At 44.7% G+C, this 121,896-nt stretch overlaps 2 protein-coding genes across 2 annotated transcripts; one reads left to right on the top strand and one right to left on the bottom strand.

The window, feature by feature from the left end:
• Positions 1–660: 660 nt before the first annotated feature.
• Positions 661–86,004, bottom strand: SLC4A1AP (solute carrier family 4 member 1 adaptor protein). Its single transcript, XM_030194580.1, has 14 exons — positions 84,196–86,004; positions 83,025–83,205; positions 80,368–80,490; positions 63,611–63,671; positions 54,258–54,397; positions 47,907–48,067; positions 42,266–42,335; positions 32,878–33,067; positions 26,385–26,487; positions 26,032–26,218; positions 15,226–15,312; positions 10,458–10,534; positions 3,691–3,760; positions 661–961 (listed from the first exon to the last, which is right to left on the bottom strand). Exons 1-14 carry the CDS (start codon positions 86,002–86,004, stop codon positions 912–914), a joined length of 3,309 nt encoding a protein of 1,102 aa, XP_030050440.1. The 3' UTR covers positions 661–911.
• Positions 86,005–86,218: 214 nt separating this feature from the next.
• SUPT7L (SPT7 like, STAGA complex gamma subunit) lies at positions 86,219–113,690 on the top strand. Its single transcript, XM_030195779.1, has 5 exons — positions 86,219–86,378; positions 95,541–96,166; positions 104,236–104,560; positions 109,109–109,346; positions 113,235–113,690. The coding sequence occupies exons 2-5, from the start codon at positions 95,754–95,756 to the stop codon at positions 113,489–113,491; spliced, it is 1,233 nt and encodes a 410-aa protein (XP_030051639.1). The 5' UTR covers positions 86,219–86,378; positions 95,541–95,753; the 3' UTR covers positions 113,492–113,690.
• The last annotated feature ends 8,206 nt before the right edge of the window (positions 113,691–121,896 follow it).

The raw sequence follows: 121,896 nt of genomic DNA, 5'->3' as shown, positions 1-121,896 counted from the left end.
TCACCCTCAACGTTCTATTGTCTGCTGACGTCACTGAAGCCAAGGTTCGTATGTTCGAAGCTCTGAAGCCACCAAAATCACAGTCTCTGGGCCCCGCCCTCGCGTCAAACGTTATGACGTTGAGGGCGGAGCAGATTCCCACCTCCAACGATCTACTCAGGCCACAAACTCCGGATTTCCACACTGTACCTCTGCCACCTACAACGGAAACAACAGCGGTGCATGCCACGAACCAGGTAAAACCGCGACGAACCATGTAACCCTTGCTAGCGCCCGTTTCATTGCGCTCAGAAACGGGCCTTTCTTTCCCAGTATTAGATAAATACCCATAAAATCCTGCTATCTATATTGATGTTTGGGACATGATTGTATGCATTGATTATCAGTTCCCACATCTTTCTTGTTTGGTGGCTTTTAAAAAAAGAGCGAAATACCAATAGCACCATCTCATGGTCACACTCATTCTAGCACTTTGTTTTGGCAACCCCCCCCCCCCCCCCCCCCACTAAGGGCCAATAAAACCTGATTCAAGAAGCTTTTCCCTCTGAGTGGAATGTTCAACGATCGAAGCCCCTTTTTCCTTGGCCTTCAATGATTTCATAGGATTGCTTCTTGTAACACCCAAGGGAGCAAAAAAAAAAAACAATGTACAGCCCTTACCTCAGTTAATTTGTTTTTTTTAATTTACAAAACCATATTCCATTTGTACATTTATAGACCTTTCATTTTACAAACAAGAAAAGAAACAACAAACAAATAAAATCCATGTTTTTATACAACACTTGAAACAGCCAGCTCCGGAATTTTGAGGGGGGGAGGAAACGTGTCAGCAGTCTGGGTGGTATATGCTGTTACTTATTTTGTGAGCAGTTAAGTCGGGATCAAACAAGGCCCAAAGCTCCAGGCAGAGCTTAATAACCATACTTGTCATTCAGATGTGTCCTGCCATCCCCACTTTGTCCTAGGACAAGGAAAGAGAAATAGATTTTCAGCCTCTTAAATCATATTTGCACCATTATAAGGGCAACCTCGCCCCAAACTGACACTTTTGCCCCACAGAATAGATTACAACTTTGCAAAATAAAACAAAATAAAACAGAATTTTAATATTAAGTGACATTTCAGAAGAACTGCCAAACAGAGTCAGATCAGGAATCTACTACTACTACTACTACTATTTAGCATTTCTATAGCGCTACAAAGCATACGCAGCGCTGCACAAACATAGAAGAAAGACAGTCCCTGCTCAAAGAGCTTACAATCTAATAGACAAAAAATAAATAAAGTAAGCAAATCAAATCAATTAATGTGAATGGGAAGGAAGAGAGGAGGGTAGGTGGAGGCGAGTGGTTACAAGTGGTTACAAGTCAAAAGCAATGTTAAAGAGGTGGGCTTTCAGTCTAGATTTAAAGGTGGCCAAGGATGGGGCAAGACGTAGGGGCTCAGGAAGTTTATTCCAGGTATAGGGTGCAGCGAGACAAAAGGCGCGAAGTCTGGAGTTGGCAGTAGTGGAGAAGGGAACAGATAAGAAGGATTTATCCATGGAGCGGAGTGCACGGGAAGGGGTGTAGGGATGGATCTAGAGAGGCCTATGGTCCCATCTCTAGCAGTGGCAGGCAGTGGATGCCTAGGTACATGTTTATAACATAAGTGTGTGGGCATGGTATGTATATCTGTGTTACATCCTCCCATATCTAAGCAGTTACATGTTAGGGATGGATGCAGGTAAATTCTTTTCTAGGTGTACTATGGCCCTTTACAGATGAGGTAACCAGGACTGCACACAACATTCAAGATATGGATAGTAAAAATCCCAGGCACACCCCACAACAGACCTATTGCTAACATCTTATTAACACCTTTTAACTGCCACTGCACAATAAGCTGATCCTTTTTGAAGAATTATGCACAGTTAGGGTTACCATACGTCCGGATTTACCCGGACATGTCCTCTTTTTGAGGACATGTCCGGGTGTCTGGACAGGTTTTGCCAGTCCGCCCGTTTGTCCGGATTTCTGGACGGGCGGGTGGCGGACCTATCATAGCCTCCCCTCCCCTTCTACTATCTACTGCCCTGGTGGTCTAGTGACCTCTTCGGGGCAGGAAAGAGCCCCCTCCTTCCTCCCCGGAGTGCTGCCTTGCCCTGCATTCTGTTGCTGTGACAGTCTCGGGATTCAAAATGACCGCCGAAAGTTGAAGCGGCCTCGCGAGACTTCAACTCTCGGCTGCCATTTTGAATCCCGAGACTGTCACAGCAACAGGATGCAGGGCAAGGACAGAGCTCCAAGCACTAGACCACCAGGGTAGTAGATAGTAAGTAAGGGGAGGGGACGTAAGGGGAGGGGAGGGGGGCAGGGGAGGGGAATATGGGACAGGGGGCGGGGCATGTGTCCTCTTTTTCAGAGGACAAAATACGGTAACCCTATAATAAATCCAAGATGTCTCATTTGCTACAGGAGACAGATCACCAATGTATGCAAACCAACTCAGAATCTTTCTATCTGTATTACTTTAGAGTAAGCATTCTCAATCCAGTCTTTGAAACACACCCTGCCACTCAGGTTTTCAGGATAAATACAATGAATATGAATGAGATAAATCTTCATGAACTACCTCCATCTCCCTCATGCATATTTATTGTGGGTATCCTGAAAACCTGATTGGCTAGGTGTGTTCTGAGGACTGAGCCAAGAACACCCTGCTTTAGACTGATGTTGGCTTTGCGAAAGCAAAAAAAAAAAAAAAGTGGCATTCTGTAGGTACACTACCTTTGAGGGAGGGAATGGCATTCTTTAATTGTTATAATTTCCTGTTTCTCATCTTAACTCAGGCAGCAAGACAGTATTAACATCAGACAATACAACTTACAATTTGAGATCAAAGAGAATAAAGAAAGCAAAATCAACCAATTTGTGTGTGTGCATATCAGCCCTTAAAGTTCCATCCTCCAGCCTCAGCACTGAATGAAAGGTACATTCAGAGGGTTTAAGAAGGCCAATGGGTAAATTTTAACTCATGCAGTTCTACTCATGAGTATCTAGACATACCCCAAGATGATGGAAGGAACAGACAGACATCCAGAGTATCTGAATGTGTTACATTTCTACCAACTTTGAACCAATGAGCAAATGCAATAAAATAATGCTTGGTATCAAAAGAGAAAAGAAAAAATCACATAAGCAGATTAAAAAAAAAAATATTTAGACACGTTCACCATTTTAATCCCTCAGCTGAAAGGGGCTCTGGCACCTTTCAAGCAATTCACGTGCCAGACGAGGGCGGTGGTAATCCTCCTCCTTCAGTGTTCATATCCAGACTCCTGAACACAACAGCGCACAGCACTACCCAAGCCAACCTTCAGAACAAATTATTACCAGAACTTCTGCTGCGTAACCATGTGACTTGTTTCCAGACACGATGCTGGAAACACAAAAGCACCGTGCACACTGATGCAATGTTAAAACAAATGAGAGCCTTTTCTCCTCTCCTCCGACACGCTATCTGATACATTATCAACGCCTCTCACTAACATATTGTCAAGGCAATGCTCATTTTTAGAGTAGCAGCATTGCTCAGTTTTGTTCTGCAAACCTCCTCCCACCCACAGAATCCACAAAGCCTACGTAGAACAATATGACAGGAGTTAAGCACAATAACACTAAGGCTAGAACCCCCTCCCTCCCATGGTACCTGCAGGTGGCACCCACACACAGTAATCCGGGTCATCTTCTGGGTACTTATTGGACATATGCTGTGGAGGCTGGAGAGAGAGAGGGAGAAGACAGTGTTTATTAACCTGTTAAAAATTTAATGCAGTTTCATGTTACTCCTATTGCTAGGTTGCAATCTGCCATTTCCAAGTTTACCTCATCGATTGTATTTATGGTTATACTCGGTCAACTTACTATTGTTATGGTGTTAATAAAATTGTAAGTTTCAGGTCAAGCAGTAAGCCGCCTTGGGTGAATCCCTTCATAAAGGTGGTTAATAAATACCAAATAAACAAATCAAGCATTCTGTGGTAAGCTTTCCTTGGCATTTGACCCCCCCCCCCCTTTTCTAGTGCACGGCCATGTGGACCAGTGAGTAGCCTGCAGGAGAGTGGGCAGTGCTTCCTGGTCCCTTACTGTGCAATTATATCATAGATCCAGATATCTCCGCAGCAACACAAGACCTCTTCAGCACGTGTTCACAAGTAGTAGATTGAGGTGATTGCAGTCACTGCGCCTTCCAGTAAGTCACATAACAGATGACTAATGCCGTCTTTCACACAGATGATGCAGTCGACCCTTGCACTTGAAAGTTTATGCTTCAATATATTGGTTAGTCTACAGGGTAAGGGCTATGCATTTGATATACCACCTTCAGTGGTATAACCTAAAGCAGTTTACATATTGTATACAGGCACTTTCTCGGCCCCTAGTGGGTCACAATCTATGTTTCTTTTTATGTACCTGGGGCAAAGGAGGGTTAAGTGATTTGTAGAGGGTCACAAGAAGCTGCAGTGAGAACTGAACCCAATTCCCCTGGTTCTCAGTCCACTGCACTAATCATTAGGCTATTCCTCCATCATTCAGCACGTTCAAAATTTGCAACGTATTTTACAAGAGACTCACTTGAAGTAAAAGCCTTTTGTAAAATATGTAGGAAATAAACAGAAATAAATCAAAACATAGAAAAGAAAGTAAGATACTTTTTTTTTTAAAAGGACTAACTTAATACATTTTTTTTATTAGCTTTCGAAGGTAACCCTTCTTCAGATACCAGAATACATGTGAACTACAAAACCATTACAATGACAGTCTCACAGGAAGAGGGAGGGGTGGGCTAGGTGAGAAACAGGGAGAGATGGATGGCTGATAGAGTGACAAAGCAGTATAATTTTATGGCTTATAGTGGCAAGAAGGCTCAGATCCTTGTTAAGTCCTGTCTGGTGGGTGTAAAAATATTTAATCATTTTGATTTCAAAGCTCTTATGTTCATGGATTGTCTTAAAATGTAACAGTTGCTGAAAAAAGTGTGTGTATTTGGCAACATGTAAAGTAGCAACAGCTATTTCAGAAAAACAACAACAAAAAAATGTTGTCAGAAAAAGAATGACATTTCGTTGGGCTCTATATATTTACGATGCAAACAGTATGTAAGTGGAGGATTTTGCTATGCACACATGTAAACTCTACCGCCTGCACATTTGAGTAGCGGAGAGGGGAGCTGATTGAGGAGCGAAGCTCCAAAACTCATAAGAACAGCCAAACTGAGCAAAAACGATGGTCCATCCAGCCCAGTATCCTGCTTCCAGCAGTGGTCAATCCAGGTCACAAGTACCTGGCAGAATCCCATGTAGTAGCAACATTCCATTCTACCAATCCCAGGGCAAGAAGTGGCTTCCTCATGTCTCTCTCAATAGCAGACTATGGACTTTTCCTCCAGGAACTTGCTCAAACCTTTTTTAAACCCAGATACATTAACCGCTAGTACGATATCCTCAGGTAACAAGTTCCAGAGTTTAACTATTCGTTGAGTGAAAAAATATATTTCTTCCTATCCGTTTTAAAAGTATTTCCATATAACTTCATTTAGTGTCCCCTAGTCTTTGTACTTTTTGAAACAGTAAAAAAAAAAAAAAAAAGAGAGATTCACTTTTATCTGTTCTACCCCACTTAGGATTCTGTATACATCTATCATCTCGCACATTCCTTAATCTTCACGTCCCCAATTGTAAGGGTCTAAAATACAAACTAACGTAAGCATCAACCTTTTCCTATGTGAGTACACAACTCTGGAACGCACCTGCCGCGTAACCTAAAAACGATCAATGAACTGGCCAACTTCCGCAAATTACTGAAGACCGATCTGTTTGACAGGACATACCACAAGGATCAACACATGTGAACTCCCCCACATGCATCTTGAAATGTCTCACAATGTTTTCTTGTTATATTAATATCATGTAACCCAAAATCCTTCTGTAATACCAAATGCCTATTCTCGTATGTCCACTATTCATGATGTATTGTAAGCCACATTGAGCCTGCAAAGAGGTGGGAAAATGTGGGATACAAATGCAATAAATAAAATAAATCCCCCCCCCCCTCAGCTATCTCTTTTCCAAATTTAAGAGCCCTAACCTCTTCAAGTCTTTCCTCATATCAGAGGAGTTCATCCCCTTTATTGTTTTGGTTGCCCTTCTTTGAACCATTTCTAATTTCTATCACTCCCTTAGAGATCCTATGTACTTATATACTCACCAAAGGTAAATCGTGCCAAACAAATCTGATCGAATTCTTTGGGTAACCAGAGAATTGGATCGAGGACGTGCGCCAGATGTAATCTACTTAGATTTCAGCAAAGCCTTTGACGTGGTTCCTCAAAGGAGGCTCCTGAATAAACCTGACAGACTGAAGTTAGGATCCAAAGTGGTGAACTGGATTAGGAACTGGTTGAGACAGACAGACGCCAGAGGGTGGTGGTGAATGGAATTCACTCGGAGGAAGGAAAGCTGTGTAGTAGAGTGCCTCAAGGATCTGTACTAGGGCCGATTTATAAGCAACATTGCCAAAGGGTAGAAGATAAGGTTTGCCTTTTTTGCGGATGATACCAAGATTTGTAGCAGAGTGGACACCCTGGAGGGAGTGGAAAACATGAAAAAGGATCTGCAAAAGTTAGAAGAATGTTCTAACGTTTGGCAATTAAAATTCAATGCAAAGGAGTGATGAACTTATGGAGTAGAAGTCCAAGGGATATGTATGTGTCAGGCGGTGAGAGGCTGATATGAACAGATAGGGAGAGGGATCTTGGGGTGATAGCATCTGAGGATCTGAAGGTGACGAAAAAGTGTGACAAGGCAGTGGCTGAGCACACCACCAGAATGCTTATCCACACTCTTTATCACCTCTTGCTTAGACTACTGCAACTTGCTTCTCACCGGTCTCCCAATATGCCATCTCTCCACCCTTCAATCTGTTCAAAATTCTGCTGCCCGACTTATATTCCGCAAGTGTCACTATGCTCATATTAGCCCTCTCCTCAATTCACTCCATTGGCTCCCTATCTGTTTTCGCATACAGTTCAAACTCCTCTTATTGACTTACAAGTGCATTCACTCTGCAGCTCCTCAGTACCTCTCAACTCTTATTCCTTCCTAAACGCCTTCTCGGGAACTCTGTTCACTGGGTAAATCTCTTTTATCTTCACCTTTCTCCTCCACTGCTAACTCCAGATTCTTTTCCTTTTATTTTGGTGCACCATACTTCCTGAGCCGGTACGTCAAGCTCCATCTCTGGCCGTGTTCAAATCTAGGCTAAAAGTCAATTTTTTGAAGCTACTTTTAACTCCTAACTCCTATTCACCTGTTCAGTACCCACGTCTGTTTTATCATTCCCACCTTAGTAATTCCCTTATCTCTTATTTGTCCTGTTTGTCTATCCTAATTAGATTGTAAGCTCTGTCAAGCAGGGACTGTCTCTTCATGTCCAGTGTATAGCGCTGCGTACGGCTAGTAGCGCTATAGAAATGATAAGTAGTAGTAGTATAGAGAGAGGGTTTAACCAGCAGAAGAAAGGAGGTGTTGATGCCCCTGTACAAGTTGTTGGTGAGGCCCCATCTGGAGTATTGTGTTCAGTTTTGGAGGCCATATTTTGCGAAAGATGTAAGCACTTGAAGTGGTCCAGAGAAGGCAACAAAAATGATACGGGGATTGTGCCAAAAGACATACGAGACTGGAAGACCTGAATATGTATACCCTAGAGGAGAGGAGGGACGGGGAGATATGATACAGACATTTAAATACTTGAAAGGTATTAATATAGAAATAGATATTTTCTAGAGAAGGGAAAACGGTAAAACTAGAGGACATGAATTGAGGTTGCAGGGTGGTAGACTTAGGAGTAATGTCAGAAAATTGTTTTTCACGGAGAGGGTGGTTGATGCCTGGAATGCCCTCCTAAGGGAGGTGGTACAGAAAACAAACTGTGGCAGAATTCAAAATGGCGTGAGATGAACACTGAGGATCTTTAATTAGAAAATGAATGGTATAAAAATAACCTCTAGATTAAATCAACAATGAACGTGATATTATATACTTGATAACGGTCTTCTTTGTTGTTTCTGAGACATAGACAGTAGAAGCCCGCCCGGCTCTGTCCTTATGTTCCAACTACTGAAGTTGCCGTCCAATCCTATCTGAATCCATCTTGTCATCTGCAGGATACAGACCATAAAAATCTGCCCAGAACTATCATCATGGTCCAAGTTACTGGAGTTTCCGTCGAAGCTCTCTCTAGCCTATCCTAAACCGGATTGTTATATGTGGCACTCAGACAGTACAAGCCAGCCCAGCACCGGCCTTAGCTGATATAGCCAGAGTTGTCACCCTAAGCACCGCTTGATATGCAAACACGTATGCAACCCTTTAAGTTTTGTTGATAATGAATGCGACTGTTGGGCAGACTGGCTGGACCATTTGGGTCTTTATCTGCTGTCACTATGTCCCAAGCTCACTTGAATTCAGATATCTGTTTTTGTCTCCACTACTTCTGCCAGGAGGCTGTTCCACAAATTGACCACCCTTTATATGAAGAAGCATTTACTCGGGTTACTTCTTGAGTCTATCCCCTTTCGTCTTCATCCTATGCCCCCTCGTTCCGGAGCTTCCTTTCAATTGAAAGAGACTTGCTTTCTTTGCATTTATGCCATGTAGGTATTAAAACGTCTATCATATCTCCCCTCTCCTGCCTTTCTTCCAAAGAATACATATTATAGATCTGGGTAAATTATACTTTCAATATGATTACAATTTACGTATCCATCTAATATTAATAACCATCCCTTATGCGTATAACCAACTTACTTTATTATAAGGATCAAATATTAAAATTATATATACACTAGGAAAGAAGGCCCGTTTCTCAGAGCAATGAAACGGGCGCTAGCTTTTTTTTTTTTTGGGGGGGGGGGGGGGGGTGACTCACAAACGGAGAACAGTGGTGATTTTCTTGGGCTGCCCCGTGGCTTGTCGTGGTTGTAGCTGGTTCGTGCGCTGCCGCTAGCGTTGTATCTCTGTGTGGGTGGCGATTTTCGTGGGCCGCCCTCGACATCATCGTGTTTTGACGCGAGGGCGGAGCACAGGTACAGTAATAAAACTCACCCTCAACGTTTGCTCCGCCCTCGATGTCATGACGTTTGACGCGAGGGCGGGGCCCGGTGGCTTCACCACCACGAACCTTCGAACCTGAAGGAACTGAAGTCAGTGGCTTGGCTTCACTGACGTCAGTGTCCTCAGAACGTTGAGGGTGAGTTTTATTATAGTAGCTATCTAGGACCGCCATTCATTCCCAATAATTTCACAACGATGTGAACATTCGGTTTCCGCATACTCCAATAAGTTATGTTTCAACAATTTTTATCGATGAATCGACAGAATAAACAACCAATAAGCTCAATAAGCAATAAATTGTTAAACAACATAATCTATAATAATCTGACTCAGCTCAGAATAATAGCCTTATCATCAAAGTTTTAGTTTTAAACAATTTTATTGATGACCTATCACAAACAATACAATATTCATACGCCATGTTCAAGATACATCAGGAAACAAATGAACAACTTGTAATCATAACATAGGTAGTAGCCATCACTTTTCTCTTTTGTTTCCCCCCTCCTTGCTCCCAGCTAGTTCTCCCTTATCCGTAATCATCAAAGTTTTAAACACTTTTCTCCCCGCCCTACCCAAACCGTAGCCCTCCCACCCCGCAAGGTTTAGTGTGTCATGACCACTATATACTGACTCCTTGACTCTAACAAAACCTAAGACCGTGTCTTCGCCTTTTGGGTTACTCTTCTTCCCTCTCCCCCTTTCCAATAAGTTATAAAAACTGGGGACTTCTTTTGATGGCGGGGGGTCAGGTGGGCTGCTAGGCCACTTGGGAAATTTGTCCCGGGGATGCTGGGGGGGGGGGGGGGGGGGGGGGGAAGAACCCCTGTTTGACACGTCTAGGCTTTTTTTTTTTTTGACAGCCCAGACCTGTCAAAGAACTGCAGGAGGCAGGTACAATACTTCCACACTTCCCCCCCACCCCCCATGATCAAAACTAATAGTGCACATAAAAATGCATGCTTTTAGTTTTGATCATGGAGGATTTAATTCCCCAGGCTGTTCCGGTGCTAATTTTTCACCGATGTTTGGAACAGCGAGGGGAATTTGATCATCGGCCCATAAGTATTTTTATATTAGGTCTGAAGTACTTAAGTCTGTTTCATTGCAAATGTTTTGCATTCCAGCGTAGTTGTGAAATTTAACTTTATCTAGATTACGACAATGTGTCACTTTAAAAATCATCACACAAACCCAATTATGCCTTTTTTTAAGTTCTTGGTTACTGGAAGAGAATGAAAAAGTTTGGAATGTTCTTGCACTAACCTAAAAGAGAACAGAAGCAAAGTCCCAAATTATTTACCTTGGCTGGCCCATGAAACACCTTTTTGTTTGTTGCTGCTACCGTCCCTTTGCATTTCTTGGCTTCACTTTTGGGGTCTAGAGAAAAAAAGTCTGATTTTAAAAATCACACAGCTCCTTCATCATACTCATAACTGCAGTTCTATCAGACTGGGGGGTGAAGGAACACTCTATAGGGTCAGGTCACTGTTGCTGTAAAATCAGAGATCTTGGAGGGGCAGTGTTCTGTCCCCCGATAGCCTTGCACTAGTTCATAATGTGATCCTGAAATGTGTGTAATGCCTTTACTGTTATTCCCATTCCTAAGGACTTTCGCTGCTGCAGTCTCTCATTGCAAAGATATATGAGCAAGGCACTGTGGGTAATGTAGTTCACAGGCAGTGCAACCACACTTGCTTGGTTGTGCAAGAATTGTTACCACTGGTTGTGAGGCCGCCCAGACCTCCTTTTTCTCTCTCTGCCGAGCTTGGCTCTTTTGTCTTCCTGCTATCATTTCCTGTTCAGCCTTACTATCTCTGTCCTGAGAGGTCAGTCAAGTATGACCTTCCCTTCCTATCTCTAGGACCACCCCTTGCTACCCGATGACAGGCTCTGTTCCCATTGGCCTCTATCTGCTCCTCCCTGAGCCTGTGTAAAGCCCCAACACCTCTTTGTCCTTTCAGCCACGAGGCATTCCAATACCATCTAGCCAGAGACATGGAGCATGCATCAGTGTTGCCAGGTGGGCGGTTTTACCGCCCAATTGGGCGGTTTCCTGCGACCCGCCGCGGGGAAACTTTTGCCCGTGGCGGGTTGCGGTTTTTTGGGCTTCTTTTTTTTTCTTTTGGCCGGTTTTCAGGCGGTTTTTTTCGGCTGCGGGGGGCGGGGTTAGTGACGTTTTGGGCGGGGTTAGTGACGTTCTGGGCGGGGACGATTACGGGGGAGGCGGGGCCGATGACGGCAGGGGCGGGGGTTGATGACGCGGGGGTGGGGGTGTCAGGGGCGGGGTTTGAGTTTGGGCGGGTTTTGGGCTGGATTTAGGCTGGTTTGGGTGGGAAAAAAATTTTCCACCTGGCAACCCTGGCATGCATCATCCTATGCCAGATAGCTCTGTCCTGCTGAAAACTCCCTGTAAAGAACCTGGATTTTTACTCTGAAGATATCTCCTCCCAAATGAGATATTGTACATTCCAGTCACCCAGCTTTGGACTATTTTCTACCTGTTCAACTATCTTTTCCCCTCCCTGCAATACAACTACCTCTCCTCAGATCTCCACCTCCCACAGCCTTCAGATTAAGAAGTCTCTGTATCCTGAAGCAACATTTCTGAACATCTATCTGTGAGTAAATTATCTGTGATTTATTCAATAAAAGAGACTTCATAAAAATAATAGAGACTTCAGGTGATTTGATGTGCCAGGGTTACACTCCATGATATTGGAGCTTCTAGTTACCAAGTTCCAAGAGTCATGACAGGCAGGGCTGGAAATCTAATGCCAGCCATCCGACACTCTTTCACTAGTCTAAAACACAAATGCAGAATATCAAAGAGAAAATTTAAAAACAACTCCCCCACCTCCCCAAACAGCCTCATAGCCTTTGAATTTGTGCAGTGGCACTTCTGAGGTTTAGGAAGCTGCTGAGGTTGGGGGGGGGGGGGGGGAGAGGGTGAGCAGAGGTTCAGGTCACCAAATGCTAAAGATCTGCAGCCAGATCTGTTCTTATGGTTGCCTTTGGCCACTGGATTTCTTACCACTTGATTTATGGTCCTCATGTTACAACTGGTTTAATTTATTTAGCATGTGTGGGATAAACATAAAGGAATCCTGTTCAGAAGGAATGGATCCTCAGAAGCTTAGTGGAGATTGGGTGGCAGAGCCGGTGGTGGTGGGCGGGGCTGGTGGTTGGGAGGCGGGACTAGTGCTGGGCAGACTTCTACGGTCTGTGCCGTGAAAATGGCAGATACTAATCAAGGTCAGGTATACACAAAAAGTAGCACATATGAGTTATCTTGTTGGGCAGACTGGATGGACCGTGCAGGTCTTTCTCGGCCATCATCTACTATGTTATTCTCCTAAACACGGAATTGTTGTGTCTGTCTTGCTGTGTACACCTTACAGCACTTAAGAAATAATTAGTATTAAGTTTGGCTTGGAGTGCACACCCGGAAGAAGCCAGTGGTTTTCATCACACATATAAACTCAACTCTTAAATACACATAATGCCTGCTACCTTATACGGGTTCCCTCGACACCCCATACATCTGGTTGGACACATACACAGACCTGCGCTGCCTGTCCTGGCAGATGAGTGCACTTTCAGGCATGGTCTGTCTCAATTGTACAACTCTATTCTAGTTTGGCGAGTATTTGAAGGGAGTGGCTCATTTTGGTCAAAGAAGGTCATGGCTTGCCTTTTAGAGTCACTACTGTTTACTGTAATGGGGCTTAATGACCCCCCCCCCCCACTCCCTCTTAATGGCAGGATGTTCTATAACGCTCCTAAAAGTAACAAATTGAAACTCTGGGTCTCTTACACACAGGCTAATGGTCACTTTCTCAGGTCCAAACAAAAGCAACAAGACAGTACATTACTAGAAACTACAAGTGAATCGTCAGTCTAGCTATGCCGTATGGACCTAAGGGAGTGTTAGGTTGTGATGGGCTTTCTGAAGAGCCGATGCACACCTCCGTGTCCTCTGCGGTATTCCTGCTTGCGATGGGCTTTCTGAAAGAGGTTCTGCAAACCACTGCGTTCTCTGCAGTATTCCTGCTAGCAATGGGTTTACTGGAGAGCCCCTCAAGTATTCCTGTCAGCAATGAGCTACCTTAAAGTGCTTGGCTCAGGCAAGGCACAGCAGACAGGGCATGGTACAGGCAGTGAGGACCCCCCCCCCCCAAATAAACCTGAGCCCAGACAGGACAGGGAGGCTCTAGGGCAGTGATGGGCAACCTTTTGAGCTTGGTGTGTCAAAATTCGCCAAAAAACCGAGCATAACTCGGGTGGTGTGTCACTTCGAGAAAAAAACCATAATTTTGCGATATTTATAGTTTAAATAACAAAAATGTATAATTGTAATATATAACTGTATTTAATAAACCAAAAACTAATTATTTAACTTACCTACTTAGTGACTTCTTTGTTCATCTGTCAGTCGGTTTCTTTTGTTGGTCTTGATAATATTTAACTTGTGTGGGGTGCCGTGAACTAAGATAAGTGAGGGGGAGGGGGAATTCTTTAACTAATCTGCCTATTAGTGACTTTTTTGTTGCTGAATTTCATTGGCTAAATCTTCAATTGAAGGTTGGTATTTTGTACACTTCAAGCCCAAGCAAGCGCTACTAACTTCATCTGTCAATCTGTTTCTTTTGTTGGTTTTGATATTATTTAACGCTGAGAATAAGGTTTCACAAAAGTACGTAGAGGGAAAAATTGTGAGTAAAGCCATTGCTATATTTTTCAGGGTGCTAAAAGTATCTGGTAATCGGATCCAGGCACTCCAAATTTCCTGGTAACTCAGATATTCTCTTAATAATTGCATCTTTATTCTGCATATCGTGAAATAGAACTGGTGCACATCTTAGGAGAGTTTCTTTAATAAATTCTCCCTCACTGAGTGCTTTTCCATGCTGAGCTATGGAGTGAGCAATGCTCAAACTTGCAGATGTTAAATTTGTAGAACCTTTTACAAATTTAAGGATGGACTTAGATTGGCTCTTATAAAAGTGTAGCTGCCTGGAAATGTATTCCTTCCTTTCATCCTCACTTTTTTCAAGAGCTGGGAATGATTAGTTTCAAAATGTCTATTTATATTCCACGTTCTGCTTACTACCGTTTCAGTACATAGAATGCAAAATGATCTGCCATTTTTTTCTATAATGCCATACATCTCGGTCCATGTCTCTTGAAAGGGTCGGCTACTGCTACTACCACTTCCTTTACTTAACCTTGGTTTTTTATTTTTTGGGTTCTCCATCAGGGGGGCAGAGACAGAAGATAGAATTATAGATAGCCTGTTAGCCCTGCAGGCAATTAGGGGTTAACTAGCCTAACTGACCACCTTATGTAAATTAAGATGGCTGCCGCTATTTCTAATGGCGGGAAACGGCACCCATAGCACATGCCCTCGCCTCTCCCAGCCTCCCCCTCACCTATCTCAGTAATGATGGTCAATTACAAATCCACGACACCCCAGAACAGTAGATTGGATGATGGTTGCTGGTAATGGTGATCACAGGGCCCTCAGAGATGCGTCCCCCACGGCATTCCGCTGCTCTCTGCTCCGCCGGCCGGAAGTGAGGTCAAAGATCCCCTAACGGCCGTGCAGGAGCCGGGGCAGAGGGAGCAGCAGGGAGGGAACAAGCGGAGGACTCGGAGGGAGCCAATAGGAGCGCACACGGCACCCCCCCAGCGGGTAAACATGCACGGGGGGGGGGGGGCGGGGGGGAGGTCGCGCTGCACCTGGGGGGGGCGCATCGGCGATCCGCCCCGGGTGTCAGCAAGGAACTCCGCTGCTTCTCTGTATGCGGCCACATGCGGCCGCGTGTCAGTACTGACACGCGTGTCATAGGTTCGCCATCAGGGCTCTAGGGAGAGAACAGCAGCCCTAAAGCTTAAGCCTACAGAAACCAAGGGTAAAAGACTGCCAAGGTACAAAGTTCTTTCCTTGACTCATTCTGAAGCTCCTGATTTGGTGTGTCTAGACTACAGCCAGGCCTGGTTTTTGCCGGCAATGGGCTTTCTGGAGAGGCTCTGCACACCCCTGTTTTCTCTGCAGTATTTCTGCTCACCTGCTAGGGATAGCCTTTCTGAAGAATTTCTGCATGTTACTGCTTTCACCTCTTCTGTACCACTGGACTGCATGTCAGAATCACCCTCTGTAAAAAGCAAAAGCACAAGACGTTCACAGTTTCATGAAACAACTCTTTCAATGGAGTGGCCTAATTATTAGTGCAGCAGGCTTTGATCCTGGTGAACTGGGTTCAATTCCCACTGCAGCTCCTTGTGACCTTGGGCAAGCCACTTGACTCTACACATTGCCCCAGGTACAAAACTTAGACTGTGAGTCCTCCAGGGACAGAGAAAGTACCTCCATATAATATGTACAACATTGCATACGTCTAGTAGGGCTATAGAAATGATTAGTAGTAGTAATAGTAGTCTTTCCTTTTTAAATCTGTGTGCAACACTGACAAACTGAAGGACAGGAAGGAGGAGGAAAAGGAGGGGGTGGGGAGTGGAGGAGAAGGGAGGGATCCAGAGATGACTGAGTATGCCCCTGCTAACTATGGTCATAAGTACATAAGTATTGCCTTACTGGGAAAGACCAAAGGTCCATCGAGCCCAACATCCTGTTTCCAACAGTGGCCAATCCAGGTCACAGATACCCGGCAAGATCCCCAAAATGTTCAAAACATTTTATACTGCTTATCCCAGAAATAGTGGATTTTCCCCAAGTTCATTTAATAACGGTCTATGGACTTTTCCTTTAGGAAGCCGTCCAAACCTTTTTAAAACTCCGCTAAGCTAACCGCCTTTACCACATTCTCTGGCAACGAATTCCAGAGTTTAATTACACGTTGAGTGAAGAAATATTTTCTCCGATTCGTTTTAAATTTACTACATTGTAGCTTCATCGCATGCCCCCTAGTCCTAGTATTATTGGAAAGCGTGAACAGACGCTTCACATCTACCCGTTCAACTCCACTCATTATTTTATAGACTTCTATCATCTCTCCCCTCAGCCACCTTTTCTCCAAGCTGAAAAGCCCTAGTCGCTTTAGCCTTTCCTCATAGAGAAGTCGTCCCATCCCCTTTATCATTTTTGTCGCCCTTCTCTGCACCTTTTCTAATTCCACTATATCTATTTTGAGAGCTATCCCCTTGCGGTACTGGTAAATCAGTTAATTTACTGCACCAGGAGCAACCAAAGTCAACCAGCCAGAAGCTGCACAGAAACATCTTCCACCTGCTAGAGATACAAAAATACTGAACTTCACAGTGCCCTTACAGGGTAGAGCTTACAATTCTGTATTCTTTATCTGCACCTGCTGGCCGATGGACATAACACCCACAGGTTCTGAATTGGGCTCGTGAACATGCTAAACTAACATAAAAGTTGACCAAGAAAAGTAAATAAGCAAAAAACTCTGGATATAAGACAAGAACCAATATAAGAATGAATGTCCTTTCTTAAAAAAATTGATAGAAATCAAACAAAATAAAACATGGAAAAGAAAATAAGATGATACCTTTTTTATTGGACAATTAATTAATCAAATTCATTTTAACTCACAACTACTTCCGCTTTAACAATGATATCTATCTGCAAATAATGGGCACTGCGATGGGCACCAGGACAGCACCCCAATATGCCAACCTTTTTATGGCTGAGCTGGAAGAGACATTTCTGAATACACACCAGACCAAACCTCTAAAATACTACCGGTACATCGATGACAGTTTTATGATTTGGACGGAGGGTGAAGAAACTCTGAAACAATTTTATTCTGCCTTCAATACATACCATCCTACAATCAGATTCAAAATTGACTACTCCCCAGAAAAAGTCAATTTTTTGGACACCACGGTCTCAATCAGAAATGGCTGTATACAAACATCTATATACAAGAAACCCACAGACAGATGCAGCTACCTCCACAACTCCAGCTTCCATCCTTCACATACAAAAAGATCCATCATTTATAGCCAAGCCACAAGATACCACCGTATCTGCTCTGACCCAGGGGACAGAGACAGACACCTTAAAAGACTGACTGCATCCTTCAAACAGAAAGGCTACAACCCCAAAATAATCTCCAAGAATATTGCCTCCTCCCTCAAAACACCCAGGGAGAATCTGCTACAGTACAAGGAGAAACAATCCAAAGACAGAATCCCCCTTGTAGTGACATACAATCCAGAGCTGGAAAAACTGAGGAAAATCATAAGAGATCTACAACCTATACTCCAGGAGGATGAATTACTGAAAGAGATATTCCCATCCCCACCAGTACTGGCCTTCCGACAGCCACCCAACTTAAAACACAAGCTAATCAGAAGTAAACTTCCATCACGGACTGAAAAGGAACAGAAGGGCACACGTCCCTGTAATTTATCCAGTTGCAAACTATGCCAAAATATTTCACAGGACCCCACAGTTATCCACAAAGGAAAGATATTCAACATAAAGGGATCTTTCACTTGCTCATCTTCCAATGTGGTATATATCATTCAGTGTAAAAAATTTAATGAAGGATGCTATATTGGAGAAACAGGCCAGATGCTTAAGACAAGATTCAATTTACATAGACATCACATGAACAATACAGCCAGTAGGACAGCACTTCACAGAACCAGGACACTGTACCAGTGATTTCACAGTGAGAATACTGAAAGGTAACTTTAAAACCATACAAGAACGTAAGACCTTTGAAGTCAGAATGATTGAATATTTTAACACCCAACAGAAAGGACTTAACAAGGATCTGGGGTTCCTAGCCCATTATAAACCATAAAACTGTATGTCTCTGTTGATCACCCTCCCCTCACCTACCCACACCCATCCTGTTAGAATATCAATGACATGCTTTGATGTCCCCATGCATACCTCCAACCCACCCCCATCCTCCCACCCTGTCAGACTGTCATAGTAATGCTTGAATGTTTTCACTTATATACACTGTCAGCTAGCACATTTGCTTATTTCCGATCTGAGGAAGAAGGGCAACCTTCGAAAGCTAATCAAGAAATGTATTAAGTTATGTCCAATAAAAAAGGTATCGTCTTATTTTCTTTTCCATGTTTTATTTTGTTTGATTTCTATTGATTCTACATGGAATGTTGCTATTCCACTAGCAACATTCCATGTAGAAGTCGGCCCTTGTAGATCACCGATGTGGCCGCGCAGGCTTCTGCTTCTGTGAGTCTGACGTCCTGCACGTACGTGCAGGACGTCAGACTCACAGAAACAGAAGCCTGCGCAGCCTTCTACATGGAATGTTGCTAGTGGAATAGCAACATTCCATGTAGAATCTCCAAGAGTAGCAACAGAAACTCAAATAGTAGCAACATTCCATGTAGAATCTCCAATGGTATCTATTTTACTGTCATAGTAGATCACCGATGTGGCCGCGCAGGCTTCTGCTTCTGTGAGTCTGACGTCCTTGAAATAAGAACATTTTCAATTTTTTTAAGTAGAGGATGTGTGGTAGCCGTGTTAGTCCACTCTTAAGGTTATCAATAGAAATCAAACAAAATAAAACATGGAAAAGAAAATAAGACGATACCTTTTTTATTGGACATAACTTAATACATTTCTTGATTAGCTTTCGAAGGTCGCCCTTCTTCGTCAGATCGGAAATAAGCAAATGTGCTAGCTGACAGTGTATATAAGTGAAAACATTCAAGCATTACTATGACAGTAAAATAGATACCATTGGAGATTCTACATGGAATGTTGCTACTCTTGGAGATTCTACATGGAATGTTGCTATTCCACTAGCAACATTCCATGTAGAAGGCTGCGCAGGCTTCTGTTTCTGTGAGTCTGACGTCCTGCACGTACGTGCAGGACGTCAGACTCACAGAAACAGAAGCCTGCGCAGCCTTCTACATGGAATGTTGCTAGTGGAATAGCAACATTCCATGTAGAATCTCCAAGAGTAGCAACAGAAACTCAAATAGTAGCAACATTCCATGTAGAATCTCCAATGGTATCTATTTTACTGTCATAGTAATGCTTGAATGTTTTCACTTATATACACTGTCAGCTAGCACATTTGCTTATTTCCGATCTGACGAAGAAGGGCAACCTTCGAAAGCTAATCAAGAAATGTATTAAGTTATGTCCAATAAAAAAGGTATCGTCTTAGTTTCTTTTCCATGTTTTATTTTGTTTGATTTCTATTGATTCTACATGGAATGTTGCTATTCCACTAGCAACATTCCATGTAGAAGTCGGCCCTTGTAGATCACCGATGTGGCCGCGCAGGCTTCTGCTTCTGTGAGTCTGACGTCCTGCACGTACGTGCAGGACGTCAGACTCACAGAAACAGAAGCCTGCGCAGCCTTCTACATGGAATGTTGCTAGTGGAATAGCAACATTCCATGTAGAATCTCCAAGAGTAGCAACATTCCATGTAGAATCTCCAATGGTATCTATTTTACTGTCATAGTAATGCTTGAATGTTTTCACTTATATACACTGTCAGCTAGCACATTTGCTTATTTCCGATCTGACGAAGAAGGGCGACCTTCGAAAGCTAATCAAGAAATGTATTAAGTTATGTCCAATAAAAAAGGTATCGTCTTATTTTCTTTTCCATGTTTTATTTTGTTTGATTTCTATTGATAACCTTAAGAGTGGACTAACACGGCTACCACACATCCTCTACTTAAAAAAATTGAAAATGTTCTTATTTCAAAAACCTTTTAGCCGGAGACTATTAGTGGAATTCTACCATAACTGATGAATATTTTAGTTTCTTGTAATGTTTAGAATAATTGGTTTTAATTCTTAGAAATGACTAATTGTTCTCATTTTACTGTGCATTGAACTGCGAGGTATTCGTATAATATAAGAAATGTTACTGTATCGGAGTAGTCTAGTGGTTAGTGCAGTGGCCTGAGAACCAAGGGGAACTGGGTTTGATTTCCACTGCAGCTCCATGTGACTCTGGACAAACCACTTAACCCTCCATTGCCCCAGGTACAAATTAACTGTCTTTAATATGTAAACCGCTTTGATTATAACCACAGAAAAGTGGTATATCAAATCTCATCCTCTTTCCCTATTGTTGTATTGTATCAGAAGCATGCATTTATGTACAGTTTTTTCTTTTTTTGTTCTTTTAATGTAAATAGGAGGAAATATTATTTCATTTAAAGAATAGATAAGCTCTGGAACTCATTGTCAGAGATGTGGCATCAGCAGTTAGCGTATTTGGGTTTAAAAAAAGGTTTCGACAAGTTCCTGGAGGAAAAGTCCATTGTCTGTTATTGAGGTGGACATGGGGAAAGTCACTGCTTGCCCTGGGATTGATAGCTTGGAACAGTGGTACTAAGTGGGTTCCTGCCAGGTGTTTCCTGGATTGGCCATTGTTGGAAGCAGGATACTGGGCTAGATGGCAGTGGCGTTCCTAGCCTGGATGACACCTGGGGCGGATCGCCGATGCGCTCCCCCCCCTGCGAAATGACACCCCCCCCGGGTGCACGCCGCTGGGGGGGGGGGGGGGGGAGGTGTGCCGCGGCGCGTGCCTGTCAGCTCCGAGTTCGTCGACTTCGCTTGTTCGCTGCAGCTCCCTCTGCCCTGGAACAGGAAGTAACCTGTTCCGGGGCAGAGGGAGCTGCAGCGAACGAGCGAAGTTAGCGAACTCGGAGCTGACAGGCGTGCTCCGCGGCACCCCCCAGCGGCGTGCACCCGGGGCGGACCGCCCCCACCCCCTTGGTATGCCACTGCTAGATGGACCACTGGTCTGACCCAGTATGGCTACTCTAATGTCGTAAAGCATATAAACAGCAAAGGTGACAAAAAAAACTTCTAAATCAAAGGATGTGGTGCCGACTTGTTCTTGCTTGAATACAGCCGTTATGCAGCACTAATATAAGGCAGGATACCTTGGATGTGCATTATTAGGGCAGTTGTTTATTTGCATTACTCGACTGTAACCATTGGGTATTCGCTAGTACTGACTCCTGAGGCAGGCCTTGCAGCCGAAACATGGCTCGTGTCGAGTCTTCGTTACCAATTAAATTCTGCACCACATCCTTGGATTTGGAACTTTTTTGGTCACCTCCATGTAGAAGTCGTCCCTTGCAGATCACCAATGTGGCCGCGCAGGCTTCTGCGAGTCTGACGTCCTGCACGTACGTGCGGGACATCGGACTCACAGAGACAGAAGCCTGCGCAGCCTTCTACATGGAGTGTTGCTAGTGGAATAGCAACATTCCATGTAGAATCTCCAATAGTATCTATTTTATGTTTGTTACATTTGTACCCCACGCTTTCCCACTCATGGCAGGCTCAATGCGGCTTACATGGGGCAATGGAGGGTTAAGTGACTTACCCAGAGTCACAAGGAGCTGCCTGTGCCTGAAGTGGGAATCGAACTCAGTTCCTTAGTTCCCCAGGACCAAAGTCCACCACCCTAACCACTAGGCCACTCCTCCACTCTACTGGTCCTCTAAATCTGTATTTTGGGACACTGCAGACATCAACCAGATTGCTTAACCATAGATAGTAAAATGAAGGCAGATAAAGACCATATGACCTATCCAGTCTACCCCATCCGTGCCATCTACTATCTCTTCCTGTCTCTTAGAGGTCCTATATACCTGTCCCAAGCTTTCTTAAATTCAGTTATAGATTTTTGTCTCACCACCTCCACCGAGAGGCTGTTCCACAAATTCACCCTATTCCCCCTCGTTCCAGAGCTTCATTTCAATTGAAAGAGACTTGCCTCCTGTCCCTTTATGCCATGGAGGTATTTAGACATCTCAGATCTCCCCTTTTCCGCCTTTCTTCCAAAATATACATATTGAGATCTTTAAGTCTGTCCCCATATGCTTTATGACAAAGACCACTGTCCGTTTAGTAGTCGCCCTCTAGACCAACTCCAACCTGTTTATATCTTTTTGAAGGTGAGCTCTCCAGAATTGTACACAATATTCTAATTGAGATCTTGACATCACCACCTCCTTTTTACTACTGGTCATTCTTCTCCTTTTGCACCCAAGCATCCTTCTAGCTTTCGCCACCATCTTTTTTACCTGCTTGGCCACCTTAAGATCATTGAATGGAGCGGTAAGTTTAGTCTTCTCTCCCTTTCTAATACGCAGTTTTGCCTGATATCTATAGTACAATTTCCTTTTCTCCTCAATAGAATTGAATCTCCCATAAGTTTAAAACTAAAGCTGAATAGGATTATATATTTCTTTTTGTTGTTTTGTTTTTCTGGTGTAATTTCATTTCTCTTTCAGGTCTTTTTCTGCCGTCATTTACTATGTTACTATGTTTGCTGTTTGTATGCTGCTATAGAAGTGATAAGTAGTACAAACTAATGCACGCGTCAAACTTTACCTACATGAGCACACAATTATGGAACATAGTAACATAGTAAATGACGGCAGAAAAAGACCTGCATGGTCCATCCAGAAACCACATTTATGAAAGAGAAAAGTTTTCAAATTCCTTATGAACAAAAATTAGAACCACGAGATCTTAAAGAAAAAGGACACTCAGTATCAGCTCAGCCACCTGATACTGACTGGAAGAAGAGAGTTGCGGCTACAGGGAGACAGAGAAGTCTGGAATAAAAAAAACTTTTAAGCAAATCGATAGGGACCCACTTGAGTAAATCCCAGTTTTTATTATTATAATTATTTAATTCCAGCTTAAAGCTATGCTTTTCCCAAAAGGCTAATCAGGAAATAATGGCTGAGAAGGATTACATGACATATTTTTGAGCAGTCACCTGTATGGTGAGGCTTGGTGTTGTTTGCCTAAGTGTATGGGTTATGAATATGTCAGGAAGTTTATGTTCCTGGATGATTTATTCTTAATTTTTTTAAAATTTATGCAATTATTCAAATAATAAATCAAGAAAAACTTGTACACAAAAGCTGAAAGAGAAATGAAATTACACCAGAAAAACAAAACAACAAAAAGAAATATACAATCCTATCCAGCTCTAGTTTTCAACTTATGGGAGATTCAATTCTATTGAGGAGAAAAGGAAATTGTACTATAGATATCAGGCAAAACTGCGTATTAGAAAGGGAGAGAAGACTAAACTTACCGCTCCATTCAATGATCTTAAGGTGGCCAAGCAGGTAAAAAAGATGGTGGCGAAAGCTAGAAGGATGCTTGGGTGCAAAAGGAGAAGAATGACCAGTAGTAAAAAGGAGGTGGTGATGTCAAGATCTCAATTAGAATATTGTGTACAATTCTGGAGAGCTCACCTTCAAAAAGATATAAACAGGTTGGAGTTGGTCTAGAGGGCGACTACTAAACGGACAGTGGTCTTTGTCATAAAGCATATGGGGACAGACTTAAAGATCTCAATATGTATACTTTGTAAGAAAGGCAGAAAAGGGGAGATCTGAGATGTCTAAATACCTCCATGGCATAAAGGGACAGGAGGCAAGTCTCTTTCAATTGAAAGGAAGCTCTGGAACGAGGGGGAATAGGGTGAATTTGTGGAACAGCCTCTCGGTGGAGGGTGGTGAGACAAAAATCTATAACTGAATTTAAGAAAGCTTGGGACAGGTATATAGGACCTCTAAGAGACAGGAAGAGATAGTAGATGGCACGGATGGGGTAGACTGGATAGGTCATATGGTCTTTATCTGCCTTCATTTTACTATCTATGGTTAAGCAATCTGCTTGATGTCTGCAGTGTCCCAAAATACAGATTTAGAGGACCAGTAGAGTGGAGGAGTGGCCTAGTGGTTAGGGTGGTGGACTTTGGTCCTGGGGAACTGAGGAACTGAGTTTGATTCCCACTTCAGGCACAGGCAGCTCCTTGTGACTCTGGGCAAGTCACTTAACCCTCCATTGCCCCATGTAAGCCGCATTGAGCCTGCCATGAGTGGGAAAGCGTGGGGTACAAATGTAACAAACATAAAATAGATACTATTGGAGATTCTACATGGAATGTTGCTATTCCACTAACAACATTCCATGTAGAAGCCTGCGCGGCCACATTGGTGATCTGCAAGGGCCGACTTCTACATGGAATGTTGCTAGTGGAATAGCAACATTCCATGTAGAATCTCAAATAGTAGCAACAGTGGAGGAGTGGCCTAGTGGTTAGGGTGGTGGACTTTGGTCCTGGGGAACTGAGTTCGATTCCCACTTCAGGCACAGGCAGCTCCTTGTGACTCTGGGCAAGTCACTTAACCCTCCATTGCCCCATGTAAGCCGCATTGAGCCTGCCTTGAGTGGGAAAGCGCGGGGCACAAATGTAACAAAAAATAAAAATAAAATAAAAAATGGTACACTTACAAGGAAATCTGAGATGGAATATGGCCTCTAACTGAAGGCCTCCAGACTGCAACAAGAGAAACTGTCACTTCTGGGACTCTCTGGACAAATCAGGAAATGCATAAATTTTAGACCAATTGTCTCTTGGTCAAATTGGAGTTATTGTATCCTTAGACCAACTGTACCAAACTCATGCTGAAGAGGTCATAAACACTTCAGGCTGCAAAGCATTTGACCTTGGTGTATACAAAGGTTTGGAGAAGTTTTGAGGCATGGTGCACTGAAAGGGCCGTTTCTCCTTTTCATTCTTCCCTGGTTAATATTCTGGCTTTTCTTCAGCATGGCTTTAAGAAAGGTCTATCCTTGAATTCCCTAAAAGTTCAAGTGGCAGATCTTGCTTGTTTCAGGGGGGTATCTACAGAACTCTTCCTTAGCAGTGCATATGGATTTAGTCTGTTTTTTTTTTTTTTTTTAAAGAGTTAATCAGTTGAAATCTCCTTTTTCTTTTTGACTGGTTTGCCCTGAATAGAATCTTAACTGGGTCCTTAAGGTACTACATATAACGCCTTTTGAGTCCCTTCAGACTACCGAACTGAAGATCCTAACCCTTAAGATAGTCTTCTAGTAGCCAAAGCTTCAGCCAGGAGAGTTTGTGAACTCTGACCTGTTTTCCTGCACAGATTTTTATTTTATTTTTTTTACTTACTTTGGAGTATTTGGTATACTGTCATTTACTAGTCTTTATGGCAGTTTATAAAGACCATAAAAAGAACCAATTAAGAGCATCAAGAGATACAACATATAAAGTGGTGGCGCTGTCTACCCATCAGGGTTGTCTACCCTATTGTAGATTTTGGTATCTGCAATAGGGTAGGTGTGCTTCCTTGTGCCCTCTGGGGAAGACCTCAATTCTGCTCTATCTCGAACAGTTTCTGGAATGGTCTGTTGAGTACGCCAAGGAAATCCTATTGCATATCTACGTGCCACATGGATGACGAACACTCCGTTGGTTAAGAGGCTGTATATGTGCACTTGGTACAAAAAAAACTCCCGGCTTTCAGAAAATGAGTCTGATCTCTGAAAGATAAAGTGGCAGACTTGGAGGAACCATGGCAGACAGAAATACACAGAAGGGACTGTCAGAGGCACAGTACAGTCGTCCCACCTCCAGTCTAGCAGCCTTTGGGCTGCCTTGGAGAAGAAGGGTCATCTGGAAATTTTTGACCTTTGGTCTGTCCCAGTATGGCAATACTTATGGAATAAGAGTCTGTAGTTAGGATCTGCCCTACAGGTGATGTGGTATCCTCTTGTACCAAGAATATATCTCCAGGGGCACAAACCCAGGAAAGGGTTAGGGCAGTTGTCATATTTGTCAAATTGATAATTAGGAACGTAGGTAGCTGGGTGGTTGGTGGGCATGAGGATCACTTGGTAATTTCCTGCCTGGCGGCGGACTTCATGCTTCACCTAGGCAAGATTTTAGACAGTGGTGAGGAGGAGCTGGCTGTCCATGTGATATGGATTCTAAGAGTGTATATATTCATAATCATTTTAAACTAGCACTGAACTTAAGAATATCTGGTGGCAAAGTGGGAGAACGGTTTGTATTTACCAAGCACAGGAATTCCTGGAGAGCGGGGAGGAGGTATCCTCTCTTCTGCTTTTACTTTTATCTCAGGATTCTGCACCTTGTTTGCTTTGTGCTTCTCTTCCTCCTCCTCCTCTTCCTCCTCCTCGGGATCTTCATCCTTCATGGTAAAAAGGCTTCCAGGAAGACTGGCATGTTTGGGAGGTATCCTCTGAAAGAAAAAAGTCAAGAAGTGTAAACTCACTTTCCATCTGCCTCTCAAACAGAGCAGCACATTCATCACTCAAAAGTACTACCATGAAAAGCATACAGAACCGAAGATTCTCTCTCCAGATGCCTTCCCTCCTTCTGTACAAGAACCGAAAAAACAAACTTACCCCTATTGTTCCTGTCTTCAGTTTGAATTTGCTTCCACCTTTCATGGCTCCAAACATAGGAAGTGCCAAAGTTCGGGGCTTGCTGCCAAGACCTGCCGATTGCCTTCCAAGTTAAACAAAAGAAGAAACACATCATGAAAACCTAATACCTCAAAGGTTCCAGAACAAGCTACAAGCAAACTAAGGGAGACTGGTGCTATGGAACTTAAGACGACCTTGTGCACCTAAGGCTAGGGGGGGCTCAACATAGCCAAAAAACTGGTGGTAGCCTGGGTGCCTTTTTCTTGCCGTGTTAATGCATCTCTCAGTCTCTCTCTTTCTGTAGCATGTGGACTCATTTAAAATGTCTTGTCTCTAATTTGGTACTGCCTTCATTACCAAAAAAAAAACAAGGAAAAAAGAAAGGAATATTAGAACACTAGTAAAAAAACCCCGTTTCTGATGCAAATGAAACGGGGGCTAGCAAGGTTTTCTTCAGAGTGTGCATGTGGGAGTGTGTGTGTCCCTGCCCTCTGCCATCTCTCCCTCCCCCTCCCCCCTCCGAGTCCAGTCCTTCAGTGTTGTTTCCTGCTGTTCTGTGTTTTTGTTACAGAGAGAGTGAGGGCATCTCTCTCCCCTCCACCCTCTGAGTCCTTCACAGTTTCGTGGGATTTCCTGCTGTGCTGTTTTCCTTCACTCATGGGGAAACCGGATATCTCTGGCGCTTCACACTTCCGGCTGGAGGCTTCAGTGGTGCCTTTTATATATATAGATGGTCCAAAATTAAAGAGCTCTCGCGAGCTCTTGTACCATTTGCTCCTCCTGCCAGCCTGGTTTTGCTTAGAGCTTTCCGAGAAGAGCGACCAGAAGGAAGGTCTACTGTACCTGAATGCAATGCATTTTGAGAAATCAGCAAATGAATCAACTGTATGTATTTTATTACACTGTATACCAACTCATAGAGTTTTGGGGAAAAGAGGTTTATAAGATTATTTTTCATTACTCAAGCACAATGAAAAGATGTGAGCTAAATACAGGGAGACAGCCAGCAACTAAGGTACTAGAGGTGGATGGTGTCCGATTGTCAACTATGGGTTCTAGACTCTGCTCTGCCACTGGCCCTGCAAATCACTTACACAAGTCACTCACTTCTTATACCTTTGTCAAACCAGACAAATAAGTCCATTTCTTGAAATTACATTACATCAGTCTCTTATGTTCCGCCACCGTCAATTAGTTCAAAGCGGATTACATTAGAAGAGGACAGAAAACCAGGAATTACATTAATTCAAAACAATACCATAAAAATATTGTAAATTTACATCCAATATCTAAACTCTTAACTAGACAGATCATCTATCCACAACATATTTCTGAAATAAAATGGTTTTTACAGCTTTCTTTAAACATATAATTAGATTTGTCTTCTTTATATATAAACTGGTATTGCATTCCAAGCCCTTGCCACTTGATAAGAGAAAAACAAAGTAATACTAGGCAGACCACAATAAAACATCCATAAAAACCTTTTACACAACAGTAAAATTTGACATAAAACAAATATACAGAAGACTCGTGAATAAGCTGAAAGGGTTGAACTTAGGACCGAAAGTGGTGAACTGGATAAGAAAGTGGTTGACCGACAGGTGGCAGAGGGTGGTGGTAAATGGAATCCGCTCGGAGGAAAGGAAAGTGAGCAGTGGATTTCCTCAGAGGTTGGTGCTGGGGCCTATTCTGTTTAATATATTTGTGGGAAATATTGCTGAAGGGTTGGAAGGAAAGGTGTGCCTTTTTGCAGATGACACGAAAATAGCCAATAGAGTGGATACCCTGGAGGAAGCAGAAACGATGAGAAGGAATCTTCGAACCTTAGAAGAATGGTCGAGGGTCTGGCAGTTAAAATTTAATAAATACATAAAAATAGAAACCTATTATATCTCTGCCTATGGTGACTAAAAAACCCAGTTCTGAGCACTGTTCAAATATGTTTATACAGCTATATTGTTTTACACTAATCACATAAGGTTTTTTAGTCACCATAGGCAGAGATATAATAGGTTTCTATTTTTATGTATTTATTAAATATTTGGAGAAACCTTATAGTTTATAGGTCCCCAGATTTACTTTTCTTAAGTTAAAATTTAATGCCAAGAAGTGTAGAGTGATGCACTTCGGGTGCGGAAACACAAAAGAGAGATACAGGATAGGAGGGGAGAGATTAGTAAGCTCGACTCACGAGAGACACCTTGGGGTGTCGGTGTTGGAGGATCTGAAGGTGAAGAAACAATGTGTCAAGGCGACGGCCATGGCCAGAAGGATGCTAGGCAGCGTAGAGAGGGGCATAACCAGCAGAAGAAAGGAGGTGTTGATGCCCCTCTACAAGTCGTTGGTGAGGCCCCACTTGGAGTATTGTGTTCAGTTTTGGAGGCCGTATCTTGCTAAAGATGTAAAAAGACTGGAAGCGGTGCAAAGAAAAGCTACGAAAATGGTATGGAATTTGCGTTGCAAACCATACGAGGAGAGACTAGCTGACCTGAACATGTATACCCTGGAGGAAAGGAGAAACAGGGGTGATATGATACAGACATTCAAATATTTGAAAGGTATTAATCAGCAAACGAACCTTTTCCAGAGACGGGAAGGCGGTAGAACTAGAGACATGAATTGAGGTTGAAGGGGGGCACTCAGGACTATGGCAGGAAGTATTTTTTCACGGAGAGGGTGGTGGATATGTGGAATGCCCTCCTGCGGGAGGTGGTGGAGATGAAAACGGTAATGGAATTCAAACATGCATGGGATAAACACAAAGGAATCCTGTTTAGAAGGAACGGTTCCATGGAATCTTAGCGGAGATTGGTTGGCGACGCCGGTAATTGGAAACAAAACAGGAGATGGGCAGACTTCTATGGTCTACGCTCTGATAACATAGTAACATAGTAGATGACAGCAGAAAAAGACCCGCACGGTCCATCCAGTCTGCCCAACAAGTTAAACTCATGTGTATACCTTACCTTGATTTGTACCTGTCTTTTTCAGGGCACAGACCTTATAAGTCTGGCCAGCACTATCCCCTCCTCCCAACCACCAGCCCCGCCTCCCACCACCGGCTCTGGCACAGACCGTATAAGTCTGCCCAGCACTATTCTCTGCCTCCCAACCACCAGTCCCGCCTCCCACCACCGGATCTGGCACAGACCGTATAAGTCTGCCCACCACTATCTTCGCCTCCCCACCACCAACCCCTCTTCCCCCCACCGGCTGATCGTGACTGAATAGATAGGGATGGGCTGGAGTGTAAATTTTAAGGGGCTTCGATGTTAGCTTCAGAACTTAGTACAAGAAAAGTACTTGGAACTTCTACGGTCTGGTCCCTGAGAAAGGCAAGGACAAATCAAACTCGGGTATACATATAAAGTATCACATACCATGTAAAATGAGTTTATCTTGTTGGGCAGACTGGATGGACTGCCGCAGAGAAATCCTGGAAGCACAAGACTTGCTGATTCTCATAATGTAAGGCTCCCTTCTGTCGCAATGCCCTCAAAATGTCTTGTTTATGGGCATAATTAAGGACTTTCATGATTACAATTCGCGGGCGGGCCATCTCTGTACGCACCGCTCCCAACCGGTGCGCTCTCTCAATCCTTAGGGGCCCCTCAGTTAGCGGAAGTTACAGTGCTTTAGTTAACCAAGTCTCCAGAAAGCTACGCAGGTCAGACTCTTTTATAGTTTCTGGGAGGCCCACTAACCTGAGATTATTTTGCCGCGATCTGTTCTCCAGATAGTCTAGCTTAGCCTCTAGGTGTTCAATCTTGCTCTGCATTTTCTGCTGCTGACTGTCTTGTTGATTACATTTGTCCTCCACATCCAATAATCGCTGTTGAAAGGTAGTAAGATCGGACCTTAGCCCACCCTGCTTGCCGTCCATCGCCTCTAATTTATCAGATATACGCTGCAGTTAACGGTCCACCATCAGTTCCAGCAGCGCTGAGACCTCCGCCACTATCTCTACCGCCCATGCAGAGCCCACTGTCGACTCGCCCGCAGAGCCAGTCTCCGCCATCTTGGAATCTGCCGTGTGGCCTCGAGCTCCGTCTTTCCTTTGCGATTTCGCCACCATCAGCGCTTCCAAAAATCTCTGGTCTAGCTTCCCGGGATCTGTGCTCCTTCGCCCACCTTAAATGACCCAGGGCTGGGTTTTTTTTGGAGAGGTTCTATCCCTCGAATCGCTCAATGATAAACGGTGGGGGGGGGGGGGGGGGGGGGGGGGGGGCTCCTCTCTACAGCTGCCTCTCGCTAGCCTAGCATCACGTGATCTCCCCCCTCTTGTTTTGTCTTTATTACATTTCAATTTATGTTTAGCCATTCATATTTCAATTAGCAAGACACACTTTTGAAAACAGAATTTATGAGTAATAAAATAGTGAGGTCATTGATACACACAAAGCATTGGAAACCAGCTTGTTCTAATTTTTCGCAAAGAGCAAATTAAAATATTGAAATATTGAATAAAGTTGGCAATAATGGTGAATCCTGTGGTACTCCACAAGTTGATTTCAAAGTTTCTAACCTTCCATTCATTTTGACCTTATAATTTTCTTTTACGTGCACCAACTACTGTTTTATGCACGGAATAACTTGCTGTAAATTACCTGTGTGGCTTGCCATTGTTTTTACATTTATCTATGGAGAGCAGAGTTGTTCCTGGGAGCGGAGTCTGGACTTTCTGCACACTTTGCATTTTCAAGTGTATGCATAAATTTGCAAGAAACATTTTTGTGTGCTAAATAACATGTGTGTGATTATTTTTATTGGGATAACAATCAAAAAGAAAAAGTTCCTGGCATAACCTGTGTTTACTCACTGCACAAGTTAGGCAGAATGTTACAAAATCATCCTGAAAAGGTGTTACATTTTGCACAGGCCAACCCCCTCTCTAGCCTACAGCTCATAAGTTGTCATGGAGCATGTAAAAGCACCACGTTCTTGCTCCCAGGCCAGACATTTTATTGTACTACTGTGCGTAGCAAGGAAAACCTATACATGGCCAAGGCACCTGCCTTTTGGCTTTCATTTTTTTTTGGGGGGGGGGGGGGGGGGGGGGGGAAGGTCATATGAACATATGCGTTGCCGTACTGGGACAGACCAAAGGTCCATCATGCCCAGTATGCTGTTTCCAACAGTGGCCGATCCAGGTCACAAGTACCTGGCAGAATCCCAGATCAGTAAAACAGATTTTATGCTTTTGGTATGCTTTTTTATGATAGAAATAAGCAGTGGATTTTCCCAAGTCCACCTTAATAATGGCTTAATTTCTTTTAGTCCAAAGAAAAAAGCAACACTGGGCCTTCAGAACTAGGACAACAGGAGTATTTTATTGATCAATGACCCGACACGGGGCCGTGTTTCGGCGCTAACAAAGGCGCCTGCCTCAGGGGTCTAAATAAACATATAAATACATATATAAAAGAATACATATATAAAAATTGATAATTGATATAATAAAACATGATGGACGCATCACATTTAAATTTAAAACATAGACAGTGTGTCAAAGTGAAAATGATAACAATAAACTCTCTATATTTTTCCTCTGGTTGTTGTTTTACTCTCTATATTTTTCCTCTGGTTGTTGTTTTACTCTCTATATGATATATCTTTGATAATTTATTGTTATCATTTTCACTTTGACACACTGTCTATGTTTTAAATTTAAATGTGATGCGTCCATCATGTTTTATTATATCAATTATCAATTTTTATATATGTATTAATTCTTTTATATATGTATTTATATGTTTATTTAGACCCCTGAGGCAGGCGCCTTTGTTAGCGCCGAAACACGGCCCCGTGTCGGGTCATTGATCAATAAAATACTCCTGTTGTCCTAGTTCTGAAGGCCCAGTGTTGCTTTTTTCTTTGGACTTGTTTGCTTGTATACTGTAGTGCCCTCTCTGTCTGTATTAATTTCTTTTAGGAAATTATCCAAACCTTTTTTTTTTTAAACCCTATTAAGCTAACTGCTTTTATCACATTCTCTGGCAATGAATTCCAGAGAGTTTAATTACACGTTCAGTGAAGAAATATTTACTCTGGTTTGCTTTAAATTTATTAGTAGCTTCATTGCATGTCCCCTAGTTCTAGTATTTTTGGAAAGAGTATACAAACAATTCACATCTACCCGTTCCACTCCACTCAGTATTTTATACACCTCCTATCATATCTCCCGTCAGCCATCTCTTCTCCAAGCTGAAGAATCCAAGCCACTTTAGCCTTTCTTCATAGGGAAGTTGTCCCATCCCCTTTATCATTTTGTCACCCTTCTCTGTACCTTTTTTTTTGAAGGGGGGGGTTGTTTATTTTTTCTTTAAATGTTTTATTTCTCTCCATCTCCTCCCCAACTCCATTATGCGGACGCTAAGGGCAGCCCCAGGCCTACTACAATGGCGCCTAATGTATTAGCAGCAAGTTTGTTTTTAGGTATCCGGCAATTTCTACCCCTAGCCAATCTTACTGAGACTTCAGGAAAGGTAATTCTGTGGGTTTCACAATCTTTATCAGCCCCTTCAGTCTCTGCTGCTCCTTCTTCAGTTCGAAAGACTTCAAGTGCAACTTCTTGCGGGACACACCATCCAAGGAGGTGCCCGATTTGATTTCGGTCATGAATGCATCCAGAGAATCCTGAGCGGCAGACTGGGACTGATCTGTAGAAGCACAAAAGTTCCATAACCATATTGATACATACTACTCAACAAAGACAAAGCTATCGAGATCCTTCACTGGTAAAATGCAGCTTAGTCCTTCAGAAGCCAAAAAACCTTATTCTGACACCAGATATGAAAGCAAACATTAAATTAAGCACACACAACACATGTAATCAACAATGCTCTCTGCCTGAAAAAGAAAGAACTGTGAGAGCCGAGTTGAAATGCTGACCATGGGATTTGCTTCTGTGTTAGGCAACTTTTAAAGGTAATAAACAGAAATAAAACAAAACAAAGTAAATAAGATGATACCTTTTTTTATTGGACTAAATACATTTTTGATTAGCTTTCAAAGGCAATAGTGGAATCTTTCCTGGAAGCCAGCAAGACCTGGGAGACACCCTCAGACAGACCTAAGGAAGCAAATTCTAAGCTCTCAACATCCAAGCCGTGAGAGCTACAGATTGAAGACTGGGATGCAGAAGAGATCCTTCGTTCTAAGTTATGAGGGTCGGAAAACAATCCAGTCTCTATGGTTCTTCGGAGGATAACACCAGAAGCAGAGGGAACCAAACCTGTCGAGGCCAGTAAGGCGTGATCAGAAACATGGCTCCTCGGTCTTGCTTCAGTTTCAGCAAAGTCTTCCCCACGAGAGGCATGGGAGAATACGTGTACAGGAGACCTGTCCCCCAATGCAGAAGGAAGGCTTGAAACCTAGAACAAAACTGAGGGTCTTTGATTGAGATGAGTGGCAAAGAGATCCACCGACGGGATGTGCCACACTCAGAAGATCTCTCAGGTAACAAGAGACCACTCGTGCGGTTGTATAACCCTGCTCAGTCTGTTGCCCCCCAGATAAGTGGCTCGCAGGTACATACCCTGCAGCCGAGCCCAATCCCTCATCCGGATGGCCTCCTGACACAGAGGGCGTGATCTGGTGTCCCCCTGCTTGTTGGTGTAATACATGGCAACCTGATTGTCCATTTGAATGAGAATAATTTGATGAGACAGACAATCTCTGAAAGCCTTTACAGCATTCCAGATCAACCGAAGCTCCAGAGGTTGGACTGAAAATTGGTTTCCTGGACAAACCAAATCCTTTGAGTGTGGAACCCATCTACATGCGCTCCCCAACCCAGAAGTAATTCATCCGTCATCAGCACATTCTGTGGCTGAGGGATTTGAAATGGGAATCCCAGAGTGAAACTGGAACAGATGGTCCACCAGTGAAGATGCTACTACTGCCACGCATTTTGTGAAGACCCTGGGTGCTGACATAAGGCCAAAAAGCAACAAGCAGTGGTGTGTTCCCAGCAGAAATACTTCCAGTGAGCTAGAAGTATCGGAATGTGCGTATATGCACTTCAGGATATCACTGAAGACTCACCAATTCAAAAAAAGCCTATCCCAACGATCCAACATAAAATCCCAGCACCCAGCAACATATCTTAACTAATGATCGTACTGGACAATGTATAATCTTTACCTCTTTCGACCCCTTGTTACCTGACCACCACATAACTTTGTATCTGTTATCAACCGAATTGGCAACAGCCTCTACGGTACCATGTAAACCACATTGAGCCTGCAAATAGGTGGGAAAATGTGGGGTACAAATGTAACAAATAAATAAATAAAAATAAATAAATAAATAAATAAATATGCATCCTTCAAGTCCAGAGAGCATAGCCAATCGTTTTCCTGAATCATGGAAAGAAGGGTGTCCAGAGAAACCATCCTGAACTTTTCTTTGACCAGGAATTTGTTCAGGACTCTTAGGTCTAGGGATGCATCCCCTCCGTCTTCTTCTGCACTAGAAAGTACCTGGAATAGAATCCCTGCCCTTCCTCCCCTGGTGGAAAGGGCTCGACTGCACGGGTCTTCAGCAGAGCGGAGAGTTCCTCTGCAAGTACCCTTTTGTGCTGAGAGCTCAAGTAATGAGCTCTTGGTGGGCAATTTGGATGTTTGTGAAGCCAATTGAGGGCGCATCCGAGAAAGATTATTTGGAGAACCCACCAGTTGGAGGTTATAAGGGGCCACACCTTTCGTGGAAAAATGTCCAGCAAGTTGTCCGGAATGGACACTTTGAGAGCGGCTACGCTCTACTGGAGCCAGTCAAAAGCTTATCCCTTGCTTTGACCGAGGAGCAGCAGGGGCTTTGGGCGCACACTGTTGATAAGAATGAGTGCACTGGGGTTGAGCTTGAACAGGCTGCTGAGAGGAGGCGGTATACCTACGCCTCTGAGAGGAGTAGGCACCCCTTCTCGACTTTCCAAAAAACCTCCTGGAAGAGGAGGCAGATGCAGAAGACGCTTGGCGGGAGAGAGAAGAGATGGTATCAGTGTTTCTTGATTTGGTCAGTGACCTCTTCAACCTTCTCTCCAAAAGGAATGGGGCATCTGCCAACCTCTGCTGAACAGACTGTTCCAAGTCAGAAACATGCAGCCATAAGAGTCTGCGCATTGCTACACTTTGAGTAAAGATCCTGGATGTCACATCAAAAGTGTTGTAGGCCAAGAACTTATGACACACTTTCTGCTGCTTGGCCAACTGGTGCACTGACTCGGCCTGCTCTGGTGGGAGACACTCCGCACAGTCCAGCAACTTGTGCACCAAGTCCTGCAAGTACACACTCATGAAGAGCTGGTAAGATTGAATACAGGACAGGAACATGGAGACGTGAAACATCTTCCTCCCAAAAGAGTCCAAGACTCTGGCTTCTCTGCCTAGGAGCGCCAAGGCATAGTCCTGAGAACTCTTGGCTCTTTTGAGAGCGGATTCCACCACCATAGAATTGTGAGGCAACTGAGGCATATCAAAACCAGGTGTGCTGTAGATCCGGTACATGGTGTCAACCTTCTTGGGCACAACGTTACCCAACTGTGAGAATATTAGCCTGCTTGTCCTCGGAGAATTCTAATCTCTCCATTTTCTTACGGTGGAATTCAGTTCTTTTTATGTTAATATGAAGATACCTCTTTAAAGTACATTGGTCCAAATTGTAAACGCAAACATAAATGGCTCAGAATAGATACGTCAACACCAGTTAATAATCTACTAGCCGTTGACCCCGTGAAAACGGGATACTTCTGGAATGGGGGGGGAGGGGGGGTTCCGAGCCCCCCCCCCCCCCCCCCCCCCCCGGAGTCACTGCCCCTCCACCCAGCCCGAGCAGCACTGTAAACTTACATCAGCACACAGCAGCAGGCACATCAGCAAAGCAGCCGTCGGGGCGGGCTTCCTTCTCTGCCTGTGTCCCGCCCTTGTGTGACGTAACGTCGGCGAGGGCGGGACAAAGGCAGAGAAGGAAGCCCGACGGCAGCTTTGCTGATGTGCCTGCTGCTGCGTGCTGATGTAAGTTCACAGTGCTCGGGTCAGATGGAGGGGCGGTGGCGACTCCGGGGGAGGGGGGGTGGTTCCAACGTCTGCAGCATGCCAGTAGAGACTTCCCTCTCTGTCCCGCCCCCATCATCATGTATTGAAGCGGGGGCGGGGCAGAGAGGGAAGTCTCTACTGCGCATTTGCGAGTGAGTACGGTCACTCGCCGTTTATATGTTTGATTCCAATGCCTTGATACAACTGCTCATGGTTATGCTTCATGCTGGAAGCTTATCTTCTTACTGTTATCCTTTTTCTCATACAATTAATGCTCAATTTTGGCACTTTGTATTCCATTCTACTTTGTTAACTTTATATAAGTGCAATAAAAATTACATTTGAAAAAAAAAGAGCAAATGATGACATATCAGATTATGTAAGTAAAACATAAAAGCATTCCAATGACAGTCTCATGGAGAAAGGCATGGGTGGAGAAAAGAAACAGGGAGATGGATGGGTCTTCAGAGGGTGACAAAGCAGTATAATTTTACGGTTTATAATGCAATAAGAAACCCAGATCTTTGTCCTGTCTGGTGGGTGTCAAAATATTTCATCACTAGCCTTTGAGCCCGTAAAAACGGGCTATTATAGGAAGGGGGGGGGGGGGTGAAAGGCCCGCCACCGAGTTCGCCGCTGCCCCTCCCCCTCCGAATTCGCGCCCCCCCCCCCCCGAGCCGTCACCACCCACCTTCCACCCGGCCGGGCCCTCGCTCCGCTATTGAAACAGCGAGGGTCCGGGAACGCAGCACTGAGCTCTGCTGAGCTGCCGACCTCAGCCTTCGTTCTTTGCCTGTCCCGCCCTCGTGTGACGTAACGTCGTCGAGGGCGGGACAGAGGCAGAGAAGAAGAAGGAAGGGCGATGTCGGCAGCTCAGCAGAGCTCAGTGCTGCGTTCCCGGACCCTCGCTGTTTCAATAGTGGAGCGAGGGCCCGACCGGGTAGAAGGTGGGTGGCAGCGGCGACTCGGGTGGGGGGAGCGTTAGACGGCGGTGTCCCTCCCTCAGAAATGCGCAGTACAGACCCTCTCTGTTCCGCCCCCTGTCATCACGTATTGATGCGGGGGCGGGGCAGAGGTCTCTACTGCGCATTTGCGAGTGAGTACGACACTCGCCTTTTATATATATTGATGATTTTAACTTCAAAGGTTTTAAGTTCCTGAATGGTTTTGAAATTTCCTTTTACTATTCTCACCATGAAGTCATTAATGCAGTACTCTGGTCTGGCAAAACAGTGTCCTACAGAGGTGTCACTCTGGTTATCACTGTGGTGTTTAATGTGGTGCCGATGTAAATTGAGCCTAATCTTAAGCGTTTGGCCGTCTCCCTATCATAGCATCCTTCCTCACATTTTTTTTCTTTTATGTACTGAATAATATACACTACATTTGAAGATGAGCACGTGTAGGATTCCCTTATTCTGAATGTTTTTCTCATGTGAGTGACTGGGGAAGGGGGGCCTGTGATATGTTTTGACACGGTTTGCAGTTTGGTATATTGCAGGGATGTGTGCCATTCTCTTTTACAGCTTCTATTGGAAGCTTGCTTTTTACTAAATTTTATTTATTTCAGATTAGGTGGTTGTTGGAAGGCCAGCATAGGTGGAGCTGGGAATATCTCTTTCAATAATTCATCCTCCTGGAGTACAGACTGTAGATCTTTTTTGATTCTTCTTCTTCTATCTCTGGACTGTATGCCATTACAAGGGGCATTCTCTCTGTGGTTTTCTTTCCTTTGCACTGCAATAGGTTTTCCCTGGGTGTTTTGAAGGAGGAAGCAATCTTCTTGGAGATTATTTCGAGGTTGTATCTAAGGCTGCAAGTTAATTGCAGTTAACAATGTGAGCAATGCACTAATAGCGATTAAAAAAGAAAAACTGCACTTAGTCGATTTAATCACACTGCACCATCTCCTGTCTCCTCCAAACGTCTCTTCTGCCTGTCCCACTCCCTGTCCTCAGCATGATCCAGCATCTTTCCCTCCAACCAGGATTCAACATCACTCCCCCCCCTCCCCTCCACATACAAGTCAGTCTACCTTCAAAATGATCTTCTGCTGGTCCTCAGCAGAGGCAGTGATGCACATATGCTGCCTCCAGTCTGCTTCAGAGCTTTCCCTCTGGCCCGTTCTGCCTCCACTGATATCACCTCCTGCTTTTGCATGGGCGGGATGGGTCACAGGGAAAGCTTCAGACTTGGGGAGTGCAGTGAGCTGCAGACCTGCAAGCAGAACTGGAGGGGTCACCAGTGGAAGCTATTGCCAAAGCTCCAGCAGCCATAAAAAAGAATTTTGTGCTGCTCACCACCAAATTTGTGTTGCTACTCATGAGGGTGGAGGGGAGGGAGGATGAGGTACTGAATAGGAGGGAGGGGAAAGGGAACTGGGACTTGATATAGCGCCTTTCTGTGGTATTTTGCAACTACATTCAAAGCGGTTTACATATATACAGGTACTTATTTGTACCAGGGGCAATGGAGGGTTAAGTGACTTGCCCAGAGTCACAAGGAGCTGCAGTGGGAATCAAACCCAGTTCCCAAAGATCAAAGTCTGTTGCACTAACCACTAGGCTACTCAGATAATGGGCCTGGGGGAAGAGGAAAGGGAGGGAAGGAAGGAAGGAAGAGAAAGGGAGATATGTTGGATCTGGGGGAGTGGGAGGGAGGAAGATCAGTCCTTTAGGGAATGGAAGGGGGATGGATTTGATATACCACCTTTCTGAAATACAATCAAAGTGGCCAGTATTCTCAGTGGAGGAGGGTAGTTAGTGGGGTCCCGCAGGGGTCTGTGCTGGGTCCGTTGCTTTTTAATGTATTTATAAATGACCTAGAGATGGGAATAACTAGTGAGGTAATTAAATTCGCCGATGACACAAAATTATTCAGGGTCGTCAAGTCGCAGGAGGAATGTGAACGATTACAGGAGGACCTTGCGAGACTGGGAGAATGGGCGTGCAAGTGGCAGATGAAGTTCAATGTTGACAAGTGCAAAGTGATGCATGTGGGTAAGAGGAACCCGAATTATAGCTACGTCTTGCAAGGTTCCGCGTTAGGAGTTACGGATCAAGAAAGGGATCTGGGTGTCGTCGTCGATGATACGCTGAAACCTTCTGCTCAGTGTGCTGCTGCGGCTAGGAAAGCGAATAGAATGTTGGGTGTTATTAGGAAGGGTATGGAGTCCAGGTGTGCGGATGTTATAATGCCGTTGTATCGCTCCATGGTGCGACCGCACCTGGAGTATTGTGTTCAGTACTGGTCTCCGTATCTCAAAAAAGATATAGTAGAATTGGAAAAGGTACAGCGAAGGGCGACGAAAATGATAGTGGGGATGGGACGACTTTCCTATGAAGAGAGGCTGAGAAGGCTAGGGCTTTTCAGCTTGGAGAAGAGACGGCTGAGGGGAGATATGATAGAAGTGTATAAAATAATGAGTGGAATGGATCGGGTGGATGTGAAGCGACTGTTCACGCTATCCAAAAATACTAGGACTAGAGGGCATGAGTTGAAGCTACAGTGTGGTAAATTTAAAACGAATCGGAGAAAATTTTTCTTCACCCAACGTGTAATTAGACTCTGGAATTCGTTGCCGGAGAACGTGGTACGGGCGGTTAGCTTGACGGAGTTTAAAAAGGGGTTAGATAGATTCCTAAAGGACAAGTCCATAGACCGCTATTAAATGGACTTGGAAAAATTCCGCATTTTTAGGTATAACTTGTCTGGAATGTTTTTACGTTTGGGGAGCGTGCCAGGTGCCCTTGACCTGGATTGGCCACTGTCGGTGACAGGATGCTGGGCTAGATGGACCTTTGGTCTTTCCCAGTATGGCACTACTTATGTACTTATGTACTTATTTGGTTCCCGGGGCAATGGAGATTTAAGTGATTTGCCTACAGTCACAAGGAGCTGCAGCGGGAAATAAATAAATGTATAAACGAACTTTAATCGCATGCAATTAATCACGATTAAAAAACTTAATCAAAACGCAGCCCTAGTTGTAACCTTTTTGTTTGAAGGATTGAATCAGGATTTTGAGGTATTTATCTCTGTCCTTTGGGTCAGAGCAGACATGGTGACATTGCGTGGCTTGAAGGTATACATTTGGGAAGCTCGCTAGGTGCCCTTGGCCTGGATTGGCCGCTGTCATGGACAGGATGCTGGGCTTGATGGACATGTGGACTTTTCCCAGTGTGGCATTACTTATGTACTTATGAATTTTTTTGTACGTCAAGGGTAGAAGCTTAAATTGTGGGGGTAGATGCATCTGTCAGTTGGCTTCCTGTATATAGATGTTTTTATATAGCCATTTTTGATAGAGACTGTGGTGTCTAGAAAGTTGACTTTTTCCGCGGAGTAATCAATTTTGAATTTGACTGAAGGATGGTATGCATTGAAAGAGCTAAAATTGTTCAAGAGTCTCTTCTCACTCAGTCTAAATCATAAAAATGACATCAATATATCAGTAGTATTTTAGGGATTTAGTCTGATATGTATTTAAAAATGTCTCTTCAAAATGTGGTGTATATTATCTATATATATAAAAGGCAACCCCAACGTTCTGAAGCCTCCACGGAAGTTGAGGCGCCCGAGATATCCGGTGTGCCCTGGAGTGTCTGCACCGCCCTCGCGTCAAAACGTCATGACGCGTCAAAACGTCATGACGTCGAGGGCGGAGCTATTGACACTCCACGGCCGAAACGGCCCACAGCGAACAAGGCAAGTAGCTTCGACGGACGGAGGGAGGGCGAACAAGGCAAGTAGTTTTGAGGGACGGAGGGAGGGGACCCCTTGCTAGCGCCCGTTTCATTCCGCTCAGAAACGGGCATTTTTTCCTAGTACAACATTAAAAAATGTGAAGAAGGATGCTATGCTGGAGAGACAGGTCAAATGCTTAAAACTAGGCTCAATTTATATCGGCACCACAGTGCTAACCAGAGCGACACCTCTGTAGGACATAATTTTGTCAAACCAGAGCACTGCATTACTTTATAGTGAGAATAATAAAATAAAGTTTCAAAATCATCCAGGAACGTAAAACCTTTGAAGTAAAATGATGAAATATTAGCAGACAGAACAAAGATCTGGGTTTCCTATCACATTATACTGCTTTGTCAGCCTCTGACCACCCATCCATTGCTCCCTCCCCCCACATACTCCTACCTTTCTCCTTGAGACTGGTATTGGAATGCTTTTGTTTTACATATATATTCTGATATATATAATGAACCATCATTGGTTCATTTCTGATCTAAGATATTGCCTTTGTAAGCTAATAAAAAAGATGTTGTTAGTTCAATAAAAAAAGGTATCTTAACTTTCTTTTCTTTCTATTTATTACCTTTTAAGTAAGTAATTAGAAAAAATACTACAGGCTGGTGTAAGGAGGGGGTTATACTCCATTTCTATGTATATGGGTGTGAAAGAAAACACAACAGTAGCTTATGAAGCTCGTATGAAACCAGGAATACCTTTAATGGACAAATGAACTGTAAATTTCCTGGCTGATAAAGATCCTAAAAACACTTTGGTGGTAGTTTAATAAGGTTAAATGCATATTAGATGGTGTTTTAGGTGCAGAAATAAATGGTCCTTGGTACACACAGCTCCTATCATCATTTCAGTGTCTTTTACCTGGAATGAGATTCCCAAGAGTGGGGAAGATGTGTGTAACATTGGCTGAACATTTTCTGCTTTACTTACCTGTGCCTGTTGTCTCTCAGTACTAGCAGCAGTCCTTTCACACTACAAGGACGACCCCCCCCCCCCCCCCCCGACATGTCCTTGATCACTTCTGCAGGCAAAAAAATAATAATAATCAAATAATTCTCATACCTTTGCCTGATGTCTTCAGCTTTTCAGCTACGTCCGACAGCTCCTTTTCCACTGCATTTAATTTAGACACCTATAGAAGCCGAGGCATTTAGTTAGAAAACAAATCAGAAAAGCTCTCTCTAATCCAAGGATTCTTAACTCAGTCCGGGACACACCGAGCCAGTCAGGTTTTCAGGATACCCACAATGAATATGCATGAGATCAGGGGCGTAACCACGGGCGGGCCTGGACGGGCCCAGCCACAGCCACTTTCCCTCCAGGCCCGCCCATCCAACATCTTGCTGCTGTCGCTGCCTTTTCTCCCGCGGCTCCGTCGGGTCCGGGAAGCAGCATTCAGCAGCGTTGCCTGCCTGCCTTTTAAAATTGTCTCCCCAGGCTCCGCTGCATTTACTTCTTCGCCCGTCGCAAAGCGCTGCCGTTCGCACAGGCAGCTCCGCTCCCCTTTGCCGCGTCCATCTGGTCCTACGTATCCACTACAGGAAGTGGATCAGAGAGGGCCGGATGGACGCGGCAAAGGGGAGCAGAGCTGCCTGTGCGAACGGCAGCGCTTTGCGATGGGCGAAGAAATAAATGCAGCGGAGCCTGGGGAGACGAATTATTTTAAAAGGCAGGCAGGCAACGCTGTTGAACGCTGCTTCCCACCAAGCTGGTGACTGGCGCAGGGATGAGACTTCTCAAGCCTTGGGGGCTTCCAGAAGATTCTTCAGCTGGCAGGGCCCGGAGATTCCCGCCAGCCCAGGTATTTATCTTTACGGGAGGGGGATGGACAGAGGAAATATGTGGGTCACGCCCACCCAAAAATTGAGGTCTGGCTACGCTACTGCATGAGATAGATTTGCACACAATGGAGGCAGTGCATGCAAATTTATCTCATGCATATTCATTGTGGATATCTTGGAAACCAGGCTTGCTTGGTGTATCGCGAGGACTGGGCTGAGAACCTCTGCTTCAACCAAGTCTTACTAAATTGCTTTTGTCTGTTCATAACCAGCAGTGGTACACAGAACGTATTCCAGGATATCATTAATGTATCTGGGTTCACACTCAAAAGATTTGGTGTTTTTTTTCCTCTGAAATACTGAACCTGTTTAACTACATTCAGTGCACTTGTCAATCCCCTTTCCCTCTTCTTTGTGCTTTTAATCAATCAAAGGGAACTGATAATGCATTAATACAGACAGGGGCAGGTGAGGGGACCACAGAGCACATGGGAAAGCAGATCTTCCCTCCAGGCCAGGAGGATTTGGGTGCATCTTAGAGAGCTGCTGAGACTCCAATGGCCATACTGGACCATTGCACAGCTTTAACCTCAGGTGAGAATTTCCTCTTAACCTTAATCCAGTGAAAGCACGTGAGTTACCTGGCTATACTGTCTAAGAAGAAGGGAAAAGTGGAGGGAATAAGGCAGTGCTTCCCAATCTTTTTATGGTTGTGTCCCTTAGCTGCAACCAAATAAGCTTGTGACTCCTCCCACAGAGGTACAGAATAATGATGCATCTATGGAGAGCCCACCTAGGTTGAGATCCAAAATGGAAAAATTAGGTCTTACCTGATAATTTTCTTTGCATTAGTCCCAATGGATCAAACCAGAGACTTGTGGGTTATGTCTCCCCACCAGCAGGTGGAGATAGAGAGAACGCCAGAGCTCTGCCATATAGTACTCTGTGTAGGAGACTCACTTCCAGTATAAACTGATACCCAGAGAACCAGGAAACAAGAACTGATAAACCTCTTGTCTCCAAAAAATTGAACACCAACCACCTCAAAGAGGCTAACCCAAGAGCCCTCAGGCCATGTGCACAGGCATGGGAACCCCAACTGCATGAAGAATTAGCCACTGCCGAAAGCATGGACTGTTGGAAGTGCAACAGATTCACAGAAGACTCACTGTGGCCTCGAGACCATCATGTTAATCCAAATCTGCTAGGAATACCTCTGATGTAAATCCTCACAGGACAACTGGGAGGAGAAAGCACAAAGAATGAACAGTAGGGCGGGCCTCTGGATTGATCTGTTGGGACTAATGGAAAGAAAATGATCAGGTAAGAACTAATTTTTCCTTCCATAGTGTCCCACAGATCAATCCAGAAGCTTGTGGGATGTACAAGAGCAGTCCTCTAGTAGGGCAGGCCGGGCAACATTCTTCACTCAACGTGTAATTAAACTCTGGAATTCGTTGCCAGAGAATGTGGTAAAAGCGGTTAGCTTAGCGGGGTTTAAAAAAGGTTTGGACAGCCAACATCTCCTCCTGTGCTGCATCTGACAGTCCTGCATGATTCGGGAAAATCCCAGCAGTCACTTTGTAATTGCGGGTCCCTGTTTTTTTGGCGTTTTACTCCATTCCAGACACTGGTTTTCTATTTTTCTCAGCAGACTACTACATATACTTTTTGATTTGAATATTCATGCACTTTGTGCAGCTTGAATTGCGTTTGTTACGCCAAAGCACAGCCCGTGTCGGGTTACCATTAAAGTACACTTGTTTCATTCTTGAGAGCCCTTTGTCACTTTGTGCTTGCCCACATTAAATTTCATCTCCCACTTGGATGCCCTAAGTCCTCCTGCAATTTCTCACCATCTGCTTATGATTTAACAACTTTGAATAGCTTTGTGTCATCTGCAAATTTAATCACCTCACTCGTGATGAGGAAAGGAGGGAGTCTCGCCGACAAGCACCTCCCCCATGCCACTTTCCGGTTACACCAGGCACATTGCTTGACAGACTCATCCAGCATGAATACTGAAGACTAAGTTTTTTTTTTTTTTTTTTTTGTTCTTTGGGTGTACTCACTCTGTCATCGATTGCAGGAATCCAGGCAGAGCCACAGGTGCTACACTCGGGGCACACACAGCCCTAGAACTCTCCAGGCCTCCCAAAAAAGCTCTGCACAAGCAAGCCTCAAGGAGGGAAGGCAGCCATCAGTCCTTTGGCTCTTTTTTTTGTTTAACAGAGGCAGGAAATTTCCAGCAAAATACAGAGGCAGGGAGCCAGCAGGAGAGAGGGGGAGACAGGAAGGGACCTGGCACCACCAGGTGTATCCTTAGCCTGCCACAGAACTCAACCCCCAGAGCTCAACTGACCACGGCAGGCTGGGAACCAGCACCAATCCAGAGACACATAGGTTATGTCTGTCCATCTGCTAGATAGCAAGAATACTGGAGGCGAGTCTCCTGCACAGGGTACTATATGGCAGAGCTCTGGCGTTCTCTCTATCTCCACTGGCTTGCGGGGGACATAACCCACAATTCTCTGGATTGATCTGTGAGATGCTATGGAAGTGGGTTTGGTGACCCCATTTGGGGTCCTGACTCATAGTTGTGATGCTCTGGGCTAAGGCCAAAGTAGTTTTTTATGAAGTCTAACAGTGATGGAAGAGAAAGAAGTAGTATGATAACCAAATCAGAGGGATAGAAAGTTACAAACATAAAACCAAATTTCAGAAGCTTCCAATACTTATTGTACAACTAGTAAAAAAGCCCCGTTTCTGATGCAAATGAAACGGGGGCTAGCAAGGTTTTCTTCTGTGTGCATGTGGGAGTGTGTGTGTCCCTGCCCTCTGCCCTCTCTCCCTTCCCCTGTGCTGTCTGTCCTCTCTGTCCCCTCCCCCCTCGGAGTCGAGTCCTTCAGTGTTCTTTCCTGCTGTGCTGTGTTTGCGTTACAGAGATAGTGAGGGCTTCTGGCCTCTCTCCCCTCTGAGTCCTTCACTGTTACAGAGAGAGCGATTTGATTTCGTGCTTTGCTGTGTTTTCCATCACTGTTTGTGTTACAGAGAGAGCGAGGGCGGGGCAGACACTCATGGGGAAACCGGATATCTCTCCCCCTTCACACTTCCGGCTGGAGGCTTCATTTAGAACGTTGGTGGTGCCTTTTATATATAGAGATAAAGCAATAGTATTGTGCAGTGGTTCCCAAACCTGATCCTGGAGGCACCCCAGCCAGTCAGGTTTTTCAGGATATCCACAATGAATATTCATGAAGAGAGCTGCATGCACTACCTCCACAGCATGCAAATCTATCTCATGAATATTCATGGTGGATATCCTGAAAACCTGACCGGCTAGGGTGCCTCCAGGATCAGATTTGGGAACCACTGGTGTAGTGTCTTCTGCCTCTAGCCACATGCGCAGTAAAGACAAAACCCAAAATGCTGTTTATCCAGGCATTAATTGCATGTGTTCTGGAATAGCTTAACATTACTCAGTGGCGTTCCTATGGGGGCTAACACCCGGGGCAGATCTACTACTACTACTACTATTTAGCATTTCTATAGCGCTACAAGGCGTACGCAGCGCTGCACAAACATAGAAGAAAGACAGTCCCTGCTCAAAGAGCTTACAATCTAATAGACAAAAAATAAAGTAAGCAAATCAAATCAACTAATGTGTACAGGAAGGAGGAGAGGAGGGTAGGTGGAGGCGAGTGGTTACAAGTGGTTACGAGTCAAAAGCAATGTTAAAGAGGTGGGCTTTCAGTCTAGATTTAAAGGTGGCCAAGGATGGGGCAAGACGTAGGGGCTCAGGAAGTTTATTCCAGGCGTAGGGTGCAGCGAGACAGAAGGCGCAAAGTCTGGAGTTGGCAGTAGTGGAGAAGGGAACAGATAAGAAGGATTTATCCATGGAGCGGAGTGCACGGGAAGGGGTGTAGGGATGGATCTAGAGAGGCCTATGGTCCCATCTCTAGCAGTGGCAGGCAGTGGATGCCTAGGTACATGTTTATAACATAAGTGTGTGGGCATGGTATGTATATCTGTGTTACATCCTCCCATATCTAAGCAGTTACATGTTAGGGATGGATGCAGGTAAATTCTTTTCTAGGTGTACTATGGCCCTTTACAGATGAGGTAACCAGGACTGCACACAACATTCAAGATATGGATAGTAAAAATCCCAGGCACACCCCACAACAGACCTATTGCTAACATCTTATTAACACCTTTTAACTGCCACTGCACAATAAGCTGATCCTTTTTGAAGAATTATGCACAGTTAGGGTTACCATACGTCCGGATTTACCCGGACATGTCCTCTTTTTGATCGCCGATGTGCCCCGCCCCCCGGGTGCAGCGCGACCCCCCTCCGGCGAAAGGACACCCACCCCGCGAAAGAACCTCCCCCTCCCCCCCGGGTGCACACCGCTGGGGGGGGGGGGGGGCCACGCGCACCTGTCCTTCCTTCATTCCATGCTCCCTCTGCCCCGGAACAGGAAGTAACTTGTTCTGGGGCAGAGGGAGCATGGAACGAAGGAAGGACAGGCGTGCGCGGCACGCCCCCCAGCGGCGTGCACCCGGGGCGGACCGCACCCACCGCTCCCCCCCCTAGGAACGCCACTGACATTACTGAATATTTACAAAAATGTTTTCTACTCTCCTCTATCATTAAATTATGTGTCTGAAAGAACCAGCCTTCAAAGAAGCACCAGCTTTGTCCTTTACTAATTTTTTTTTTCTATATGAAGTCCTGCTTGGCTGACAGACATCATGGTTCCTTGCTGCTGGTAAGGTACAGCTGAATCTTGGGACCAGCGACAAAGGACTGGGGATGCTTTATCTTCTAGTACAGATAAACCCTTTCTGCCTGCAGGGAATTAATGAGGATTTTGGGCAACGTGCAGGAGCAGCCCAACACCAGTTCCTGCTCTCACCAAGGAGTCATAGTTATCTGGTTTATCTTCAATCTTCCCGGCTTTCTTCATTCGGTTGATCCGTTTCTGCTCCACAGAGCCCGTGCGATCCAAGAACGTGTCGTCATCACTGTCGTAAAAATCCTCATCCTCCCAGTTTTTTGCTTTTCTCTTCCTAGACACTGGAAGGAGGAAGATGACAAATCTCAGTTACTACAGAACAGGTTGTGCTCGCCATCTTTCGAGTTTGTTCTATATGACGGCAATTCCTACCTGTGGGGAAAACATGGGCCCTGCAAGCAGCAGAATCTCAGGGCCAGATGCACTAAACCTAACGAGCCCACAACTTGCGTTTTAAACTGGTTCCAGCCAGTTTAAAACGCAAGTAGTTTACCGGGGGGCATGCACTAAGGGCATTTTCCCTGCCACAGTAGCAGGCAACGAAAACGGAATGCAAATTATCCAAAGGCTATTATAATGAGCTGCACTACCGTTGCAGCCCATTATAATGAGATGCACTACCGTTTTTCCGATTCCCTTACCGTAGGAACCCTAACGGGAGGTCTGCACCTCTCGTTAGGGCTCCTGTGAGGGAATCGGAAAGGAAAAGGCCCCCCCCAAAAAAGTAAAAAAAAGCAGGGTGCGCATGTGAGGGACGTCCTTTATGGAAGTACTCTCCCTGCGCTTGTGAGAGACGTCTTTTTTTTTTTTTCGCCGTTTTTCGCTCTGCCGTTTTTTCCCCCCTTCTATTTTGTCTTCGCCGCGCCAATTACCCCTCCACAGCAAAATTTTTCTATTTTCCTGGTTGCCGGAGAATCAGGACGTCCCTTTCGATTATGCACCTCTTCCTGGTCTCTTCAGCCAATCAGAGCGCGTTTCGCTGACAACAGCCAGCTAAATCCGCTTTGATTGGCTGAAGAGACCAGGAAGAGGTGCATAATCGAAAGGGATGTCCTGATTCTCCGACTGGCAACCGAGGAAAATAGTGAATGCAACTGAGCTACAACGAGTAGCTCATTTGCATTCCCTATCGTTGATGCATTCCCGTTCCCTACCGATTCGCTATGGAATCGGTAGGGAACGGGAATTACCCACGACTTTAGTGCATCTGGCTCTCAGTGCAGTTAGTTTTGCTAGTGAATGCCTTATTAGAGAACATTTGCAACTCATGTATCTCAGCACAGCAAATTGAACACAACCCTAGAACTAACAAAACAAAACTAAGCCCCTCATTTAATAAACGGTATTAACATGTGTTAATCTGATTTAATGCGTGTTAAATAACATAACCCCATTATTCTCAATGTGACCTATTTATCCACTATGTGCTTAACTGACATTAAATGCAGCTCAGTAAATGAGGGGGTAATTTTTTTTGGATGGCTCTGGCTCCTTCAGAGGGTTCTTCCCTGAAAATCAGCTTTACAGGTATGGAAAATCCCATAAAAATCCTAAAACTCCTACATAAGAACAAGTATTGCCATATTGGGTCAGACACAAAAGGTCCATCTAGCCCAGTATTCTATTTCCAAAAGTGGCCAATCCAGGTCTTAAGTACTTGGCAGGTTACGCCTGATACGCCTTCCTCCCAAAAGAGTCCAAAGTTCTAGATTCTCTGCCTGGGGGCGCCGAGGCATAGTCCCTGGTACTCTTGGCTCTTTTGAGAGCAGAGTCCACCACCATGGAATTGTGAGGTAGCTGAGACCTCATCAATCCAGGCTCCCCGTGGATCCGATATTGGGATTCAGTCTTTTTCGGGATCACGGGATTAGACAGAGGGAACAACCAGTTTCGTTTAAGGACTTCCTTCAGTACATTATGCAAAGGAGCCGTTGCAGCCTCTCTAGGCGGAGAAGGATAATCCAGGACCTCAAGCATCTCAGCCCTGGGCTCATCCTCAACCTTCATAGGGAAGGAAATAGCCGCAGCCATTTCCCGGACAAAGGGGGTAAAGGATAGACTCTCCGGTGGAGAAAGTCTCCTTTTTAGTGGAGGAGAAGGTTCAGAAGGAATCCCATAGGACTCATCAGAAGAAAAGTACCTGGGATCCTCCTCTTCCTTCCATAAACGCTCATCTTCAGTATCGGAAAAGACAGTGAAACTGAGCCTGCCTCGACGCAGAGGAACGACATCCTCGATGGCGGTGCAGAGAAGTCGATGCCCGCCTGGACTCCCGTGAAGCTTCCTCCACCGACTTTGAAGGGGAGTCGACCTGGGTGGCAGCTGACACCGATGCCGCAGGCAGCACCAAGGTTGGGGACCTCACCACAGGCGAAGGGCCAGACGCGTTGCAGCAGACGGTACGGAAGGCGCAAGCACCCCCGACACTGAAGCAGACTGGCGCAGCAATCCTTTCAGAAGCTCTGGAAGCAGAGCCCTGATGTGCTCGTTGAGAGCCGCCGTCAGACAAGGCTGCGGGGTCGGTACAGGAACCGGTGGCAGAATCTGTCGAGGCCCGGGAACAGGTACCGGGCTGCCAGTAGACGGACGCATCGGCACCTCCTGAATAGAGGGAGAGCGATTCTCTCGGCGCCGACGCTTCTCGGGTGCCGATTCCATCGACGCCCCGGAGCTCCCGGCACCGTGTGTCGAAGGAGAACGATGACTGTGCTTCTTTGCCTTCACTCAATGCCCGTCATCGAGACTCCTCGGTACTGGTGAGGATGTGGAATCCTCACGCCTCCTCAGGGCCGGGTCCGACGAAGGTCGGTCCTGGGGGGCCTCCATAACAGGAGGCCTTGAGGCAGGTGCAGACCCACTCGATGCCTCACTGCTCCCAGCGCGAATAGGTCTTTCAGCAGCCATTACCTCTGCTCCCGACGTCGATGCTTCCCTCGAAGTCGATGTCGACGGACCGGATCAAGCCCCAAAAAAGCTTTTCTCGCTCAGCTTCTCGAGACGCTTGGGTCCGTTTCTTCATACGAAGACACAGACTACAAGCGGCTGGGCTATGGTCGGGCCCAAGGCACTAGATACACCAGGCGTGGGTATCGGTACCTGAGATGGACCGGTTGCATCGAGTACAACGTTTGAAGCTGCTGGATGTCTTCGATGACATGGAAGGAAAAACAGCTTCGGCGAAATCAAAAGACACGAGTGTGCCTATTAAAAGAAAAAAGGGCACAAAAGAAGGGAACAATCTGGCCGCGTTGAAAAACAAAGAAAACTTTAAAAGGGGACAAAAAAATAAAGGAAACTACGGGTACCTTTTTTTTTTTTTTAAAACAGTAAATTATTAAAAGGTAAGAAAAATAAGGCAAAAAACCCCACGAAACAGCCAAAGACTCTTCCCGGGCCTGAGAGGAGCATAGTAAAAAAACTCTACCGCACCTCAACGCGGAGAAAAGAAAACTGAGAGGCATGCTTGCACGATGGGCAGGAAATCAGTCCGCACATGCATGATACACATGCGCCAGAAGACTCTGGCAAAACCTTTTAAAAATATTTTGCTTGCAAAATGCCGTCCGATTCCCGGGCCAACGCGGGTGTCAACCCACATGTGAGAACAAGCAGCCTGCTTGTCCTCGGAGAAGAAACAGTACATACTAGGCTTTAGGACAGCTTCAGATGTTATGGTCAGTCCTATTAGAGCAGCAAGCAGGTCCCTGGAGTAGCCTAGTGGTCGGTGCAATGCACTGTAGAGAAGGGAACCCAGGTCCACATCCCACTCTAATTGGTACACTTGTGGTGGAATGTGTGGGTCCTCCAAAACCCACTATAAACCTTTCGTACCCAAATGTACACCACTACAGTAGCCCTTATGCCTGCAAGTGTCACCTACAGTAGGTTTTTGGTGGGTTTTGGAGAGCTCACCCTACCATATAAGAGGGGGTAACAGGAGCACTGGGGGACTTCACATAAATGGGGCACTAGGGAGCCACTGCAGTGCCCCCCCAGTGCCCCACTGCTCTGCTAGGATGTCTGTGTGGCTAGTCTACTAAGAATGATGGCCCCCCAATACATCACAATGGCTTGTTTTTGTGTGTTTTTCCCTTGAATGTTTTTTTTCCCCAAAAAAAGTTGGATGTTTTTCTGCCTTGAAAACAGCCATGTTTGCTACTGATTTTTTGGATGGTTTTCCTCCAAAATGTCTAAAATCAGATTTAGATGTCATATGTCTCTCTATATCAACTACTTCACCTTTAATCAAATGTTCATTCATGCCTGTAAAGAAACATAACAGATTTGTCAGGCAAGATTTCCCTTGGCTAAATCCATGTTGACTCTTAGGCATATTTTCAAAGCACTTAGCCTTCCAAAGTTCCATAGGTTTCTATGGAACTTTGGAAGGCTAAGTGCTTTGAAAATATGCCTCTCTTGTCTCAGAGGTGGTGGAGATGAAAACAGTAACGGAATTCAAACATGCGTGGGATAAACATAAAGGAATCCTGTGCAGAAGGAAGGGATCCTCAGGAGCTTAGCCTAGAATCGGTGGCAGAGCTGGTGGTTGGGAGGCGGGGCTAGTGCTGGGCAGACTTATACGGTCTGTGCTGGGGCTGGTGGTTGGGAGGCGGGACTAGTGCTGGGCAGACTTATACAGTCTGTACCGGGGCTGGTGGTTGGGCGGCGGGGATAGTGCTGGGCAGACTTATACGGTCTGTGCCAGAGCCGGTGGTGGGAGGCAGGGATAGTGCTGGGCAGACTTATACGGTCTGTGCCAGAGCTGGTGGTGGGAGGCGGGACTGGTAATTGGGAGGCGGGGATAGTGCTGGCCAGACTTATAGGGTCTGTGCCAGAGCTGGTGGTTGGGAGGCGGGGATAGGGCTGGCCAGACTTATAGGGTCTGTGCACTGAAGAGGACAGTACAAATAAAAAAGTAGCACATATGAATTTATCTTCTTGGGCAGACTGGATGGACCGTGCAGGTCTTTTTCTGCCGTCATCTACTATGTTTACTATGATTTATTAACATGTTGCACAATTTTGTTCTTTATAATAAGTTTGTACCATTTTGCCCAGCAATGACAACAAGCTCACCAACATATAGTTTCTTGGATCACTCTGGAACACTTTTCAAAAATTGGTATACATGACAGCTTATTAGAAAGACACACAAATAGAACAGAGGCCCACAAATATTGTCACAAGTCACTTAATTGTTTTGCACAAAGGTATAATGTTTAATTTTATTTTCTGGCTCAGCCTATTCCTTTCTCCTGCTCCTCTAGACTTCTGGCTCAACTGGAATGATCTCCGTTGGGCTTTAGTGCCATCAACTTTCATTCACAGTTTTCTGGGTTTTCTTTTGTATATTTGATACCCTTTTTCCAGGTTACTTACAGTGGTGTAGCCATGGGTGGGCCAGGGCCCACCTTACTTGGGCTCAGGCCCACCCAAAATTGTTGCACACTTTCTCTGACTGGCAGAGATCCTCAAACCCCACCAGCTGAAGATTTCCTCCTCAGGCAGCCGGTGCTCTTCCAAACGGCGGCTGGCAGCACTTACCTCGAGCTGACACCGACATCAGCCCATCTGCACATGCTTAGTTTTCATGTATTCACAGTCTGCTGGCTGCGGCATTAGCTTGAGGAAAGTGCTGCTGGCTACTGTTTGGAAGAGCGCTGACTGCCAGAGCAGGAGGAAATCTTCAGCTGGCGGGGTTTGTAGATCCCCTCCTACTCAGGTATTTAATATTTTCGCCTTGCAAGAGGAGGGAGGGACAAAGAGCAGAGAGCAAAACAGAGAAGAGGGGGGCTAGGGATGGGGGGGGCATGAATTCCATGCCCACCCACCTTGGACTCAGGCTCACCCAAAACTGGCTATCTGGCTACGACCCTGGTTACTTAGTCCAGTCACTACTGCAAGAGTTCTCCACTGGAAGTCATACACCAGAGTTCATTCTGGATCCCTATGTCCAGCTAGTAGGCAGTTACTGCTGTCTCTGCAGCATCCCAGTCATCGCTGACCTGACCTGATAAACACATGTCCTCTGCATGGCAGTGAAATAAAAACAACAGAGTTGACTGACAAGCAAACTTTGTGGCTTTAAGTCTAATGGTGTATGGAACAACGGTTTAGTTATGAATGCAACACGATCACAGCCTAATTGGTTTTGCACGGAGGTATCAAGAACAGAACGTCGTAGACAAGACTGCACCTTTGCTAAAATTTCTGAAGCTGAGAAAAATTACTACATAATGTTATCAGGCCCAAGTCTATTACATGCATTAGCACTACCGATAAAATTATAATCGAGATTTGAGACTGGAAATGAAGACCAACATGGAAAGTAGATAACAGTTAAAACTTATTTTTTTTAATACTAGCCCTAATCATTCCATAGACTTTTTTTGTCCCCACCCCCCAACTTTTTAAAGATGTACATTTTGCACTCTTGAGTAGTGATTCCCTGTCTGCTGGTTAGTTACTAACCTGCCTCCTGCCGCAGCAAGCCCCTGGCGTCCAGTATGCGGCAGGCTTCCATAGAACACTGAACCTGTGCTTCTTTCTTCTTCCCCGAGTGCACTGCTTCTGCCACCAGCTGCTTTCCTGTTGCATCATCCACGGGTAACCTGCAACATGTGGATTGCTAGTATCAGGCATCAAAATTGGATGTGAAAACAAAACAAAGAAAACCCCTTTAAATAGCTTTCTATTTCCCACCTCTCAGGAGTGTGATCTGCTTTAAAAAAAAAATCAGTCCTGTAGAAAATTCTGTAACAGGATGATGCCTACTAAAGATGCTGCTCATAGCATCTATTTAAGTAGGTGCCTACTTTTCTTTATAGAACGCTAGAAGGATGCTATATTGGAGAAACAGGCCAGATGCTTAAGACAAGAATCAATCTGCATAGACATCACATGAAAATAGCCGGTGCCAGTCAAGCCCCCACCCCTGTGGGCCAACACTTTACAAGACCAGAACACTGCACCAGTGATTTCACAGTAAGAATACTGAAAAGTAATTTTAAAACCATACAGGAACGTAAGACCTTTGAAATAAGAATGATTGAATATTTTGACACCCAACAAACAGGACTTAATAAGGATCTGGGTTTTCTAACCCATTATAAACCATAAAGCTGTATTTCTCTGTTTATTACCCTCCTCTCACCTACCAACACCCAACCTGTTAGAATATCAATGAAATGCTTTGATGTCCCCATGCATACCCCCACCCTCCCACTCTGTCAGACTGTCAAAGTAATGCTTTGATGTTTCTCTTATATATACTATCTGCTACCACATTTGCTTATTTCCGATCTGACGAAGAAGGGCAACCTTCGAAAGCTAATCAAGAAATGTATTAAGTTATGTCCAATAAAAAAGGTATCATCTTATTTTCTTTTCCATGTTTTATTTTGTTTGATTTCTATTGATAACCTTTAAGAGTGGACTAACACGGCTACCACACCTCTCTGCTTTAGAACGCTAGAGATAGTGGCAGAAAACATGCTCACATTTAAGATGTGCTCTCTTGCACTAGTTCTATACCTTGTGTAAATACCCACACTTAGATGTTAGCCAGAATGCCATTTACCTATGCTATGCCCACTTGCAAAGTATGCACCATCAAATCATGGTGAAACTTTGTCACTAATCAGTATTCTACATGAGGATGTTTACTCAAGTACAAATCCTCTTATGATTCCAAAGGTAGTCAACTCTGGAATGCCCTACCCAGACCCATTCGCTCTATCAAAGACCACCTACCCTTCAGAAAAATCGATGAAAACCCATCTATTCAAGGAAGCTTATCCACACGCCACGACCTAACTTTATGTACCCACCTATTCTTCACCTGACCCTGTGACCCAAACCCACCTCCCCGCTCCCCCCCGTTTTCTATTTCTGTTGATGGCTCTCTCATTCTCCCTGTCTCCTCAGCTCGAAACCTTGGGGTCATCTTTGACTCTTCTCTCTCCTTCTCTGCTCATATCCAGCAGACCGCCAAGACCTGTCGTTTCTTTCTTTACAACATCCGTAAAATCCGCCCCTTTCTTTCCGAGCACTCTACCAAAACCCTCATCCACACCTTTGTCACCTCTCGTTTAGACTACTGCAATCTGCTTCTTGCTGGCCTCCCACTTAGTCACCTCTCCCCTCTCCAGTCGGTTCAAAACTCTGCTGCCCGTCTCATCTTCCGCCAGGGTCGCTTTACTCATACTACCCCTCTCCTCAAGACCCTTCACTGGCTCCCTATCCGTTTTCGCATCCTGTTCAAACTTCTTCTACTAACCTATAAATGTACTCACTCTGCTGCTCCCCAGTATCTCTCCACACTCGTCCTTCCCTACACCCCTTCCCGTGCACTCCGCTCCATGGATAAATCCTTCTTATCTGTTCCCTTCTCCACTACTGCCAACTCCAGACTTCGCGCCTTCTGTCTCGCTGCACCCTACGCCTGGATTAAACTTCCTGAGCCCCTACGTCTTGCCCCATCCTTGGCCACCTTTAAATTTAGACTGAAAGCCCACCTCTTTAACATTGCTTTTGACTCGTAACCACTTGTAACCACTCGCCTCCACCTACCCTCCTCTCTATCTTCCCGATCACATTAATTGATTTGATTTGCTTACTTTATTTATTTTTTGTCTATTAGATTGTAAGCTCTTTGAGCAGGGACTGTCTTTCTTCTATGTTTGTGCAGTGCTGTGTATGCCTTGTAGCGCTATAGAAATGCTAAATAGTAGTAGTAGTAATGTCTCAGACCACACCTCCTCCAATTTTTTCCTATGTTTACCCAACCCTATCACCTGATTATCTCAATCTAGCCTAAAACTAGCTCCTCCTCCTACTTCTTATACCCTTCTCCCTTATAATTGTTACCTATCTACACATCTCCTTTACTCTGTTAAGCTTAGACTGTATTCTCTCCGTTATAGTTTTTTAATCTTACTACAATGTAAGCCGCATTGAACCTGCTGAGTGGGAAAGTGCGGGGTACAAATGTAACAAATAAATAATAAATAAATAAATATATGATTAGAACACCATCATTTCCACATGTTCCCTATACCTATAATTAGAAAGCTCTTTAAGCAATTACCCCCATAATGATTTGAGAATCTACCCTGCCTCAATACTTGCTCAGCAGTTCCTGCTCACCTGGTGGTTCAGTGATTATGGCAATGAATTAAAAATCAGATAAAATCCAGGGCTTGGAGTTACCTAGTTGAGTCCATTCAGTCCAAGGTTCTTATTGCCCAACAGGTTCTCGCTATGTGGCAATCCATGGAAAGCTGAAAAATCACTGTTTATCTGTGACTATTTCCACAATACTTCCAAGTTCAAATACCATGATCAAAAGTACCCCTAGAGATATCCCCTCCATCAATCTACTTACATCTCCCAACTAATCCAAATGTTGGTTCTACAATTTCACTGCACTGAGTAAGGAATATCTTCCTCTGAAAGTGCTAAAATATACCTTAATCTCTCTGGATACTGCTTGTTTAATTTTTTTCTTACTGTGATCATTGGTATGGGAAAATTTGTCTTACCTGCTATTTTTTTTCCTTGAGTCCTACCAAGACCAATCCATACTGAATGGGTTATGCACATCAACCAGCAGAAAGAGACAGATCAATCACTTGTGAGCTCTGCCTTATAAAGAGCATAGATAAACCTCTTTAAATAGTCAGAAACACTTTGAGCAGGAGCTACACATATGTTGATAACACAGATGCTCAGCGTTCTATCAACTGCTACAGTACATTAAATGACCTCAGTGGTGACCCTTTCATATGAGAAGCAGATGGCAAACATGGCAGAGGTCCGCACCTTGATGAAGCTGGTGGGTTAACGCCTGGCAAAACGTGGCCTATGTTGGAGGTAAATCTTGAAAAAGCTAAGTTAAATTTAAAATTAAATTTGAAGTCATTTAAACAATAAACAAAAGTTAAAATATATAATATATAAAAACATAATATAGCAGGACCAATGAGGAAGCAGGTGAGTCACGGGCAGAGAGCTCATGTGAAAAGAATCACCGCTAAGGTCATTTACCAGCAAATTCTATACATGGCGACTTAAGTTATGTGCACCATTCTGGTCATGCAGTCAAACTGCGCACGTAACTTATTTCATTAATGAGCCAATCAGCCGATAATTGGACCCTAACTAGCAATTCACTGCACTGATAGGCAATAATTAGATTTCCATGCACTACTCATTAAGTGTATTCTATAAAGTGGTTGTCATGAAGCGCCTAGCCACCTGCCTGGGGTTACTACACTGCCACTTAGAGGGTCTATCCACAGACCAGTTCAGGATTGCCTGCACCTGCCGCTTGTGATCTACACTAGCACCTCCACCCAACAACTAGGTCCCAACTGCCTCTGGGCGAGTCTCCCACTCTCGAGGTGATTTCTAGGTTACTGGGGGCCATACTCGCAATGTTCCTACAGTTCCCAGAAATACTCACAGACCCAACACACAAACCCCCAGGATTCTTAGTCGGTCCAGACAAATAAAGGCAATGAATTAAAAGTGTTTATTGTCATGAAAACTTATTGAACTTGAACCATAAAAACAGATGGAACAAAACAGCACATAATAACAGTTAACTGAATATGGATCAATTATAACACTATCTAAACATTTGTTTACTACCTAAATAGTACCTGGGAAGATCAGGACATATAGCTGCTTACAAGTTATCAAATATAACTGTTCAACAAGGCCTCAGCAAAGAGATCTTTCTCTCTTTACTTCCAAGCTGAGACTGGAGAAAAAGCCAGTACATTCTAAATGAATTGAGCTCCTGGACCAATCAGAGCCCAGAAAAAGTAGTTTTAAAAATAGCTGGAAACATCACTGCAGGTTACCTGTGTTAACTAAAGAGGGAACAGTCAGTCAGTTCTCTGTAAAAGCTTTAAATATAAACATATCCCACCTGCTGGCCAAACTAGAGAAATACACTTCAAGATAATTAATATAGTTTTACAGGCTTAAAACCTCACTATTTTGTCAAGTGGTACGCATAAAATTCTACCATCTGGATCTCAAAAGGGGGTCATGGGACACACATGGGCGGGTCGTGGATGTTTTTAAAATGTATGCATTATTATAGAATACACCACCCACTCCGCGCATAGCACCAAGGTTTAAACAGGGATGGGTGCTAGGCATAGTCTATAAATCGTGCCTAACTTTAGGCATAGGTTTAGGCATAATATTTTGGCGCCAATTCTTTTTTTTTAGGCGTCATAAGTAGAATCTAGCCCTTAATGTATTTTAGCAGTTGATAGAGCGCTGAGCATCTGTGTTATAAAGGGCATAGTAAGGCTCCAGTTCAACAGTATTTCTGTAACCAAGCATCTTGAAACAAAACATCCCTTAATTTCTCCCCATGTAAAACACCACAATCATGGACATCAGAACCATATCTCAAAAATGTACCATCCTCATCAAAAACCAGAACCCCCCCCCCCAAATGATATAATAAATAAATAATGTATTTATTTCAGTAGACTTGATATACCATCGTAATGAATGAAGTGCCTCTAGGCAGTTTACAAAGAATATAGAGTTCAGAGTCAGAAAAGGAAAAGGAAAAAGAGACAGTCATAAAGACAAGGTGACAAAGATTAGCAAGCTGTGATTTAAGGGGGTAGGGATAGGGCAAGTGCGGAAAAGTTAGAAAAGTGGCTGCCAGGCAGCGGAATTACAGGATATTAACCAAGTTAGAAGGAAAAAACAACACTTAACGGAATTTTTAAATTTTTTGTATGATAGCTCTTTTCAAATTTTGAGTGGAAGGGAATTACACATGTTGGGGAGGGAGGGTGGGTTCTAGATAGTAAAAAGAAAATTCACAGGTTGTGTCTAACCATAATTGTGAGGCAGCTGGGAGAGCTAGCAAGGAGGCATGAGAGGAATGAAAAGTGAGAAAAATAGCCAAATAGTCAGGGGCAGTCAGCACATGCCCTTTAAAGACAAGTCATATTATAAATTTAATTCTTGCAGAAGCAGAAAGCTAAATGTTCAGTGATGAGTAACAGAGTCACATAATCAAAATGATGAGCACCATACAATAATTTTAACAGCAGTGGACTGAATCAACTATATTTTTTTTCAAGACTTAAGTGGTACACCATTGTAAAGTGGGATACAAGAGGGCTAAGGTTGAGATCCGAATCAGATTTAAGGGGAGAAATGGTGCACAGCAAGTTTAATCTACGGTAGGAAAGAAAGCTTGGCATCAAAATAACGTGGACAGAATCGTGGTAAGGCAGTGTCACATTGTTAATAAGAGGTGAAGGGCAGAAAATGTGTGGATTGTGAAAATGAATGGCTTCGCATTTTGTAACATTTACAAACAATCAGTGGATTTGTAGCCATGGCGGCAAGACAGTGATTGAAAGGAGAGGTGTCCGCATTTGGGCAAAGAAATCATGACCCCAAAATCTAACAACCTCTACAGAGTGCTTTGAACTGCTGCCACCTTGGCTGGCACACATGGTAATACTATAAATGAAGTCTACAACATGGTGGGAAAATTACAACTTGTAGTCCTGTCTCACCATGTCCAACACCCATAGATGTTACTTAAGCCCACTTTCTGTGAAAAATGGTTAGCTGACATCCTATCTTCTCAGAGAAGGAGTGGATCCACAGCCCATCCTTGAGATATTCTGGAAGCTCTCTGGGCCTTCACTGGCTGATCCCTCCCCCCCCCCCCCCCCTTGTGGGTCAGAAAATATGATGTACGAGACTGGAACCAAGTGCATAGAAAGGAAATCCTCCCTGGACAGTAATGCTTCAAGTCTCGGAATGTACGCAGAGACAGTCCCTGCTCAACAATCTAATCAGGACAGACAAACAGGACATAAAAGGGATAAGGGAATTACCTAAGGTGGGAATGATACAACAAACATGGGTACTGAACAAGTGAATAGGGTTTAGGAGTTAAAAGCAGCTTCAAAAAGGTGGGCTTTTAGCATAGATTTGAAGAAGGACAAAGATAGAGCTTGATGTACTGACTCAGGAAGTCTATTCCAGGTATATGGTGCAGAAAGATAAAAGGAACGGAGTCTGTAGTTGGCAGTGGAGGAGATTTACCCAATGAACGGAGTTCCCGGGGAGGAGAGTAGGGAGAGATAAGAGTGGAGAGGTATTGAGGAGCTGCAGTGAATGCACTTGTAAGTTAGTAAGAGGAGAATGAACTGTATGCAGAAACGGCAGCATTGGGCTTGTCGTCTGGCAACCTCCGAGGCCTAGCCTTCACCAGATCCTTCTCCAAATCCTCACAAAACAACGAATTTTCCCCAAGAGGGAAGTCTGCTTAGCTGGGTTTTTGAGGCAGTAACCAATGGTCTAATTCTGAAGCTACAGAAGGCGTCTAGCCAAAACTGAGACTGTCATGCTCCTGGACGAAGTCTGATTGGGATAATACAAGGTGTGTGCCATGTAGGCTAAATCATCTCAAGACATGAGAAATCATGGAGACTAATGCCTGTCCTCTGACTACTGTACCCAATACAAACAAGCTCTGGGAACATAGGCACTAGACACTGCTGCAAGGAGCCCTAAGGTTGCAATCTCAAAGGTTTGTTTCAATAGGGTCTCCAAGTTCCGATATTGGAACATCCTTCAGTGGTCTTTTTCATAACTGCCATTACCAAGGCATCCAGTCTAGGATATTTTAACGTATCCTTCTCGTCTGGCATTAGAAGACAGAACTTATCCACGGTCCTTTCAAACTGAAGCCCACCTTGGGAGCTTCCCAGTCTGCTGAGATCAAAATATACATAGCTTGATGGACAAGGAAGGCTTTAGGTGGCTTCCTAATGCCTTCCAAATTTCCCTATGGAAGGTTCATCTTGCACTGGGGCTTTAGAAATGCAACACAGTAAGGACTGAGCAATAATAGAAGACAGCTCCTCCCTGCTGAAGTGTCTTACCACTGTGTGGTCACCCTCCCCCACAGAACGCTTTCCTTCCTCCAAGAGATTAAGAGACGAGGCTCTTCTTCCAGTAGCACTTGAGACACTGCCACCACTGACATGACCAGCTGGGAGTCCCAGTCTCCTACAGCATCCAGTCTCTTGGGTTGAACAGACTCTTCTGTATCCCTAGATCCAGGTTGCAGCTCCTGAACATGTAGTTCTCTCCAAGCTCACTTCAGAAGATAGGCTCTGTACAGAAACAGCACAAATTCTGGGGAAAATGAGTTACCTGACTCAGGGGGACCTGAAGCTTCCAGAACCCTCCTCAAGACTCTTTCTAAAGGCAACAAGCAAGTCAGACTTCATCTTGCCACACTGGTACTGTAGAAACTAAACTGTACAGAGCATGCAATGCAGGAGACAAAATGACAGCTGTTCCTCTGCTTCTGGAATATGAAACGTGGCTCCGAGAAGAAGTATCAGCAGATTCCAGAACATAGTAGATGACAGCAGAAAAAGACCTGCATGGTCCATCCAGTCTGTCCAACAAGATAAACTCATATGTGCTACTTTCTGTGTATACCTGACCTTGATATGTATCTGCCATTTTCAGGGCACAGACCGTAGAAGTCTGCCCAGCACTAGCCCCGCCTCCCACCACCGGCTCTGCCACCTAATCTCAGCTAAGCTTCTGAGAATCCATTCCTTCTGAACAGGATTCCTTAATGTTTATCCCACGCATGTTTGAATTCCGTTACCGTTTTCATCTCCACCACCTCCCGCGGGAGGGCATTCCAAGTATCCACCACTCTCTCCATGAAAATATGCATTTCCTTTTCTACTGAACACAATACAAAGACATTTGCTATGCATATTCCATTTAAAACACGCTTTTTACTATCTTTGTGATCTAGACATTTTATTTTTCCATCATGTTGGTTCCAGTTTCTCTTTTCTGCATTCCTGTCTGCAGTCTGCTAATTCTCCTTCAAACAGCTACTGTCCATTTGTATTTTCTTCTCTCTCCTGTCTATTCCCTCACTACACCTGCCTCTGAAATACTGAGAACTAAAGGCCTCTCTTCTGCTGCTACCTTCTTCCCACTCCCACCAAATCAGCATGCTCTGCTGTATTGCCAGTACAGCAGCTGCACTGCCCTGAAAGCTGCTGGAGTAGGAACAGCACTTCAGTGGGGCCTCTATCTTCCAGTGCTCTGCCCACTCAAGCTGGTCTACACTGTAATAAGGTGCACGGAAGAACTGCCATGAATTGGCTCAAGTGCCACCCCAGTGCAAAGAGGAACGCCATCTTCCACCGGCATAACATCTGCCCAAGTTCTCCTGGGACAAGGCCCATTGTCAGTTGAAAATCCACCCCCTCACCAGCAGTTTAACAGTAAGCTACCGTCAGGTAACACTTCAGGGCAAAGTTTGCACACCCCCCCCCTCCACTCATCGACTTCTTCTTACCCATTCTATTGGTGGAGAGAGGGGGAGGAAAGAAAAGGAAAGAAGGCAAAACTGAACCCACCAGGCAGACCAGATTGGGGGGGGGGGGGGGGGGGGGAGGAGGAAGAGAACTCAGATTCTGGGTATTCCCACTTACCTGACCCTGGAATCCTCCCCTATCATTCAAGCTCTGCTGGTAGCTAGCTCTCCAACTCACCAAGGAGTAATGCCACACTAGTCCAGAAACCACTGCATGGTATACCTGTCACTACCTGCTGAAAACAGAGAAATACTGTTCAGCTGCGCCTATATGGTGCACTTTATACGGCAGACCTCATAAGTGATTGGTCCATCTTCATACTTATGGGCAATGTGGCCCTTAGCGGTCACTAACCTGTAGCAAAAGGACCTCTAAGAAATTAGGACTAGGTTACACTACGCTTACCTCACTCTACAGAGCCAGCTGTTGTGTCCACGGTCCTCATATTCATACTCTAATTCTTCACCTAGGAAAAATTTTTAAAAAGAAAGAAAAAAAAAAAAGGCATTTCTCTTTGTGAACAATTATTTTCTGATGGAACATCTCAGCCCTTAATAAAAGGTAGCTAGTTTACTTATTGCCCTTAAAGCAGCACTGGGGTTCATTTTCAAAAGAGAAAAACGTCCAAAAAAGTGGAATAAATCTTTATTTGGACGATTTTCTCACAAAAACATCAAAATTGGTGTTTTCAAAACCAATTTTTAGATGTTTTTCTATGAAGCCTATACTCATAAAGGTACTCTCATTTAATATGGCAGTTGTAATAGCGATGAAACTACCAACGGATTGTGATGAGGAAAAGGCCTCGAGAAACCCTGTGACACTATAAAACATAAAGGTTACTCAGGGTTGGACTCTCTCATCATACGAGAAGTGGAAGGACAGTGGTCCAGGCTAAAAGAAGTAATAAACAGGGCCACAGACCTTTATGTAAGGAGAGTAAATAAAAGCAAGAGAAAAAGGAAACCGATATGGTTCTCAAAGCAAGTGGCTGAGAAAATAAAGATTAAAGAGTTAGCGTTCCAGAAATATAGAAAATCTCAAGAGGAGGAACACGGGGAGGAATACCGGATGAAACTGAAAGAAGCCAAGAGAGAAGTACGTCTGGCGAAGGCGCAAGCGGAAGAACAAATGGCTAGAAATGTAAGGAGGGGAGACAAAAACTTCTTCATGTATATTAGTGAAAGGAGAAAGACTATAAAGGGAATTGTGAGACTAAAAGAAACATCAAAACGCTATGTAGAAAATGATGAAGAAAAAGCCAATTTGCTAAATAGATACTTTTGTTCTGTTTTCACTGATGAAAACCCTGGGGAAGGACCGAGAGGGACTGGCAAAAGTACACCTGAAAATGAGGTGGATAGAGCGCCGTTCACGGAAGAGAGTGTGTATCAACAACTTGGAAAGCTGAAGGTGGACAAAGCCATGGGGCCGGACGGGATCCACCCCAGAATACTGAGGGAGCTCAGAGAGGTTCTGGCGGGTCCTCTTAAAGACTTGTTTAATAAATCCTTGGAGACGGGAGAGGTTCCGAGGGATTGGAGAACGGCGGAGGTGGTCCCTCTTCACAAAAGTGGGGATAGGGAAGAAGCTGGAAACTACAGGCCGGTAAGCCTCACTTCGGTTACTGGAAAAGTAATGGAAGCCATGCTGAAGGAAAGGATAGTGAATTTCCTGGAAGCCAATAAGTTGCAAGATCCGAGACAACATGGTTTCACCAAAGGGAAATCGTGCCAAACGAATCTCATTGAATTCTTTGACTGGGTGACGGGAGAATTAAATCAAGGATGTGCTATGGACGTCATCTACTTAGATTTCAGCAAGGCTTTTGACCCGGTTCCCCACAGGAGGCTCTTAAATAAACTAGACGGCCTGAAAATAGGACCCGAAGTGGCGAACTGGATTAGGAACTGGTTGACGGACAGACGCCAGAGGGTGGTGGTTAATGGAATTCGCTCAGATGAGGGAAAGGTGAGTAGTGGAGTGCCTCAGGGATCGGTGCTGGGGCCCATTCTGTTCAATATATTTGTGAGTGACATTGCCGAGGGGTTACAAGGTAAGGTTTGCCTTTTTGCGGATGACACCAAGATTTCCAACAGAGTGGACACCCTGGAGGGTGTGGAAAACATGAAAAAAGATCTGAAGAAGCTAGAAGAATGGTCTAACGTTTGGCAATTAAAATTCAATGCAAAGAAATGTAAAGTGATGCACTTGGGGAGTAGAAATCCAAGGGAGACGTATGTGTTAGGCGGGGAGAGTCTGATAGGCACGGAAGGGGAGAGGGATCTTGGGGTGATAGTATCTGAGGACCTGAAGGCGACGAAACAATGCGACAAGGCGGTGGCAGTAGCTAGAAGATTGCTAGGCTGTATAGAGAGAGGAGTGACCAGCAGAAGAAAGGAGGTTTTAATGCCCCTGTATAAGACGTTGGTGAGGCCCCACCTGGAGTATTGTGTTCAGTTTTGGAGGCCGTATCTTGCGAAGGATGTTAAAAAAATGGAAGCGGTGCAAAGAAAAGCTACGAGCATGGTATGGGATTTACGTTCCAAGACGTATAAAGAGAGGCTTGCTGACCTGAACATGTACACCCTGGAGGAAAGGAGGAACAGGGGTGATATGATACAGACGTTCAAATATTTGAAAGGTATTAATCCGCAAACGCACCTTTTCCGGAGATGGGAAGGCGGTAGAACGAGAGGACATGAAATGAGATTGAAGGGGGGCAGACTCAGGAAAGATGTCAGGAAGTATTTTTTCACGGAGAGGGTGGTGGACGCTTGGAATGCCCTCCCGCGGGAGGTGGTGGAGATGAAAACGGTAACGGAGTTCAAACATGCGTGGGATATGCATAGAGGAATCCTGTGCAGAAGGAATGGATCCTCAGAAGCTTAGCTGAAATTGGGTGGCGGAGCAGTTGGGGGGAAGAGGGGGTGGTGGTTGGGAGGCGAGGATAGGGGAGGGCAGACTTATACAGTCTGTACCAGAGCCGGTGATGGGAGGCGGGACTGGTGGCTGGGAGGCGAGAAATACTGCTGGACAGACTTATATGGTCTGTGCCCTGAAAAGGACAGGTACAAATTCAAGGTAAGGTATACACATATGAGTTTGTCATGGGCAGACTGGATGGACCATGCAGGTCTTTATCTGCCGTCATCTACTATGTTACTATGTTACTATGTATCATGGGCCAGAAAAACCTTACCAGACCAATTTTCAACAAGCTTTAAAACTTTAAACACACTTAGCTTGGTTGGAAGTGAATCTCTGTGTTCTTATCTGTCTCTTAGTCCATGATCAACGATAGCCAACGTTTCGAATTCTGCTTCAGGATCACTAGACAATTCGCACTGTGTCACTCGCCAATAGAAAGAAGTGCGAATTGTCTAGTGATCCTGAAGCAGAATTCGAAACGCTGGCTATCGTTGATCACGGACTAAGAGACAGATGAGAACACAGAGATTCACTTCCAACCAAGCTAAGTGTGTTTAAAGTTTTAAAACTTGTTGAAAATTGGTCCGATGAGGTTTTTCTGGCCCATGATGAGAGACTCCAACCCTGAGTGACCTTTATGTTTTGTAGTGTCACTGGGTTTCTCAAGGCCTTTTCCTCATCACAATCCGTTGGTAGTTTCATCGCTATTACAACTGCCATATTAAATGAGAGTACCTTTATGAGTATTTACTTTAATCTGAATGTTTAAGGTTCTCACCCCAAGCAACTTGTGATATTATTTCTATGAAGTCTGTCAGAAGTGCGTTCAAATTACAAGAGGGCGTGTTTAGGGCAGGATCTGGGTGTTCCTAACACTTGGACGTTTTTCCAGGGCTATAAGTTGTACATTTTGATCTAGACCTGTCTTATTAACGAATAATTCAAAAAGTTGCATGTTTTGATCTAGACCTGTCTTATTTAACGAATAATTCAAAAAGTTCCTCAACTCTAAATTCAGCAAAAGTCACTTGTGTAAAACAATATCAAAAGCTGAATAATACTTCACTTAATTAAAAACTCTTAAGAGTTAGGAACACCCAGATCCTGCCCTTAACATGCCCCCTTGTAATTTGAATGCACTTCCGACAGACTTCATAGAAAAACATCTAAAATTTGGTTTTGAAAACACCAATTTCACTCTTTATTCGCACCGTGAAACTTCAAATCTTAAATATAATTGATGGAGGACTTTTGAGGTCTTCTTCCTCCATCAATTATATTTAAGATTTGAAGTTTCACGGTGTGAATGAAGTGTTTTTAGTTAAGTGAAGTATTATTCAGCTTTTGATATTATTAATGAATAAGCCACAAAAAAGTGCCCTAAATGACCAGATGACCACTGCAAGAATAAAGGAATGACACCCCCTTATTCTTTGAGTGGTCACTGAACCCCTCCCACTCCACAAAGATGTAAATGAAATGGTACATACCAGACTCTATGACAGCTTCAGATGTTATGGCTAGTCCTATTAGATCATCAAGCAGGTCCCTGGAGTAGTCTAGTGGTCAGTGCAGTGCGCTGTAGAGAAGGTGACCCAGACCCATACTCCAATCTAACTATTACACTTGTGGTGGAAAGTGTCAAACCCCTCACCCCCCCCCCCCCAAAAAAAAACCCTACTGTACCCACATATAGGCGACACCTGTAGCCGTAAGGACTATTGTACTGGTGTATAGTTGGGTACAGTGGATTCTGAAGGGCTCACCAGACAATATAAGGAAGATGTGTGAGATGTGGTGAGGTGATGATGAGATGTGTGCCTAGGACCTTTTATGTGAAGTCCGCTGCAATGCCCCCTAGGGTGCCCCACTGCTCTGCTGAGATGCGTGTGTGGCCAGTCTTGTAGGAAATCTGGCTCCTATGTCCCAATGGCTTGATTTTGTATGTTTTCACTTGGACATTTTTTTAAATGGTCCAAAAATATAGATGTACTAAGCACACCATCATCTAATAAATAGTCATTTTCAAAGAAAAGACATTTTCTAGTTTGAAAATGGTCATTTTCACTACTTGATTTTTGGATGTTTTTAGCAAAACGTCCAAAACCAGATTTAGACATCATATCAAAATGCCTCTCGCTGTCTCTTACTTGCTGAAGCAGATTTGGCTGTGGATAGGAGATACTTTAACTGTGTTCAGTCTGAAATGATACACTTTTTTGCCCTATTTTTCCAGTTTCCAACATACAAACTGGATGTTTAACCAAGGCATTAGGCAAAAACCAATTACTCCAGGACTGATCTATGACAAAATAACAAAAAGAGGCAGCTAGGATGTAAATGCATAACTATGAATGGGAATCTGACTGCCAAAATGATCAAGGAAGTCCAAAACATGGCAATTTATCGATGAGTTAAATAATTTCACGACTTAGCAATTTTCATTAAAAATATAAGCATCCTTTAATAATTTACATAGTGACATAATAAATGATGGCAGATAAAAGACCTGAACGGTCCATCTTGTCTGGCCAACAGCCACACTCATTATCAATTCATGATTAAACCAACAATGAATGTGATATAAAATACTTGGTTATGGTCTGCCTTTGGCATTTCTGGGACATCGACTGTAGAAATCTACCTGGCACTGTCCTCACATTCCAATCACTAGAGTTGCCGTTGAAGCCCTCTCCAGTCCATCCTAGACCGATTACCATACAGGGCACTAGCCTTAGTTCTTCACAACTGGAGTCAACATCTAAGCACCACTCGACACATCAACACCATGCAGCCATTTACGGTTTGGTTTTTATACATTCATTTTGTAATTAGAGATCCTCAAGTTTCTGTATACCGACAAGGGAATACATCATAGCGGTTCACCATCTTATTGGGAGACAGCAAAGTGTATAGGACAAGAGAGAATTAGAAAGACAGAAAGGAAAAAAAAAGAGAGGGAATAAAGAAAGGGGAATGAAGAAGGGGTAATACAAAACAGGAGGGGGAAAACAGAGTCTACCAGGCTAATGGAGAAGGGGCGATACAAAACAGGAGGGGGAAAACAGAGTCCACCAGGCTATATGTCAGGAGTAAAGTTCTCTAAAATAGAGTACAACCTCAGGAATTCGACCCATAAGTTTGTCTAAATAAGTAGGTCTTCAAGGCCACTCTATAAGTGAGAATATATAAAAATCACAGTTCCCCAGGGAGGGAATTCCAAAGGGTGGGGCCAGTGACTGAAAATATTGCCTTATGAAAGGTCACCAACAGCACCTGCTGAACAGTCAGAATGACTAAAAGACGTTAAGATGAGGAACATAAGGTAATAAATATTGTGCAATGAAGGCTGACCAAGACAAAGTACCTTATGAATCAATACCAAAATCTTAATTCTGGATACACATGAATATGGGAAGCCAATGTTCCTGTCTCAGTAAAGGAGAAAGGTGATCATATTTTCTTCCACTAGTGACTAACTTAACCGCTGTATTCTACAAGACCAGAAGATGGCGGAGTTCCCGTTGACGTAATCCAATAAATAAAGCATTACACTAGTCAACAGTAGAGAGAACCAAAGCACGTGTAAGGATACGGAGAGCCCCAATTTCTAAGAAAGGGCGAAGGGCACAAATCTGCCGAAGATGGTAGAATCCTTTGGACAATACTACTGTAGAGATGTGGGCTGAAAACATATGATCAGCGTCAATAGTAACACCTAGAATCTTTAAAGAATCTGAAACTAGTATAATAGTACCAAGTATGGACACTTGACTCAAAGTAGGGAAGACTGGAATACGAGAAAATGTCATAGCCTTCGTTTTCCCTAGATTCAATTTAATTCTATGAGATTGTAACCGATGCAAGACAAGTTCAGGGACCAAGGTGGAAAGAGATGACAGTAGTAAGGGATCAAAAAAAAGGTAAAATTATGTATAATCATACCTGATAATTTTCTTTCCATTAATCATAGCTGATCAATCCATAGACTGGTGGGTTGTGTCCATCTACCAGCAGGTGGAGATAGAGAGCAAACTTTTGCCTCCCTATATGTGGTCATGTGCTGCCGGAAACTCCTCAGTATGTCGATATCAAAGCTCCATCCGCAGGACTCAGCACTTAGAGAATTACACCCACGAAGGGACACTCTGCCCAGCTCACCACCGCCGAAACGGGGGAGGGGAATTAACCCAGCTCATCCCCACACAAGTGGGGGAGGGGAATCCGTCCAGCTCATCCCCGCGGAGCGGGGGAGGGACACCACACCCGCCGATGCGGGGGGATCTGGCTTATCCTGCAACCGCAACCGCGGGAGGAGCTGACTGACCCTAACACCGCCGAAGCGGGAGGGGTACAAAGCTGCCCTACAGCCGCACGAAGCGGGAGGGAGTGCCGGCAGAATTTTAAGTCTCAATCCAGCCCCGTAAAACGGAGGGGAGAGGAATGCAGCAGCTCACTGTAACACAAACTCGTCTTAACTCTTGAAGAATCCAAGTGAAAAAACTTGAACACGAAGTCTTTCTGAAGTAACTGAAGACTAAACTTGAACCTGAAATGCAACCAGAATAAAAACAGTACAGATATCTGGGAGGGGCTATGGATTGATCAGCTATGATTAATGGAAAGAAAATTATCAGGTATGATTATACATAATTTTACCTTCCATATCATCAAGCTGATCAATCCATAGACTGGTGGGATGTACCGAAGCAGTACTCACCCAGGGCGGGACATTGAAATCCCTGACCTCAACACTGAAGCTCCAAACCGGGCCTCCGCCCGTGCAGCCACAGTCAAACGGTAATGCTTGGAGAATGTATGAGCCGAAGCCCAAGTTGCCGCCTTGCATATCTCTTCCAAGGAGACGGATCCGGCCTCTGCCATCGAGGCCGCCTGAGCTCTCGTGGAGTGAGCCTTCAGCTGGATAGGCGGCACCTTCCCCGCGGCCACATAAGCCGCTGCAATGGCTTCCTTGACCCATCTTGCCACTGTAGGCTTAGCAGCCTGCAGACCCTTACGAGGACCTGCAAACAGGACAAACAGATGATCCGATTTCCGGAAATCATTGGTCACTTCCAAGTATCTGATGATGACTCGTCTCACATCCAGATATTTAAGAGCAGAGTACTCCTCTGGGTAGTCCTCCCTACGAAAGGAAAGGAGACAGAGCTGCTGATTCACATGGAAGCGAGAAAATCTTGGGCAGGAAGGAAGGCACTGTGCGAATAGTCACTCCTGCCTCAGTGAACTGCAGAAAAGGCTCTCGACATGAGAGCGCCTGAAGCTCGGAAACTCTTCTGGCTGAAGTGATAGCCACCAAAAAGACTGCTTTCAGCGTCAGGTCTTTCAGAGATGCCCTCGACAAGGGTTCAAAAGGCGGCTTCTGCAATGCTCTTAGTACCAGGTTGAGATTCCACGCAGGCACCACTGAGTGCAGAGGAGGGCGCAGGTGATTAACTCCCTTGAGAAAGCGCACCACATCTGGCTGCGAAGTCAGGGAAGCACCCTTCAGGCGGCCCCTGAAGCAAGCCAGAGCCGCTACCTGGACTTTAAGGGAACTGAGCGACAGGCCTTTCTCCAGACCTTCTTGCAGGAACGCCAACACTGAAGAAATTGGAGCAGTGAAGGGAGAAAGTGAGCCTGCTTCACACCACGCTGCAAAGATACGCCAAACCCTGGCGTAAGCAGTAGAAGTAGAGCGCTTCCTCGCTCTCAGCATAGTGGCGATGACCTTGTCTGAGAAGCCCTTCTTCCTCAGACGCTGCCGCTCAATAGCCAGGCCGTAAGACCAAAGGGGGAGGGATCCTCCATCACCACGGGACCCTGATGTAACCGGCCCTGCTCCACTGGCAGCCGCAGAGGATCGTCGACTGAGAGCCTGATCAAGTCCGCATACCAGGGACGCCTGGGCCAATCCGGACCCACCAGGATTACCCTGCCGGGATGCTTTGCCACCCGGTCTAGCACCCTGCCCAACATGGGCCAGGGCGGGAACACATAGAGAAGCTCTTGTGTCGGCCACTGTTGGAGAAGAGCATCTACTCCCAGGGATCGAGGGTCCCGTCCTCTGCTGAAAAAGCGCGGCACTTGGCAATTGGCCGATGACGCCATCAGATCTAGGCTCGGCTGGCCCCAGCGCTTCGTGATGTCCAAGAACGCCTGAGCAGATAGCTGCCACTCTCCGGGCTCCAAGGTATGGCGACTGAGAAAGTCCGCCTTGACATTCATGACTCCGGCAATGTGGGCCGCTGAAAGCTGCTCCAGGTTCGCTTCCGCCCACTGGCAAAGATTCATAGCCTCCTTGGCTAGAGGGGCGCTCTTGGTACCTCCCTGGCGGTTGACATAGGCCACAGCCGTGGCATTGTCCGACAGGACCTGTACAGGCTTCAACACCAGTACCGGGATGAACTCCAAAAGCGCCAACCGAATGGCTCTGAGTTCCAGGAGGTTGATAGACCACTTTGCCTCTGCAGGAGACCAGAGCCCCTGCGCTGTCCTTCCCAAGCAGTGGGCTCCCCAGCCCGACAACGAGGCGTCCGTCGTGACGACAATCCACTCTGGGGTCACCAGAGGCATTCCCGCAGACAACTTGTCTGTCTGCATCCACCAGCTCAGCGCCTTGCGCACTGCTGGGCCCAAGGGAAGGCGCACAGCATAATCCTCCGACATCGGAGTCCAGCGCTGCAGCAAAGAGTGTTGAAGTGGTCTCATATGAGCCCTGGCCCAGGGCACAACTTCCATCGTGGCCGTCATAGAGCCCAACAGGACCGTTGGGAGACCTCAGACACGCTGCCCTCATCTACATCGGAGGAGACAAATTCCTCCAAGGCCTGGGAATCAACCCGAGGGCGTTTACCTCTGGGAACCTCAACCTCTTTACCAGACGAGGGAGCAGGGGCATGAGGAAGGCCTGATGCAGCAGCAAAACAAACGGGGGAGAAACCCCCCAGACTGTGCACTTCCGCAGCCTGGGCAACAGCCCTAGACGCACCCTCAACCGGCGCTCGCAATAGCGGGGGAGAGACATGCTGCGCATCCAAAATGGCGTCCGGCGCGAAACTCCGCGAAGGAGCCGCGCGGGAAGAACGGCTCTTAACTTTAGCCGCTTCTGTGCCGTCGCCCAAATTAAGGGCGTTCATGGCATTAATGTCTCCAACCTCAAGGGCGGCCCAAGAAGAAGCCGTCCGAGCCGCGTGGTCGGCCAAGATGGCGGAGGCGAGGAGCGGGGGATGGGCGTTTATGGCGGGAAAAACCGCCATGCCGGAGGAAGGACCGGGACATTCATCGGTCACGAAACTGTCACCCAACAAGGGCGAATCAGGCTTTAAGACCCCCGCATCCCCTCTAGAAGCGCTCAAGCGACCCGGGGAGCGACCCTTTGCGCCCTCGCCCTCCGACGCCATATGCCACGAGGAGAAGAATCGGGGAACCCCCTGCCCGCTATAAAAAGGTAAAAATTACCTGCTGTCCGCTCCGAGTTGTAACGACCTGGTGTCCCAGTGAGTAGCTGCAATAGACGCTTAAATAAACGTCGAAATAAACGCCTTTAAGGACGTTCAAAATTTTTTTTTTTTTTTTAACGGAGCCAGCGGGAGGGGGGAGAAAAGGAGGGACCTGGCACCACCAGGTTTGCACTTGCTCAAAAGAGCCCTCAACCCCAGGCACTCAACAAAACCTAAAAATTAGGCTTGGAGGCCTAGCCAGAGCTGCTGCTGTGTGTGACCACCACCTGCTGAGATAGAGAACATACTGAGGAGTTTCCGGCAGCACATGACCACATATAGGGAGGCAAAAGTTTGCTCTCTATCTCCACCTGCTGGTAGATGGACACAACCCACCAGTCTATGGATTGATCAGCTTGATGATATGGAAATCAGAATTTGCACAGTCAGCAAAAATAAATGGCTCAAAATCTAAGTCAGAAATAAGTGCGGCCAGAGGGGTCAAGAAAATCTTAAACAGTAATGGGGCCAATAAAGAGCCTTCTGGAACTCCACAATGCACTGGAATGGAGTCTGAAAGGGCATCACGCTAGAGTACATGGAAGGAGCGGCCAGACAAATAAGAATGGAACAAACTCCATGCAGCTCCAGTAACTCCAATTTGGCCTAATCTATGAAGAAGCAAAGTGTGATCTACAAGGTCAAATGCTGATGAGAGGTCTAAAGACAAGAAAAGAACAGTCTGTTTCTGCGACAGAGCAGCTTGGATAATAAAGCAGTAAGTGCTGATTCAGTGCTATAGGAAGGATGAAAGCCCATCTGATTAGTATGCAAGGCAGTGAAAATATCTACATGTTCCGTCAAGCGTGTCAGAGCTAAGGACTCTACTATCTTTGCAAGAAATAAGATTGGATACTGGATGATAGTTGGTAAAATCCGTAGACGAGGAATGCATATCCTTCTGTCTAGGATGGACAATTGCTGTCTTCCAGATAGATGGACATTGACCTGATCCCACACCTTTTTGAATTCAGTCACCGTTTTTATCTCTACCACCTCCATTGGGAGGTCATTACAGGCATCAACCATACTGTCCGTGAAAAAGAATTTCCTAACCACCCTGCAACCTCAATTCATGGCCTCTAGTCTTACTGTTTTTCTCTTCTGTCCCTCCTCTCCTCTAGGATATACATATTCAGGTCTTCCAGTGTCTTCTTGTACATCATTTATTTGTTACATTTGTATCCCACATTTTCCCACCTATTTGCAGGCTCAATGTGGCTTACATAGTACCATAAAGGTGTTCGCCAACTCCGGTAGAGAACAAATACAAAGTGATGTTGTGGTAGAGTAAGGTTCATGTGCTACAGACACATTAGGGAATCGTAGAGAAGAAGAGTTATGTTATGTCCATTATGAGCTTTGGTATCGTTGTGTTGCAGGGTTCAGGCATTTAGGTTGGGTCGGTAGGGTATACCTTTTTGAACAGGTTGTTTTTTAGTGATTTCTGGAAGTTTAGGTGGTGGTACATTGTTTTCACGGCTTTTGGTAGTGCGTTCCACAGTTGTGTGCTTATGTAGGAAAAGCTGGATGCATAAGTTGATTTGTATTTGAGTCCTTTGCAGTTTGGGTAGTGGAGATTTAAGTATGTTCGTGTGCAAACCCCATACCATTTTTGTCACCTCCCTCTGGACTGCTTAAGTCTTTCTACATCCTTAGCAAGATATGGCCTCCAAAACTGAACACGATACTCTTAAGTGTGGTCTCACCCACAAATCTTATACAGCGGCATCAACAGCTCCTTTCTTCTACTGGTTACACCTCTCTCTATACGGTCCAGCATCCTTCTGGCTACAGCCACCACCTTGTCACACTGTTTTGCCACCTTCAGATCCTTGGAAACTATCACCCCAAGGTGCCTCTTGCTGTCTGTGCATATCAACTTCTCACTCTGCACTTTTTTGCATTACATTTTAACTGCCAAACATTAGACCATTCGAACTTTTTCAGATCCTTTTTTGCCACTATCTCCATGGTGTTCACCGTTACAAATCTTGGTATCATTTGCAAAAAGGCAAACCGTACCTTCTAACCCTTTGGCAACGTCGCTCACAAATATACTGAACTGAATCAGCCCCAGCACTGATTCTTGAGACACTCCACTACTCACCTTTCTTTGCTCCAAGTGAATTCCATTAACCATTACCCTCTGTCGTCCGTCTGTCAACCAGTTTCTAATCTAGTTCTCCGCTTTAGGTCCTAACTTCAGCCTGTCAAATTTATTTGAGTCTCTCATGAGGAACCGTGTCAAAGGCTTTGCTGAAATTCAATTAGATTACATCTAGCATATGTCCATGATCCAATTCTCTGGTCACCCACTCAAAGAATTCAATCAGATTCATTTGGCACAATTTACCTTTGATAAAGGGAAAGGGAAATGGGACTTGATATACTGCCTTTCTGTGGTTTTTGCAACTACATTGAAAGCAGTTTACATAGTATATGCAGGTACTTATTTGTACCTGGGGAAATGGAGAGTTAGGTGACTTGCCTGGAGTCACAAGGAGCTGCTGTGGGAATTGAACTCAGTTCCCCAGGATCAAAATCCACTGCCACTAGGCTACTCCTCCACTAGCAACATTCCATGTAGAATCTCAAATAGTAGCAACCACTAGGCTACTCTTCCACTCCTTGGGATTCCGGAATCTTGCTATTCTTTGGGGTTCTACATGGAATGTTGCTACTCTTTGAGATTGTGCATGGAATCTTGTTAATGGCACTTGATATACTGCCTTTCTGTGGTTTTTGCAACTACATTGAAAGCAGTTTACATAGTATATACAGGTACTTATTTGTACCTGGGGCAATGGAGGGTTAAGTGACTTGCCCAGAGTCACAAGGAGCTGCAGGGGGAATCGAATCCAGTTACCCAGGAACAAAGTCCGCTACACTAACCACTAGGCTACTCGGATCTTGTAAACCATTGGATTCCAGGAAATTCACTATCCTTTCCTTCAGAAATGCTTCCATTACTTTTCCAATAAGCAAAGTGAGGCTTAGTGGCCTGTAGTTTCCAGATTCTTCTCTTCTCTATCACCACATCCGCTCTTCTTCAATCCTGTGGAACCTTTCATGTCTCCGAGGATTTCAGACAAATCTTTAAGAGGACTCGCCAGAACCTTCCTGAGCTCCCTCAATATCCTTGGTGTCCACAGCTTTGTCCACCTTCAATTTTTCAAGTTGTTTGTAAACACTTTCTTCCCTTAACCATGTGATATTCACTCCATTCTACAATAAATATAACCAGACTTCAAATTAGATACTGTCAACAGCGGTCATCCCAAACTGCTTCAGTTCAGCTCAGTGACGCCTATTCCTCTCCCTCATCACCGTATGTTAGGGAACAAGACTGCCTTCATTTGTATTCAAAACCTTAAGTAACAAGACACACGTGTTGGGAAAGCTCATTTTACAGCTTTGGGGAAATAACTGAAAAAGCTCTCATCCTAAACCATCATTGCCTTATCTACTACTACTACTACTACTATTTATCATTTCTATAGCGCTACAAGGCATACGCAGCGCTGTACACCATACACACATTATCCATACACCATACATACATTATCCACTGGATGAATGATACTTGTAACAGAATCTTATGGGCTAGGTCAGGGGTAGGCAATTCCAGTCCTCGAGAGCCCCACGCAGGTCAGGTTTTCAGGACATCCAAAATTAATATGTATGAGATAGATTTGCATACCAAGGAGGCAGTACATGCAAATCTATCTCCTGCATATTCAATGTGGATGTCCTGAAAACCTGACCTGCCTGAGGCTCTCGAGGAGTGGAATTGCCTACCCCTGGGCTAAGTTTAAAGTTCAAATAGACTTAAATGGTAATCTATTCACTCAGAAGGATGGATGTTCCTTCCTTGTCCATCTCTGTTACTACTGCAGCTTCTCCGGTACCCTTCTATGATTCAGTGTAAATATTAGGCGGAATCTTCAATCAACACCTGGATTTCCAGCGTCACATATCTAGCACTGTCCAACGTTGTTTTTATAAACTGCGGATGATTTTTTTCTGTTAGGTCCCTATTTACTTCATTCCTTGATCCTTAGCAAATTGGACTACTGTAATGCACTTCTTAAAAGGGACTCGTCTTGCTGACATCCGACGATTCCAGCTCATCCAAAATCTGGTGGTGAAACTCCCTTTTCAACTCTAGGAAGTCTGACCATGTTACACCGTTACTTTGTTCCGAACACTGGTTACCTATTTCATGTAGGATCACTTACAAAATCCTGCATTTGGTACACAAGATCTACCATTTAGGTATCCCTTTCTATCTGTCCCAATTCTTTATTCTTCATACTCTCTCCAGATCACTACGTTTGTCCTAGCTGAACTATCTTGAGGTTCCCTCATTGTGTTTCATTGGTCTATTTGGGGCTGCACTTTCAGTGTGACTGGTCTTTTGCTATGGAATAGGCTCCCTGCATCCCTTTGTCTGGAGCATTCCCTGCTTAAGTTTAAAATAGTTCTGAAGGCATTGTTTTTTAGAGACGTCTATGGGATACAGTTTTTTCCTTTTGGGCTGTAGCCCTTTTCTTCGCCAGTTTTAGAGAGGGGAGTCTGGAGTTAACTGCACCGTAGTAATTTTCTTTTACCTGTTTCATGTACTTTTTTTCATTTTATGTTACATTCCAGCTTATAATCGAAATAGAAAAACGCCTATATTGTGACCCAAATCGGGAGATAGACGTTTATCTCACAAAAACGAATAAAGCGGTATAATCGAAAGCCGAATTTGGACGTTTTCAACTGCACTCTGTCGCGGATGCGGACAAAGTTGATGGGGGCGTGTCGAAGGCGTGGTGAAGGCGGAACTAGGGCGTGGTTATTGGACGATCAGAGATGGGCGCCTTTCGCCGATAATGGAAAAAAAATATGCGTTTTTAGCGAGAATTTAGGGCACTTTTCCTGGACCCTGTTTTTCCAAGAATAAGGCCCCAAAAAGTGCCCTAAATGACCAGATGACCACTGGAGGGAATAGGGGATGACCTCCCCTGACTCCCCCAGTGGTCACAAACCCCCTCCCACCACAAAATATGCCGTTTCACAACTTTTTATTTTCACCCTCAAATGTCATACCCACCTCCCTGGTAGCAGTATGCAGGTCACTGGAGCAGTTATTAGGGGGTGCAGTGGACTTCAGGCAGGTGGACCAGGCCCATCCCCCCCCCCCCACCTGTTACACTTGTGCTGGTAAATGGGAGCCCTCCAAACCGCCCCCCAAACCCACTGTACCCACATGTAGGTGCCCCCCTTCACCCCTTAGGGCTATAGTAATGGTGTAGACTTGTGGGCAGTGGGTTTTGAGGGGGGTTTGGGGGGCTCAACACCCAAGGGAAGGGTGCTATGCACCTGGGAGCTGTTTTACCTTGTTTTTTTTTTTTTTGTAAAAGTGCCCCCTAGGGTGCCCGGTTGGTGTCCTGTCATGTGAGGGGACCAGTGCACTACGAATCCTGGCCCCTCCCACGAATAAATGTCTTGGAGTTATTCGTTTTTGAGCTGGGCGCTTTCATTTTCCGTTATCGCTGAAAAACAAAAACGCCCAGCTCAAAAAAAGATAAACGTCCATGTTTTTCGAAAATACGGTTCGGTCCGCCCCTTCACGGACCCGTTCTCGGAGATAAACACCCATGGAGATAGACGTTTTCCTTCTATTATGCCCCTCATTGTGAACCGCCTAGATGGGCTTTCGATTGAGAAGATAAAACCTGAAACTCCTATCCAGTAAATAGAATGGACCCATTCCTTTTAAAACTCAAAATGTCTGCGTGATAACCTTAAATGTAGCTCTTTCCACATAGCCAAGCAACACGGTATATAGAGGATCAGTACTTACATATTTACCTTCCGCCATAACGATTCTTACTGCAATGTCTTCAAATCACCTATAATCTACTTAACATTCACTTTGACAAGCTTATATAAATGGCACTATAGTAGTAGTACAAGGGCTTAATCACATGAGCTTGTGATTGGCTTCCGATCAGATATCGCATACAATTCAAGCTCCTCCTCCTTACCTACAAATGCACTCAGTCTGCGGCTCCTCACTACCTCTCCACCCTCATCTCCCCCTATGTTCCCGCCCGTAACCTCCGCTCACAGGACAAAGCCCTTCTCTCAGTACCCTTCTCCACCACTGCCAACTCCAGGCTCCGCTCATTCTGCCTTGCCTCACCCTATGCCTGGAACAATCTTCCTTTACCCATACGCCATGCCCCCTCCCTACCCATCTTCAAATCTCTGCTTAAAACTCACCTCTTCAATGCTGCCTTCGGCGCCTAACCGCTCGAGAAATATAAAATGCCCCAATCTATCCACCCTATCAGATTAACTGTTCACTCGTCCCTCTAGATTGTTCACTTGTCTTTAGATTGTTCTCTTGTCTTTTAGATTGTAAGCTCTTTGAGCAGGGACTGTCCTTCTATGTTTAAATTGTACAGCGCTGCGTAACCCTAGTAGCGCTTTAGAAATGTTAGTTAGTAGTAGTAGTACTTGCATCATAACACAATATGATATGTACATATGGTTTGCACTGCAAATGGATGCAATTATTTAATATTAAAAGAACTATACCAAACATGCTAAGTGTGAGCGATTCAGAAGGAACACCTGTTACCAGAGAACCTCGATATACACGTTACCAAATACATGAAATATTCTTAAATCACAAGTGATCTCTACAGTGGTATATAAAAGGAGTGCCAGCACCTTCCCTGTCGAAAAATCCCTGCAGTGCCTTCTTAGGATCTTTTACATAGAAGGCTTCACGCTCCTCCTGAAACTCAACAGCGATAGGATTTTCTTCCATGTCATCCTCTGTGGCGTCCTCTCCTGTGAAAAAAAAAATGCTGACTGTGAGAGTAAAACCAGAAATACATAAACACTAGGAATACATTTCAGGAGCTATAAATATTTTTACAAAACCTCTTGCAACTTTTTAAAATATTGAGCATAAAGTTCTAGTAGCTGAACTAATTCTGGAGAAAACTGAGGGGGGGGGGGGCATGTGAAAGGGGTTGATATAAAAAAAAAAAAAAGCACTTACATAATTGATGCTGATCACATAAGTGCATTTTTTATATTTTAAATCCAGGGCACATGCACAATTTTGGCCATTTAAATCGCTAAACAGAGATTTCCATTTAAAAAAAGGGCACAGTTAGGGGCGTTTTGCAACTGGCCAAGAAATTAAGAACATAAGAACTGCCATACTAGTTCAGACCAAAGGTCCATAAAGTCCAGTATCCTGTTTCTAACAGTGACCAATCTAGCTTATAAGATCCTGGCAGGATCCCAAAAGTAGCAAGATTCAATGCTGCTTTCCCCAGAGGATAAGTAGTAGCTTTCTTCAAGTCTACTTTAATAATACTTTATAAACTTTTTCTCCAGAAACTTGTCCAAAGTTTTTAAAACAAAGCTAACGCACTTGCTTTTACCATAAGAACATAAACATTGCCATACTGAGTCAGACTGAAAGTCCATCAAACCCAGCATACTGTTTTCAACAGTGGTCAATCCAGGTTACAAGCACCTGGAAACATACCAAAAGAGTAAAACAGATTTAATGCTGTTTATCCCAGGCATAAGCAGTGGATTTTCCCAAGTCTATCTTAATAATGGTTTATGGACTTTTCTTTTAAGAACCCTTCCAATTATTTTTTTAAACCCTACAATGCTATCCGCTTTTACAACATTCTCTGGCAACAAATTCAAGAGTTTAATTATACACTGAATGAAGAAATATTTTCTCTGATTTGTTATAAATTTACTACTTAGTAGCTTCATTGCATGCCCCCTAGTTCTTGTATGTTTGGAAAGAGTAAACAAGAGAGTCACATCTACCATTCCACTCATTTTACAGACCTCATATCTCTCCTCAGCCTTCTCCAAACTGAAGAGCCCTAGCCTCTTTAGCCTTTCATCACAGGGAAGCCATCCCATCCCCTTTATCATCTGGGTCACCCTTTTCTGTACCTTTTCTAATTCTGCATAATTTTAACAGGTAACTCCACTAAACATTTGTTTAATTTTATGGGGTCAGCCCATGGCTGAAAACTGACCCTTGTTTTTTTTAGTAGCTGTCACACCTTTCATTGGATCAGCATATAGATAACGGCTTATGCTTGCTACAAAATTAAGAATAATTTTCTAAGTCATTTACCCATATAAAATTCGTTTGAAAATCTACCCACACAAAAAGCAGATGAAAATCTAAAACAAATTTGAAGTAAAGTAAGCACGTGCTTTCTTTTTTGAAATTTGGTGAAAAAGCCCAAGGACGAGTATCCACAGGCTTTATCCCGAAGCTGACAGTTTGAAAATAGGCCCTTTTATAGGTCTATCTCAAAATATTGTTCATGAAATGCTTCTGGGACAGAGAAAACCAAGAAAGTATTAGTCAACATGAACGAAACAAATATGCAATTCAATTGTTATCAAATCTGAGGTAGATCTGAGATATTCTACATCAGGTCTGGAACCATTTCAACTAAGGGTTCCTTTGATGAAAACAATACTATGGATAAGCGTGAGCTGAATGTGAAGAAGCCCATGGGAAATGAATGGGCTTCTTAGCATTCAGCACACGCTAATTGGTAGTGCTGCTTCATCAAAGGAGCTCCAAGACTTTGATTTGCTAAGGTTTTTTTTTCTTTACTTTTCTTTATGGAAAAGATAGCTAAATCACCGATAGGAAAACTGATGCAAAGCACAATTAAACCTTTAGTGTCCAATGTTCCCATCAATCTGTTCCCATATGGCTTATTATGGGAACATTGGACACTAAAGGGTTAAAAAAAAAACTTTTAAAGCAAACAAAATTAAGCAGCAACTAAAGAGCAGCCAACTCAATTTCCTGGACCTCACAGTCACTTTTGTAGGAGGCGTATTTGAATATCAGATTTAAGAAAAAATAGCACTGGAAACAACAAATTACTTTGTTTAAAAATATAATACTTACTTTTTTCTAAATAACTAACAATTAGCCAATGGTATATGATGATAAGAAATACAATAACATGGTTCCTCTATAATTGCTAGATGTCAAACTCAGGAATATCATGCAATAATAATCCGATTCAGTTTTCCAATTTAACTACAGAGTGTGGCAATTGTCAGCCTTCTGAACAAATTTAGGATTGGTGTTAACACAACATCACTGGATCATACCAGTCACAAGAGAGCACCGAACTTAACAGTAATGTGCTGTCTCTACCTTTCCAACATGAAACCAAACATTGTTTTAAGAGAAAATTTAAAACAAGTAAAATTAAATCCAAAAACAAAACAGAGGCTACTCACACAGTATTTGTGATACATAACATAGAAAGAAAACTGGTAGAGTCCCAGTTTACCACATCTCTTACCCATTCCCCAAGTGCAGCCTGTATCATCACTTGAGACAATTTCTTTTCTTTTCACTTCATTTTCTTCCTCATCTGAATCGTCTCCTAGCATCTTTCTTTGCAAGTGTTCTTGCTGCCTGCGATTTTCCTTAATCTGCGTCACAGTTAGCTCTGACTCTTCTTCTTGATCATCTTCTGGGCCCTATGAGGATAAATCAAAGCAAATAGATTAAAACTTTTTAAGAGACCTCTAAAAACAAAGTATGAGATGAACTTGGATCCTATTGGTTGGAGACGCCTCAGTTGTTCCAAATTAACATATTCTTTATTCCAAATAAAATATATCAACATAAGTCTTCATATTGTTGTTTTTCACGGGGAAAATGGTGCCAGTTTTATCATTCATACAACTTCCTCAGGGGTAGGCAATTTTTCAAGAAGTGTTTTCCACTACCAAAATATGACAACACTCATGTCTTCTGGTGCCAACGGTAAGACGCGGTTCCAGAAGACACGAGTGTCATACAATTTTGTTGGTGGAAACACTTCTTGAAAGATTGCCTACCCCTGAGGAAGCCATATGAATGGTGAAACGGGGCCCCCTTTCTCCATGAAAAACAAACAATAAATTATGAACACTTATGGTGATATTTTATTTTTGGAATACAGAATAACATGGATCCTTGGTGAGCTTTACAAACTGCACACAAATTAATAGTCGGAGCTATGATGAAGTCTACCAACAACATCATTCACCACCCAATTTCTTTGTGGTGGTGGTGGGGAGGAGATGCACTCTATTGGACTACCCCAACAACCTATCACTTCAAAGGCTTATGGGCAGCCTCCATTTTCCAGTCTAGCCGTAATAGAAAAAAAAAAGAAGCACTGCCAAAGATTTCTGGTCAGTGACCTTGCAGAGTATCTATGCTGCTTAGGGAGTAATCTTGGTACTTCTGTGCTGCACACATCACCTTGTGGGAACAACCTAAGAGCTTCTTTGCCTCTAAGGCCTTGTGACAACTGCCTCAAGGGCCCCGTTACCATTAGATATCCTTGAAATGGCCAAACCATGACACTTTTTGAGTATCTGTACGAACACAAGATGTCATTTCACAACACCATAGATATCACTAATAGTACAAATGACAGAGATTAGCTTGCTCCAGGCCAATTGTTCCTGATTTCTTACCTGTAGGATGAAAAGCCGGGAACTGCCACCGAACTTCATCACATGTCCAACCCGGACCCGACAGAAGACCTCGGTGGGGATCCGGTTCTTGTTCAGAAAGGTACCGTGGGTGCTATCTAGGTCGTACAGATAAAAGCCGGTTTGCTCGTGGGGGCCAGGTCCAGGGAACCGGCGGTACTGCAGGACAGCGTGATACCGCGACACACAGGGGTGCTCCAGGGACACGTCGCAAGCCGGCAGCCGCCCAAACAGTAGCCGGCTAGTACCACCCAGTGGCCGACAATGTAGGACGCAGCCCCCCTTTAGTGTCTCCAAGCTGTAAGGCGCTTCGGCTGCTCCAGCCCAAGGTGGTTCTTGGTAGGGTTCGGTGGGACCCGGGAGTGACTGGGGAGGGACGCCTGCTCCCTTCGGCTCTACCGGTGGTGGTAGTGGCGGCTCCTCGCTGCTGTCACGCCGCGGGGCTCCGCCTTTCACAGGTAGCAGCACCGGCTTTTTAAACGTGGCGGTCCATTCAAAAGACTTTGCGGGATGTTCTGCCCCGGGCTGCCCACCACTGCCACTCCCAGGTTCTGCCCCGGGTTGCCCACCACTGCTTCCCAATTCTGTTCCCGGTTCTTTCCCATCGCTGGTACGCGCAGAACTTGCCCCAGGCTCCCTACCATCACTCTCCACTTCTGCCCCAGGCTCCCTACTACCACGCTCCGCTTTTGCCCCAGGCTCCCTATTACCACGCTCCGCTTTTGCCCCGGGCTCCCTACTACCATGCTCCCCTTTTGCCCCAAGCTCCCTATTACCACGCTCCGCTTTTGCCCCAGGCTCCCTACTATCACTTTCCACTTTTGCCCCAGGCTCCCTATTATCACGCTCCGCTTTTGCCCCAGGCTCCCTACTACCACGCTCCCCTTTTGCCCCAGGCTCCCTATTACCACTCTCCGCTTTTGCCCCAAGCTCCCTACTATCACTTTCCACTTTTGCCCCAGGCTCCCTATTACCACGCTCCGCTTTTGCCCCAGGCTCCCTACCATCACTCTCCACTTCTGCCCCAGGCTCCCTACTACCACGCTCCGCTTTTGCCCCAGGCTCCCTATTACCACGCTCCGCTTTTGCCCCGGGCTCCCTACTACCATGCTCCCCTTTTGCCCCAAGCTCCCTATTACCACGCTCCGCTTTTGCCCCAGGCTCCCTACTATCACTTTCCACTTTTGCCCCAGGCTCCCTATTACCATGCTCCGCTTTTGCCCCGGGCTCCCTATTACCACGCTCCCTTTTTGCCCCAGGCTCCCTACTCCCACTCTCCCTTTTTGCCCCAGGCTCCCTACTATCACTTTCCACTTTTGCCCCAGGCTCCCTATTACCACGCTCCGCTTTTGCCCCAGGCTCCCTACTCCCACTCTCCCTTTTTGCCCCAGGCTCCCTACTCCCACTCTCCCTTTTTGTCCCAGGCTCCCTACTCCCACTCTCCCTTTTTGCCCCAGGCTCCCTATTCCCTCTCTCCCTTTTTGCCCCAGGCTCCCTACTCCCACTCTCCCTTTTTGTCCCAGGCTCCCTATTCCCTCTCTCCCTTTTTGCCCCAGGCTCCCTACTCCCACTCTCCCTTTTTGCCCCAGGCTCCCTACTCCCACTCTCCCCTTTTGCCCCAGGCTCCCTACTCCCACTCTCCCTTTTTGCCCCAGGCTCCCTACTCCCACTCTCCCCTTTTGCCCCAGGCTCCCTACTCCCACTCTCCCTTTTTGCCCCAGGCTCCTCTACGGTGCCGTCCTTTTCTCTCCCGGGGTTTCTCTCTTTCGTCTCCTCAGCAGAATCCTCCATGTTTTTCCTACAGGTGTATCTCTAAATGCGCTCCGTCTGCGCCGCTGACGATGATACTGCAACCGCATCAGTTCCGCCCCTGCTATCCCAACCCCGGCGCGCTCCCTTTCCCCTTTGTTTCCGGAGGGAAGCTTAGAGAGCGGTGCACCTTGACGTTGACGGCGGGCTGACGTCGGGAGGGACGGGAGCATGCGCAGTACCAGATGATAATCGCCAGGAGGAGGAGGATGGAGGGACGTGGATGTGGTGGTGTTAGTTTGTAGTAAACGCTTTGAATCGCTTTTCCTGGCGCTTCTTCTCCGCGCGCCCGACCGTTGGAAGAAACCGAGGAGTTAGGGGGGGGAGGTCGGCTGCAGGGCTCTTTCTCTCTGGAGGTAATGATGTCTTTTCCCCTTTCTTTTTTCTAGCTTTTAACTCCTAAACCTAAAACCTTCAACTGGCCCCTATCCCTGATATGTCCTGTCTGTCTGTCTGTCGTACTTAGATTGTAAGCTCTATGGAGCAGGGACTGTCTCTCCATGTACAAGTGTGAAGCGCTGCCTAGGTCCGTTAGCGCTGTAGAAATGATAAGTAGTAGTAGTCTTTGGAACTGTCTTCCTAAAATTATTATTATTTATTTATTGCATTTGGTATCCCACATTTTCCCACCTATTTGCAGGCTCAATGTGGCTTACATAATTTTGTTAACAATGTCATTTGCAAGACATTGTGAATATGCACAACTCGCATATACTACTACTACTACTACTTAACATTTCTAGAGCGCTACTAGGGTTACACAGCGCTGTACAGTTTAACAAAGAAGGACAGTCCCTGCTCAAAGAGCTTACAATCTAATAGATAAGAGTGAGACAAATATAGGACAATCAAGCCATTGTGACATCACTGATGAGGTTGGCTCTTAGGCATTGGTGGAATGAGGCATTATGACATCACAATCTCAGCTCTGGTTAAATCACTGCTATATGTAATACTACTACTACTACTTAACATTTCTAGAGCGCTACTAGGGTTACGCAGCGCTGTACAATTTAACAAAGAGAGACAGTCCCTGCTCAAAGAGCTTACAATCTAATAGATAAGAGTGAGACAAATATAGGACAATCAAGCCATTGTGACATCACTGATGAGGTTGGCTCTTAGGCATTGGTGGAATGAGGCATTATGACATCACAATCTCAGCTCTGGTTAAATCACTGCTATATGTAATACTACTACTACTACTTAACATTTCTAGAGCGCTACTAGGGTTACGCAGCGCTGTACAATTTAACAAAGAGAGACAGTCCCTGCTCAAAGAGCTTACAATCTAATAGACAAGTGAACGGTCGGTCCGATAGGGGCAGTCAAATTGGGGCAGTCTGGATTCACTGAACGGTAAGGGTTAGGTGCCGAACGCAGCATTGAAGAGGTGGGCTTTAAGCAAAGACTTGAAGACGGGCAGGGAGGGGGCTTGGCGTAAGGGCTCAGGAAGGTTGTTCCAAGCATAGGGTGAGGCGAGGCAGAATGAGCGGAGCCTGGAGTTGGCGGTGGTGGAGAAGGGTACCGAGAGGAGGGATTTATCCTGTGAACGGAGGTTACGGGCGGGAACGTAAGGGAGATGAGGGTAGAAAGATAGTGAGGGGCAGCAGACTGAGTGCATTTGTAGGTAAGAAGGAGAAGCTTGAATTGAATGCGGTATCTGATCGGAAGCCAGTGACCTGAGGAGAGGGGTGATATGAGTATATCGGTTCTGGCGGAATATGAGACGTGCAGCAGAGTTCTGAACAGATTGAAGGGGGGATAGATGGCTAAGTAGGAGGCCGGTGAGGAGTAAGTTGCAGTAGTCCAGGCGAGAGGTAATGAGAGCGTGGACGAGAGTTCGGGTGGTGTGTTCAGAGAGGAAAGGGCGAATTTTGCTGATGTTAAAGAGGAAGAAGCGACAGGTCTTGGCTATCTGCTGGATATGCGCAGAGAAGGAGAGAGAGGAGTCAAAGATGACTCCGAGGTTGCGGGCAGATGAGACGGGGAGGATGAGGGTGTTATCAACTGAGATAGAAAGTGGAGGAAGAGGAGAAGTGGGTTTTGGTGGAAAGACGATAAGCTCGGTCTTGGACATGTTCAGTTTCAGGTGGCGGTTGGACATCCAGGCAGCAATGTCGGATAAGCAGGCCGATACCTATATCTATATTCAGAACTTGTGTCATAATATCTGCTTGTACGCTATGATTTCGTTTATTATGTTTGTTTTACTATCATCATGCTGACCAAGATCCTGCAATACCAAATGTTTATCTATTAACATTCCTCCACTACTCATGATGTATTGTAAGCCACTTTGAGCCTGCAAAGAGGTGGGATAAGGTGGGCTACAAATGCAATAAAATAAATAAATAAGATATCAGATACAGTTAGTATTACTACTACTACTACTTAACATTTCTAAAGCGCTACTAGGGTAACGCAGCGCTTTACAGTTTAACAAAGAAGGATAGTCCCCGATCAAAGGAGCTTACAATCTAAAGATATCAGATACAGTTAGTATTGTGCAGAGATTAAGTAGGGAAGAGAGAAGAAGGAAGGGAGTGATTAGGGTAGTTATAGAGGTGGATTTTCATAACTGAGTGGGTTGATGAGGTGAATTGGAAGAGTCCTATGTTCAGTTTTGCAAACTTTTGAAGACATATTTGTTTTAGGATACGTTCGAAAATAATCTGGGATGAAAGGGGGAAAACAGAATGAATGTGCAGTAACAAATAATATGCTTGTTTATAAGGTTTATTATGAATGATTGTCCACTGTTGTTATATTTCTTAGAATGGATGTTTTAGTTTGCTGTGCTTTTCTATCAAATTAATGGATTTCTTGTATGTTTTTTTAAAAATATATGTTATTTTTAAGATGTAAACCGTTGTTTTGTCAATGCAATTAGAAATGGTATAGTAAATAAACGATTTCCCCAGAGGTGTAGGAGGCTTTGGCACGCTTGAGATAGGAGTTTCTGCGCTGATGGTATTCGGATGCGGTGCTAGAGATCAGTACGACACGATTTAGGCGCGTTACATACAAGTAATACAACACTCTCTTGCTCCCTGCCTCATGTTTCACTTGCCTAGCCTTCCCCTCTCTCCACCTGCAAGACGTCTCCATTCTTTTATTTGTTACATTTATACCCAAAGCTGTGGATAGCGGGTCTAATCTCACAGAGTGTGGGATGTGGAATAATATATGGGAGAAGGGAAGAGACCTCAGACAGGTGAAATTCCAACACAACTGCTGGCTATACTCCTGTTAGAGCTGTCACCATGAATCAATCATTGGTCTCAAACCCACCTCCTCCCTTCCTACTACTACTACTATTTAGCATTTCTATAGCGCTACAAGGTGTACGCAGCGCCTGTGGACATATACTTTTTATGAATAATTTTGTTAACTTTATTTTTATTAAACTTTTTAACAAACATAATTTCACATTTATGAATGATAATACACAATTTGGAAATGAAAAATTATATAAACAAGCAAATACTATTTAAGTTTTATATAATTATCGACCACAAGAATAAGAAATCAATCCAAGATGTAAGATTAATCATATAATGTAAAGGAAATAATCATACATTGTAAATTATATTAATGAAGCGTCATGTCCCGAGTGATTCACTCCAAGGCTGTTAAATAGTGTACATATGGGATTAAACCACTGCATTAACCTCTTCCCTACTAAGTAGAAATTCCTCTAGCTGTTTGGGGTCAAAAAATTGAAAGTGTTTAGATTGAAACATAATTCTACAAACACAAGGAAATTTCAATAGGAAGGTAGCTCCTATTGCCCACAGTTCTTGTGCGCAAAGCCAAAAAGGCTTTACGCCTCTTCTGAGTCTCTCTTGATAAGTCTGGGTATACTCTTATTTTTGACCCCCAAAATACTGAATCCAAATGTCTTAAAGAAAGTCTCAGTACTGCATCCCGATCCATTTCTAAAGCAAATGTTGCTCTTTTCGTTACACCTTCTAAAGATGATTCCAAAAAGGTAGTCAGATTCATCACTGCACCACCTTGAGGAAGGTTTCCTGACTCCACTCTAGAATCAGTTGGCAAATAAAACGCTCTCGTTATTGGTGGTAGTGAATTTTCTGACATGCCCAATATTTCCACAAGATATTTTTTACTCATTTGTACATAAGAGGCGAACTAGGAAAATTTATTAGCCTCAAGTTAAATCTCTTGGACTGATTTTCCAGATATTCCAGCCTTCGGAGAGTAAAATTCTTATCTTTAATCAATGTTTGACCCACAAGTTCCATTTTTTTTGTTCGTTCAGTAAGAGATTTTACTTCCGCAGCTTGATGTTCAGTCTTTTGCAATTGGGCTAATGCAGTTTCTGATAAGGTCTTAATAATTACAGCATTTTTAGTTACCACAGTTTGTAGGGAGGAATGTGCAGTAAAGGTTAAGTCCCATAGTGACTCTAGCGTCACTACGGCTGGCTTTTCCATTTTCTCCAATGTCAATTCAGGAAGGGGTGCTTTAACAGCATTTTCCAGAATACTCACTGTCTGTGCTAACAGTACAGGAGCCGATGTCGCTTCTGGAGCTCCCAAGCTGTCGTCCCTCTGATCTCCCCTTTTCTCCAAAAGGCTCCCTCCCTGCACGCTCTGCTCTCCACTTCGGATCTGAGCTACAGGGCTCATCTGGAGACCTTCACTTCCTGGTTGTGGAGGAGCCGCACGTTCGACCGGGCTAAGGGAAGCTCCATCTACACTGTCGGCTAACGCCAAAGCGCCAGCCTCAGCTACCGGAGTAGAAATCTTCCCTGGACCCAGCGCGACTGCAAAATCCTCCATCTTAGCCTGCCGAAGCTGACTTGTCCCGTCAGGGAGAGAGAGAACCTCTCTGACCTTGCCTCTCCTTTTCCCCATTCCAGGGTTCAGGTAAGGAGCAACTTCGTGGCGTTCACAGAGAAAAGTGAGACGCGACTGGCAACGCTTCTCATACCGTCGCCATCTTGGATCCTCTGGCCCCGGCTCATTCTCATGAATAATTTTTATAAGGTATGCTGTGTCAACTGTGAGTCACACAACCACTTAGCTCATTACACCTTCGGTAATGGGGTTCCCTGCCCAACAGATCCGTTTCGCCGGAGGGGCTTCTTCAGGGGAAAGCAAACACCCAATTTAGCCGCACTGCTGAAGCGGCAATGTAGCAATCCTACAAAAGTAGCAAGTGATTAGTGAATCTACCATGCCCCATCAAACACACATAACCCCACGGACGACCTGAAAAGAAACACTTACATTCCAATCAGACTCCACAGACAGACTCGAAGTCGGGCAGCTAGGTGTCCATGGACACAGATTGGCCGTTTTTATATACTCGACGGCCAATCGTGGACAGACACCACCCTGGTCTGTCATGGACGGCTATGCCAAAAAACCCGGCCACTGGTGGGCGGAGTTACGCGCCCACGTTTGAATAGGTAACAACATGGACGTCCAAACACACAACTCTACTCAAAGACCGAATCAACAAAACAAGACAAAAAAACAACCAACCCATACCATACATGCTCCACAGATTTACCACCCCCACACACGCAGGGGAAGGGGGAATTGTACAACAGATAGTTTGGAAATACTACGTGTTGGAATTGGGAGAGATTTAAACTTGATAAATGATTAGCTCTCAACTGTTCCACACTGTGTGTATGAAGTAATAAATCAAAAGAATCTCTACTAAAAGATGTGTAATATGTGAATCAAAAAAAGAATCCACTAAGTTAATCAAAAATGAATCAAACAAGTAAAAAAAAATACAGTCCAGTCAATTTTGTTGTTAAGGCCATGGGGTTCCACCGACTGTAGACGGAAGATCCACCTCTGTTCGAGCTGAAGCAGACGTCTGTCAGGATTACCTCCTCGTTTCTTAGAGAGCACACGATCTGACAGAAAAATCTTCCACTAGGAGTGAAGACCAACGATCTGGAAGCTTAATCTTCATGACACTCTGAGACATTTTCACCCAATTGCTATTGGGTTCATTGAAATATTTTATTGTTATTGTGTTTCTATAGAAGTAGAGAAAATGAAGGCAGATAAAGACCATAAGGTCTGTCTTGTCTGCCCATTCATACCATCTACTATCCTGTCCTCTCCCTTAGAGATCCTTTGTGCTTGACCATGATTTGTTGAAATTCAGGTACAGTCTAGAAAGCTAATGGATACCAGCTTTTATCCCATTCTTCATTAGTTTGACTGATTGGCTGTACTGGGATTCAAACCAGCAACCTTAAGTTCTAGAGACAGATTGTACCTATAAAGAAGATGACACATTTATGAAGCATGTACATAGAGCTAGCTGTACTCAAAATCATGAGAGAGGCATCGAGATACTCAAGGACCTATAGAAGTTTTCAGAGAACCTTAGGGGTGAATTCTATATATGGCACTGAAAAAAATGCTATACTTTAAGCCACACTTAAAGTTAGGCGTGGTTTATAGAATAGCGCTTACACCCGGGAATCGTGCCTAACTTTAGGTGCGGCTATTTGCACCAACTGAAACATGGTACAAATCTATGCGCCTAAATTAAGTGCGTATCCCTCCTCATTCTATAACAATGCGTGGAAATTATTATTAGGATTTATTTACCGCCTTTTTGAAGGAATTCACTCAAGGCAGTGTACAGTAAGAATAGATCAAACATGAGCAGGAGGCAATTAGAGCAGTAAAAATATTCGAACAACAATACAAAGTATGGCATGGTATACTACTTGCAATGACAACACAATATATACTAGAACATTATAATTGGTAGTGAGGGGTAAGGCAAAGTTGTAACACATAGATGAGTAAGAAAGTAGGAAGAATTAGAAAGTAAGGTGATTGATTTGAAGAAAGTTGCACGTGAGCAGTGGCGTTCCTAGGGGCGCTGACACCCGGGGCGGATCGCCGATGCGCCCCCCCCCCCCGTGCAGTGCGCCCCCCCCCCCGGCGAAAGAACCCCCTCACCTCCGGGGGCCCGCCGCGGGGGGGGGGGGGGTGCCGCGCGCCGGTCAGCGTCGTTCGTTTCCATGCTCCCTCTGCCCCGGAACAGGTTACTTCTTGTTCCGAGGCAGAGGGAGCATGAAAACGAACAACGCTGACCGGCGCGCGGCACCCCCCCCCCCCCCCCAGCGGCGTGCACCCGGGGCGGACCGCCCCCACCGCCCCCCCCCTTGGTACGCCACTGCACGTGAGGTCAGAGAGATGGTTAAATATTATCTCAGCTAGGGTAGGAATGGATGAACATGTCCCGCTGCAGTTTGTGCAGCCCGAGTCAATTCTTGTGTGTGTGAGTGAGACTAACAAGTTAGTTACTTCTTCCGTTAAAGGCTTGGTTGAAGAGCCAAGCTTTAACCTGCTTCCTGAAGTAGAGGTAGTCTTGCGTTAAGCGGAGCTTAACACAAGCTAGGAACGCCCCCATTCCGCACATGACGCTCCCATTTCCACGTCCCCTTCTTGTGCTTGCATGTAAAATTTATGTGTGTATATTTCAATTAAATCTAATTAGTGCCAATTAGTTAAGCTAATTCTTCACGCTAATTAGCTTAATTGGCGCAGGCAATTTTTAGCAACTTTTATAGAATTAGGGGATAATTCTCAAAAGATTTCTTGAATGTAGGCATGGGGATGATGAGCACTAAGTGTGAATTTTATGTCGGTAATTAGATGCCTAGTTGCTGTTATAGAATTCTAGCACATGCACATACGCTAACTCGAAGGCTGGTGTAAAGCCTGCAACTAAGTGTATCAATCAAGGTGTAACTCGTGGTATTCTATAGCACACATGCATAAGTTCTAGGTACGCTCCTGACCTGTCCATGTCCCCTTTTTATTTTTGCACCATGGATTTTCCACATACAATTTGTAGAATCCTGAATAAGGGCAGTTAAGCATGGAACTGCTAATTAGTGCCAGTTAGCACTAGTTAAGATCAATTATAGCCAATAATTGGTTAATGTCGATTAGCTAATTGTTATATTAAGCGCATAACTGACACTATTCTATGGCTTGCGCTCACAGCTTTGCATGCTAAGTATACAATTGTGCCTGTAAGTTTATAGAATTAGAGGGTTAGCCCTCTAGTGTGAGGTTTTCCAGGATTCAGACTCATAATTCTGTATACCAGAGACTGGAGACTGAGCCCATATGCCAGGCCCCCTCCCTGCCCATCTTCAAATCCTTGCTCAAAGCCCACCTCTTCAATGTCGCCTTCGGCACTTAACCACCATACGTCTATTCAAGAAATCTAGACTGCCCCAACTTGACATTTTGTCCTTTAGATTGTAAGCTCCTTGAGCAGGGACTGTCCTTCTTTGTTAAACTGTACAGCGCTGCGTAACCCTAGTAGCGCTCTAGAAATGTTAAGTAGTAGTAGTAGTAATACCAGAGACTGGAGATTTGAAACTGAGCCATAGGAGTCACTTACACATTTAGTAATCTCTTTTTAATAATGCCCAGTCTGTTTCACCATTGTGGTTTGGTGGATGTCGTAAACCCCCCCAACTGCTCTATCCCTCCCATTCATTCAACGTTTCTATCCTAATTGCTGTGATGGAATTCTTTTGTTTTGATATATTTTGTACTGTATTATTGCAGTCCCCCATTGTTTATCTTTTCCCTACCAGGCCTCATTGTAACTCTCCAGTCTTAGTTTTCAGACTCTTGGCATTTACATACAGACACGTGTTATTTTTATTCTTTTCACATTCTGCTTTTTAGCACTTGATGCCTGTAATTCGGAATCGTCTTTTTTTCATATCCTCTCTTTCTGGACACTAATTTCCCTTGGTGTACTGTCAGCTTACCATTTTGCATTTTTACTGTTTGTATGCCTCAGTGATCCTGCATCAAGTTCTCCTTTCCCAGGCTTCTTCTTTTATATATAACATTAGTTTCAGTGACAGGTTCTAGATGCTTTTTGCAAGATTCTATTTGCATAGAAACATAGCAGTGCACACCTTTAAAGAGAGAGTGGTGGATGCTTGGAATGCCCTCCCGCGGGAGGTGGTGGAGATGAAAGCAGTAATGGAGTTCAAACATGCGTGGGATAAACATAGAGGAATCCTGTTCAGAAGGAATGGATCCTCAGAATCTTAGCTGAGATTGGGTGGCAGAGCCGATGGTGGGAGGCGGGGGTAGTGCTGGGCAGACTTCTACGGTCTGTGCCTGAAAAGGACAGATACAAATCAAGGTAAGGTATACACAGAAAGTGGCACATATGAGTTTATCTTGTTGGGCAGACTGGATAGACCGTGTAGGTCTTTTTCTGCCGTCATCTACTATGTTACTATGTATTTGTTTATAGAAATAGAAGACAACAAGCACATTGTAGTTTTTGCACTGCGTAGCTTGTGACTAGCTTATGAGGGTTAAAAATAGCTCTGGAAAGCTCATCACACTGAGAGCACCAAGCATCTGATAAGCAAATTGTTTTGCATTTGCTCTGTTATGCATGCACTTTCAATTAGGAATGGTCACCAGAAATTTATAGCTGTTTATTACTTTTCTTTCTAGGAAACAAAGCCGTCCCTGCTATCAGTATGATGAGCCTAAACTTCAGAATTACATCCATCTGAAAGGGATCTGCTTTTGGTCAATCTGATTCTGTTGGTGTTCCTGGATAGCTGTTGGAGAGACCCGGCTCCAAGTGTCTTTGGAGAAATTGGTCAATCTGTGCACTGTTGTGGATATTGTAGTTTCACATAGTCTCTAACTTGTTTCTTAACAATGTTAAAATACTGGGGAGAGATTCCTGTATCCTCTAGCCAGACCAGCAGGAGCTCTTTTGAGCTGCTGCAGCGCGAGTTTCGGACGGTGGAGGTCCAGGACCCTCCACTGCATCAGCCCTCTGCACAGAAGCCGCGACCCACTACCATGCTGGACATCCCCTCTGAGCCTTGCAGCCTAACCATCCACACCATTCAGCTCATTCAGCATACCCGGCGCCTGCGTAGCCTTATTGCTGCCACCCAGGCACAGGGCCAGCAACAAACTGAGGGAATAAAAACTGAGGAGAGTGAACCACTGCCGTCCCGCCCCATCTCCCCTTCTCTTCCTGATGATCTGCTACCCCTTGACAGCAAGATACCCCAGTTGCCCTTTCATCTGAGGCACAGCGACCCTGAGAGTGATTTCTACAGGTAGGCATGGAAGGGAGGGAGGGAGGGCGAAGAGAGACAGTCAGTGATGCACTGGAAATATATTTCGAAAGCTTGTGAGCCAGTCAAGAAGTTTCAGGTGCCTAGAAATGTTTTCCTTTACTTTTTCTCTCTCTTTTTTTAAAAATTATTGTTGCTTTTTTGCCTTATTGGGTTTGCCTTTTTATTCATCTTCTTGTTTAGAATTTTTAACATTGTTTTCTTCTTTTCCTTTACATTTGTGCTTTTCTGAATGTTAGGTACCGAGTGCCAAATTACAAGTATGTAGGTGACCTGGCTTCTAGGTAGAGGCCGGCTGAAATTACTTTTTTCAGTTGAAACAAAAACTGTCTTTGAAACTGTCTGAAAGCTTTGGGCCAAAACCGAAACTGACATGTCAAGTTTGCTTATGTGAATCAGTGAAGGCTGCCGAGGATTGTCAGAGCTTGTGGTCTGCATTCCTCTGCAATACCTACAGTATCCGAGCCAGAATATAATAATTTCAAAATAATCTCCACCCATATTAGATGTAGCTAATGAAAACCGAAACTAAAGGCCACGGTGCTTTTACAGTGGCTGACTTTGCCCAACACTTGGAGTGACAGCTGATGTCATAATTCCATCATCCTAAATTTACAGATTTTAATTCCTGCTAAGATTTTGTATCAAAAGCATTTATGTGGGGCAGTCTGTTTACCATATAAACTATTGTGCAAGATCATAACTGCATTATTTGCAATTGCAGTACAGAAAAAAAAGAATACAAAGAGTAACATTCCCCCCCCCCCCCCCATCCCTGGACTACCTTATAATCCTTGGTGGTCTAATGCTGTAGTCAGGGCAGGAGTGATGCCCATTCGTGGCAACCATTTTCAGAACAGAACTGGAATGGACAGGAGCAACTGGGGATTGCTCCTGCCCCAATTACACCCCTAGACCAGGGCTTTTCAGCCCAGTCCTCAGGGCACACCAAGTCCCACCTTGTTTTCAGGATATCCACAATGAATATGCATGAGAGAGATTGGCATGCACTTCCTCCTCGGTATGCCAATGTAGCTCATTCATATTCATTGTGGATATCCAGGAAACCCGATGAGACTTGGCTTGTCCCAAGGACTGGGTTGTGAAGAAGGCCTGCCCTAGACTGCCAGGATTGTAATATAGACCCAGGGGGCATTACGGGTACAGGGGCACTCGGGGTGGGGATCTATGAGGAGACTCCTTGCTTTGAGAGAAGGAGGGAGAGAGCCAAAGCACAAATTTTTGGCTGAAACTGAAAACATGGCCAAAAATTAAAATGACCTTTTTGTCTCAAATTGGGCAAGAAAAGGATTTTGGGCTGGATTTGGTCGGCCTCTACTGCTAGGATTTTTCCAACCCTGGTTATTGCAGTGGCGTAGCAAGGGCGAGGCGGTGTGGGCGGTCCACCTCGGGTGCACGCTGCTGGAGGGTGCAGAGAGCAGCCGCGAGCCTGTCGGCTCCGCTGGTTCCCTGCGCCCTTTGCCCCGGAACAGGTTACTTCCTGTTCCGGGGCAGAGGGAGCAGGGAGCCAGTGGAGCCGACAGGCGCGCGGCCTCCCTCTGCACCTTCCAGCAGCCAAGAATGCACCCGAGGAGGGGGGTGTCGTGCTGCACCCTGGGGGGACGGACGCCGCTGCACCCAGGGGGGTGTGCGCAGTGGCGATCCGCCCCAGGTGGCAGTCGACCTAGGAACGCCACTGGGTTATTGATACCACTTTTGGTTCCAGTGTACTAGTTGAGCAAACTTTCAGGAGCTGTGAACAGCAAACAGAAATGGAGTATTCATCAAAATTCAAAGTATGTTTACCATGGTACAAAAGGCACCATCCTTTTCTTTTTATTAGTGAAGTAAATAAAGTATATATATAATATGGCATATAGCACTCCAGTCTGTGCCAATTATAAAGGGATACATTAATTTCTAACACACAACAACCTAATTTTCAAACATAAGAAACACACTTAAATTATAGTTTACTGCACATAGTTTTATGTGGCTGAAAGTTCACTGAAATGCATATTGTGAAACAAAAGTAAATCATCGTGCACACTAAAGTCCTTACTAAGCGTTTGAAATGTATCACAGTAGATTTGAATTTGGAATTTAGATTAGATCGTTTGCCTTTCCAGTCAGACAAATGGGATTTAAACTGGCTTCTCTGATTCTTATCCCACTGCTCTAGCTGCTAGGTATTAAATTAGGTAGATTGATCTTACCATCGTAGTTTATATTTCCCTCCAAGCTTTTTTTCTTTTTTTCAGGGCATCTTTTCCTTCCTTCTATGCCAGCCCTTGTGTACTGGGGTTTTTTCCTTATCTCCTGCGCATAAGTCAGTTTCCCCCCCCCCCCCCCTTTCTTCCTGATCCTTTGTCCACTGATGAAACCTTTCCTTCCTATCTTCTGGTCCTCAAATGTTTGGAGATGCTTGTGTTCCCAGCCTTCACCTTCTGGCCCTCGTATGTTCGGAGATGCTTAACTCTTCCCCCCCCCCCCCCCCCCCCCCCCCCCCCCAATATGCTGTGTGTACTTTGTTTTCCTCTGACTTGACCCCTGCTTGTCCCCACCCACACTTATGATTGACATTGCTACTACTTATCATTTCTATAGCGCTACTAGACGTACGCAGCGCTGTACACTTGAACATGAAGAGACAGTCCCTTCTCGACAGAGCTTACAATCTAATTAGGACAAACAAGAGATAAGGGAATATTAAAGTAAGGATGATAAAATAAGGGTTCTGAACAAGTGAATAAGAGTTAGGAGTTAAAAGCAGCATCAAAAAGGTGGGCTTTTAGCTTAGATTTGAAGACGGCCAGAGATGGAGCTTGACGTACCGGCTCAGGAAGTCTATTCCAGGCATATGGTGCAGCAAGATAAAAGGAACGGAGTCTGGAGTTAGCGGTGGAGGAGAAGGGTGCAGATAAGAGAGATTTCCGGGGAGGAATGTAGGGAGAGATAAGAGTGGAGAGGTACTGAGGAGCTGCAGAGTGAATGCACTTATAGGTCAATAAGAGGACTTTGAACTGTATGCGGAAATGGATAGGAAGCCAGTGAAGTGACTTGAGGAGAGGGCTAATATGAGCATAACGACCCTGGCGGAATATTAGTCGTGCAGCAGAAGTTTGAACAGATTGAAGAGGAGAGAGATGGCTAAGTGGGAGACCTGCGAGAAGCAAGTTGCAATAGTCTAAGCGAGAGGTGATAAGAGTGTGGATGAGGGTTCTGGTAGTGTGCTCAGAAAGGAAAGGGCGAATTTTGGTGATATTATAGAGAAAGAAACGACAGGTTTTAGCAGTCTGCTGAATATGTGCAGAGAAGGCGAGGGAGGAGTCGAAGATGACCCCAAGGTTACGAGCTGATGAGAAAGGAAGGATGAGAGTGTTATCTACAGAAATAGAGAATGTGGGAGGAGGAGAGGTTGGTTTAGGGGGAAAGATAAGAAGCTGAGTCTTGGTCATGCCTAGTTTCAGATGGTGGTGAGACATCCAGGCAGCAATGTCAGACAGGTAGACTGATACTTTGGCCTGGATTTCGGCTGAGATTTCTGGTGTGGAGAGGTAGATCTGGGAGTCATCAGCATAAAGATGATACTGAAAACCATGGGATGAGATCAGAGTACCAAGGGAAGAAGTATAGATGGAGAAAAGAAGAGGTCCCAGGACATATCCCTGAGGTACACCAGCTGACAGTGGGATAGAAGTAGAGGAGGATCCACTAGAGTATAAACTAATGGTACGCTGGGAGAGATAAGAAGAAAACTAGGAAAGAACAGAGCCCTGAAATCCAAGTGAGGACAGTGTATCAAGGAGTAGGCTGTGATCAACAGTGTCAAAAGCAGCAGATAGATCGAGAAGGATGAGGATAGAATAGAGACCTTTGGATCTGGCCAGGAACAGATCCAAAGACAAGTACAAATCAAGGTAAGGTATACACATATGAGTTTATCGTGGGCAGACTAGATGGACCGTGCAGGTCTTTTTCTGCCGTCATCTACTATGTTATGTTACTATGTAGATCATTGGAGACCTTAGCAAGCACTGTTTCAGTTGAATGAAGGGGGCGAAAGCCAGATTGAAGTGGATCAAGAATAGTTTGAGATGAAAGAAAGTCAAGGCAACGGCGGTGAACGGCGTTCAAGTATCTTGGATAGGAAAGGGAGGAGGGAGATGGGGCGATAGTTGGAAGGACAGGTAGGGTCCAATGAAGGTTTTTTAAGGAGTGGTGTGATTACGGCATGTTTGAAGGCATCAGGAGCAGTCACAATGGAAAGTAAAGATTGAGGATATGACAGATAAAAGGGTTGACAGTAGGAGAGATAGTGTTAAGTAGATGGGTGGGAATAGGATCAGAGGAACAGGTACTGATTCTGTCATAACATAAGAGTTGTCCTACTGGATCAGACCAAGGGTCCATCTAGCCCAATATCCTGTTTCCAACAGTGCCCAGTCCAGTCACAAGTACCTGGCAAAGTCCCAAAAAATGGTAAGATTCCATACTACTTAACCTCAGTGGCTTTCCCCAGGCCTGTCTTAATAACTGTGTACTTTTCCTCCAGGAATTTGTCCAAGCCTTATTTTAAACCCAGCTACATTAACTGCTTTTATGCCTGCTCTGGCAATGAGTTCCAAAGCTTAACTATACGTTGATTGAAAAAAAATATTTTCTTCCTCAGTTTTTAGTGAAAGTGGAAACACAACATGAAAAATAATACGGTCCCACTTTTCAAAGCAATTTAGCCACAGACCGTTTTAAATTGTTTGGTCAGGGCTAGCCGCTAATATTCAGCAGCACTTAACCAGCTAAGTGCTGGATATCACGGTTAGCGCTGAACTCAAAGCTGGTTATGTTGGGAGCATTCTGGGGGCATAATCAGCACTTGGCCACTTGCTGATTTACAGCCCTTAAGCGGCCAGGTTAGTGCATAAATGAGACTGCATAAAAGTCTGTCCTGTTATGCAGTAATCCATGGCCGCTTAAGAGCTGAATATCCACTTAAGTGGCTGTAGTTTAACTGGCTTAAAAATAACCGGATATTCAAAGCTGGAACACGCATGGGTCTCAGCTTTGATTATTTGGGAATAATACTGTCGGCAGCAAGCAAAAATGCTCACTGCGGTTGACTGAATATTGACCCCTACAAGTCCATCTTCCATCTGTGATCTAAACCATCTGAAAGTAAACAGAATAAGAGCAAGACAAGCCTTGAAAACATTGTTCAGGTCAATGTCCACAGTACTAATATATAGTAGTAGATGACGGTAGAAAAAGACCCGCACGGTCCACCCAGTCTGCCCAACAAGATAAACTCACATGTGCCATTTTTTGTGTATACTTTACCTTGATTTGTACCTGTCATTTTCAGGGCACAGACCGTATAAGTCTGCCCAGCACTATCCCCGCCTCCCAACCACCAGCCCCGCCTCCCACCACCGGCTCTGGCACAGACCGTATAAGTCTGCCCAGCACCTTTTCCCCATTCCCTAACCCTTTGCTTCCTAAGATTACAACCAGTTAGGAGAAAAATGAAAGAAAAGAGATGCAATACTAAAATAGGAATACATGAGTGGTATAGAAGCAACTCAAACTTATACAGTGAAATAATGTAGTGGCCCTACTTAATAGTCCCAAAATGAATAAATACAAACTGCCCTCTTGAATATCCCTGCCCCTCTTCAGCCCCCCCCCCCCCCCCGATTGCCACCAATTTAATTATACAAACCAGCTGCTGTTGCCCTCTTAAGTATCCCCACCCCCTTTCATCCCCCCCCCCCCCCAATTTCCTCCAATTTAATTACACCCACTAAGCTTATCATATTTCAGCATTTCTTCCCACATCAACCTCCATTGTCTTAAAAGTGGGCTCTCCCCCAGAGTTCCAACTCATCACTATGGCTTGTGCAGCTAACCACAAACCAGAGACCAATTCCCTCTTCCTTTACCCAGCTCCAAATGTGCCCCATCCCCAAATTATACACCTTGGGATCAATGGGAGTGTTCTATAAGGCAGGGCGCTTAACTCCCATAGTGCGTATCCCAAAAGGGGACATGGCCACGGGCATGTCAGGGGTGTTCCAAAAAGTTACACATTTACTTATAAGGTACTGGGTAAGTGCACCTAACTTGGATACCCGCATTTACACAAGGTTTCAGCAGGCATAAGTCTGGTGCCCAAAGTCAGGCGTGGGAATCGGTGCTATGCGCTAGTTTATAAAGTGCGCACACCCTTTATAGAATAGCGCTTGGCACTGATTTTTTTTGGGCACCCGTTTTTAAGCGGTATTTATAGAATTCCCTCCTTTATTCAGATCCCCACCTGATCCCAAACTCTCCTCCAAAACCTCTGCACAACCACACATTCCCACAAAAAATGGTTGTACGAATGCGTCCCCCATTACCGCTGCCAGCAGAGAGCAGAATCTCTCCTCCCCATTCTTTGAAGTTGCACTAGAGTGGTGTAGACTTTGTGCAGAATTTTAAATTGAAGTTGCCTATCTTTAGTAGCTCACAAGCACCAATGTATTGATAGACCTCTGACCCCATTCCCTTTGCCCCAGTGGATAGTCCTTTCTTGTTCATGTGGCAACTCTTTCCTAACAGAGGTCTCTCCCATTGTCTTAAAAATTTCTGAAAACGTTTTTTTATATCCCAAACCTTTCAAAAGGGCTCTTTCGGGGAGGGGGGGGGGGGACGGCGATACAGTTGCGTCCGATGATGGTGTGAAGTTTCAGCCTGTCTGTGAACATTGATTCTACTTGGCTGTAAGTTAGGAAAGACCATTATCTCTATTTCCCATCTCTGAAATCTCACATTGAAGACCTAACATACACAATTATTATTATTTTTTCATGGTATGTATTTCTCTATTATCTACACATATATGATTTTTTGAGAGTATTTTTTGGATTCTGTTTTGCTGGAAGAGCAATTGTCGAAGTATATGTCTTCTTTGTATATATTGCTTGTAAACTGCCTAAAATGTTTGATAGTGCAGTATATAAACTGTGAAATAAATAGATTATCTAAGTTTATGGAAAAAGACTAAAGCCTTAATCTTTGCAGAAGCTGTTTGATTGATTTTTATACTTCTTGAAGCGTTAGGAAACTATTGTCTTACCTTGTTCATTCTCATTTGTTATCCATTTTTTAAGCCTTGATGTTTGTTAATTGTAAGTCTTATAGTTTATATTGCTTGTAATCCACCAAAAGCTATGATTTAGGTCTGGCAGGCTATAACTCTATTAAATAAACAAACATAGGTCCCTTGTTATTTGCAATGTGTAATTTTTATAATGGGATAAAATGAAAATCAAATAATTTTGGACAAGTCTGTGACCAGCAGAGGGAGATGTAGGGCAATTGATCTGATAAAACCAAATAATATTTTTGATTTTTCATTTATGTGTCAAAGACATTTAGCTGCAGGTTAATGTAACGTAATTAATTCTGTTGATCAAAGCGTTTATGAAGCAAATTGCCTCTCCTTGCCAACCTGCTGTGAGTGTAAGACCTGGGAACATTTCCTAGAATTAGCAGGACCACAGGCCTATTCCTTACAACCCTGGCGGGTATGAGGTAAACTGCAGCTATTGCTTTTAAGGGTAGCACCTAGTGACTGCCAACAGAACAGGTTTAGAAGTAGGTGGAGGGCAGTGAGGTAGCTGTACCATTTGCCACAGGACACTGCTGCAGTACGTAATCAGTGCATGGATTGGGTTATGGGAATCAAAAATAAAGGAAAATGTTAGATGAGTTGATGGTGGTGGGAGGCGGGGATAGTGCTGGGCAGACTTGTACGGTCTGTGCCCTGAAAATGACAGATACAAATCAAGGTAAGATATACACAAAAACTAGCCCATTTGAGTGTCTTGTTGGGCAGACTGGATGGACCGTGCAGGTCTTTTTCTGCCATCATCTACTATGTTACTATGAGACGTATGGGAAGGAGTAAAAAGAGGGGCTTTTGGGGGAGGATAAACTGCTAAGATTTGTTCATCTGTTTGTTTTCCACTGCACAAGGCTTGATGCCCTCTTTCTGTTGTCTGTGCCATCAGAGGGAAGGGAGAGCCTGTGACTGAGTTGAGCTGGACGTCCTGCCGGCAGCTCCTTTATCAATCAGTCGCCACAGTCTTGGCCCACGCGGGATTTGATTCTGCCAATGAAAGTGTCTTGGAGACCCTGACAGATATCGCACACGAGTACTGCTTGAAGTTCACAAAACTGCTGAGATTTGCGGTGGATCGGGAAGCCAGGCTGGGGCAGACCCCTTTCTCGGACGTCATGGAGCAGGTGTTTCATGAGATGGGCATTGGCAGTGTACTTTCCCTGCAGCAATTCTGGCAACAGCGCATTAAGGATTACCACAGCTACATGCTTCAGGTAAGAATATTTGTTCTGTTCATCTGTCGTTTCAAATAAAAAATTGAACAGCGTCAGAAGTGGGAACCAAGGCCAGGGAGTTTTAAGTTGCAACATGCATTGGATAGCGTGATAGTATAGTGTGAGTGTGGCGAAATCCTGAATCTTCGACTCCTCCCTCTCCTCCTCCGCGCATATCCAGCAGATAGCCAAGACCTGTCGCTTCTTCCTCTATAACATTAGCAAAATTCGCCCTTTCCTCTCTGTGCACACCACCCGAACTCTCGTCCACTCTCTCATTACCTCTCGCCTTGACTACTGCAACCTACTCCTCACTGGCCTCCCACTTAGCCATTTATCCCCCCTTCAGTCCGTTCAGAACTCGGTTGCACGTCTTATCTTCCGCCTGGACCGATATACTCATATCACCCCTCTCCTCAAGTCACTTCACTGGCTTCCGATCAGGTACATACAGTTCAAGCTTCTCATACTAACCTACAAATGCACTCGATCAGCCCCTCCCTACCTCTCTACCCTCATCTCCCCTTACGTTCCTACCCGTAACCTCCGCTCTCAAGACAAATCCCTCCTTTCAGTACCCTTCTCCACCACCGCCAATTCCAGGCTCCGCCCTTCTGCCTCGCCTCACCCCATGCTTGGAATAAACTCCCTGAGCCCATACGCCAAGCCCCCCTCCCTGCCCATCTTCAAATCCTTGCTCAAAGCCCACCTCTTCAATGTCGCCTTCAGCACCTAACCACTACACCTCTATTCAGGAAATCTAGGCTGCCCCAACTTGACATTTCGTCCTTTAGATTGTAAGCTCCTTTGAGCAGGGACTGTCCTTCTTTGTTAAACTGTACAGCGCTGCGTAACCCGAGTAGCGCTCTAGAAATGTTAAGTAGTAGTAGTAGTATTACATATAGCAGTGATTTAACCAGAGCTGAGATTGTGATGTCATAATGCCTCATTCCACCAATGCCTAAGAGCCAACCTCATCAGTGATGTCACAATGGCTCTACTGTCCTATACTTGGCCCACTTCCCCCCTTAGTGTGAAGAGTTTCAGTCTCTGGTATCCAGAGCTGAGATTGTGATGTCATAATGCCTCATTCCACCAATGCCTAAGAGCCAGCCTCATCAGTGATGTCACAATGGCTTGATTGTCCTATATTTGTCTCACTCTTGTCTATTAGATTGTAAGCTCCTTTGAGCAGGGACTGTCCTTCTTTGTTAAACTGTACAGCGCTGCGTAACCCGAGTAGCGCTCTAGAAATGTTAAGTAGTAGTAGTAGTAGGATGCAACATGCATTGGATAGCGTGATAGTATATTGTGAGTGTGGAGAAATCCTGAGTTCGAATCCCATTTTGCCACAGACTGTGTGACTTTGGGCACATTGCTTTATCCTCCTGTGACTTAGCTGACCTAAATGTCCTAAGTGTCATTGAAAAATACAATTGCTCTTTTCTCTTCTCCTCTTTGGAACGTATAATTACATTTTAAGAATTCAACAGGTTTTAGAAGCTGCACGTATTGACAGATGCTCTTCCAGGGACTGAAATGGGTCACCACATTTGGGGAGAAATAACTTGAAAGTGGTTTTTCACATTTCCGTGGATTCTTGCATGGAAAGAGCATCAAACCATTGAAAAAAAAGCTGAACGCGATGAATTGCTGGTTTTTCGATCTAAGCAGCTGCGTAAGCATGTATTTGCTGCCAGTGTACTTACTGGAGTGACTAAGATGCACGTTGGATCCCATGCAAGCATTACATTGAAGTAATGAAAACCCCAGGGAGACATTTTGAGAGGAATTTGTGGAGTCGAGGATTGTGTCAGAATTGAAAAAGGCATGGGATAAGCACCTGGGATCACTTAGGAAAAGGAAGAGATAGGGGTTACAGAGGATGGGCAGACTGGATGGGCCATTTGGCCTTTATCTGCCGTCATATTTCTAAATTTAAAGCCAGCCTATTCCTTTTTTCCCAGGGTCTCAGCCCACTGCACTAACCATTAGGCCACTCCTCCACTCCACATATGAGTACAAGGGCTTACAATCTAAGCTGGTACCTGAGGCAGTGGAGAGTTAAGTGATTTGCCTGAGGTCACAAAGGGGGGGGGGGGGGGAATTCTGTAAATAATGTTCAGAAATGGGCACTGAAAAAAATTGACGTTAAACACTATTCTATAAAGGATGCACACCCTTTATCGAATAGTGTGTAGCGCAGATTCCCATATCTATCTCTGGGTGCCAGACTTGCGCCTGCTGAAATCTGGTGTAAATGCTGGCACTCAAGTTAGGCATACTTACCCAGTATTCTATAAGTGTGTAACTTTTCGGAACACCTATGCCCCTCCCATGGCCATGTCCCCTTTTTGGATACGCTCTATGGAAGTGTGCAGCCAGATGACTGCGCAGATTTTAATGAGTGCCTGTTAATATCATTAATTGGTGGTTGGCTCCCAATTATTGATGGATAAGAGCTCGTTAACCAATCGGTTTACGTGCACATCTTGGCGGCTTGCTCAAATTTGGGTACCATATGTAAAATTCAGGGAAAAGAGTGTTGTGGGGGAAGACTTTCCTACTTTACATAACATATATACATAGTAGATGACGGCAGAAAAAGACCTGCACGGTCCATCCAGTCTGTCCAACAAGATAAACTCATATGTGCTACTTTTTGTGTATACCTTACCTTGTTTTGTACCTGTCCTCTTTAGGGCACAGACCATATAAGTCTGCCCAGCACTATCCCCGCCTCCCAACCACCAGCCCCGCCTCCCACCACCGGCTCTGGCTACTTTGCAGCCTGTTGCTCTACTGCCAGTCTGCTCTTTCAGACAGCTGCTGATGGGGGGGGGGGGGGGGTCTGTTTCTCAGCTTACCTGTGATTGAAAACTGCAGCTACAGTAAAACATGCATACTTTTACCCGCATTTAAAGGGGGTTTTCATTTGGGCATCTTGCAGTTGGAGGAAGAAAATAACACAAGTACATCACATTTTGAAAAGTTCATTTTGCTTTTCCTCAGTTACCTGCACAAAAAAGCAGGAGCAAAGTATGTAGGCAGTTTCAATGCATGCACCTTACCCTGATTTTCTAATCTAATTCACAGTTTATATATCGCACTTGTTCCAACAAGAAGCTCCTGGGGGTTTACAGTTCAAGAACCCATATATTTATTTATTTATTAGGATTTATTTACTGCCTTTTTGAAGGAGTTCACTCAAAGGAGTGGGGAATAAATAAGTTAGTCTAAAAAAAATAACTAATTAATCAAATTTTAAAAAGTTCTCAACTTCTTATGTCACCGCCTATAGTCTAGTTCTAAGCGAACTAGACCAGATGAGTTATTCCACACAGTAATAACTTGACGTTTGGACCATATGTTCTTAAAGACTGGATGCTTCAATAATGAGCTAGCATGAACTTTGACAGAATTATAAAAGGAACTAGGAAAAAATGCCCGTTTCTGAGCGGAATGAAACGGGCGCTAGCAAGGGGCCCCCTCCCTCCGTCCCTCGAAGCTACTTGCCTTGTTCGCTGTGGGCCGTTTCGGCCCTCGAGTGTCAATAGCTCCGCCCTCGACGTCATGACGTTTTGACGCGTCATGACGTTTTGACGCGAGGGCGGTGCAGACACTCCAGGGCACACCGGATATCTCGGGCGCCTCAACTTCCGTGGAGGCTTCAGAACGTTGGGGTTGCCTTTTATATATATAGATGAGAAAAAAAAGTTGAACTAACAATTCAGAAGTGTTCCCATGTAACAGCTGAAAAACTAAACACGCAGTTTTAAAGGTAATTCGCTCACATATACAGACCCAAAGGTAAATCACGGGTGTGGTTTTCTTTTGAAAATTCAGGTCAAGTCCATACCCTATAATTTACAGCTAGGCAGCCTGTTCCACGTTGACCCCACGCAGTCAGGCTAGTTCTCCTGTGAGCTGCTGGTATGGCCTGTTTAAAAATCCTTGGAGAGAGAGTTGGGGGGGGGGGGGGGGGGGAAGGGTCTGTTGAAGGAGGCCTGTGAACAAGGCTGAACTTCTTCTGTGTTCCATAAACCCATTTACTCTCGGAGAGGAATCTAGTGAGTATCTTCAAATGCAGCCCTGATGGCAGTAGCCATATTTTCTATATAGATCAATCAGCTGACTAATTTGCATGAATAAGGATCTCAGCAAATGAAATAATGGGGAAGAGGCAGCTAGTTAATTCCCTCAATACAGAAGAAGATAAACTACAAATATGCAAATCCCTGTCGTCTGATTGGCTCGTGCCACCACCACTGCACTGGTCAGATTTTGCTAATCTTAGATGCAGGGTCAGCTCGAGGGCTGTGGTGCCCTGAGCCAATTTTTGTGAGAGCAGAGGAACATGCTCTCACTGCTGTGAAGGGTGAGCCAGTGTCACAGGGTTTTGTCCGTTTTAAGCTGCGCCCTGAGCAGTGCCTTACCATCATGCCTTAAGCTGGCTCTTTTTAGTTACATTTCAGTGGCGTAATCTTCTCAAGCATTCCTGTCTACTTACACTTACATCTTAATATTTAAAAAATAATTCTATGACAGGTCAGCAAGCAGCTATCTGAAGAGTATGAGAACATCGTTCACCCGGAAAAAGTGACAGAGGACCTGAAACCTGTGAAGATCAAGGAGGAGCCTGTCAGTGATATCACCTTTCCCATCAATGAGGAGCTTGAGGGAGACTTGGCTTCTGGGGACCAGTCCCTGCCTGTGGGAGTCCTGGGGGCCCAGAGTGAGAGGTTTACTGCCAACCTGGAAGTGGAGGCATCACCGCAGGCTTCAGGTATGGGACCAGCTGGCTGCATGCTCTCGGCACCCATGCATTTCTCAAAAAGGCTTTATGATGTGAGCATTCCTCAGAGGCTGCCACTCAGCCTGGAAGTAGAGGAGAGAGGTAGCGATATCATCTTTGAGAGGCACTGTGTGTGTGTAAAACTATAATGCCTGATAGTCAAAGAAGTTATGCTCCTAACTTTGAGAGTCATGCTCCTCTGCTATCTTCTTTGAAAATTTGCAAGGGCCGAGTGCATAGATTGTACTCAAAATTACACTAAACTACTAAACTTAGAAGCATAAAATGTGGGTAGCATTCAGGGCTGTGGAGTCGGAAGCAGTGTTGGGCGGTTGGAATTGGTAGAAATGTACAGAGTACTCTGACTCCAGCTTCAAAATTAAGAAAAAAAATTATAATGGTAAATTTATCATTTTATACTTACATATATATCTGTTTTTGTCCTGGATCTAAGGTAAATAATCAGTTATATTTACCAGTACTGTAGACCCAGAACAAAAAAGTTAAAGCCTTATATCAGTAGGTATTGCAGTTGAAGGTTTGCTGTACTAACTCCACATCTGTTCTGGCGACATGGGTGAATTTAGACCACACCTTCAAACAGGATGGAGTCTGTCTAGAGGGCAGCTGTTAAAATGGCCAGTAGTTTTGTCATAAAGCGTATGGGGCAGATATAAGGATCTCAGTGGGATCTTAGAAAAAAGGTGGGAGATGGGAGATAGGATAGAGATGTTTATATACTTCTGTGACATAAATGCATAGAAGGTGAGTCTCTTTCAACCAAAAGGAAGCTCTAGAATGAGAGGGCATAGGATGAAGGTGAAAAGAGACAGACTCAGGACTAACCTAAGGAAATATTTCTTTATGAAAGGGTGGTGAATTCATGGAAAACCTCCTGGTGAAGGTGGTGGAGACAGACTGCAACTGAATTCAAGAAAGCTTGGAACAAATATATAGGATCTCAAAGGGATAGTAGGTGGCATGGATGGGCAGACTGGAGAGCCCATATGGTCTTTCCTTCGTGCCCATATCAGACCAGTCCAGACCAATGGGTTGTGTCCGTTTATCAGCAGATGGAGACAGAGAAAATATAGTTCCAAGTAATTTACTCCTTAAGTGTATCGTGCAGCCTGAAATGCTCAGTGTTTTTCTCTGTCTCCAAGTGGATGGTAGCGGATTGTGCAACTGCTCTGTGGTGCTTCTCTGGCAGCTCCTGACCTGGTTCATCTGGGTGTCAGTTGAGCAGCACCCTGTCTCCGACAGCGGCCAAAGAACAAACAAACATTTCGTCTTCCAGGTTTACAGATATTTCATTAAGTTTTTCTGACTCTTGAGCCTCGAATACCTTGTCCGGCACCGGTATCCCTCCCAAATCTTCCGCGGTGAAGACCGAGGCAAATAACTCATTTAGTTTTTCTGCTATTTCTTTGTCTTCCTTGATTGCCCCTTTTACACCCTGGTCATCCAGCGGGCCAACCGATTCTTTTGCCGGCTTCTTGCTTTTAATGTATCTAAAAAAATATTTACTATCAGTTTTCGCCTCTAACGCTGTCTTTCTTTCAAAATCCCTCTTGGCCTTTCTTATCAGCTCTTTGCATCTGACTTGACATTTCTTATGCCGCTTCTTACTTTCTTCATTCGGTAGCAGCTACTAGTAATCATATCAAATGTATTACAACGAGCTTATTAGTATTAAAGTGAGAACCTACCTTTAACGTTCAAAATATTCCGGGAGGTGTGGAGCATGAGAACAATTTCTCTATGGAGCAGACTGCTTGCATTTTTTAATAGTGTTTGCATGTGTTTGTTAAATGTGCCATGTACATATTTCACATGTAAAAGTAGTGTGAAAAATTTGTTGTGGGACATTCGTTAATAGAATCTGCACGTGATTTGTAGTAGTAGTTTGTGAAGTGTGCTATGTACGTATACTATATATGTGGGTGTGTGTCCCATACATAAGTGTTCTCTCTGCGTGTATGTGTTTGTGTCCTGCATGTAACAGCACTGCTACAGTCATGGAACCTGTGATGGCGATTGTTGCCTTTTTTCCCTGGGCATGCATATAATATTGGCGTTTACTGCGAGACTGTTCTACGCATGTGCTATGCACTTTGCCTACTGAGCCACTTGCAGAATTTCCCCACCTCTCATTTGTATCCAATTCCCTTTGAGCATTGACTGCTGTTTCAAAATCGTAAGTTCAACTGCAGATATAGGTGACTTTTGAGCGTCAGACCCTCAGTCTCTATCAGGTCATACATCTCCTGACTCCGTGCTATATCTGTATGTCAGTTGAGTATGAGCCATGTTATAAATTTGATCTTTTCCATGGTCCATGTTCTTTGCTGTGTATAATGAGAACACCATTGCTTGGGTAATCGAAATACTGAACATTCCAGGCCGCATGATATACTTAAGGTGTGAATTACTTGGAACTACTTTTTCTCTGTCTCCCTACGCTGGTAGACGGACACAACCCATTGGTCTGGACTGGTAGGACTAAAGGAAAGAAAATTATCAGGTAAGGCATCATTTTTCCTTTTTTTTTGTTTCATAGAAAAGGGGCTTAGCACCGATTTTCATCACTAGGCTCATAAATCTAGGCAAATGAATGGCAGGCCTAAATTTTATAAGCATATTTTAAGAATAATTTTCAGTTGAAAACTTAGGCTTCTAAGTTTGGTAGGCCTAAATATAGGAGCTAAGCTGTGTTTTTTTTTTTTTTTTAATATCGGACCCAAAGTTGTTTTAAATAATTAAGTACAATGTAATGCTTGGCGCTTACAGATCAGAAGGGAAGGCTCTGGATGTAGGAGAGCTATAAACTTGTGTCTGTTGCAGAGGAGCAAGACCAGGTTTCATAGTGTAGGCCTCATATACCAAGACAGATCTCATTCAAATGGAAAGGCCCTTTTGTTTCAGGTTAAAACTGTAATAGCTCAAAAGTCTGTTGTCTTAATCTGTACTTGCAGACTAGACCTATCCAAATTTATAACCCATTAGAATTTTATAGTTTCCAGCTATGCTGAATAGAAGTACTATATTGATATTCTAGTTTTGTTTATTTCTGGTAGCAGATATTAAGGTATATTAAGGTAAGCAAGAATGTGCTCAACTAATAGAGGTTCCTTAGCGTCCCTCCGGACCGGACCAGGATTGGACTGATGGGTTGTGCTCGCCTACCAGCAGGTGGAGACTGAGATCAGTCCAATCCTGGTCCGGTCCGGAGGGACTAAAGGAAAGCAAATTAGCAGGTAAGATCTAATTTCTCCTTACTCTACTGATTCCTGCCACAGCCTGGCTTGGATTGTTGTGAAAACGGTATTCCCTCTTGGGGAGAAGGGGGACCCAGCTGGGTGCGCAGGTACCAGATTGTGGAGGGAATCCTGGCCAAGGACTGTCACTGCAATGGCTTGGCAGGAGAGGGATTAAAATAAGGGAAAAATCCCCTGAGCAGTTATTAATAAAGGCTTATGATTTCACAACCCCGGAAGGTCTGCTTCTGATTGATCTAAAAAAAAAAAACAAACCTGCTGAATCAAAACAAGATCTCTGAATTTGGCATCTAATGGTATCCGCTGTATTTCTGTACAGTATTCCTAGATAAAAATATAACACTTCTCAGAGCTGTCACATTCCATATTGAAAATAACATTTGATAGTTCCCTCTTGGCATTAAATCTCTGCTACCTTGTTCTCCAGCACAAGCTAGTACCCAACTCATTTAATTTACAGTCTGTCGTGGTGGTTGGAGATTGGGTACTGGTGCACTAAAACCACGCCCGCCCTCTTCCTTGCTGTTTTCCTTTGGGCTGTATAAGTGACTCTGCCCTCCACACCTTCCCACACTTCACTGTCTTCTCCTCTCGTTTCCAGGTGCAGAGGTGAATTCTTCGCCACTCTGGAACTTGGCACAGGTGAAAATGGAGCCACAGGAGAACGAGGAAGGGCCCGGGCCCGGTGTCTTGGGCAGTGACGTGTTTGAAGAGCCCATGTCTGCCATGAGTGATGCGGCCATGCGGCAGACGCCCAACGGCTCAGAAGGCAGCTACGGATCCCACTCGCCAGACAGTTTGATGGGCTCGTCCCCAGTCTTCAATCAGCGCCCCAAAAAAAAGATGAGGAGGACATAGGCACCATTTCCGAAGGTGGGCCTGAATGAGATTTGTCTTTGTTTTGAAAAGACTTTTTCTTTGTATTGTCTCAGCTTGACTTTTTCAGTTTATTTGGTGACTTTTCATTGAGGAGAAGAGTATTTTTCTAAGCCATGGAATTATTTTTAATATTAAGATACAAATGCAAGCCACATTTATGTGATTTTGTACATAATAAAGACTGTTTTTCTTTTTTGATATTGTATTGATTTTGTTATTTGGGACCTTATGTACTTTAGGCCTCTAGGACTGAGGTCTGATTCTCTGAACTTTAATTTGCAACTACTTTGCCTCTCCCCCGTCCCCTCAACCTCTGATTTAGATCCTACTTCCAGTTCAGTTATTCACTTAGCCCAGTCATTGACTGATGCTCCTTGGGTAAGGACCATTCACCAGGACTCCTAAAAACCTGTAATAATGGTCCCCTAAAGATGACCATTAGGTGGCGGTGTTGGATGATGTGTGGGTCTCCTTCCAGAGTCTGTGCACACTGCTGGCTGTTCAGGAAACAAATTCAAGTTCTTGCATTGCAGTGCATCACACCACCACCACTGAGTCAACACCTTGGACTGGTATTTTTCAAGAGATTACTTCCTCGGATGCTTTTTAAGGAGCTAGTATTCACAGCTTCATGTGGGTTGTTTTAGGTTTTCTCTCCTAAATTAGATCCCAGTACAGAAGTGACTTTTTGTGGCTGTTGGTCATGTCATAAATAGGTGACCAGTCGAGCAGAAGAATCTGACAGGGGTCGCAGTGTTAATACTGCTTCTATGACCCCTTCATCTGAACTAAAACCAGCAATTTCTAGGCTGCTGTTCCGATTCCCTACTGACCCGTGCTGGATTTGAACCACCAACTATACCTGAAAGGCTGTCTAATAAGTTTCTTTGAGCCATGCAGTTTGTCTCATGTGACTGTGGAAGTAGGATTTAGCTGTGTTTTAACAATTTGATGTCACTCTAAGACAAGTGCTCATGTTGGCCTTTTAATTATGGATAACCAGCACCACCTGGGCAGCTCACTACCCCAGTGTTAGGAAGTGGAAGGCTCAGCTATTTGAGATGTGCAGCTGTTGAGAAAGATGGTTTTTTTTTTAGTTTCAATGTATTAGATATGCAATTGTAAATTCTCCTGAAGAAGGACTTATTGTTTGTAATCCACTTAGAATCTCTTTTGAACGTAGCGGAGTATAAGAATTGTATAGCATAGCATAGCAGAATCCAGCTGGGCATAAAAAAGCCCCTGTCCCTAATATATGTAGCCTCAAAGATTGAGTTGACGTCTTGAGAGTAAATGTGTGCTCTTGGGGGTAACATCTATCCCTGGTAAGCTGGGCATGTCTATGTAGATGACTTTCCCACCCCTTTAGAAGGCCATGGCATGAAATATGGGGATTTAAATGATGTCATGTTTATCTATAAAACTCCTAGGCCCTGATGTTCAAAACTCCTGCACTGTACAGAATCACCGGAGTTTACCGCCACAGCAGTGCCCAAAAATAACTTCCTCATTCTCAAAGCTAATAGTATGCAAATGATATGCATGCTGTTAGTTTCGAGCATGAGGAAGTAAAGCGGCAGGATCGATTCAGTGGCATTCGCAGAAGAGCTGTGCATAAGCAAAGCTCTTGTGCTCGTGCCCAGCCAAACGGGGAGAGAACAGTGCAAGCAAAGGCAGAGATCCCGCCCGGGCGAGAGTGGGGGGCAGTGGAATGGGAACTGGAGACTGCAGCAGCCTGTGTGTCCTTGTTTCCCCTATCGCATCAACTACTACCATGTATACGAGCTAGCTGGCCATCAGTTGTAGTCTACATGTGCCGTGCCCTTCTCTATAGATGAATTATTAAATGGTTCCTGTGCTCCCGTCGCAGGGCCTCTCTGCGGCCCCCTCATATTCCCGTAGCACGGTTGCCACGGGGGGGGGGGGGGGGGAGAGGATTCCTTTGCCTCACGTTCCCGCAGCATTTTACTGGCTGCATGTGGGAAGGAAGGGGACCTCCACCCTGTTACCTTGCTGGACATAACGCCTCCTCTGAGCTGGCATATGTTTTCTGTGTATTGGAGGGAATGCTGAAAGGCCTCATTTTAATTCCTTTTGCCTGCATTTGCATGCGATTAGCTGTGATTCACGGTGAGATGTTATATGCCGTGGTAAGGACCTTTTGATCATATTGCACTGGCAAACTTAGGTGCTAGTCCGGTGCTAATGGTTTGCTTCTGAGCATCGGGGCACTAGTGAGTGAAGATTTTGACTTGTTGCCTCTCTTCTGCCAAGTGTCCAGAAGGGTTCAGTCTCCAAGCATTAACGAGATGTAGGGACAAAGAAAAGAAGAACAGCTTTAATAGCTTAATGGCTAGTACTTCTAGCTGAGAACCAGGGGAGATCAGTTCTGTGATCTTGTGCCTCAGATACAAAATTAGATTGAAAGCCTCTTGGAAACAGGCGAACACAAAAGGATTTTACCTGTGATGTACCACAGGGATCAGTCCTTGGCCAGGCTCTTTTTAACATCTTTGTGAGTGATATTGTGGAAGGACTGTTGGATAAGATTTGTCTCTTTGCAGATAATGCAAAACTCTGTAATAGGGCAGACACCCCTGATGGTGTGGATAGCACGATGAGAGATCTAATGAAGCTAGAATGGTCCAGAAATTGTCAGCTAAGATTTAATGCTAAAAAAAGCTGGATTAAGAAAGCAGTACCATTTAGGAGGGGAAGTACTCCTGTGTTCGAAAGAAGAGCAAGACTTGGGAGTGATCGTTTTCTGATGATCTTAAAATGGCTGAACAGGTAGAAAGGGCGACAGCCAAAGCCAGAGGGATGTTGGGTACATAGGAAGAGGAATGGCCAGCAGGAAAAAGGAGGTGATAGTGCCTTTGTATAAATCTCTGGCGAGGCCCCATTTACAGTACCATGTGCAGTTCTGGAGACCACCGTCAGAAAGATACAACCAGGATGGAGTCAGTCCAGAGGGAGGCTACTAAAATGGTCAGTGGTCTTCATCATAAAGCATATGGAGACAGACTTATGGGCTTCAATATGTATACTTTGGAAGAACATCAAGAGAAATGAGATATGATTTGAGATATTAATATGTCTGAGGCATAAATGCACAGGAAGCGGATTTCTTTCAACTGAAAGGAATCTTTGGAACGAGGGTATAAGATGAAGTTGAAGGGGATAGACTCAAAAGTAATCTAAGGAAATACTTCTTTCCAGAAAGGGTGATGGATGCATGGAATGACCTCCCGGTGGAGGTGGTGGAGATGAGGACTGTATCTGAATTCAAGAAAGCATGGGGCAGGCATGTGGGGTCTCTTAGGGGAGAGGAAGAGATAGAGGATGATATGGATGGGCAGACTTGGATGGGCTATATGGCCTTTCTCTGAGGACAAGCACGCCTACTATTCTCGCATATGAGTAAACATGAGCCGCGTTGCCCAATCCGGAACTTCTGATCAACTTTTAAGAGTTTTGTAGAGTGTGAGTGCCTTCCCGCCCGTCGTGAGAAGGTTTTCACGCTTTTTAAGTTTCCTTTTCCTGAAGGATACTTGGATTTAAGGGATCATTGTAAGTGTTGAATGTAGCTGTATGCTTGACCTGTGATTTAAGGGAATCTGTTTCAAGTATGTGAAGGCTCATGTTAGTGACCCACAGGAGTGTAGTTTTACTTGGTTGATTGGTAGACGACAGAGGGTGGTGGAAAATGGAATTCAGTTGGAAGAAAGAAAGAGGAATAGTGGAGTGTCTTAGGGATCCGTCCTAGGGCTGATTCTGTTCAATATTTTTGCGTGCAATATTGCTGAAGGGGTAAAAGGAAAAGTATGTCTTTTTGGAAATGTATGGTTTTTTGTGGATGAGATAAAGATTAGAAACAGAGTGGACACCTCGATAAGAATGGATAAGAATGCGTCAAACTTCACCTACCTGAGCACGCAGTTATGGAATGCACTGCCGCGCAGCTTGAAATCGATTTACGAAAGAACGAACTTCCGCTCATTACTGAAGACCCATCTCTTTAATAAAGCCTACCACAAAGATCAACCAATGTAAATATGCACAACTCGCCCATTTATATTCAGAATTGTCTCTTAATATCTGCTTGTATACTATTACTTTGTTTTATTATCATCATGCTGACCAAAACCCTGCAATACTAAATGTTTACTAACATTCTTCCACTATTCATGATGTATTGTAAGCCACTTTGAGCCTGCAAAGAGGTGGGATAAGGTGGGATACAAATGCAACAAATAAATAAAGAATGAGAAGTGTGATGTACACAAATTAGAAGCTTGGCCTAATGCTTGGCAGTTAAGCTTTAATGTGAAGAAATGTAGAGTGATACATTTGGGGTCCAAAGGAGCTGGATGCAGTAGGAAGAGAGGGGCTGATGTGCACAGACCAACGCTAGTGGCTGAAGATCTCAAGGTGGTAAAACAATGTGTCAAGGCGGTGGCCAAGCCCAAAAGGATTCTTGTTTGCATTGAGAGGGGCATAACTAACAGAAAAAGGAGGTGATAATGCCCCTGTATGTTGGTAAATCCTCACTTGTGTTCAGTTTTGGAGGCTGTATCTTGCCAAAGACATAAAAAGACTTGAAGTGGTTCAGAGGACAGTGGTCAGAGTGGTTTGAAGTCTGTGTCAGAAGACGTATGAGAAGAGACTTAAGACTTGGAGTATGTATGCGCCGAAGGAGAGAATAGGGAGATACGATAGACATTTAAATACTTGAAAGATACTAAAGAATAAAAAACCATTTCTAAAAACAGGGCGGCTATAGAACTAGACTACATGAAATGATGCGTTAAGTAGGAGACACTTAAAATCAGCATCAGGAAATACTTTTTGATGGAGGTGGTGGTGGATGCCTGGAACGGTCTTCCATGGGAGTTGGTGGGGATAAAAATAATGGCAGAATTCAAAAAGGGTGAGATAAACACAGGCAGCGGCTTACCAAGGGCGGGGCGGTGGGGGCGGTCCGTCCCGGGTGCACGCCGCTGGAGGGGTGCAGAGAGCAGCCGCGCGCCTGTCGACTCCGCTGGTTCCCTGCTCCCTCTGCCCCGGAACAGGTTACTTCCTGTTCCGGAGCAGGGAGCCAGCGGAGCCGAGAGCCACGCGGCTGCTCCCAGCAGCCAAGAATGTGGAGGGGGGGGGGGGGGTGTCGTGCTGCACCCCGGGGGGGGGGGGGGGGGGGTTGCGCATCGGCGATCTGCCCTGGGTGGCAGCCGACCTAGGATCGTCACTGAACTCAGGATCCCTATATGGCATGAGGATGGAATACAAATATAAAACATTTCCACTCAAAGCAAAACTTAAATGACTGTCACACTTTAAGAAAAACATAGAGAGTTAACCTACACAAAGCAACAGTTACAACCCTAAAAACAAAAGGTGGTGTGGTGTGGTGGGATGGGAAGGGGTAGCCTGCACAGAGGCAGGTACAATCATAATCAACTTCCTGGGCAGACTGGATGGATGTTATCTGCCGTCATTTACTATTTAACTATGTTAACTCTGTCCACGTGGGTGTTGTCTACAGACCTCCAACACAATTGGAGGAATTAGATAAAGACCTGATCGCGGATATTCAAAAGTTGGGTAGCAAGAGAGAGGTGCTGTTGCTGGGAGATTTCAATCTGCCGGATGTAGATTGGAAGGTTCCCTCTGCGGAATCGGAAAGAAGTAGAGGGATCGTGGATGCTTTCCAAAGTGTTTTGCTCAGACAAATGGTGATGGAACCCACGAGGGAGGGAGCGACACTGGATCTAGTGCTCACAAATGGGGATAGCGTGTCAAATATCCGAGTGGGTGCCCACCTGGGCAACAGTGACCATCAAACGGTTTGGTTTGATATGACAGCTAAAGTGGAGAGCGGCCACTCAAAACTCAAAGTCCTGGATTTCAAGCGTGCTGACTTTAGTAAAATGGGGGAATACCTGAGGAAGGAGATGATGGGCTGGGAGGAAATACGAGAAGTGGAAGGACAGTGGTCCAGGCTGAAAGAAGCTATAAATAGGGCCACAAATCTTTATGTAAGGAAAGTAAATAAAAGCAAGAGAAAAAGGAAACCAATATGGTTCTCCAAGCAAGTGGTTGAGAAAATAAAGGCTAAAGAGTTGGCGTTCCAGAAATACAGAAAAACTCAAGAAAAGGAACACATGGAGGATTACCGGATGAAAATGAAAGAAGCCAAGAGAGCGATACGACTGGCAAAAGCGCAAGCGGAAGAACAAATGGCTAGAAATGTAAGGAGGGGTGACAAAAATTTCTTCAGGTATATTAGTGAAAGGAGAATGACTAAAAAGGGAATTGTGAGACTAAAAGATACTGTGAACCGCTATGTGGAAAATGATGAAGAAAAAGCAAATTTGCTAAATAGATACTTTTGTTCTGTTTTCACAGAAGAAAATCCTGGAGAAGGACCGCGATGGACTGGAAATAATACAATTGAGAATGAAGTGGATACAGCACCGTTCACAGAAGAAAGTGTGTATCAACAACTTGAAAAGCTAAAGGTGGACAAAGCCATGGGACCGGACGGGATCTACCCCAGGATATTGAGGGAGCTCAGAGAGGTTTTGGCGGGTCCTCTTAAAGATTTGTTTAATATATCCTTGCAGACGGGAAAGGTTCCGAGGGATTGGAGAATGGCGGAGGTGGTCCCTCTTCACAAAAGTGGTGATAGGGAAGAAGCTGGAAACTACAGGCCGGTAAGCCTCACTTCAGTTATTGGAAAAGTAATGGAAGCGATGCTGAAGGAAAGGATAGTGAATTTTCTGGAAGCCAATAAGTTGCAAGATCCGAGACAACATGGCTTTACCAAAGGGAAATCGTGCCAAACGAATCTCATTGAGTTCTTTGATTGGGTGACAGGAGAATTGAATCAGGGACGAGCTATGGACGTAATCTACTTAGATTTCAGCAAAGCTTTTGACACGGTTCCCCACAGGAGGCTCTTAAATAAACTGGAGGGGCTGAAGATAGGACCTGAAGTGGTGAACTGGATTAGGAACTGGTTGACGGACAGACGCCAGAGGGTGGTGGTGAATGGAATTCGCTCGGAGGAAGGAAAGGTGAGTAGTGCAGTGCCTCAGGGATCGGTGCTGGGGCCGATTCTGTTCAATATATTTGTGAGTGACATTGCCGAAGGGTTAGAAGGTAAAGTTTGCCTATTTGCGGATGATACTAAGATCTGTAACAGAGTGGACACCACGGAGGGAGTGGAAAACATGAAAAAAGATCTGAGGAAGCTAGAAGAATGGTCTAAGGTTTGGCAATTAAAATTCAATGCGAAGAAATGCAAAGTGATGCACTTAGGGAATAGAAATCCACGGGAGACGTATGTGTTAGGCGGGGAGAGTCTGATAGGTACGGGCGGAGAAAGGGATCTTGGGGTGATAGTATCTGAGGATTTGAAGGCGACGAAACAGTGTGACAAGGCGGTGGCCGTAGCTAGTAGGTTGTTAGGCTGTATAGAGAGAGGTGTGACCAGCAGAAGAAAGGGGGTGTTGATGCCCCTGTATAAGTCGTTGGTGAGGCCCCACCTGGAGTATTGTGTTCAGTTTTGGAGGCCGTATCTTGTTAAGGATGTAAAAAGAATTGAAGCGGTGCAAAGAAAAGCTACGAGAATGGTATGGGATTTGCGTTACAAGACGTATGAGGAGAGACTTGCTGAACTAAACATGTATACTCTGGAGGAAAGGAGAAACAGGGGTGATATGATACAGACGTTCAAATATTTGAAAGGTATTAATCCGCAAACGAACCTTTTCCGGAGATGGGAAGGTGGTAGAACGAGAGGACATGAAATGAGATTGAAGGGGGGCAGACTCAAGAAAAATGTCAGGAAGTATTTTTTCACGGAGAGAGTAGTGGATGCTTGGAATGCCCTCCCGCGGGAGGTGGTGGAAATGAAAACGGTAACGGAATTCAAACATGCGTGGGATAAGCATAAAGGAATCCTGTGCCGAAGGAATGGATCTTCAGGAGCTTAGTCAGGATCGGGATGCGGGGCTGGTGGTTGGGAGGCGGGGATAGTGCTGGACAGACTTGTACGGTCTGTGCCAGGGCCGGTGGTGGGCAGCGGGACTGGTGGTTGGGAGGTGGGGATAGTGCTGGACAGACTTGTACGGTCTGTGCCGGAGCCGGTGGTTGGGAGGAGGGGCTGGTGGTTGGGAGGTGGGGATGGTGCTGGGCAGACTTATACGGTCTGTGCCAGAGCCGGTGGTTGGGAGGTGGGGCTGGTGGTTTGGAGACGGGGATAGTGCTGGGCAGACTTATACGGTCTGTGCCCTGAAGAGCACAGGTACAAATCAAAGTAGGGTATACACAAAAAGCAGCAAATATGAGTTATCTTGTTGGGCAGACTGGATGGACCGTGC

This window comes from Microcaecilia unicolor, chromosome 3 (assembly GCF_901765095.1).
Source record: "Microcaecilia unicolor chromosome 3, aMicUni1.1, whole genome shotgun sequence".
Taxonomy (NCBI): domain Eukaryota; kingdom Metazoa; phylum Chordata; class Amphibia; order Gymnophiona; family Siphonopidae; genus Microcaecilia; species Microcaecilia unicolor.
This window is presented reverse-complemented; position numbering and strand designations above follow the sequence as displayed.

Excerpts from the sequence above, each read along its gene's own strand:
- SLC4A1AP (XM_030194580.1), bottom strand. The coding sequence starts at position 86,004 with ATGGAGGATTCTGCTGAGGAGACGAAAGAGAGAAACCCCGGGAGAGAA. Across the intron at positions 33,068-42,265 it reads GCTGAAGACATCAGGCAAAG|ATCAGTCCCAGTCTGCCGCT; the intron begins GTATGAGAATTA and ends GTGCTTCTACAG. Across the intron at positions 962-3,690 it reads TGTGTGGGTGCCACCTGCAG|GACAAAGTGGGGATGGCAGG; the intron begins GTACCATGGGAG and ends TCCTTGTCCTAG.
- SUPT7L (XM_030195779.1), top strand. The coding sequence starts at position 95,754 with ATGTTAAAATACTGGGGAGAGATTCCTGTATCCTCTAGCCAGACCAGC. Across the intron at positions 96,167-104,235 it reads CCTGAGAGTGATTTCTACAG|AGGGAAGGGAGAGCCTGTGA; the intron begins GTAGGCATGGAA and ends CTGTGCCATCAG. Across the intron at positions 109,347-113,234 it reads GGCATCACCGCAGGCTTCAG|GTGCAGAGGTGAATTCTTCG; the intron begins GTATGGGACCAG and ends TCTCGTTTCCAG.